The 129922-nt window shown below is 44.2% G+C and overlaps 22 non-coding genes across 22 annotated transcripts; 6 read left to right on the forward strand and 16 right to left on the reverse strand.

The window, feature by feature from the left end:
* Positions 1-14252: 14252 nt before the first annotated feature.
* On the reverse strand, positions 14253-14325 carry trnav-uac (transfer RNA valine (anticodon UAC)). Its single transcript has one exon. It is a non-coding gene; the product is annotated as a tRNA-Val (tRNA).
* A 31502-nt stretch (positions 14326-45827) lies between these two features.
* On the reverse strand, positions 45828-45900 carry trnav-uac (transfer RNA valine (anticodon UAC)). The gene has a single exon. It is a non-coding gene; the product is annotated as a tRNA-Val (tRNA).
* An 8043-nt stretch (positions 45901-53943) lies between these two features.
* trnal-cag (transfer RNA leucine (anticodon CAG)) lies at positions 53944-54026 on the reverse strand. The gene has a single exon. It is a non-coding gene; the product is annotated as a tRNA-Leu (tRNA).
* A 636-nt stretch (positions 54027-54662) lies between these two features.
* trnaw-cca (transfer RNA tryptophan (anticodon CCA)) lies at positions 54663-54734 on the reverse strand. Its single transcript has one exon. It is a non-coding gene; the product is annotated as a tRNA-Trp (tRNA).
* Positions 54735-55175: 441 nt separating this feature from the next.
* Positions 55176-55248, forward strand: trnak-cuu (transfer RNA lysine (anticodon CUU)). The gene has a single exon. It is a non-coding gene; the product is annotated as a tRNA-Lys (tRNA).
* Positions 55249-57616: 2368 nt separating this feature from the next.
* Positions 57617-57699, reverse strand: trnal-cag (transfer RNA leucine (anticodon CAG)). The gene has a single exon. It is a non-coding gene; the product is annotated as a tRNA-Leu (tRNA).
* A 636-nt stretch (positions 57700-58335) lies between these two features.
* trnaw-cca (transfer RNA tryptophan (anticodon CCA)) lies at positions 58336-58407 on the reverse strand. Its single transcript has one exon. It is a non-coding gene; the product is annotated as a tRNA-Trp (tRNA).
* A 441-nt stretch (positions 58408-58848) lies between these two features.
* trnak-cuu (transfer RNA lysine (anticodon CUU)) lies at positions 58849-58921 on the forward strand. Its single transcript has one exon. It is a non-coding gene; the product is annotated as a tRNA-Lys (tRNA).
* Positions 58922-61288: 2367 nt separating this feature from the next.
* Positions 61289-61371, reverse strand: trnal-cag (transfer RNA leucine (anticodon CAG)). The gene has a single exon. It is a non-coding gene; the product is annotated as a tRNA-Leu (tRNA).
* A 636-nt stretch (positions 61372-62007) lies between these two features.
* Positions 62008-62079, reverse strand: trnaw-cca (transfer RNA tryptophan (anticodon CCA)). The gene has a single exon. It is a non-coding gene; the product is annotated as a tRNA-Trp (tRNA).
* Positions 62080-64962: 2883 nt separating this feature from the next.
* On the reverse strand, positions 64963-65045 carry trnal-cag (transfer RNA leucine (anticodon CAG)). The gene has a single exon. It is a non-coding gene; the product is annotated as a tRNA-Leu (tRNA).
* Positions 65046-65681: 636 nt separating this feature from the next.
* trnaw-cca (transfer RNA tryptophan (anticodon CCA)) lies at positions 65682-65753 on the reverse strand. The gene has a single exon. It is a non-coding gene; the product is annotated as a tRNA-Trp (tRNA).
* A 449-nt stretch (positions 65754-66202) lies between these two features.
* Positions 66203-66275, forward strand: trnak-cuu (transfer RNA lysine (anticodon CUU)). The gene has a single exon. It is a non-coding gene; the product is annotated as a tRNA-Lys (tRNA).
* A 2381-nt stretch (positions 66276-68656) lies between these two features.
* Positions 68657-68739, reverse strand: trnal-cag (transfer RNA leucine (anticodon CAG)). Its single transcript has one exon. It is a non-coding gene; the product is annotated as a tRNA-Leu (tRNA).
* Positions 68740-69375: 636 nt separating this feature from the next.
* On the reverse strand, positions 69376-69447 carry trnaw-cca (transfer RNA tryptophan (anticodon CCA)). The gene has a single exon. It is a non-coding gene; the product is annotated as a tRNA-Trp (tRNA).
* A 441-nt stretch (positions 69448-69888) lies between these two features.
* Positions 69889-69961, forward strand: trnak-cuu (transfer RNA lysine (anticodon CUU)). Its single transcript has one exon. It is a non-coding gene; the product is annotated as a tRNA-Lys (tRNA).
* A 2367-nt stretch (positions 69962-72328) lies between these two features.
* Positions 72329-72411, reverse strand: trnal-cag (transfer RNA leucine (anticodon CAG)). The gene has a single exon. It is a non-coding gene; the product is annotated as a tRNA-Leu (tRNA).
* Positions 72412-73047: 636 nt separating this feature from the next.
* Positions 73048-73119, reverse strand: trnaw-cca (transfer RNA tryptophan (anticodon CCA)). The gene has a single exon. It is a non-coding gene; the product is annotated as a tRNA-Trp (tRNA).
* Positions 73120-73560: 441 nt separating this feature from the next.
* trnak-cuu (transfer RNA lysine (anticodon CUU)) lies at positions 73561-73633 on the forward strand. The gene has a single exon. It is a non-coding gene; the product is annotated as a tRNA-Lys (tRNA).
* A 2368-nt stretch (positions 73634-76001) lies between these two features.
* trnal-cag (transfer RNA leucine (anticodon CAG)) lies at positions 76002-76084 on the reverse strand. The gene has a single exon. It is a non-coding gene; the product is annotated as a tRNA-Leu (tRNA).
* Positions 76085-118652: 42568 nt separating this feature from the next.
* Positions 118653-118725, forward strand: trnak-cuu (transfer RNA lysine (anticodon CUU)). Its single transcript has one exon. It is a non-coding gene; the product is annotated as a tRNA-Lys (tRNA).
* Positions 118726-121122: 2397 nt separating this feature from the next.
* Positions 121123-121205, reverse strand: trnal-cag (transfer RNA leucine (anticodon CAG)). Its single transcript has one exon. It is a non-coding gene; the product is annotated as a tRNA-Leu (tRNA).
* Positions 121206-129922: the final 8717 nt, after the last annotated feature.

Here is a 129922-nt window from a genome sequence, read left to right on the forward strand (position 1 = left end):
TAACAGTTCATCACATAGAAAGCACAATACACGTTATTGAAGTATCTTTAGCATTTAATTCATTCTGCAAATTAAGATTATCGGTTAATTAATGGTAATTAAAACACTTGTTCACATTAGATACATGTAAGTAATTTTACCAAGTTAGTTTAAATTAATTAAAGACTGTTACAAAAATTGCTTCTCTGACCAGGAATCGAACCAGACTCGCGGCGGTGAAAGCGCCGAATGCTAACCACTAGACTACCAGAGAACACAAAAGAATAACGCGATAATTGTAAATAGAATGGGTCAATCCGTATTGGATACAAATTCGTTTTGATTGTTTACATCAAAAAGCAATTCATGACACTGCGGCTTACAAATCTAGTTACATGTACCTGAAGCTATGATAAATTGACCCGTAGTGTTAGGGGGATTAAACACGTGGGGTTATGGGGATAGGGTGGGATATGTGTTGGTGTAGGGGTTACGGGGATCGGGTGGGATATGTGTCGGTGCAGGCTCGATGGGCCGAAATGGCCTCTATCTGCACTGTGGGGTTTCTGTGATTCTGTGATTCTGTGATTTATTGGGGGGCATTTATCTTCATTCGAAACCTCAGTAAAATGCTCCAACCTCTTCTGTTTCCCTCATACCGGCTGTGCAACAGCCACAACTCAAATGTAACCTCACACGGCGCGCTGGCGTCTTCCAGTTCTATATCTGTATATAGAGAATTAATGACGAAATGTCATCGACCTAAAGATTACACATACATGTAAAAATATTTATAGCATTCTGGACTCAACATCGAGTTCAACAATTTCAGACCATAACCTCTGCTCCTATTTGTTCAGATGGCAGCTGTTGATGATTCTGCCATTCCCATTTACACCTCCTCTGGTCCCATCTCTCCTTCCTTTACTTGTCCCATTGCCATCTCCTTTTGCCTCGCACCTTCATCCCTTTTGTCATTTAATCTCTCCTGCCTTCCACCTTATCACTAATATTGCCTCTTGCTGTTTCCTCCTCTCCCCCATTTGCCTAAAATCTGTTTCATCTCTAACTTCTCCCAGTTCTGACGAAAGGTCATCGACCTGAAACGTTAACTCTGTTTCTCTCTCCACAGATGCTGCCTGACTTGCTGAGTATTTCTAGAATTTTCTGTTTTTATGTCAGATTCCCAGCCTCTGCAGTATTTCGCTATTGCATACTTTACTCCAAATAGACTCACATGCATTGATAAATATTGTGACGGTGCAATGCAACGTTCCCTAGTGGGTAGGATTCAGCGTTCTCTTGGATTTGATTCCAGGTCTGGGGAGTAACAGTTTTTAATTCGAGACCTGATTTAAATGAATTACATGACTTTCATGTGGAAAAAAGAATAATTGGATTAAACATCATTTATTAATCCAAAAAGTTATTTTGTGGAACTTCAATCATTTAATTAACCCTCAGCATGTGATGAACCTTTATCCCGAGCTCATTGTATTTTAGGAGCCTTGGTGTAAAATGTTGAGTGTTTATGACACGGACCCAGCCCCAGAATCGCCACTGTGAAAGTACGAAACTGATCGAAATATACAACAGGGCGGGCAGTTTGTGAAAAACAATTAAACTTTTGGCGTGTAGACTTTTCACAGAAAAGGAACCAGCTTCGTGTGACAATATGAGCTGTGACTGTGTGTACATGTGTGGCATGTTTCCATATCAAGTGAGTGTTTGTGTTCTGATGCGATCCTTTGCATGTCATTGAGTCATAGAGTCATAACGGCACAGAAGGAGGCCATTCGGCCCTTCGAGTCCATGCCAGCTCTCTGTGGAGCAATCCAGTCAGTCCCATTCCCCCCGCTCAATCCCGGTAGATCTGAAAGTTTATTTCCCTCAAGTGCCTATCCAGTCTCCCCTTGTGTGTCAGTTGTACATTTAATTTCTTGACTTTTATCATATGCATCAGGTTGTCAATATATAAATAGCAAAATACTGCAGATGTTGGAAAACCGAAATAACAACAGAAAATGCTGGAAAAACTCAGCAGGTCAGGCAACATCCGTCGAGAGAAATTTGAGTTGACGTTTCGGGTTGGACCCTTCTTCAAAACTGGAAAGAAAAGAAACTAGATCGGAGGCAGGGCTGCGATCGGACAAAAGAATAAAAGAAACAAAAGAAGTAAAAGAGATTAGAATCTAGACGAGATGGTAATAGGCTGGGATTAGGTGTAAAGTGTACTGGCAGGGCAAAAGATAGCTGCCAGGTATGAGAGAGAAACAAAAGGAAAGTGGGGGGGAGGAAAGGAGTGGAAAAATTACAAGAGAAAATGAAATGGGGGCCGAGCTTATGATCTGAAATTGTTGAACTCGATATTGAGTCCGGAAGGCTGCAGACTGCCTAATCGGAAGATGAGGTGCTGTTCCTCGAGTTTACGTTGAGCTTCCATGGAACAATACAAGAGGCCAAGGACAGTGAGGTCCGAGTGGGAATGGAGCGGTGAATTAAAATGACAGGCGACTGGAAGCTCGGGGTCACCCTTACGGTCTGAACGGAGGTGTTCCGCAAAGCCGTCACCCAATCTGCGTTTGGTCTCCCCAATGTAGAGGAGACCGCATCGTGAGCAGTGAATACAGTATACTAGATTGTGAGAAGTACAAGTGAATCGCTGTTTCACCTGGAAGGGGTGTTTGGGGCCCTGGACAGTGGGAAGGGGGGATGTATAGGGGCAGGTGTTACATCTCCTCCGCTTGCACGGGAAGGTGCCAGGCGAAGAGGAAGGGCTGTTTGGGGTGCTGGAGGAGTGGACTAGGGTGTCTCAGAGGGAGCGGTCCCTGCGGAATGCTGAAAGGGGAGGGGAGGGGAAGAAATGTTTGGTGGTGGGATCACTTTGGAGGTCGCGGAAATGCCGGAGGATGATCCGTTGAATGTGGAGGCTGGTGGGGTGAAAGGTGAGGACAAGGGGAACCCTATCGTGGTTCCGGGAGGGAGGGGCAGGGGTGAGGGCAGAAGTGCGGGAGATAGAACTGACATGGTCGAGGGCAGTGTCAACCACAGTAGAGGGGAATCCTCGGTTGCGGAAAAAGGAAGACATGTCTGAAGCACCGGTGTGGAAGGTGGCGTCGCCGGAGCAGATACGGTGTAGGCGGAGAAACCGGGAGAATGGAATAGAGTCCTTACCGGAAGCGGGGTGGGAGGAAGTGCAGTCCAGGTAGCTGTGGGAGTCAGTGGGCTTGTAGTAAATATTGGTCGATAACCTATCCCCAGAGATGGAGACGGAGAAGTCGAGGAAGGGAAGGGAAGAGTCCGAGATGGACCATGTGAAGGTGAGGGAAGGGTGGAAATTGGAGGCAAAGTGAATGAAATTGTCAAGTTCGGGGCGAGAGCAGGAAACGGCACCGATACAGTCATCAATGTATCGGAAAAAGAGGTGAGGGAGGGGACCCGAGTAGGACTGGAACAAAGATTGTTCCACATAGCCCACGAAAAGGCAGGCATAGCTAGGACCCATGCGGGTACCCATGGCAACACCTTTGATTTGGAGGAAATGAGTGGAGTTAAAGGAGAAGTTGTTCAATGTGAGAACAAGTTCAGCCAGGCAGAGGAGGGTCGTGGTGGATGGGGACTGGTCGGGCCTCTGTTCAAGGAAGAAGCGGAGCGCCCTCAGGCCATCCGGGTGGGGGGTGGAGGTGTAGAGGGATTGTACGTCCATGGTGAAAAGGAAGCGGTTGGGGCCAGGAAACTGGAAACTGTTAAAGTGGCGGAGAGCGTCCGAAGAGTCGTGGATGTAGGTGGGAAGAGACTGGACAAGGGGAGAAAAGATAGAGTCAAGATAGGAAGAGATAAGTTCTGTAGGGCAAGAACAGGCTGAAACGATGGGTCTACCAGGGCAGTCCTGTTTGTGGATCTTGGGAAGGAGGTAGAAGCGGGCTGTGCGGGGTTGGGGAACTATGAGGTTGGTAGCAGCAGGGGGAAGATCTCCAGAGGAGATGAGGTCAGTGACAGTTTTGGAAACGGTGGTTTGATGTTCGGTAGTGGGGTCATGGTTCAGGTGGAGGTAGGAGGAGGTGTCGGAGAGTTGGCGTTCAGCTTCCGCTAGGTAGAGGTCAGTACGCCAAACAACAACAGCACCACCCTTGTCAGCGGGTTTAATGACAATGTCAGGGTTGGATCTAAGAGAATGGAGTGCTGCAAGTTCAGGGGGAGGTAGGTTGGAGTGAGTGAGGGGAGCAGAGAAATGGAGACGGCCGATGTCACGGCGGCAGTTAGCGATGAAAAGATCTGGAGAGGGTAAGAGGCCAGGGGGAGGGGTCCAGGTAGAACGGGAATTCTGCAAGCGGGAGAAAGGGTCAGTTGTGCGGGGGGAAGACTCCTGGCCAGTGAAGTGGGCATGGAGATGAAGGCGGCGGAAAAAGAGCTCAACATCGTGCCGAGCTCGAAATTCATTGAGGTGGGGGCGTAAGGGGATGATGCTCAGGCCTATGCTGAGGACTGATCGTTCAGGGTCAGAGAGTGGAAGGTCAGAGGGGATAGTGAAAACGCGGCAGGGGGTGGGATTGGGAGAAGGGGGGTCAGAGGAAAGTGAAGGGGAAGAAGGTTCCGGAGGGGCGTTGGTGTCCAAGAGTTGATGAAGTTTGCGATCCTTGACATCGGAAAGGAAGAAGAAAAGTTTTTTGTTGAAGCGTCGGATGAGTCGAAGGATGAAATGGAAAGTGTTGCCTGACCTGCTGAGTTTTTCCAGCATTTTCTGTTGTTATGTCAATATATAAATATCTGTGATGGAAAGTGAGATTCTTCTAAATGGATTTTAGGTGCATCAGTGAGCTGGTGATGAATAAATGTGATTGTATCTGTGTGTTATTTCTCAATGTATTTGTGTGTAACTGTGTTCTGTATAAATGTATTTGTGTGGCATTTAAAAGGAATACAGACATAAAGAGCCAGAACATGCTTTTTGAATGAGACAGATTCCCCCAAATAAATAAATCAATAACACAGATGCATGGAAATCTTGGATAAGTGCCTGAAGGAAATAAAATGTGCAGGGCTACGGGGAGAGGGCGGGGGAGTGGGACTAGCTGAAGGGCTCTTGCAGAGAGCCGGCACGGGCTGGACGGGCCGAATGGCCTCCTTCTGTGCTGTATCCATTCTCTGATTCTATGATGTAGATCTATCTGTAAGTGGTGAAAGGCGACTACAGTGATTCACCACCACCTCGCTGATGGGCAATAAATGCTGGCCTTGCCAGCGAGACCTACATCCCAGGAACGAATATAAAAAATATATCTAATACCAGTACTCATTGGTATGAGTTAACAAATAAGATATTAATTGTCCAGACTGATATGAGCTGTAAAAGAATAGTGACCCCGACGTGATTTGAACACGCAGCCTTTTGATCAAGATTCAGATGCGCTACCGTTGCGCCAGTAGGTCTAAACAGCTTTTGCGCTGTATTCAAGTTCATATATACAGAAGTATCATACCTGGTTCCTGGTGGTCGAATGACACTCACCTGCTTTCGATTCTCAATCAAGGAATTTATGTTGACACAAGATTTGGGAACAGTAAATTACAGAAAGATAATTCAAGTCTGTGAGACGAGTGATTATTGCTTTAATCTTGGTAAATAAATCCATTACTTTCTGTTACAGATTTCGGTTACAGACGCTCTTTGCGTGACATTTGTTCCGCGTTTAATTTTGCAAACTGGGAGAGATCGCTGATCGCGGGGAGACAGTGGGAGCTTCAGCGGCCCCACTGTCAGGATGTGGAAGGATTCACGTTAGGGGTGTGCGGGGGGAATCAGTGACATTTCTTGTAAAGGGCAGCGGGGGAGAAGGACTGAGAGCATTCAGCGTGGGACAGAAGCTGTTTAAATTGAGGCAGCACATTGCCGATCAGCACAGAGGGAGTTAACTGACTCAGCGCCCCTCTGCTGCTGCAACAGAGCCGGTGATTTCCACATTGTAGCGGTTATCAGATTCGAGCCCGCGTGGAAATAAGTATGTTTTAAACTTGCTGTGGCGAACAAACAGAGGCGAATTTATTCTCCTGTCAAAAGGGCCACAGCGGCTTCTACCTTGTTCTTTAATTGCTCTTTATTTCACTTCACTGAGTTAGATATATTTCTTATGGCTAAAGAGATCAAGGAGTATGGGGAGAAGGCAGGGACAGGGCACTGAATTTGGATGATCAGCCATGATCTCATTGAATGACGGAGCAGGCTCGACAGACCGAATGGCCTACTCCTGCTCCTACCTTCTATGTTTCTCTGTTTCTATGAATAGATAACTTTGAGTGAGAGAAAACTGATCCAGAAATATAATCCATTAATCTGCAGGGTGGCCGTCAGTAAGAAGCCTTTTATCTCTGGATCCGGTAGCGGTTCTGGTTTCAGGCTCAAGATTGCCGGTACTGTCGATAGATTTTTGTTGAGTAAGGGTATTAAGGGTTAAGGAACCAAAGCGGGTAGCTGGAGTGAAGATACAGACGAGCCCTGATCAAATTCAATGACGGAACAGGCTCGAGGGGCTGAATGGCCTCCTCCTGTTCCTATGGAGTCGCTGCAATGCAATGTACTCGATGCTGGTCGGTTTCTGGTGTGTAATAGTTATCGCATTCCTCTAACACACGAAAACTCAATGGTTCGAAAGTGGGTAGAGGCAATTTAATGCCTTTCCTCCATTCAAGATTACTAAATATGAAAACAGGAATAATTTACATGTTTGTACAAATAAAACACGCATTGTCAGGCGAATTATACCTTTCAAATGGCAGCGTTACAGTGAGTGAAGTAATTCTCAATAATATGTCCCATATAGGACACAGTTTGGGTTGCGGTACTGTAAGCAGGGTTTTGGGAAAATTGGCATGATTTAGGGAATCTACCCCTCGCGTGTCGCTACATTACAGAGGTTCAGAATGCGGAAGCAAAACAACACAGATTAATAGGAAAACACAGGGTGAGCGACGGGATTCAAAGTGTAGTTTCAATCGGTCTGTCTGGGTGTCCTTTCAATAACTAACAAAGAAAGCGCGTCTCCAAAAATGTCCCACACCGTGTTATGATTCAGGAAACTGAGACGGGGGTAGAAATAAGAAAAAAAAACAGAGTGATATAGAGAAGAGTAAGAGAGAAGGGGAAAAATACTGTTTCCACGGAGAACTAATGCAGAGACTCCTCTGCTGCGCCTGGGGTGGCCTCCTGCAGCCCGGATACATTAACATCCTAACAGCTCATTAACTGTCCGAGTGGGACCGGGCGGCGCTTCAGAAGACAGGACGAAGAGGCAAAGACACTGTGTCGGTCTCAAGTGCTCTGCTCATCAAGAATAGCCACACACACAAAATGGTTTTAGCATGGTTACCTCTTAATCTGCATTACCGCCAATCAGTCGGCTGTTTGGTCTAGTGGGTATGACTCTCGCTGTTTGAAACTTGCGAGATATTGTGGGGTGAAATCCTGGACGTGCACTACTTTTGTCCACGGATTTTGAACTTGCAGTTGAAACTATTGCAAAGAAAGTCTCCCATTGACACAGCGCTTTTCACGAGCTCAGGACAGCCCAAAGCGCTTTACAACCATTGCAGTATCTTTGAAGTGTTGTAAGGTGGGGAAAGATGTGCCCAAATTCCCCCCACGTGAATCTCAACTCTTTGGGAAGGAGTTTGGTGGAAAGACTGAGGCTCCTCAATGACTTGGACTTTCTTTGAATGAGTTCTGCCTGTAACTGCACTCGAGCTTGAAACAGCTTCTGGGCCTCCATCTCACGGGAGCAGAGTGTGGTCGCTGTGCAGCGGTTAGCGAGTCGGTGACGAGCTCGGGGGTGAGACACGTCGCTTTCAATCTATGAAATTTCACCAAGGGCCAGAGAATAGAAACGCTGAATGGAACAGTCCCTGTGAGCGATGGATTGAAGGGGACGGCGCACCGAGCACAGCTGGAGAAGGCGCAGTACAGCCAAAGTGCTCGCAACATTAAAGGTCAGAGTTATTAATCCTGCAATAATTAGACATATAATTAACAACATCATTTAGACAAATTCTTGCGAATTTTAACCGGAGAACTCAAATACGTTATAGTTCCGATCTCGATATACAAGTTAATCAAACCTGTATTGGATTCTAAAGTATCTGTTCCAAGCGTCACTTTTACATCCTTTCCTCACCTCTTCTACGCGGCCCCTCAAACTATTACAGCTGTTCAAATGGATGCATCACCTCACCTAATACAAATTCTCGAACTGATACACTATCTCAAATTAATACACCTCGAAAAAACATTGCACCTCAAACTAATGCAGCACCTCAAACCAATTCAGCTCCTCAAACTAATGCAGCACCTCAACCTAATCGCGCACCTCAAACAAATACAGGTCAAACTAATATGGCACATCAAATTATTACAGCACCTCAAACTAGTACACCTCAAAATAATACACTACCTCCAACTAATAGAAATTCTCAAACTAATACACTATGTCATTATAATACAACACCTCAAGCTAATACACTGTGTCAAAATAATACAACACCTCAAAATAATACAGCCCCTCAAAATAATATAGCGGCTCAAACTAATGCAAAAGTTCAAAATCATACACCTCAAAATAGTACACTACATCAAACGAATACAAAACCTCAAACGAATACAGCAACTCAAACTAATACAGCCCCTCAAACTAATAAAGCACCTCAAACTAATACAGCTCCTCAAAGTAGTACACTACATCAAACGAATACAAAACCTCAAACGAACACAGCAACTCAAACTAATACAGCCCCTCAAACTAATAAAGCACCTCAAACTAATACAGCACCTCAAACTAATACAGCGCCTCAAACTAATACAGTGCCTCAAACTAATAAAGCATCTCAAACTAATACAGCACCTCAAACTAATATAGCACCTCAATCTAATACAGAGCCTCAAACTAATACAGCACCTCAAACTAATGCAGCATCTCAAACTAATACAGCCCCTCGAACTAATACAGCACCTCAAACTAATAAAACATCTCAAACTAATACAGCACCTCAAACTAATACAGTGCCTCAAACTAATACAGCACCTCAATCTAATACAGCACCTCAAATGAATACGGTGCCTCAAACTAATACAGCACCTCAAACTAATGCAGCATCTCAAACTAATACAGCCCCTCGAACTAATACAGCACCTCAAACTAATAAAACATCTCAAACTAATACAGCACCTCAAACTAATACAGTGCCTCAAACTAATACAGCGCCTCAAACTAATACAGCACCTCAAATTAATACAGCACCTCAAACTAATACAACATCTCAAACTAATACAGCGGCTCAAACTAATACAGCACCTGAAACTAACACAGCCCCTTAAACTAATACAGTGCATCAAACAAATGTAGCACCCCAAGTCATAGAAAGATAGAGGATAGGAGCAGGAGTAGGCCATTCGGCCCCTCGATCCTGTTCCTTCATTCAATGAGATCATGGCTGCTCATCCAAATTCAGTACCCTGTCCCTGCCTTCTCCCCATATCCCTTGATCCCTTTAGCCTTAAGAAATATATCTAACTCCTTCTTGAATATATTTAATAAATTGGCCTCAACTGCCTTCTGTGGTAGAGAATTCCACAGGTTCACCACTCTCTGGGTGAAGAAATTCCTCCTCATCTCAGTCCTAAATGGCTTACCCCTTATCCTTAGACTGTGACCCCTGGTTCTGGAGTCTCCCACCATCGGGAACATCCTTACTGCATCTAGTCTGTCTATTTCTGTTAGAATTTTTTAAGTTTCAATGAAATCCCCTCTCATTCTTCTAAACTCCAGCGAGTTTCAGCCCAATCGACCCAATCTCTCCTCATACGTCATTCCTGCCATCCCAGGTAAATCAACAGAGCATGTAAAACTAATAATGTACCTCAAACTAATACGGCACCCCGAACTAATACAGCACCTCAAACTAATACAGCACCTCAAACTAATACAGCACCTCAAACTAATACGGCACCTCAAACTAAAACAGCACCTCAAACTAATACAGCACCTCAAACTAATACAGCACCTCAAACTAATACAGCCCCTCAAACTAATACAGCACCTCAAACTAATACAGCGCCTCAAGCTAATACAGTGCCTCAAACTAATATGGCACCTCAAACTAATACAGCACCTCAAGCTAATACAGCACTTCAAACTAATACAGACCCTCAAACTAACACAGCGCCTCAAACTAGTACAGCAATGCAAACTAATACAGACCCTCAAACTAATACAGCACCTCAAACTCAAAGATCACCTCAATCTAATACAGCACCTCCAAATAATACAGCACCTCAAACTAATACAGCCCCTCCAACTAATACGGCACCTCAAACTAATACAGCACCTCAAACTAATACAGCACTGCAAACTAATACAGCACCTCAAACTAATACAGCACCTCAAACCAATACAGCACCTCAAACTAATACAGCACCTCAAAGTAATACCGCACCTCAAACTAATACGGCACCTCAATCTAATACAGCATCTCAAACTAATACAGCACCTCAAAGTAATACAGCACCTCAAACCAATACAGCGGGTCAAACTAATAAAGCACCTCAAATAAATACAGCATCTCAAACTAATACAGCACCTCAAACTAATACAGCACCTCAAACTAATACGGAACCTCAAACTAATACAGCACCTCAAACTAATACATCACCTCAAACTAATACATCACCTCAAACTAATACAGCACCTCAAACTAATACAGCACCTCAAACTAATACAGCACCTCAAACAATACAGCACCTCAAACTAATACAGAACCTCAATCTAATACAGCACCTCAAACTAATACAGCACCTCAAACCTAATCAAAAATAAAGAATGTCAGAAGTGCGATCTGAACCCACACCTCCAGGGGAGAACGCTCAACCATCCTGACTTCTAAACGTTATGTCGGGGCACCTGCAAGTTGATTCTGAACGAATATTTGTGATCGTGTCTTGTCCGCTTATTTAACTGATGCCATCAGGCTCTTCTCTCCTAGACTCTGGGGAAACAGTGAGACAGAATTTCGAGCAAGCGCCTGGTTATTGTGAAACAGCAAAGAAAATATTAAATCCGGATTTATCCAAAAAAGTTGTGACCCGACCTGATTTGAACACACAGCCAGCGTTGCGCCATGAGGTCGACAACAACAAGCGGGGATGTTTATACATATAAACGTTCCTCAATAAAAGGGCTTTAAAATCGCACTCCCACTCGGTGTCAGACAGCTGCAGAAGCAGCGCTTACCTGTCACTCACCGGACGTCTTTTGTTAAACTGTGGTCTTTTTTTCACGGGAAAGCATCATTAATTAACCGATTATTATCTTTTGCACAACTAAACGAATGCTAACGGAGCGAGAATCGGTTCTTCAATCATTTGTTCTGTGCTTTGCATGTTAACTGTTACCCATATCTCATTTTACACACTGTGCTTTAGGAACCTGGTTTAAAATGTTCATTGCTGATGACACCAGGAATCTGGGCCAACTTTTATCAAATTGAACAGGACCGGTTATTTCTACCGTGCACAGAAAATAGAATCAGCAGTGAATATCAACTCCAATGGTGCTGACTTTCAGATTTAACGCAGTCAGATTTGCAATCAAGTGAAATAATTTCACAGTGAAAAGATTGTAAGTGTTACTCGCATTTGTGCCTTTAATTAAAGTTTGTGACGTCTGACTCCCGTTTATGTCTCTTCTTCCTCCGTTGAATAAAACAGGAGGGGCTGGACGTTGACCAGACTGCATCTGCCCCTGATATCTGTGAGCTCATCCTTTATATTGAGTAGTTTCTCGCCCTTTGATCGGCTGCAGTGTGGCGGTTACCGTGGTCGCCTCACACGCGATTGATCCTCGGTGAATCAGTTCACTCTCAGTCAAAGTTATCTATTTAGTGAAGTGAAATAAGAACAATTAAACAGTTACTGCAGCCCTTTTGATTAGAGAATGTACTCGGAAGCAAGCTTAAACATAATGCTCTCAGCCCGGGATCGAACCAGTAACCTACTGCGTGCTAAGCGAACGTGATAACCACTACACTAAGGGAACCGCTGGTTAAGGACTTTTAACAGAGGGGAACTGACCAGTGAAGCAACTCTCTGCTGATTGGTTCACCTTAAACAGCATCACTCATGCAAAGGATGAGCTCACCAATATCAGGCGCAGTGCATTCTGGTTAACGTCAAAACCCTCCTTTCTTATGAAACAGAGGAAGAAGAGACATGAACCGGAGTCAGACGGCACAAAATTTAATTAAAGGCACAACAACGATTAACACTTACTAACAATCGTTTCACTGATAAAATCTTTCACTTGACGTAAAAGCTGACTACGTTGAATCTGAAAATGAGCACCGTGGGATATTTTGTTCACTACTGATTCTATTCTCTGTGATCAGCTGCGCAGCAGTGTCCGTAGTGTATCGGTTATCACGCTCCCCTCACACGCGGAAAGTCCCCGGTTCGAGCGCAAGTAAACACAATGCACTCGCAAAAATTTTATTCTGTTCATTGAATAGTCCTGTTAATTTTAGCAAAAGTTGCCCCAGATTTCTGCTTTCATAAGCAATTAGTATTTTAAACGAGATTCCTAAAATGCAATGTGTGAAATGAGATATGGTTAACAGTTGATTAATTACAAAGGGCAAAATGCGTTATTGAAGTGTGTATCGCCTTTCTTTCATTCTGTAAATTATGGTAATCGGTTATTTAATGGTGATTGCAAAAGATTCAACTGCAGTTTGAATAGTGGCCGGCGAGACGAGCGCTCGTTTGGGATTTGGGGCTTCTCTGAAATGTATTCAAACAACCGAAGCGAAAAATCGATCCCCGAGAACGCCGGTTCAAACCTAGCCAGGTGAGGAGCTAACCATTGCAAAACCATTTTGTGTGTGTGCCTATTCTTGATGAACAGAGCACTGGAGACCGAGACAGTGACTTTGCCTTTTCGACCTGTCTTCTGAAGCGCCGCCCGGTCCCACTGCTACAGTTAATGAGCTGTTAGGATGTTAGTGCATCCGGGCTGCAGGAGGGCGCTCCAGGCGCAGCAGAGGAGTCTCTGCATTAGTTCTCCGTGGAAACGGTAATTTCCCCTTCGCTTTTCCTCTTCTCTATATCCCTGTGCTTTTATGTCTCTATTTCTCCCCCGGCTCAGTTTCCGGAATCATAACACGGTGTGGGGCATTTTTGGACACGCGTTTTCTTTGTTTCTTATTGAATGGACACTCAGACAGACCGATTGAAACTGCACTTTGAATCCCGTCGCTGACCCTGTGTTTTCCTGTTAATCTGTGTTGTTTTGCTTCCACATTCTCAATGAGAAAGTCCCCAGCCTCAATTTTTAAATAAAATAAGTCCCACCTCGTCAAATTGCGACACGCGCGGCGGAGATTCCCTAAATCAGCGCCAACTTTCCCCAAATCCTCCTTACAGGACCGCAACCCAAACTGTATCCTATATGGGAAATACCATTGAGAATTACTTCACTCACTGTAACACTGCCATTTGAATGGCATAATTCGCCTGTCAATGCGTGTTTTATTTATACTGAACCAATCATGCAAACTATGTCAATTTTCATATTTACTATACTTGAATGGAGAAAATACTTTAAATTGCCTCTGCCCACTTTCGAACCATTGAGTTTTCGGAAAGCGATCACCATTACACACCGGAAACCCTCCAACACTCGAGTACATTGCATTGTAGCGACTCAATAGGAACAGGAGGAGGCCATTCTGCTCCTCGATCATGTTGCGCCATTCAATTAGATCAGGGTTGATCTGTATCTTCATTTCATCTACCCGCTTTGTTTCCTTAACCCGTAATAACCTTACCCAACAAAAAGTTATCGCCATGAATTAATTACATTTCTGAACTTCAGGGATTCGGAGATTCCAGGGTTTAAAAGGGAACAAACGATGAAATGGGCCTCACTGTGGATCAGTTTTCTCTCTCTCAGAGGTATCTGACTAGTGAAGTTAAATAAAGAACAAGGGAGGAGCCGCTGTAGCCCTATTGACAGGAGAATAAACTAGCCATACATCTCTCACGTTTCCCAATTCTAACAGATGTGTAATCGACTTGAAACGTTCACTCTGTTTCTTTATCCACATATACTGCCTGACCTCTTGAGAAGTTCCACCATTTTCCGTTTCGATTTGAGATTTACAGCATTTGCAATCATTTTCTTTTGTCACTTAAAATAAACCCGCTGGTTGTTCATCCACAGCAGCATTAAACATAATGCGCCCGCCCGGGCTCGAACCGGAGACTTTTCGCGTGTAAAGCGAACGTGATAATCACTACACTACGGGCACTGCTGAGTCCGTATCTTCAACAGAGGGGAACTGACCAGTGAAGCCCCTCTGTGCTGATTGGTTCAGCTGAAACAGCATCAGTCAATATAAAGGAGGAGCTCACAAATATCAGGCGCAGTGCAGTCTGGTCAACGTCAGCCCCTCCTTTGTTATTCAACAGAGGAAGAAGAGACATGAGCGGGAGTCAAACGTCACAAACTTTTATTAAAGCTACAAATACGAGTAACACATACTTCCAAATCGTTTCACTGAAAACTTCTTTCATTGATGAAAAAGCTGACTGCGTTGAATCTGAAAATGTGCACTGGGCGATATTTTGTTCACGACTGATTCTATTATCTGTGGGCTATGCCGCAGCGGTTGGCGTAATGTACATGTTATCATGTTCGCCTCGCACGCGAATTGTCTCCGGGTTCGAGCCCGGGCTGGAAACATTTACATTCGCCAGGATTTCGTTATGTGCAGTAAACGATCCTGTTCGGTTTAAATAAAGTTGCGCCAAATTTCTGCTTTCATAAGCAATTAGCAATTTAATCGAGATTCGAAAAATACAAAGTGTAAAATGAGATATGGTTAACAGTTGATAACTTACAAAGGGGAAATTGCGTCATTGAAGAGCGTTTCCGCCTTTTTTGCATTCTGTAAATTATGGTAATCGGTTATTAAAGGGTGATTGCAAAAGATTCAACTGCAAGTTGAATAGTGGCCGGCGACACGAGTGCTCGTTTGGGACTTGAACCGTGGGATTCTCGGAAATTTAAACAAACACGGAAGCGAAAATCGGACTACCGAGAATGCCGCTTCAAAGCCTAGCCAGGTGAGGAGCTAACCATTGTAAAACCATCGCGTGTGTGCGGCTATTCTTGATGAGCAGAGCACTTTAGACCGAAACAGTGACTTTGCCTTTTCGGCCTGTCTTCTGAAGCGCCGCCCGGTCCCACTCCTACAGTTAATGAGCTGTTAGGATGTTAATGTATCCGGGCTGCAGGAGGCCGCTCCAGGCGCAGCAGAGGAGTCCCGGCATTAGTTCTCCTTGGAAACAGTATTTTCCCCTTCGCTCTTTCTCTTCTCTATATCCCTGTGCAGTTTCCTGAATCATAACAGGGTGGGGACATTTTTAGAGACGCGCTTTTTTTTATTACTTATTGAAAGGACAGCCAGACAGACCGATTGAAACTGCAATTTGAATCCTGTCGCCGACCTTGTGTTTTCCTATTAATCTGTGTTGTTCTGCTTTCCACATTCTCAATGAGAAAGTCCCCAGTCTCGATTTTTAAATATAATAATGCCCAGCTCGTCAAATAGTGACACGCGAGTGGGAGATTCCCTAAATCAGCGCCAACTTTCCCCAAATCCTCCTTACAGTACCGCAACCCAAACTGTGTCCTTTTTGGGAAATATTATTGAGAATTACTTCACTCATTGTAACGCTGCCATTTGAATGGCATAATTCGCCTGTCAATGCGCATTTTATTTATACTGAACCGAGCATGCAAATTAGTCCAGTTTTCATAATCACTAAACTTGAATGGAGAAAAGGCATTAAATGGCCTCTACCCACTTTCGAACCATTGAGTTTTCGTGCGTTAGCGGAATGCGATAACCACAACACACCGGAAACCCTCCAGCACTCGGGTACATTGTATTGCAGTGACTCCATAGGAAGAGGAGGAGGCCATTCAGCCCCTCGAGCCTGTTGCGCCATTCAATTAAATCAGAGATGATCTGTATCTTCACTCCATCTACCGGGTTTGGTTACGTAACCCTGAATACGCTTACCCAACAAAAATCTATCGACAGTACCGGCAATCTTCAGCCAGAAGCCATCACCTCTCCCGGATCCAGACAGATTCATGGATTACATTTCTGAACTTCAGCGATTCGGAGACTCCAGTGTTTAAAAGTGAACATAAGATGAAATGGGTCTCATTGTGGATCGATTTTCTCTCACTCGAAGTTATCTATTCAGTGAAGTGAAATAAAGAACAATTAAAGAACAAGTGAGAAGCCGTTGTGGCCCTTTTGACAGGAGGATAAATTCGCCTCTGCTTGCTCGCCAAACCTCGAACGTGACAACCGTTACACTGCGGACACCCCGGCTCTACAGCAGCAGCAGAGGGGAACTGACTGAGTGAACTCCCTCTGTGCTGATCGGCAATGTGTTTCCTCACTTTAAACAACTTCTGTCCCACACTGAAAGCTCTCAGTCCTTCTTCTCCGCTGCCCTTTACAAAAAATGTCACTGATTCCCCCCGCACACCCCTAACGTGTTCTCTTCCGCACCCACACAGTGGGGCCGCTCAGCCTCCCCCTGCCTGATCATGATCAGCCATGTCACCCAGTTTGTAATATTAAACCCAGAACAAGCGCCCCGCAAAGAGAGTCTGTAACCTAAATCTGTAACAGAAAGTTCTGGGTTTATTAACGGTGATGCAAGCAATTATAACTCGTCTCACAGACTAGAATTACTTTTATACAGTGAACTGTAGCCAAATCTTTTGTCACGCTGAATTCCTTGATTAAGAATCATAACCGGGTGAGTTCCAGTCGACCACCAGGGACCAGCTATGATTCTTATATATATATATATATATATATCAACCAGAATATGATTGGGAGCTGTTTAGACATCGTGTCGCAACGGTAGTGCGCCTGATCCCGAGGCTGCGTTTTCAAATGACGTCGGGGCCATGGTTGCTTTGCAGCTCATATGAGTCTGGATAATTAATATATTAATGGTTATCTCACAACAATGAGAACTTGAATTAGATGTATTTTATTAGATTGGTTTCTGGGATGTAGGTCTCGCTGGCAAGGCCAGCATTTATTGCCCATCCCTGAGGTGCTGGTCAGCCACTGTAGTCGCCTTTCACCACTTACAGGACTACATCATAGAATCAGAGAATGGATACAGCATAGAAAGAGGCCATTCGGCCCGTCCAGCCCGTGCCGGCTCTCTGCAAGAGCCCTTCAGCTAGTCCCACTCCCCCGCCCTTTCCCCGTAGGCCTGCACACTTTATTCCTTCAGTTACTTATCCAATATTTACATGTATCGGTATTATTTATTCATTTATTTGGGTGAAGCTGTCTCATTCAAAAATGTGTTCTGGCTATTTATTTCTGTCTTACTTTTAAATTACACGCAAATGACTTTATGCAGAACACCGATACACACAAATACATTGATCAATAACACACAGATACATTCACATTTATTCTTCACCAGCGCAATGATACACCCAAAATCCATTTAGAAGAATCACAGTTTCAAACACAGATATTTATATATTAATATCCTGAAGTATGTTATAAAAATAAAGAAAATAAATGTACAACTGACTCCAGTATTTTTACATGTATGTGTAACCTTTAGGTCGATGACCTTTCACCATTAATTCTCTATATACATAAATAGAACTGGAAGATGCCAGCGCTCCGTGTGAGATTACATTTGATTTGTGGCTGTTGTACAGCCGGTATGATGGAAATAGAAGAGGTTCGAGCACTTTAATGAGGTTTCCAATGAAGATAGATGCACCCCAATAAATGACAAAATATTTCAGATATAATGTAAATAGATCTATAAGCCGCAGAGTCATGAAATGCTTTACATGTAAACACGCGAAATTAATTTGTATCCAATACAGATTGACTCATTCTAATTGCGATTATTGTGTCACTTTACTTCAGTGTTCCCTGGCAGTCTCATGATTAGAATTCGGCACTCTTACTGCCCGGGTTCAATTCCCGGTCAAGAAAGTTATTTTTATAACAGTTTTTTATTAAATTAAACTAATTTTGTTTCAACTCTAACACGCATCAAACCTGGAAAATTGTCTTAATTATTATTAATTAACCGATAATCTTAATTTACAGAATGACATAAATGCTAAAGATACTTCACTAACATATATTGTGCTTTCTATGTGATGAACTGTTATGCATATCTTATTTTACACCATGGCCCGGATTTTACGGTGCTTCCTACAGCGAATGCACAGCATAGGCTATTGTACGCCTTCAGAACGTCTACACAAGTGCCAGGTATCCGCTCGCCCAGAATTTGAGATCTGTCAAATTTCGCTTTGACAGATTCACCGCATCCGCTACAACATCACTTTTGCTGTCACAGAGTTGGGCTAACTATTGTCCAGCGAATGCCCAGGAAACCCTAACACCTGATAATAGCAGGCATAAGGCTTTCTTTTACCATCGTAAGGGTTAAAATCAGTATTAAAATATATTTTTAAAGTGATATAAACATACACTTACATTTAAAATTCGTTTAGGTAAATTTTGTTACGTTTTAAAATGTTACATTTATATTTCAAAACATTCAATTTGAATTTTAAATCATAGATTCATAGAATAATAGATGATACGGCACAGAAGGGGGGCATGCAGCCCATTGAGTCTGCACTGGCACTTTGAAAGAGCTCTTCAAATAGTCCCACTCCCCTGCTTTTCCCCATAGTCCTGCAAATTTCTCCTTTTCAATTATTTATTCAATTCACTTTGGAAAGTTACTATTGCGTCTGCTCCACCGCCCTTTCAGGCAGCGCATTCCCGATCACAACAACTGGCTGTGGTAAAGAGAAACTCATCTTCCCTCTGGTACTTTTGCCGGTTAGGTTCAATTAGTCTCCTCCAGTTACCGACCCTCCTGCCACTGGAAACAGATTCTCCTTATTTACTCATCAAAACATCTTGTAAATTTAAAAACCTCGATTAAATTTCCTCTTAACCTTCTGCAGGAAACAATTCCAGCTTCTCAGTCTCTCAACATAACTGAAGTCAACTCATCCCTGGGACCACTCGCTCTTTGTGCTTGTCTCTCTTTCTTTGTCTCTATCTGTCTCTCTCTTTGTCTCTGCCTCTCTCTTTGTCCCTGTCTCTCTCTCTGTCTGTCTGTCCCTTCTGTCTCTTTCTCACTCTGTTCACAGATCCATTCTAGTTCTGATCAAACACTGCAGTTTTCAGTTTCTCAGTGGTATAGTGGTGAGTATCCTCGCCTGTCACTTTGGGCGACCGCGGTTCAAATCCCCGACGGGGAGGATTTTTTTTTTTTAACAACCCCAATTTTAAACTTCTTCCCAGCTCCTTGAATGCTCCTTTGAAAAGTTCAAGTGAAATAATTTTAAAAGATTTACTGGCATATGAAGAACTGTATAAAAACTTCCTGCACCTGTTCCTCGTTGGAATCGTGCTCGCCCTCTATTTCCCTCTCACTGTTCTGTGGGACAGAGAGGAGTCATAACGGCACAGAATGAGACCATTGAATGCTTAATTAAATTCATTTATTTTGAACATGTGACCATTTATTCTTACTTCCGTGGTGTGAAATGTTATTTATTTGGAGATTTCTATTATGCTTATGGGATTCCGTACATAAAGCATCATAGGAATCCCCCTGTTAGATTGGTTGGCCTGGCCAACGTGAATCCAGGGATGCTGCCGAACCGTGAGCGCCAATGTTATCCGTGGGCCTTTATGCAGGCGTACGCCAGCAGGCCCAAGACCGCAAGTGTGCGAAACTCCGGAGACACCAGTTAATTGGGATTTGTTTCTCGGTTCGGAGGCATAAGCCGGAGCCAAACCTCCGATCGCAATTTCAAGGCCCATCGTATTTTAGGAGGCTGGTTTAAAATGTTCAGTACTTACGACATCAGGAATCTGGGGCAAATTTTGTTCAATATAAACGGACCGGTTGTTGCGCAGAATAAAAAGGTTCCACTCGAACATATCCACCCGGGCTCGATTTGGGAACTGTTCATGTAGGAGGCGAACATGATAGTCGCTGCACTACGGAAACCGGAGCGTTAGTGTCCACGGAAAAGCGAATCAGCAGCGAACATAAAATCTCATGGTGATCATTTTCAGATTCAATGCAGTCAGCCATTAAATAAAGTGGATTAATTTTACAGTGAAAAGATTTGGAAGTGTTACTCGTATCTGTGCCTTTAATTAAAGTTTGTGGCGTCTGAATCCCGCTCATGTCTCTGAATAAGAAGGGAGGGGCTTGACGTAGACCAGACTGCACTGTGCCTGATGTTTGTGAACTCATCCTTTATATTGAGCGGTTTCTCGTTCTTTGATCGGCCTCAGCATCAGCTCAGCGGTAACTTCGCAGCCATTAACTAAATTGTAAGCTCGAACTCTCTCTCACCGTGGGCGTTGTATGGTGATTTTATAGTCATATTCAATCCCCTTCTTCTACACCGAAACAAATTGTAGCCGTGATTTTAAACCTATGCTGCGTGATTGATAGCGATCACCTTTAAATGATTCAGAAAACCAGTCCTTTCGCCTCCGCAACACGATTTCGATTCCTGGTCAGGAAAGTGACTTTTGTAACACAGTTTTTAAATCACAACCTGATGAAATTGACTACATTCAGCTGATTTGAAAAAATTAGAATTGTATAAATTACCATTACTTACCCCATAACTTTCATTTGCAGAACGAAAGAATTAATTGCTTTGCACCATTTAAAATTATTCTGTGTGTCTATTCTTCCTACCAAAGTGAATAACCTCACATTTCCCTACATTATATTCCATCTGCCACCTTCTTGCCCGCCCACTCACTTCACCTGTCTATATCCCATTGTAGGCTCTTTGTGTCCTCACAGCTTACTTTCCCACCTAGCTTTGTATCATCAGAAAACTTGGATACATTACACTCTGTCCCTTCATCTAAGTCAGTAATATCGACTGTAAATAGCTGAAGCATGCGCACTTGATCTTTGCGGCACCCCACTAGTTACAGCCTGCCAATCTGAAAATGACCCGATAATTCCTACTCTCTATTTTCTGTCCATTAACCAAACCTCTATTCTTGCTAATACATGACCTCCAGTCCCATGAGCCCTTATCTTGTGTAACAAGCTTTTACGTGTTTGCTTATCGAATGCCTTTTGGAAATCCAAATATGCTGCCTCCACTGGTTCCCCTTATAGTTCCAATGAATGCCTGAAGCAGAACATCCCGTTGTGCGAATGGAGCCTGTTTGTCGGACAAGGCTACATGTAAGGAAGGAGTGTGGTAAGGGGATAAGGGAAGTGATACTCTGGTAACAAGGTCGGGTAATAAAAATAGAAAGTGCTGGAAACACTCAACAGGTCAGGCAGCAGCTGTGGAGAGAGAAGCAGATTTAACGTTTCCGGTCGAAAACCTTCCATCAGAAGGTGGGCAGTTGTGTTAGGTTACACTATTAAACGTGCACATTGTCACGTAGTAGAGGTGAGGAAAAGATATCAAAAGTTTGGAACAGATACTTTAGAATTCGTTAAAGGTTTGATTAACTTGTTTTTCGAACTCGGAACTATAACGTGTTGGAGTTCCTCGGCTAAAATTCGCAAAGATTTGTTTAAGAGCTGTTGTTAATTATACTTCTAATTATTGCATGATTAATAAATCTGACATTTACGGTTGCGAACCCTTTTACTGCACTGCGCGTTCTCCAGCTGAGCTCGGAGCGTCGTCCCCTTCAATCCATCGCTCACAGGGACTGTTCCATTCAGCATTTCTTTTCTCTGGGCCTTGGTGAAATTTCACAGATTGAAAGCGACGCGTCTCAACCCCAAGCTCGTCAGCGACTTGCTAACCGCTGCACAGCGACCACACTCTGCTCCCGTGAGATGGAGGCCCAGGAGCTGTTTCAAGCTCGAGTGCAGTTACAAGCAGAACTCATTCAAAGAAAGTTCACATCATTGAGGCGCCTGAGTCTTTGCACCGAACTCCTTCCCAAAGAGTTGAGATTAATGTGGGGGTGATTTGGTCACATTTTCCCTCACATTACAACACTTCAAAGGGATTTCAATGGGGTTAAAGCCCCTTGGGACGTCCTGAGTTCGTGAAAAGCTCTGTATCAAAGCCAGTGTTTTTTTTCTCCAGAAGTTCGAACAGCAAGTTCATAATTCGTGTGCAAAACAAGGACTCGTCCGGGATCTCTCGCAAGTTTCAACCAATAACCCCGAAGCGAGAATCATACCAACGAGCCAACTGATAAATTTGACTGGAGATAAGAGGCAAGCAATGTAAAACCATTTTGTTTGTGTGGTTGTTCTTGATGAGCAGAGCACTTAAGACCGAGACAGTGGCTTTGCCTTTTCGAACTGTCTACTGAAGCGCCGCCCGGGCCCACTGCTACAGTTAATGAGCTGTAGTTGAATATTGGATGGGATAAAAATTGAAAAAGAGGAGGTACTAGAAAGCTGGCTGTACCAGGGCCAGTTGAAATGGATCCTAGGATACTGAGGGGAGTAAAGGTGGGAATTACGGAGGTACTGACCATAATCTTCCAATACTCATTGGATATGGGGTGTGCCTGACGTCTGGAGGATTGCAAATGTTACACCCTTGTTGAAAAAAGTGTATAAGGTTCAACACAGCAACTGCACGCCAGTCAGCTTAACGTCGGTAGTGAGGAAGCTTTTAGAAAGGATAACCCTGCACAAAATGACCAGTCACTTGGACAAGTGTGGATTAATTAAGGAAAGTCTGCTCGGATTTGTTAAACGCAACTCGTCTTTTCCAAACTTGATTGAATTTTTTGATGAGGTGAAAGAGAGGGTTGATGAGGGAAATTCATTTGATGTGGTGGACATGGACTCCCAAAAGGCATTTGATAAAGTGCCACGTAACAGGCTTGCCGGCAAAGCTTAAGCCCATGTAATAAAAGGGACAGTGGCAGCATGGATGTCAAATTTGCTAAGTGACAGGAAACAGAGAGTAGTGCTGAACTGTTGTTTCTCTGACTGGAGGAAGGTACACAGTGGTGTTCCCCAGGGGTCGGTACTAGGAGCCTGCTCCGTCATTCAATGAGATCATGGCTGATCATCCAAATTCAGTACCCTGTCCCTCCCTTCTCCCCATATCCCTTGATCCCTTTAGCCTTAAGAAGTATATCTAACTCAGTGAAGTGAAATAAAGAGCAATTAAAGAACAAGGTAGAAGCCGCTGTGGCCCATTTGACAGGAGAATAAATTCGCCTCTAGTTGTTCGCCACAGCAAGTTTAAAACATATATGTTTCCACCCGGGCTCGAACCTGATAACCGCTACAATGTGGAAACCACCGGCTCTGTAGCAGCAGCAGAGTGGTACTGAGTCAGTTAACGCGCTCTGTGCGGATCGGCAATGTGTTGCCTCACTTTAAACACCTTCTGTCCCACACTGAATACTCTCAGTCCTTCTCCCCCGCTGCCCTTTACAAAAAATGTCACTAATTCCCCCACACACCCCTAACATGAATCCTTCCACATCCTGACATTGGGGCCGCTGAAGCTCCCACTGTCTCCTCAAATCCCCTCTAAATCTCCTGCCCCTTACCCTGAATCTATGCCCCCTTGTTATTGACCCCCCTACTGAGGGGAAAATTTCCTCTTTATCTACCCTATCTATGCCCCTCATCATTTTGTACACCTCAATCAGGTCCCCCCTCAGCCTTCTTTGATCCAAGGAAAACAACCCCAGCCTGTTTAGCCTTTCTTCATAGCTGAGGCGCTCCATCCGAGTTAACATCCTGGTGAACCTTCTCTGCACCCTCTCCAAAGCAATCACATCCTTCCTATAGTGAGGCGACCAGAACTGCACACAATACTCCAGCTGTGGCCTCAACAGCGTTTTGTATAGCTCCATCATAACCTCCCTGCTCTTATATTCTATGCCTTGGCAAATGAAGGCAAGTATCCCATATGCCTTTTTAACCACCTTATCTACCTGTTCCGCTGCCTTCAGGGATCTATGTACATGTACACCAAGCTCCCTCTGACCCTCTGTCCTTCCTAGGGTCCTATCACTCATTGTGTATTCCCTTGCCTTATTTCTCCGTCCAAAATGCATCACCTCGCACTTTTCAGGGTTAAATTCCATTTGCCACTTTTCCGCCCATCTGACCAACCCATTTATATCGTCCTGTAGACTGAGGCTTTCCTCCTCGCAATTTACCGCCCCACCAATTTTCGTGTCATCTGCGAACTTACTGATCATACCTTTTTCATTCTCATCCGAATCATTTATGTAGATCACAAACAGCAAGGGACCCAGCACCGATCCCTGAGATATCCCACTGGACACAGGCTTCCAGTCACAAAAGCAACCTTCGACCATCACCCTCTGCCTCCTGCCACTCAGCCAGTTTAGGATCCAACGCGCCAAGGCACCCTGGATCCCATGGGCTCTTACCTTCTTGACCAGTCTCCTATGCTGGACTTTGACAAAAGCTTTACTGAAGTCCATGTAACCACATCCACAGCATTTCCCTCATCCACACACCTAGTCACCCCCTCGAAAAATTCAATCAGATTGGTCAGACATGATTTACCCTTGACAAAGCCATGCTGACTATCCCCGATTAATCCTTCCCCCTCCAAGTGGTGAATAATTTTGACCCTCAGAATTTTTTCCAATAATTTCCCTACCACAGATGTTAGGCTCACTGGCCTGTAATTCCCTGGTTTATCCCTGCCACCCTTCTTGAATAATGGTACTACGTTAGCTGTTCTCCAGTCCTCTGGTACATCCCCTGTGGCCAGAGAGGTTCTGAAAATTTGTGTCAGAGCCCCTGCAATCTCCTCCTTTGCCTCACACAACAGCCTGGGATACATCTCGTCCGGGCCTGGGGATTTGTCCACTTTTTGGCCTGCTAAAACTGCTAGTACCTCCTCCCTCTCGATGCTAATATGTTCAAGTATGTCACAGTCCCCTTGCCCGATTTCTATGTCTACATCGTCTTTCTCCATAGTGAACACAGAAGCAAAAAATTCATTTAAAACCCCGCCTACATCACCTGGCTCGACACACAGATTGCCACTTTGGTCCCTAATCGGCCCTACCCTTTCCCTGGTTATCCTCTTGCCCTTAATATACTTATAAACCATCTTAGGATTTTCCTTTATTTTGCTCGCCAGTGTTATTTCATGGCCCCTCCTCGCCCTCCTAATTTCTATTTTAGGTATGCCCCTGCACTTTTTATACTCCTCTAGGGCTTCCTCCGTCTTTAGTCTTTTGTAATTGCCAAAAGCCCCCCTTTTTTTCCAAATGCATTTTTGTATATCCATTGTCATCCAAGGTTCCCTTTGCTTGTTGGTCCCACCCTTAACCTTTACAGGAACATGTCGGCATTGTACTCTCTCTATTTCCCTTCTGAAAGTCTCCCACTGTTTTGATGTGGATTTTCCTATAAGTAGCTGCTCCCAGTCCACTTTGGCCAGATCCTGCCTTATCATATTAAAATCGGCCTTCCCCCAATTTAGAACCCTTATTTCCGGGCCGTCTTTGTCTTTTTCCATGACCACCTTAAATCTCACCGAATTATGGTCACCTTCGCCAAAATGCTCTCCTACTGACACTTCCACCACTTGCCCGGCTGCATTCCCTAGAATTAGGTCCAGTACCGCCCCCTCTCTTGTAGGACTTTCTACATGTTGGCTCAATAAGCTCTCCTGGATGCACATTAAGAATTCTGCACCCTCTAAGCCTTTCACACTCTGACTATCCCAATTAATATTGGGGAAGTTGAAATCCCCCACTATTATTACCCTATTATTTTCGCACTTCTCTGAGATTTGCCTACATATCTGTTCCTCTAACTCCCCTGACTGTTTGGGGCCTATCGTACACTCCCAGCAAAGTGCTTGCCCCCTTTTTGTTTTTAAGTTCTACCCATATGGCCTCATTAGAGGAACCCGCTAATATATCGTCCCTCCTTACAGCAGTAATTGACTCCTTAATTAATATTGGAACACCCCCTCCCCTTTTACACTCCCCTCTGTCTCGCCTGAAGATTCTATACCCCGGAATATTGAGCTGCCAGTCCTGACCCTCCCTCAACCATGTCTCCGTGATAGCAACAATATCGTACTCCCATGTGTTCAACAACAACTTCAGTTCATCCATCTTATTTGCAAGACTCCTTGCATTAAAATAAATGCCTTCCAGCCATTCCATATTCCCTTTTGCCTTCACATATTTGCTCTGCCTTCCCAGCTGACTTGTTTTTTCCTCCGTATTTGGCTGTAAATCACCCCCTACTATAGCTCCACTCTGTATCCCAACCCCCTGCCAAGTTAGTTTAAATCCCCCCCAGCAGTGCTAGCAAACCTCCCCGCAAGGATATTGGTTCCCCTCTGGTTCAGGTGTAAACCGTCCGACTTGTACAAGTCCCCCATTTCCCAGAAGCAGACCCAGTGATCCAGGAAACTAAAGCCCTCCCTACTGCACCATCCTTTTAGCCACGCATTCATCTGTTCTATCTTCCTATTCCGAAACTCACTAGCACGTGGCACCGGGAGTAATCCAGAGATTACTACCTTTGAGGTCCTGCTCCTTAATCTTCCACCTAGCTCCCTAAATTCTTGCTGCAGGACCTCATCCCTCTTTTTACCTATGTCGTTGGTACCAATGTGGACCACGACCTCTAGCTGTTCACCCTCCCCCTCCAGAATGCCCTGGAGCTGCTCAGTGACATCCTTGACCCTGGCACCAGGGAGGCAACAAACCATCCTGGATTCACGTCTACGGCCACAGAAACGCCAATCTGTTCCCCTTACTATAGAATCCCCTACCACTATTGCTCTCCCACTCTTTTTCCTCCTTTCCTGGGCAGCAGGAGCACACCCAGTGCCAGGAAGTTGGCTGCTGCTGCCTTCCCCTGGTGAGTCATCCCCCTCAACAGTTTCCAAATTGGTATACCTGGTATCAGAAGGCTGCATGTTCAAATCACGTCGGGGTCCCTGTTCATTTACAGCTCATATCAGTCTGGACAATTAATATCTTAATTGTTAACTCACAACAATGAGAAATTGTATCAGATGTATGTTTTATATTGGTTAGATGTAGGTCTCGCTGGCAAGGCCAGCATTCATTGCCAATGCCTGAGGTGACGGTGTATCACTGTAGTCGCCTTTCACCACTTACAGATCTACACCGTAGAAGCAGAGAATGGATACAGCACAGAAGGAGGCCATTCGGCCCGTCCAGCCCGTGCCGGCTCTCTGCAAGAGCCCTTCAGCTAGTCCCACTCCGCCGCCCTCTCCCCGTAGCCCTGCACATTTTATTTCCTTCAGGCACTTTTCCAAGATTTACATGCATCTGCGTTATTTATTCATTTATTTGGGTGAATCTGTCTCATTCAAAAAGCATGTTCTGGCTACTTATGTCTGTCTTACCTTTAAATGCCACGCAAATACATTTATACAGAACACCAATACACACACATCCATTGAGAAATAAAACACAGATACAATCACATTTCTTCATCCATTTCGGTTAAAAGTTATTTTGTAGAAATTCAATCATTTATTTAGCTCTGAGCATGTGATGAGCCTTTATCCCTAGCTCATTGTATTTTAGGAGCCTTGGTTTAAAATGTTGAGTGTTTATGACACGCACCCAGCCCCAGAATCGCCACTGTGAAAGTAGGAAACTGCTCGAAATACACAACAGGGCGGGCAACTTGTGAAAAACAATTAAACTTTTGGCGTGTAGACTTATCACAGAAATGGAACCAGCTTCGTCTGACAATATGAGCTGTAAGTGGGTGTACATGGGTGGCACGTTTCGATATCAAGCGAGTGTTTGTGTTCTGTGTGCGATCCTTTGCATGTCATTGAGTCATAGAATCATAACGGCACAGAAGGAGGCCATTCGGCCCTTCCAGTCCGTGCCGGCTCTCTGCAGAGCAATCCAGTCAGTCTCATTCCCCCCGCTCCAACCCCGTAGCTCTGCAAGTTTATTTCCCTCAAGTGCTTATCCAGTCTCCCTTTGTGTGTCAGTTGTACATTTAATTTCTTGACTTTTATCATATGCATCAGGTTATCAATATATAAATATCTGTGTTTGAACGAGAGATTCTTCTAAATGGATTTTGTGTGTATCAGTGCGCTGGTGATGAATAAATGTGATTGTATCTGTGTGTTATTTCTCAATGTATTTGTGTGTATCTGTGTTCTATATAAATGTATTTGCGTGGCATTTAAAAGGAATACAGACATAAAGAGCCAGAACATGCTTTTTGAATGAGACAGATTCACCCAAATCAATAAATCAATAACACAGATGAATGTAAATCTTGGATAAGTGCCTGAAGGGAATAAAATGTGCAGGGCTACGGGGAAAGGGCGGGGGAGTGGGACTAGCTGAAGGGCTGTTGCAGAGAGCCAGCACAGGCTGGACGTGCCGAATGGCCTCCATCTGTGCTGTATCCATTGTCTGATTCAATGGTGTAGATCTGTAAGTGGTGAAAGGCGACTACAGTGTTTCACCACCACCCCAGTGATCGGCAATAAATGCTGGCCTTGCCAGCGAGACCTACATCCCGGGAACAATATAAAAAATATATCTAATACAAGTACTCATTGTTGTGAGTTAACAAATAAGATATTAATTGTCCAGACTGATATGAGCTGTAAAAGGACAGTGACCCCGACGTGATTTGAACACGCAGCCTGCTGATTTGATGTCGGACGCGCTACTGTTGCGCCCCGAGGCCTAGACAGCTTTGTTTGCATATTCAAGTTCATATATACAGAAGTATCATACCTGGTTCCTGGTGCTCAAATGACACTCACCCGCTTTCGATTCTCAATCAAGGAATTTATGTTGACAAAAGATTTGGGAACAGTAAATTGCAGAAAGATAATTCAAGTCTGTGAGACGAGTAATAATTGCTTTAATCTTAGTTAATAAATCCATTACTTTCTGTTACAGATTTCGGTTACAGACGCTCTTTGCATGACATTTGTTCCGCGTTTAAATTTACAAACTGGTGAGATCGCTGATCGCGGTGAGACAGTGGGAGCTTCAGCTGGCTCCACTGTCAGGATGTGGAAGGATTCACGTTAGGGGTGTGTGGGGGAATCAGTGACATTTTTTATAAAGGGCAGCGGGGGAGAAGGACTGAGAGCATTCAGTGTGGGACAGAAGCTGTTTAAATTGAGGCAACACATTGCCGATCAGCACAGAGGGAGTTAAATGACTCAGTAGCCCTCTGCTGCTGCTACAGATTGTAGCGGTTATCAGGCTCGAGCCCGGCTGGAAACATATATTTTTTAAACTTGCTGTGATGAGCAACCAGAGGCGAATTTATTCTCCTGTCAAAAGAGCCACAGCGGCTTCTACCTTGTTCTTTAATTGCTCTTTATTTCACTTCACTGTGTTAGATATATTTCTTAAGGCTAAATGGATCAAGGGGTATGGGGAGAACGCAGGGACAGGGTACTGAATTTGGATGATCAGCCATTTTAATATTGATTTTAACCCTTACGATGGTAAAAGAAAGTCTACACGCCAAAAGAACCAGCAGAGCTAGAGACAGTACTAGGCATGGTTAACTACTTAGCCAAGTTTGCCCCGAGTCTCTCCGAAATCAACGCACCCATGCGTCAGTTGCTCAAACAATCCAATGAGTTCCTGTGGGACAAACAACACGACACAGCATTTCAGAAAATGAAAGACCTAATCACTAGAGAACCAGGACCAAAGTCATACATGAAGGATGGCCTGAGGAAAGGAGGAAACGCCCTCAGAGCATATCTGAATTCTGGAACCACAGAGACAAACTGTCACAAATCAACAGAATCGTCTTCAAAGGGGAGAAAATCGTCATTCCTACCAGTCTCAGAGAAGAGATGTTGACAGAAATTCATGCTGGACATATGGGCATGGAAAAATGCAAACAAAGAGCACGTGACATTATGTTTTGGCCCGGAATGTGCAAACATATTGAGGACATTGTCGGAAAATGTTCCATTTGTCTCGAACGCCACCCATCAAATGTCAAAGAGCCCATGATACCTCACCGTATCCCAGACAGGCCCTTGCAGGTCACGGCAATTGATCTGTTCACATGGAACAACGAGGACTACATAGTGACTGTTGATTACAACAGCAGATTTTTTGAACTGGACATGCTTCACAGCACCACATCTGCAGCTGTGATCCACAAGCAAAAGGCAGCCTTTGCCAGGCATGGCATGGTAGAGACTTTAGTCACAGACAATGGCCCCCAATTTAAATCAAAAGAGTTCGAGTCGTTTGCCAAGGCATGGGATTTCACACATGTCACATCAAGGCCACATTACCCTCAAAGTAATGGCCTTGCTGAAAAAACTGTCCAGATTGCAAAAACACTCATGGACAAAGCCAAAGCGGGCAAAAGAGACCCCGACGTCAGTCTCCTTGAGTACCGCAACACTCCGGTTGACAACTTCAAGTCACCAGCACATCAGTTGATGAGCCGCAGACCTCGCTCAATCCTTCCAAGCACCAACCAGCAGCTGCAGCCAGAGGTCGCCAGCTGCAAGCAAGTGCATGCAAAACGTGTACAGAGACAGCAACACCAGAAGAAATATTATGACAGGTCAGCTAGACTACTGCCGCCACTGCAAAATGGAGAATCCATCAGAATCCAGGAGCATGACTACTGGAAGCCAGCAGTCGTCATCCAGCCAGCTGACACTGAGGGATCGTATCACGCCTGCACCCCAGAAGGACAGGTGTACCGCCGCAATGGCAGGCACCTCCTGAACACCAAGGAACAACACCGTCATTCCGACGAGAGGATCAGTTCAACAGAGTGTGATGAACAGAGCAATACAAAAAACAAATCATACTTACCTGAACCTAAACCTGAACCTGAATTGTTGACCGATTCAGAGGCATGCTCAGTTCCATACCACACAAGGTCGGGACGAAAGGTCAAGCCTAGAGTTATCCTTGACTTGTGAACTGTCAAAGGGTGTAGGCGGATCGCTGCCTTTAAAAAAACTGTACATCGTTATTGAAACGTTGAGATGTTTTCACTGCTAGTTAAATGCTGAGTTTACTTATATGTTGATGCTACTGAGAACATTATGTAGAAGAAAAGTTTAAAAGTAAAGCATAACATTTTTCTTTTAAAAGAAAGGGGATGTAACATTTGCATATTGATTTTTCATTGGCCCGCAGGCATCTGTAAGGAATACCTAGTATATTCACATGTGATCACATGCTGAGTTGTCATTGGCCTGCAGGCATCTGTAAGGACTGCTATTGTTTTGAAGACCCAGGCTAGGGGTCCTTACTCCATCTTGTCCCCACGGTACTGCTGTGAGTAAGATCAGACCTAATGCTTCATAAAAGAGTTTAAACTGCAATACTCCATTGTCCTGCAAGTTATTATTTTGAACAAAGTGAGCAAAACAAGACAGGTATGATTCTCGCTGGTTGAAACTTGTGAGATATTGGCCCAGAAATTCGGGTCGGGGGCTTCCCGTGGGTGTAAGCCCCCGACCTGCACTTAGCTAGCAGCCCGGCAGTTGAGCTGTATTGCGCCGTGGAATTCCGATCCGGGGCCTGGTCCAGCTGCCGGCGGGCAGTGCTTCGTATCGCAGGGGCGCAGTTAGTGCGATGCGTCCCCTGGGATCACGTGAGCCATGGGCAGCCAATAGGAGGAGGGAAAGCCCATTCATAAATCTGACAGGAAGACCTGTCAAGACTTTTAAATACTACGGCCCCAAAATAGCATTAAACCTTCAAATAATTTTTAAAAATATCACACTTTTTAAAATAAACTATAAATTACATTAAATAACTATTTTAAACAATCATTTAAATTTTTGAAAAAAATAATTTTATATTCTAACAGGGCTAAAAATAAACTTACCTTGCTTTAAAGTATTTAAAAATAATAAACCTGTGGAAAAAATGTTTTAATTTTAATTAATTGACCACTTACCTTGTAAAAAGCAGGCCTTACACCTGCTTTTGACATTTCTAAATCCTGCAGGCTTACGATCCCGGGAAAACCTGCAAAAGAAACCTAAGTTCAAAGCGCACGCGCAGCCTCTCCCGCACACGCGTTCGACCTCTGAACCTCTTGGTTCAGGGGAACGAAAGTGCCGGAGACACGAATTTCTGGGCCAATATTCTGGGTTCAAATCCCCGACATGCCCTTCTGTTGTCCGCGGATTTTGCACTTGCAGTTGAAACTGTTGAAAAGAATGACTTGCATTGATACAGCGCTTTTCATGAACTCAGGACATCCCAATGCGCTTTATAAACATTGAAGTACCTTTGAAGTGTTGCAATGTGGGGAAAGGTGAGCCGAAATGCCCCCCACATGAATCTGAACTCTTTGGGAAGGAGTTCGGTGCAAAAACTCAGGCTCCTCAATGTCTTGGACTTTCTTTGAATGAGTTCTGCTTGTAACTGCACTCGAGCTTGAAACAACTCCTGGGCATCCATCTTACGGGAGCAGAGTGTGGTCACTGTGCAGCGGTTAGCGAGTCGGTGACCAGCTTGGGGTGAGACACGTCGCTTTCAATCTATGACATTTCACCAAGGGCCAGAGAATTGATACGCTGAATGGAACTGTCCCTGTGAGCGATGGACTGAAGTGGACGGCGCTCCAAGCACAGCTGGAGAACGCGCAGTGCAGTAAAAGGGTTCGCAACATTAAATGTCAGAGTTATTAATCATGCAATAATTAGACATATAATTAACAACAGCATTTAGACAAATCCTTGCGAATTTTAACCAGGGAACTCAAATACGTTATGGTTCCGATTTCGATATACAAGTTAATCCAACATTAATCGGATTCTAAAATATCTGTTCCAAACGCCACTTTTACATCCTTTCCTCACCTCTTCTACCTGATCATTTGCACGTTGAATTGTGTTAACTATCACAACTGCCCAACATCTGATGGAAGGTCATCGACCGGAAATGTTAACTCTGTTTCTCTCTCTACAGACGCTGCCTGACCTGCTGAGTTCGTCCATCATTTTCTCTTTATAAAACCAGTACTTGTAACCAGAGTATCAATTCCCTTTTCTCCAAACCACACTCCTTCCTGCCATGCAGCCTTGTCCAATCAACAGAGGGGAACGGACCAGGGAACTCCATCTGTGCTGATTGGCTCACCTAAAATAGCGTCACTCAATATAAAGGATGATCTCACAAACATCAGGCACAGTGCAGTCTGGTCAAAGTGAAGCCCCTCCTTTCTTATTCAGAGACATGAACGAGAGTCAGACGCCACAAACTTTAATTAAAGACACAAATACGAATAACACTTACTTCCAAATCGTTTCACTGATAAATTCTTTCACTTGATGTAAACGCTGACTGCTTTGAATCTGAAAATGATCACCGTGGGATAGTTTGTTCACTAATGATTATATTAGCTGTGAGTAGCAATGCAAAGTTTTCCGTAGTGTAGTGGCTATCACATTCGCTTTACATGCGAAAAGTCCCGCGTGCCACCCAAGGAGGGCGGGAACATTACAAAAGCCAATATTTTATTCTGTGCAGTGACCAGTCCTGTTAATTTTTATCGAAAGTTGCCCCATTTATCTGCTTTCATAAGCAGTGCAATTTTAAACGAGGTTCCTAAGATACAATGTGTAAAATTAGATGTGGTTAACAGTTCATTACTTACAAAGGGCAAAATGCGTTATTGAAGTGTGTTTTGCCTTTGTTGCATTCTGTAAATTATGGTGATCGGTTATTTAATGGTGATTGCAAAAGATTCAACTGCAAGTTGAATAGTGGCCGGCGACACGAGCGCTCCTTTGGGATTTGAACCGTGGGCTTCTCGGAAATTTAAACAAACACCGAAGCGAAAATCAGATGCCGAGAACGCCGGTTCAAACCTAGCCAGGTGAAGAGCTAACCGTTGTAAAACCATTTTGTGTGTGTGGCTATTCTTGATGAGCAGAGCACTGGAGACCGAGACAGTGAGATCGCCTTTTCGACACGTCTTCTGAAGCGCCGCCCGGGCCCACTCCTACAGTTAATGAGCTGTTAGGATGTTCATGTATCCGGGCTGCAGGAGGCCGCTCCAGGCGCAGCAGAGGAGACCCGGCATTAGTTCTCCGTGGAGCAGTATTTTTCGCTTCTCTCTTCCTCTTCTCTATATCGCTGTGCAGTTTCCTGAATCATAACAGGGTGGGGACATTTTTAGTGAGGCGCATTCTTTTTTTCTTATTGAAAAGACACACAGACAGACCGATTGAAACTGCACTTTGAATCCTGTCGCTGATCTTTTGTTTTCCTATTAATCTGTGTTGTTCTGCTTTCCACATTCTCAATGAGAAAGTCCCCAGCCTCAATTTTTAAATAAAATAAGGCCCAGCTCGTCAAATAGCGACACGCGAGTGGGAGATTCCCTAATCAGCGCAAGCTTTCCCCAAATCCTGCTTACAGTACCGCAACCAAAACTGTGCCCTAAATGGGAAATATCATTGAGAATTACTTCACTCACTGTAACGCTGCCATTTGAATGGCATAATTCGCCTGTCAATGTGTATTTTATTTATACTGAACCAAGCATGCAAATTATTCCAGTTTTCATATTCACTAAACTTGAATGGGTAAAGGGCATTAAATTGCCTCTACCCACTTTCGAACCGTTGAGTTTTCGTGCGTTAGCGGAATGCGATAACCATTACACACCGGAAACCCTCCCGCACTCGGGTGCATTGCATTGCAGTGACTCCATAGGAACAGGAGGATGCCATTCAGCCCCTCGAGCCTGTTGCACCATTCAATTAGATCCGAGCTGATCTGTACCTTTCCTCCATCTATCCGCTTTTGTTCCGTAATCTTGAATACCCTTACCCAACAAAAATCTATCGCCAGTATCGGCAATCTTCAGCCTGAAGCCATCTCCTCTCCCGGATCCAGACAGAAACGATTTCATACTGACTGCCACCCTGAAGATTAATGGATTACATCTCTGAACTTCAGCGATTCGGAGATTCCAATGTTTAAAAGTGAGCAAAAGATGAAATGGCTCTCACTGTGGATCAGTTTTCTCTCACTCGAAGTTATCTATTCAGTGAAGTGAAATAAAGGGCAATTAAAGAACAAGGGAGAAGCCGCTGTGCCCCTTTTGACAGGAGGATAAATTCACCTCTGGTTATTCGCCAAACCTCGAACGTGACAACCGCTTCTCTGCGGACACCCCCGGCTCTATAGTAGCAGCAGAGGGGACCTGACTCAGTGACCTCCCTCTGTGCTGATCGGCAATGTGTTGCCTCACTTTAAACAACTACTGTCCCACACTGAAAGCTCTCAGTCCCTCTTCTCCGCTGCCCTTTTCAAATAATGTCACTGATTCCCCCCGCACACCCCTAATGTGTTCTCTTCCACACCCACACATTGGGGCCGCTCAGCCTCCCCCTGCCTCAACGCGATCAGCGATGTCACCCAGTTTGTAATATTAAACCCGGAACAAGTGCCCCAGAAAGAGAGTCTGTAACCTAAATCTGTAACAGAAAGTACTGGGCTTATTAACGGTGATTCAAGCAATTTATACTCATCTCACAGACTAGAATTACTTTTATACAGTGCTTTATACAATCTTTTGTCACGCTGAATTCCTTGATTAAGAATCGTAACCGGATGAGTTCCAGTCGACCACAAGGGACCAGCTATGATTCCTGTATATATATATAGATATCAACCTGAATATGATTAGGGAGCTGTCTCGACCTCATGTCGCAACGGTAGTGCGCCTGACTGCAGATCCTGGAAGCTGCGTATTCAAATTATGTCGGGGTCACGGTTCCTTTGCAGCTCATATGTGTTTGGATAATTAACATATTAATTGTTATCTCACAACAATGAGAACTTGTATTAGATGTGTTTTTTATATTGGTTCAAGTGATGTAGGTCTCGCTGGCAAGGCCAGCATTTATTGCCCATCCCTGGGGTGGTGGTGAGCCACTGTAGTTGCCTTTCACCACTTACAGATCTGCAGCATAGAATCAGAGAATGGATACAGCATAGAAAGAGGCCATTCGGCCCGTCCAGCCCGTGCCGGCTCTCTGCAAGAGCCCTTCAGCTAGTCCCACTTCTCCACCCTCTCCCCATAGCCCTGCACATTTTATTCCTTCAGTTGCTTATCCAATATTTACATGTATCGGTATTATTTATTCATTGATTTGGGTGAATCTGTCTCATGCAAAAATATGTTCTGGCTATTTATTTCTGTCTTACTTTTAAATTACACGCAAATGACCTTATTCGGAACACCAATACACACAAATACATTGATCAATAACACACAGATACATTCACATTTATTCATCACCAGCGCAATGATACACCCAAAATCCATTTAGAAGAATCACAGTTTCAAACACAGATATTTATATATTAATATCCTGAAGTATGTTATAAAAATAAAGAAAATAAATATACAACTGACTCAAGTATTTTTACATGTATGTGTAACCTTTAGGTCGATGACCTTTCGTCATTAATTCTCTATATACATATATAGAACTGGAAGATGCCAGTGCACCGTGTGAGTCTGTGGCTGTTGCACAGCCGGTCTGAGGGAAGTAGAAGAGGCTGGAGCACTTTAAAACGGTTTCGAATGAAGATGGATGCACCCCAATAATATGACCAAACTTTGTTCAGATACATTGTATATAGATCTGTAAGCCGCAGAGTCATGAAATGCTTTTACATGTAAACACGCAAAATTAATTTGTATCTAATACAGACAGATTGACTCATTCTATTTACAGTTATTGCGTGACTTTACTTCAGTGTTCCCTAATTGTCTCATGATCAGAATTCGGCACACTTACTGCCCGGGTTCAATGCCCGGTCAGGGAAGTCATTTTTATAACAGTTTTTTATTAAATTAAACTAATTCTGCTTCAACTCTAACACGCAGCTAACCTGGAAAATAGTTTTAATTATTATTAATTAAACGATAATCTTAGTTCATAGAATGACGTAAATGCTAAAGATACTTCACTAACATATATTGAGCTTTCTATGTGATGAACTGTTATGCAGATCTCATTTTACACCGTGGCCCGGATTTTACGGTGCTTCCGACAGCGAATGCACAGCATAGGCTATTGTATGCCTTCAGAATGACTACACAAGTGCCAGGTATCCGCACGGCCAGAAATTGTGGTCTGTCAAGTTTCGCTTGGACACATCCACCGCATCTGCTGCAACATCACTTTTGCTGTCACAGAGTTGGGCTAACTACTGCCCAGCGAATGCCCACGAAACCCTTACACCTGGTAATATCAGGCGAAAGGCCTTCTTTTACCATTGTAAGGGTTAAAATCAATATTAAAATATATTTTAAAAGTGATATAAACATACACTTACATTTAAAATTCGTTTAGGTAAATTTTGTTAAGTTTTAAAATGTTACATTTATATTTCAAAACATTCAATTTGAATTTTAAATCATCGATTCATAGAATCATAGATTGATATGGCACAGAAGGAGGCCATGCAGCCCATTGAGTCTGCACTGGCACTTTGAAAGAGCTCTTCAAATAGTCCCACTTTCCTGCTTTTCCTCATAGTCCTGCAAATTTCTCTTTACAATTATTTATTCAATTCTCTTTTGAAAGTTACTATTGCGTCTGCTCCACCGCCCTTTCAGGCAATGCATTCCCGATCACAACAACTGGCTGCGGTAAAAAAAAAACTCATCTCCCCTCTGGTACCTTTGCCGGTTAGGTTCAATCGGTGTCCTCCAGTTACCGACCCTCCTGCCACTGGAAACAGATTCTCCTTATTTACTCTTATCAAAACATCTTGTAAATTGAAAAACCTCCATTAAATTTCCTCTTAACCTTCTGCAGATAACAATTCCTGCTTCTCAGTCTCTCAAAATAACTGAAGCAGCGATTTACTTGTACTTCTTGCAATTTAATATACTGTATTCGCTGCTCACGATACGGTCTCCTCTACATTGGGGAGACCAAACACAGATTGGGCGACTGCTTTGCAGAACACCTCCGCTCAGTCCGTACGGGTGACCCTGAGCTTCTGGTCGCCTGTCACTTTAATTCACCGCTTCACTCCCACTCTGATCTCTCTGTCCTCGGGCTATTGCATTGTTCCAATGAAGCTCAACGTAAGCTCGAGGAACAGCACCTCATCTTTCGACTGGGCACTTTGCAGCCTGTTGGAATCAACATTGAGTTCAACAATTTCACATAATTATCCCTGCCCCCATTTTTCATGCAGTATGATTTTTGCCATGCCCATTTGCAACATTTTATCTTTCCTGCCTCTTACAAAAGTACAGGATGTTCGTTCTATTTCTTCCTCCCCTCCTAACCCCGCCCCCCTGTCTCTGCACCTGCTTAATATCTGTTACATCTCCAACTTTTTCCAGTTCTGTTGAAGGGTCCCAGACCTGAAACGTTAACTCTGTTTCTCTCACCACGGATGCTGCCTGGCCTGCTGAGTATTTCCAGTATTTTCTGTTGTTATTTCAGATATCCAGCATCCGCAGTATTTTGTAATTATATTGAAGTCAACTCATCCCTGGGACCATTCGCTCTTTGTGCGTGTCTCTCTTTCTTAGTCTCTATCTGTCTCTCTCTCTTTGTCTCTGCCTCTCTCTTTGTCCCTGTCTCTCTCTCTGTCTGTCTGTCTCTTCTGTCTCTTTCTCACTCTGTTCACAGGTCCATTCTAGTTCTGAGCAAACACTGCAGCGCTCAGTTCCTCGTTAGTATAGTGGTGAGTATCCCCGCCTGTCACGCGAGAGACCGGGGTTCAATTCCCCGACGGGGAGGCTTTTTCTTTTAACAACCCCAATTTTTTAACTTCTTCCCAGCTCCTTGAAATGCTCCTTGGAAAAGTTGAACTGGAAAAGTTCAAGTGAAATAATTTTAAAACATTTACTGGCATTTGAATAACTGTATAAAAACTTCCTGCACCTGTTCCTCGTTGGAATCGTGCTCTCCTTCTATTTCCCTTTCACTGTTGTGTGGGGCAGAGAAGAGTCATAACGGCACAGAATGAGACCATTGAATGCTTCATTAAATTCATTTATTTTGAACATGTGACCAATTATTCTTACTTCCGTGGTGTGAAATGATATTTATTTGGAGATTTCTATTATGCTTATGGGATTCCGTACATACAGCATCGTAGGAATCCCCTGTGTGATTCGTTGGCCTGGCCAACGGATGATGCCGAACCGTGAGCGTCAATGGTATCTGTGGGCCTTTATGCAGGCCCAAGACCGCAAGAGTGCGAAGCTCCGGAGACACCAGTTAATTGGGATTTGTTTCTCAGTTCGGAGGCGTAAGCCGGCGACAAAGCTCCGATCGCAATTTCAAGGCCCATCGTATTTTAGGAGGCTGGTTTAAAATGTTCATTACTTACGACATCAGGAATCTGGGACAAATTTTGTTCAATATAACCGGACCGGTTATTGCAGAGAATAAAAATGTTCCACTCGAACATATCCACCCGGGTTCAATTTGGGAACTGTTGTTGTAGGAGGCGAACATGATAGTCGCTGCACTACGGAAACCACGGCAAAGCGAATCAGCAGCGAACATAAAATCTCATGGTGATCATTTTCAGATTCAATGCAGTCAGCCATTAAATAAAGTGAAATAATTTTACAGTGAAAAGATTTGGAAGTGTTACTCGTATCTGTGCCTTTAACTAAAGTTTTTGGTGTCTGACTCCCGTTCATGTCTCTGAATAAGAAAGAGAGGCTTGACGTTGACCAGACTGCACTGTGCCTGATGTTTGTGAACTCATCCTTTATATTGAGCGGTTTCTCATTCTTTGATCGGCGTCAGGTTTAGCTCAGCGGTAACTTCGCAGCCTCAACTTAATTGTATAGCTCGACCTCCTTCTCACCGCTGGCGTTGCATGGTGATTTTATTGTCATATTCAATCCCCTTCTTCTACACCGAAACAAATTGTAGCTGTGATTTTAAACCTATGCTGCGTGATTCATAGCGATCACCTTTAAATGATTCAGAAAACCAATCCTTTCACCTGCGCCACACGGTTTCGAATACTGGTCAGCAAAGTGACTTTTATAACAGATTTTAAATCACACCCTGATGAAATTGACTACATTCAGCTGATTTGAAAAAATTAGAATTGTATAAATTACCATTACTTACCCCATAACTTTCATTTGCAGAACGAAAGAATTAATAGCTTTACTATTTAAAAATATTCTGTTTGTCTATTCTTCCGACCAAAGTGAATAACCTCACATTTCCTACATTATATTCCATCTGCCACCTTATTGCCCGCCCACTCACTTAATCTGTCTATATCCCATTGTAGGCTCTTTGTGTTCTCCTCACAGCTTACTTTCCCACCTAGCTTTGGATCATCAGAAAACTTGGATACATTACACCCTGCCCCTTCATCTAAGTCAGTAATATAGACTGTAAATAGCCGAATCATGCACACTTGATCCTTGCGGCACACCACTAGTTACAGCCTGCCAGTCTGAAAATCACCCGATAATTCCTGCTCTCTATTTTCTGTCCGTTAACCAATCCTCTATTCTTGCTAATACATTACCTCCAGTCCCATGAGCCCTTATCTTGTGTAACAAGCTTTAACGTGTTTCCTTATCGAATGTCTTTTGGAAATCCAAATATGCTGCCTCCACTGGTTCCCCTTATAGTTCCAATGAATGTCTGAAGCAGAACATCCCGTTGTGCGAATGGAGCCTGTTTGTTGGACAATGCTACATGTAAGGAAGGAGTGTGGTAAGGAGATAAAGGAAGTGATACTCTGGTAACAAGGTCGGGTAATAAAAATAGAAAGTGCTGGAAACACTCAACAGGTCAGGCAGCAGCTGTGGACAGAGAAGCAGATTTAACGTTTCCGGTCGAAAACCTTCCATCAGAAGGTGGGCAGTTGTGTTAACTTTCAGAGTTAACGCAGTCAGGTTTGCAATCAAGTGAAATAATTTCACAGTGAAAAGATTGTAAGTGTTACTCGCATTTGTGCCTTTAATTAAAGTTTGTGGCGTCTGACTCCCGTTCATGTCTCTTCTTCCTCCGTTGAATAAAACAGGAGGGGCTGGACGTTGACCAGACTGCACTGCCCCTGATATCTGTGAGCTCAACCTTTTTATTGAGTGGTTTCTCGCCCTTTGATCGGCTGCAGTGTGACGGTTACCGTGTTCGCCTCACACGCGATGGATCCTCGGTGAATCAGTTTACTCTCACTCAAAGTTATCTATTTAGTGAAGTGAAATAAGAGCAATTAAAGAATAAGTGATCAGTCACTGCAGCCCTTTTGGTTAGAGAATGTACTCGGAAGCAAGCTTAAACAAAATGCTCTCGCCCGCGATCGAACCGGGAACCTTCCGCGTTGAAAGCAAACGTGATAGCCACTACACTAAGGCAACCGCTGACTAATGACTTTTAACAGAGGGGAACTGACCAGTGAAGCAACTCTCTGCTGATTGGTTCACCTTAAACAGCATCACTCATGTAAAGGATGAGCTCACTAATATCAGGCGCAGTGCAGTCTGGTTAATGTCAAAACCCTCCTTTCTTGTTAAACAGAGGAAGAAGAGACATGAACCGGAGTCAGACGGCACAAAATTTAATTAAAGGCACATATACGATTAACACTTACTTGCAATCGTTTCACTGATAAAATCTTTCACTTGACGTAAAAGCTGACTACGTTGAATCTGAAAATGAGCACCGTGGGATATTTTGTTCACTACTGATTCTATGCTCTGTGATCAGCTGTGCAGCAGTGTCCGTAGTGTATCGGTTATCACGCTCCCCTCACACGCGGAAAAATCCCCGGTTCGAGCGCAAATAAACACAATACATTCGCAAAAATTTTATTCTGTTCAGTGAATAGTCCTGTTAATTTTAGCAAAAGTTGCCCCAGATTTCTGCTTTCCTAAGCAATTAATATTTTAAACGAGATTCCTAAAATGCAATGTGTAAAATGAGATATAGTTAACAGTTGATTACTTACAAAGGGCAAAATGCGTTATTGAAGTGCGTATCGCCTTTCTTTCATAGAATACATAGATACATAGAAGATAGGAGCAGGAGTAGGCCATTCGGCCCTTCGTGCCTGCTCCGCCATTTAATGAGATCATGGCTGATCCTTTAATTCAGTATCCCGTCCCCGCCTTCTCTCCGTAACCCTTAACCCCTTTTGCCCGTAGAAATATATCTAATTCCCTCTTAAATATATTTAATGAGCTGGCATACACTGCCCTCTGTGGCAATGAGTTCCACAGGTTCACCACTCTCTGAGTGAAGAAATTCCCCCTCATCTCTGTCCTAAATGGTTTAGCCCTTATCCTTAAATTATGTCCTCTAGTTCTGTTCTCACCCGCCAAGGGAAACATTCCTTCTGCATCCAGTCTGTCTAGACCTGTCAGAATTTTATACACTTCTATGAGGTCCCCTCTCAATCTTCTAAACTCCAGTGTGTACATCCCTAATCTACATAGTCTCTCCTCATAGGTCATTCCCGCCATTCCTGGTATCAGCCTGGTGAATCGCCGCTGCACCCCCTCCATGGCAAGAACATCCTTCCTCAGATGAGGCGACCAAAACTGTACACAGTACTCGAGGTGTGGTCTCACCAGTGCCCTGTACAGCTGCAGCAAGGTATCCCTGTTCCTGTATTCTAACCCTTTTGCTATGAAGGCCAGCATACCGTTTGCCTTCTTGACCGCCTGTTGCACCTGCATGCTCGCCTTCAGTGACTGGTGTACAAGAACACCCAGGTCTCTCTGTACTTCCCCCTCTCCCAATCTATTGCCATTTAAATAATAATTTGCCCTCTCGTTCCTGCACCCAAGGTGGATAACTTCGCACTTGTCCACATTATAGTGCATCTGCCATTTATCCGCCCAATCGCCCAGTCTGTCCAAATCGCTCTGGAGCTTCCTGGTCTCTTCCTCTGAGCCCACCCCCCCTCCTAGTTTAGTGTCGTCTGCAAATTTGGAAATGCTGCATCCGACTCCCTGATCCAGGTCATTAATGTAAATTGTGAACAGCTGGGGGCCCAGGACAGATCCCTGTGGTACCCCACTTGTTACTGCCTGCCATTCAGAAAATGAGCCGTTTATTCCAACTCTCTGTTTTCTATCTGACAGCCAGTTCCCTATCCACGCCAAAACCTTCCCCTTTATCCCATGAGCCTCAATTTTCCATGCTAATCTTTTATGTGGGACCTTATCGAAGGCCTTTTGGAAGTCCAGGTACACCACATCTACTGGCTCTCCCCCATCTATTCTACCAGTTACTCCCTCAAAAAATTCCAATAGATTAGTCAAGCACGATTTACCCTTTGTAAATCCATGTTGACTCTGTCCTATCCTGTCCCCATTTGCTAAGTGCTCCGCTATTTCATCCTTAATGATGGACTCCAGCATTTTGCCCACAACTGATGTAAGGCTTACAGGTCTGTAATTACCTGCTTTTTCCCTACCCCCCTTTTTGAATAGTGGGGTAACGTTAGCTACCCTCCAATCCATCGGCACTGTTCCCGAGTCTAATGAATTCTGAAAAATCATCCTTAGTGCATCCGCTATCTCAAGGGCCACCTCCTTCAGTACCCTAGGATGCATGTTATCAGGCCCTGGGGATTTGTCCACCTTCAATCCCTTTAGCTTCCTTAACACCATATCCTTAGAGATATTGATTTGCGTCAGTTCCTCCTTTGCCAATGTCCCTATTTTTCCCGATATCCCAGGGAGGTTTTTTGTGTCTTCCTTCGTAAAGACTGACCCAAAGTATGCATTTAGTTGATCTGCCATTTCCTTATTTCCCATTATATATTCCCCCGTATCTGACTGCAATGGACCAACTTTGGTTTTCACCAGTCTTTTCCTTTTGATATACTTATAAAAGCTTTTGGAGTTAGTTTTTATATTTTCCGCCAGCTTGTTTTCGTAAGCTATTTTGCCCCTCTTGATTATGCCCTTTGCCCTCCTTTGCTCTATCTTAAACTGTTCCCAATCTTCCGCTCTGGCGCTTTTTTTGGCTATTTTATACGCCCTATCTTTGGATTTTATGCTGTCTCTAATTTCCCCTGTTATCCACGGTTGAGTCACCTTTTTAGATTCTGTAAATTATGGTAATCGGTTATTTAATAGTGATTGCAAAAGATTCAACTGCAGGTTGAATAGTGGCCGGCGACACGAGCGCTCGTTTGGGATTTGGGGCTTCACTGAAATTCATTCAAACAACCGAAGCGAAAAATCGATCCCCGAGAACGCCGCTTCAAACCTAGCCAGGTGAGGAGCTAACCATTGCAAAACCATTTTGTGTGTGTGGCTATTCTTGATGACCAGAGCACGGGAGACCGAGACAGTGACTTTGCCTTTTCGACCTGTCTTCTGAAGCGCCGCCCGGTCCCACTGCTACAGTTAATGAGCTGTTAGGATGTTAATGTATCCGGGCTGCAGGAGGGCGCTCCAGGCGCAGCAGAGGAGTCTCTGCATTAGTTCTCCGTGGAAACGGTAATTTCCCCTTCGCTCTTCGTCCTCTCTATATCCCTGTGCTTTTGTGTCTCTATTTCTCCCCCGGCTCAGTTTCCGGAATCATAACACGGTGTGGGGCATTTTTGGAGACGCGTTTTCTTTGTTTCTTATTGAATGGACACTCAGACAGACCGATTGAAACTGCACTTTGAATCCCGTCGCTGACCCTGTGTTTTCCTATTAATCTGTGTTGTTTTGCTTCCACATTCTCAATGAGAAAGTCCCCAGCCTCAACTTTTAAATAAAATAAGGCCCACCTCGTCAAATTGCGACACGCGCGGCGGAGATTCCCTAAATCAGCGCCAACTTTCCCCAAATCCTCCTTACAGTACCGCAACCCAAACTGTGTCCTATATGGGAAATACCATTGAGAATTACTTCACTCACTGTAACGCTGCCATTTGAATGGCATAATTCGCCTGTCAATGCGTGTTTTATTAAAACTGAACCAATCATGCAAACTATTTCAATTTTCATATTTACTATACTTGAATGGAGAAAATACTTTAAATTGCCTCTGCCCACTTTCGAACCATTGAGTTTTCGGAATGCGATCACCATTACACACCGGAAACCCTCCAACACTCGAGTACATTGCATTGTAGCGACTCAATAGGAACAGGAGGAGGCCATTCAACCCCTCGATCCTGTTGCGCCATTCAATTAGATCAGGGTTGATCTGTATCTTCATTTCATCGACCCGCTTTGTTTCCTTAACCCGTAATAACCTTACCCAACAAAAAGTTATCGCCAGTAGCGGCAATCTTGAGCCTGAATCCAGCTGCACTCCCGGATCCGGACAGAAAAGGCTTCTCACTGACGGCCACCCTGCAGATCAATGAATTACATTTCTGAACTTCAGGGATTCGGAGATTCCAGGGTTTAAAATGGAACAAACGATGAAATGGGCCTCACTGTGGATCAGTTTTCTCTCACTCAGAGGTATCTGACGAGTGAAGTTAAATAAAGAACAAGGGAGGAGCCGCTGTAGCCCTATTGACAGGGGAATAAACTAGCCATACATCTCTCACGTTTCCCAATTCTAACAGAAGTGTAATCGACTTGAAACGTTCACTCTGTTTCTTTATCCACATATACTGCCTGACCTCTTGAGAAGTTCCACCATTTTCCGTTTCTATTTGAGATTTACAGCATTTGCAATAATTTTCTTTTGTCACTTAAAATAAACCCGCTGGTTGTTCATCCACAGCAGCATTAAACATAATGTTCCCGCCCGGGCTCGAACCGGAGACCTTTCGCGTGTAAAGCGAACGTGATAACCACTACACTGCGGGAACTGCTGAGTCCGTATTTTCAACAGAGGGGAACTGACCAGTGAAGCCCCTCTGTGCTGATTGGTTCAGCTGAAACAGCATCAGTCAATATAAAGGAGGAGCTCACAAATATCAGGCGCAGTGCAGTCTGGTCAACGTCAGCCCCTCCTTTGTTATTCAACAGAGGAAGAAGAGACATGAGCGGGAGTCAAACGTCACAAACTTTTATTAAAGCTACAAATACGAGTAACACATACTTCCAAATCGTTTCACTGAAAACTTCTTTCATTGATGAAAAAGCTGACTGCGTTGAATCGGAAAATGTGCCCTGGGCGATATTTTGTTCACTACTGATTCTATTATCTGTGGGCTATGCCGCAGCGGTTGGCGTAATGTACATGTTATCATGTTCGCCTCGCACGCGAATTGTCCCGGGTTCGAGCCCGGGCGGGAAACATTTGCATTCGCCAGGATTTCGTTATGTGCAGTGAACGATCCTGTTCGCTTTCAATAAAGTTGCGCCAAATTTCTGCTTTCATAAGCAATTAGCAATTTAATCGAGATTCCAAAAATACAATGTGTAAAATGAGATATGGTTAACAGTTGAAAACTTACAAAGGGAAAATCCGTCATTGAAGAGCGTTTACGCCTTTTTTGCATTCTGTAAATTATGGTAATCAGTTATTAAAGGGTGATTGCAAAAGATTCAACTGCAAGTTGAATAGTGGCCGGCGACACGAGTGCTCGTTTGGGATTTGAACCGTGGGCTTCTCGGAAATTTAAACAAACACCGAAGCGAAAATCGGACTACCGAGAATGCCGCTTCAAAGCCTAGCCAGGTGAGGAGCTAACCATTGCAAAACCATCGTGTGTGTGTGGCTATTCTTGATGAGCAGAGCACTTTAGACCGAAACAGTGACTTTGCCTTTTCGGCCTGTCTTCTGAAGCGCCGCCCGGTCCCACTCCTACAGTTAATGAGCTGTTAGGATGTTAATGTATCCGGGCTGCAGGAGGCCGCTCCAGGCGCAGCAGAATAGTCCCTGCATTAGTTCTCCTTGGAAACAGTATTTTCCCCTTCGCTCTTCCTCTTCTCTATATCCCTGTGCAGTTTCCTGAATCATAACAGGGTGGGGACATTTTTAGAGACGCGCTTTTTTTTATTACTTATTGAAAGGACAGCCAGACAGGCCGATTGAAACTGCAATTTGAACCCTGTCGCCGACCTTGTGTTTTCCTATTAATCTGTGTTGTTCTGCTTTCCACATTCTCAATGAGAAAGTCCCCAGCCTCGATTTTTAAATAAAATAATGCCCAGCTCGTCAAATAGCGACACACGAGTGGGAGATTCCCTAAATCAGCGCCAACTTTCCCCAAATCCTCCTTACAGTACCGCAACCCAAACTGTGTCCTTTTTGGGAAATATTATTGAGAATTACTTCACTCATTGTAACGCTGCCATTTGAATGGCATAATTCGCCTGTCAATGCGCATTTTATTTATACTGAACCATGCATGCAAATTATTCCAGTTTTCATAATCACTAAACTTGAATGGAGAAAAGGCATTAAATGGCCTCTACCCACTTTCGAACCATTGAGTTTTCGTGCGTTAGCGGAATGCGATAACCACAACACACTGGAAACCCTCCAGCACTCGGGTGCATTGTATTGCATTGACTCCATAGGAAGAGGAGGAGGCCATTCAGCCCCTCGAGCCTGTTGCGCCATTCAATTAAATCAGAGCTGATCTGTATCTTCACTCCATCTACCCGCTTTGGTTACGTAACCCTGAATACGCTTACCCAACAAAAATCTATCGACAGTACCGGCAATCTTCAGCCGGAAGCCATCACCTCTCCCGGATCCAGACAGAAACGGTTTCTTACTGACTGCCACCCTGCAGATTCATGGATTACATTTCTGAACTTCAGCGATTCGGAGACTCCAGTGTTTAAAAGTGAACATAAGATGAAATGGGTCTCACTGTGGATCGGTTTTCTCTCACTCGAAGTTATCTATTCAGTGAAGTGAAATAAAGAACAATTAAAGAACAGGGGAGAAGCCGTTGTAGCCCTTTTGACAGGAGGATAAATTCGCCTCTGGTTGCTCGCCAAACCTCCAACGTGACAACCGCTACACTGCGGACACCCCGGCTCTATAGCAGCAGCAGAGGGGACCTGACTCAGTGAACTCCCTCTGTGCTGATCGGCAATGTGTTGCCTCACTTTAAACAACTTCGGTCCCACACTGAAAGCTCTCAGTCCTTCTTCTCCGCTGCCCTTTACAAAAAATGTCACTGATTCCCCCCGCACACCCCGAACGTGTTCTCTTCCGCACCCACACAGTGGGGCCGCTCACCCTCCCCCTGCCTGATCACGATCAGCCATGTCACCCAGTTTGTAATATTAAACCCATAACAAGCGCCCCGCAAAGAGAGTCTGTAACCTAAATCTGTAACAGAAAGTACTGGGTTTATTAACGGTGATGCAAGCAATTATAACTCGTCTCACAGACTAGAATTACTTTTATAAAGTGAACTGTAGCCAAATCTTTTGTCACGCTGAATTCCTTGATTAAGAATCATAACCGGGTGAGTTCCAGTCGACCACCAGGGACCAGCTATGATTCTTGTATCAACCTGAATATGATTGGGAGCTGTCTAGACCTCGTGTCGCAACGGTAGTGCGCCTGATCCCGAGGCTGCGTGTTCAAATGACGTCGGGGTCATGGTTGCTTTGCAGCTCATATGAGTCTGGATAAATAATATATAAATGGTTACATCACAACAATGAGAACTTGAATTAGATGTATTTTATTAGATTGGTTTCTGGGATGTAGGTCTCGCTGGCAAGGCCAGCATTTATTGCCCATCCCTGAGGTGCTGGTCAGCCACTGTAGTCGCCTTTCACCACTTACAGAACTACATCATAGAATCAGAGAATGGATACAGCATAGAAAGAGGCCATTCGGCCCGTCCAGCCCGCGCCGGCTCTCTGCAAGAGCCCTTAAGCTAGTCCCACTCCCCCGCCCTTTCCCCATAGGCCTGCACACTTTATTCCTTCAGTTACTTATCCAATATTTACATGTATCGGTATTATTTATTCATTTATTTGGGTGAAGCTGTCGCATTCAAAAATATGTTCTGGCTATTTATTTCTGTCTTACTTTTAAATTACACGCAAATGACTTTATGCAGAACACCGATACACACAAATACATTGATCAATAACACACAGATACATTCACATTTATTCATCACCAGCGCAATGATACACCCAAAATCCATTTAGAAGAATCACAGTTTCAAACACAGATATTTATATATTAATGTCCTGAAGTATGTTATAAAAATAAAGAAAATAAATATACAACTGACTCCAGTATTTTTACATGTATGTGTAACCTTTAGGTCGATGACCTTTCACCATTAATTCTCTATATACATATATAGAACTGGAAGATGCCAGCGCGCCATGTGAGATTACATTTGATTTGTGGCTCTTGTACAGCCGGCATGATGGAAATAGAAGAGGTTCGAGCACTTTAATGAGGTTTCCAATGAAGATAGATGCACCCCAATAAATGGAAAAATATTTCAGATATAATGTAAATAGATCTATAAGCTGCAGAGTCATGAAATGCTATACATGTAAACACGCGAAATTCATTTGTATCCAATACAGATTGACTTATTCTAATTACGATTATTGCGTCACTTTACTTCAGTGTTCCCTGGCAGTCTCATGATTAGAATTCGGCACTCTTACTGTCCGGGTTCAATTCCCGGTCAGGGAAGTCATTTTTATAACAGTTTTTTATTAAATTAAACTAATTTTGTTACAACTCTAACACGCATCTAACCTGGAAAATTGTCTTAATTATTATTAATTAACCGATAATCTTAATTTACAGAATGACATAAATGCTAAAGATACTTCACTAACATATATTGTGCTTTCTATGTGATGAACTGTTATGCATATCTTATTTTACACCATGGCCCGGATTTTACGGTGCTTCGTTCAGCGAATGCACAGCATAGGCTATTGTACACCTTCAGGACGACTACACAAGTGCCAGGTATCCGCACGCCCTGAATTTGCGATCTGTCAAGTTTCGCTTTGACAGATTCACCGCATCCGCTACAACATCACTTTTGCTGTCACAGAGTTGGGCTAACTACTGCCCAGCGAATGCCCAGAAAACCCTTACACCTGATAATAGCAGGCATAAGGCTTTCTTTTACCATCGTAAGGGTTAAAATCAGTATTAAAATATATTTTGAACGTGATATAAACATACACTTACATTTAAAATTCGTTTAGGTAAATTTTGTTACGTTTTAAAATGTTACATTTATGTTTCAAAACATTCAATTTTTATTTTAAATCATAGATTCATAGAATCATAGATGATACGACACAGAAGGAGGCCATGCAGCCCATTGAGTCTGCACTGGCTCTTTGAAAGAGCTCTTCAAATAGTCCCACTCCACTGCTTTTCCCCATAGTCCTGCAAATTTCTCCTTTACAATGATTTATTCAATTCACTTTGGAAAGTTACTATTGTGTCTGCTCCACCGCCCTTTCAGGCAGCGCATTCCCGATCACAACAACTGGCTGTGGTAAAAAAAACTCATCTCCCCTCTGGTACTTTTGCCGGTTAGGTTCAATTAGTCTCCTCCAGTTACCGACCCTCCTGCCACTGGAAACAGATTCTCCTTATTTACTCTTATCAAAACATCTTGTAAATTTAAAAACATCGATTAAATTTCCTCTTAACCTTCTGCAGGAAACAATTCCAGCTTCTCAGTCTCTCAACATAACTGAAGTCAACTCATCCCTGGGACCACTCGCTCTTTGTGCTTGTCTCTCTTTCTTTGTCTCTATCTGTCTCTCTCTTTTTATCTCTGCCTCTCTCTTTGTCCCTGTCTCTCTCTCTGTCTCTCTGTCCCTTCTGTCTCTTTCTCACTCTGTTCACAGGTCCATTCTAGTTCTGATCAAACACTGCAGTTTTCAGTTCCTCATTGGTATAGTGGTGAGTATCCTCGCCTGTCACGCGGGAGACCAGCATTCAATTCCCTGACGGGGAGGATTTTTTATTAACAACCCCAATTTTAAACTTCTTCCCAGCTCCTTGAAATGCTCCTTTGAAAAGTTCAAGTGAAATAATTTTAAAAGATTTACTGGCATATGAAGAACTGTATAAAAACTTCCTGCACCTGTTCCTCGTTGGAATCGTGCTCGCCCTCTATTTCCCTCTCACTGTTCTGTGGGACAGAGAGGAGTCATAACGTCACAGAATGAGACCATTGAATGCTTAATTAAATTCATTTATTTTGAACATGTGACCATTTATTCTTACTTCCGTGGTGTGAAATGTTATTTACTTGGAGATTTCTATTATGCTTATGGGATTCCGTACATAAAGCATCATAGGAATCCCCCTGTTAGATTGGTTGGCCTGGCCAACGTGAATCCAGGGATGCTGCCGAACCGTGAGCGCCAATGTTATCCGTGGGCCTTTATGCAGGCGTACGCCAGCAGGCCCAAGACCGCAAGTGTGCGAAACTCCGGAGACACCAGTTAATTGGGATTTGTTTCTCGGTTCGGAGGCGTAAGCCGGAGCCAAACCTCTGATCGCAATTTAAAGGCCCATCGTATTTTAGGAGGCTGGTTTAAAATGTTCATTACTTACAACATCAGGAATCTGTGGCAAATTTTGTTCAATATAACCGGACCGGTTATTGCGCAGAATAAAAAGGTTCCACTCGAACATATCCACCCGGGCTCGATTTGGGAACTGTTCATGTAGGAGGCGAACATGATAGTCACTGCACTACGGAAACCGGAGCGTTAGTGTCCACGGAAAAGCGATTCATCAGCGAACATAAAATCTCCTGGTGATCATTTTCAGATTCAATGCAGTCAGCCATTAAATAAAGCGAAATAATTTTACAGTGAAAAGATTTTCAAGTGTTACTCGTATCTGTGCCTTTAATTAAAGTTTGTGGCGTCTGACTCCCGCTCATGTCTCTGAATAAGAAAGGAGGGGCTTGACGTTGACCAGACTGCACTGTGCCTGATGTTTGTGAGCTCATCCTTTATATTGAGCGGTTTCTCATTCGTTGATCGGCCTCAGCATCAGCTCAGCGGTAACTTCGCAGACTTAACTTAATTGTAAGCTCGAACCCACTCTCACCGCGGGCGTTGTATGGTGATTTTATAGTCATATTCAATCCCCTTCTTCTACAAAGAAACAAATTGTAGCCGTGATTTTAAACCTATGCTGCGTGATTCATAGCGATCACCTTTAAATGATTCAGAAAACCAGTCCTTTCACCTCCACAACACGATTTCGATTCCTGGTCAGGAAAGTGACTTTTATAACACAGTTTTTAAATCACAACCTGATGAAATTGACTACATTCAGCTGATATGAAAAAATTAGAATTGTATAAATTACCATTACTTACCCCATAACTTTCATTTGCAGAACGAAAGAATTAATTGCTTTGCACCATTTAAAATTATTCTGTGTGTCTATTCTTCCTACCAAATTGAATAACCTCACATTCCCCTACATTATATTCCATCTGCCACCTTCTTGCCCGCACACTCACTTAATCTGCCTATATCCCATTGTAGGCTCTTTGTGTCCTTCTCACAGCTTACTTTCCCACCTAGCTTTGTATCATCAGAAAACTTGGATACATTACACTCTGTCCCTTCATCTAAGTCAGTAATATCGACTGTAAATAGCTGAAGCATGCGGACTTGATCCTTGCGGCACCCCACTAGTTACAGCCTGCCAATCAGAAAATGACCCGATAATTCCTACCCTCTATTTTCTGTCCATTAACCAAACCTCTATTCTTGCTAATACATTACCTCCAGTCCCATGAGCCCTTATCTTGTGTAACAAGCTTTTACGTGTTTGCTTATCGAATGCCTTTTGGAAATCCAAATATGCTGCCTCCACTGGTTCCCCTTATAGTTCCAATGAATGCCTGAAGCAGAACATCCCGTTGTGCGAATGGAGCCTGTTTGTCGGACAAGGCTACATGTAAGGAAGGAGTGTGGTAAGGGGATAAGGGAAGTGATACTCTGGTAACAAGGTCGGGTAATAATAATAGAAAGTGCTGGAAACATTCAACAGGTCAGGCAGCAGCTGTGGAGAGAGAAGCAGATTTAACGTTTCCGGTCGAAAACCTTCCATCAGAAGGTGGGCAGTTGTGTTAGGTTACCCTATTAAACGTGCAAAATGTCACGTAGTAGAGGTAAGGAAAAGATATCAAATGTTTGGAACAGATACTTTAGATGTTGGCCTTTATAGTGAGAGGTTTCGAGTACAGGAGCAAGGATGTCTTGCTGCATTTGTACAAGGCCTTGGTGAGACCATACCTAGAGTATTGTGTGCAGCTTTGGTCACCTTATCTGAGGAAGGATGTTCATGCCATGGAGGGAGTGCAGCGAGGATTCACCAGACTGATACATGGGATGGCAGGAATGACGTATGAAGACAGATTGAGATGATTTGGCTTATATTCGCTTGAGTTAAAAGAACGAGAGGGGATCTCATTGAAACTTACAAAATTCTATCAGGACTAGACACACTAGATGCAGGAAGAATGATACCGATGGTGCGGGAATCCAGAACCAGCGGTCACAGTCTAAGGATAAGGGGTAAGCCACTAAGGGCTGAGATGAGGAGGAATTTCTTCACCCAGAGAGTGGTGAACCTGTTGAATTCTGTACCACAGAAGGCAGTTGAGGCCAATTCATTAAATATATTCAAGAAGGAGTTAGATATATTTCTTAAGGCTAAAGAGATAAAGGGATATGGGGAGAAAGCAGGGACAGGGTACTGAATGTGGATGATCAGCCATGATCTCATTAAATGGCGGAGCAGGCTCGAGGGGCCGAATGGCCTACTCCTGCTCCTATCTTCTCTGTTTCTCTGTGAATGGAGCAGGTGAACTGCTGAATCCCACTTTTTAGGGATGTCCCAATGTCATTACAGTGGTGTGAAAATAAATGAGTTCCGCTTGGTAATTAAAAGTAAAGACTGTCAGAAGTGGGATTCGAACCCACGCCTCCAGAGGAGACTGCGACCTGAACGCAGCGCCTTAGACCGCTCGGCCATCCTGACTTGTTCCGTTAACTTCTGCATCTCATCACTTCCGCATGAAGAACGTTTCCGTCCGGGTGCTTGTTCAATACTGATGAAGGCTCAGTGACCGGGATATCATCTCCCCCGGGGTTTTCCTGAACTTGTGCTCGGTGTATGGGGAGGTTTGTCCTGGGTCCCTGGTATCTTGCAGCTCCAGGGATGGGCAGTAACAATCTGAGCTCTGGAGCTGGGGAAAAGCGAAAAATTAATGGATTTAACCCAGGGGTTTAAATTGTTCTGCAAACCATGAACCAGGTTCATCTGAATTCCAAGGTGTGTAAGGAAATCAAGCATCAAAAGCCCTTTCATTAACCACAGGGATTCAGGCAATTTTTTGATCGCAAAGCGCTTTCTCACCTTGTCAATATCTCTCGTGTATTTGCCGGTGTTTCCCGATTCTGCCTGTCTCTCTGGCTCTGATTATTCTGTGTGACCACCTGCAGGTTGATTTTGAGCGAATACCTGTGCTTGTGTCTTGTCACATTAAATAAATGAGGAATTGTGGCGCCTCTTTCCCTGACACTGGGGAAAGAGTGAGACAGTCTTTGGAGCAAGAGTCTGGTTATTGTGAAACGGCAAAGAAAACAATAAATCTTAAATTACCCGGAAGAACATTGACCCCGACGTGATTTGAACACGCAGCCTTCTGATCTGGAGTCAGACGCGCTACCGTTGCGCCACGAGGTCCGAAAATATAAACCGCGCTGTTTTCATATACACACGTTCCACAAACACTGTTTCATTCCTCCTGCCTTCTCCTGATTCCTCAGTGTCATTCACAGAAGCGCCTGATGCCCTCATTTGTTTAACGTACCAAGCAGACACAAACACAGGTATTCCTTCAAAATCAACCCGCAGGTGGCCACAGACACAATAAACAGAGCCAGAGAGAAAGACAGAATCGGGAATCTCCGGGAAATAGACAAGAGATATTGACAAGGACTAAAGCGCTTTGCGATCAGAAAATTGCCTGTGGTTAATGAAAGGGATTTTGCTGCTTGAGTTCCTTATACGCCTTGGGCTTCTGGAGAACTTGTTTCGTTGTTTGCAGAAACGCGGCTCAGACATGCTGTTGTGACCGGGCCGGGCCTGACTGCAATCAGCGACAAGGAAATTTAGTTTCGACCGGCCCGGCTAGCTCAGTCGGTAGAGCATGAGGTTCTTAATTTCAGAGTCGTGGGTTCGAGCCCCACGTTAGGCGGTATTTATTTTGTTAAACTTTTATGTTGCTTTCAAAGCGTCATTAATTGAGCGATAACCTTGTTTTGCACAAGGAAAGAAATGCGAACTGAGAAAATACTGCAGATGCTGGAAATCTGAATTGAAACAGAAAATGCTGGAGATACTCAGCAGGTCAGGCAGCTTCTGCGAAGAGAGAAACAGAGTTAACGTTTCAGGTCGATAACCTTTCGTCAGAGATAATGGAACAGATTTTGAAGCAAATGCAGGGGATTCTATGAGACCATGCCTGATCTCCTGCCTCAAATCCATTCACCGGCCCTATCGCCATATCCCTTGATGCCCTTACCAGACAGAAATCTACCGACTTCTGTTTTGAAAATACCCAATGACTGAGCCTTCACAGCCATCTGGGGTAGAAAATTCCAAAGATTCACCACCCTCTGTGTGAAGAAATTTCTTCTCCTCTCAGTCCTGAATGGCCTAACCTTTATCCTGAGGTTGTGGCCCCTGGTTCTAGACTCCCCAGCCAAGGGAAACATTCTCCCAGCATCCAACCGATCAAATCCTGTAATAATTTCGCATGCTAAATGAAATCCCCTCCCATTCTTCCGAATTCAAGAGATTGCAGGCCTAGTTTACTCAATCTCTTCTCATACGAGTTCAGTGACAGTCTTGCAAATGGTGACTTGATATTCGGTAGTGGGGTCATGGTCCAGGCGGAGGTAGGAGGAGGTGTTGGAGAGTTGGCGTACAGCTTCCGCTAGGTAGAGGTCGGTTCGCCAAACAGCAACAGCACCACCCTTGTCAGCAAGTTTTGTGCTTTGCATGTTAACTGTTAACTGTTACCCATATCTCATTTTACACAATATATGGGCTACTCCAGCTCCTAATTCTTTTGTTTTATTTGTTATTTCCACACACAGGAGAGCAATCTCGCCCCTGGACAAGCAGAAGGAGCAAGTTCCAACAAAATGATTGCGCAAACGTGATAATTGCTACACTGTGGAACCGTCTCCACTTTCAGTACCAGGTCAGATGGAAATGTTAGAATTTTTTGAGGATGTAACTGGTAGAATAGATAAGGGAGAACCAGTGGATGTGGTGTATTTGGACTTTCAGAAGGTCCCACATAAGAGATTGGCGTGCAAAGTTAAAGCACATGGGATTGGGGGTAAGGTACAGACTTAGATAGAGAACTGGTTGGCAGACAGGAAGCAAAGAGTATGTCTAAACGGGTCTGTTTCCAAGTGGCAGGCAATTACTAGTGGGGTAGGGCAGGGATAAGTGCTAGGACTCCAGCGACTCACAATATATATTAATGATCTAGAAGGTTGAACTAGATGTAATAACTCCAAGTGTGCAGACGACACAAAGCTGGGTGGGCATGTGTGCTGTGAGGAGGATGCAGAGAAACTCCAGTATGATATGGAGAGGTTAGGTGATTAACAGAAGCATGGCAGACGCAGTTTAATATGGATAAATGTGAGGTTATCAACTTTGGTGGCAAAAACAGGAAGACAGCTTATTATCAGAATGTCAATAGATTGGGAAAAGGGGAACTGCAATGAGACCTGGGTGTCCGTGTGCACCAATCGCTGAAGGTAAGCATGCAGGTGCAGCAGGTGGTTAAGAAGTCAAATGTTGGCCTTGAAAGTGAGAGGTTTCGAGTACAGGAGCAAGGATGTCTTGCTGCATTTGTACAAGGCCTTGGTGAGACCATACCTAGAGTACTGTGTGCAGCTTTGGTCACCTTATCTGAGGAAGGATGTTCTTGCCATGGAGGGAGTGCAGCGAAGATTCACCAGACTGATACATGGGATGGCAGGAATGACGTATGAAGACAGATTGAGATGATTAGGCTTATATTCGCTAGAGTTAAAAGAACGAGAGGGGATCTCATTGAAACTTACAAAATTCTAACAGGACTAGACACACTAGATGCAGGAAGAATGATCCCGATGGTGCGGGAATCCAGAACCAGCGGTCACAGTCTAAGGATAAGGGGTAAGCCACTAAGGGCTGAGATGAGGAGGAATTTCTTCACCCAGAGAGTGGTGAACCTGTTGAATTCTGTACCACAGAAGGCAGTTGAGGCCAATTCATTAAATATATTCAAGAAGGAGTTAGATATATTTCTTAAGGCTAAAGAGATAAAGGGATATGGGGAGAAAGCAGGGACAGGGTACTGAATGTGGATGATCAGCCATGATCTCATTAAATGGCGGAGCAGGCTCGAGGGGCCGAATGGCCTACTCCTCCTCCTATCTTCTATGTTTCTATGTGAATGGAGCAGGTGAACTGCTGAATCCCACTTTTAAGGGATGTCCCAATGTCATTACAGTGGTGTGAAAATAAATGAGTTCCGCTTGGTAATTAAAAGTAAAGACTGTCAGAAGTGGGATTCGAACCCACGCCTCCAGAGGAGACTGCGACCTGAACGCAGCGCCTTAGACCGCTCGGCCATCCTGACTTGTTCCGTTAACTTCTGCATCTCATCACTTCCGCATGAAGAACGTTTCCGTCCGGGTGCTTGTTCAATACTGATGAAGGCTCAGTGACCGGGATATCATCTCCCCCGGGGTTTTCCTGAACTTGTGCTCGGTGTATGGGGAGGTTTGTCCTGGGTCCCTGGTATCTTGCAGCTCCAGGGATGGGCAGTAACAATCTGAGCTCTGGAGCTGGGGAAAAGCGAATAATTAATGGATTTAACCCAGGGGTTTAAATTGTTCTGCAAACCATGAACCAGGTTCATCTGAATTCCAAGGTGTGTAAGGAAATCAAGCATCAAAAGCCCTTTCATTAACCACAGGGATTCAGGCAATTTTTTGATCGCAAAGCGCTTTCTCACCTTGTCAATATCTCTCGTGTATTTGCCGGTGTTTCCCGATTCTGCCTGTCTCTCTGGCTCTGATTATTCTGTGTGACCACCTGCAGGTTGATTTTGAGCGAATACCTGTGCTTGTGTCTTGTCACATTAAATAAATGAGGAATTGTGGCGCCTCTTTCCCTGACACTGGGGAAAGAGTGAGACAGTCTTTGGAGCAAGAGTCTGGTTATTGTGAAACGGCAAAGAAAACAATAAATCTTAAATTACCCGGAAGAACATTGACCCCGACCTGATTTGAACACGCAGCCTTCTGATCTGGAGTCAGACGCGCTACCGTTGCGCCACGAGGTCCGAAAATATAAACCGCGCTGTTTTCATATACACACGTTCCACAAACACTGTTTCATTCCTCCTGCCTTCTCCTGATTCCTCAGTGTCATTCACAGAAGCGCCTGATGCCCTCATTTGTTTAACGTACCAAGCAGACACAAACACAGGTATTCCTTCAAAATCAACCCGCAGGTGGCCACAGACACAATAAACAGAGCCAGAGAGAAAGACAGAATCGGGAATCTCCGGGAAATAGACAAGAGATATTGACAAGGACTAAAGCGCTTTGCGATCAGAAAATTGCCTGTGGTTAATGAAAGGGATTTTGCTGCTTGAGTTCCTTATACGCCTTGGGCTTCTGGAGAACTTGTTTCGTAGTTTGCAGAAACGCGGCTCAGACATGCTGTTGTGACCGGGCCGGGCCTGACTGCAATCAGCGACAATGAAATATAGTTTCGACCGGCCCGGCTAGCTCAGTCGGTAGAGCATGAGGTTCTTACTTTCAGAGTCGTGGGTTCGAGCCCCACGTTAGGCGGTATTTATTTTGTTAAACTTTTATGTTGCTTTCAAAGCGTCATTAATTGAGCGATAACCTTGTTTTGCACAATGAAAGAAATGCGAACTGAGAAAATACTGCAGATGCTGGAAATCTGAATTGAAACAGAAAATGCTGGAGATACTCAGCAGGTCAGGCAGCTTCTGCGAAGAGAGAAAGAGAGTTAACGTTTCAGGTCGATAACCTTTCGTCAGAGACAATGGAACAGATTTTTAAGCAAATGTAGGGGATTCTATGAGACCATGCCTGATCTCCTGCCTCAAATCCATTCACCGGCCCTATCGCCATATCCCTTGATGCCCTTACCAGACAGAAATCTACCGACTTCTGTTTTGAACATACCCAATGACTGAGCCTCCACAGCTATCTGGGGTAGAAAATTCCAAAGATTCACCACCCTCTGTGTGAAGAAATGTCTTCTCCTCTCAGTCCTGAATGGCCTAACCTTTATCCTGAGGTTGTGGCACCTGGTTCTAGACTCCCCAGCCAAGGGAAACATTCTCCCAGCATCCAACCGATCAAACCCTGTAATAATTGTGCATGCTTAATGAGATCCCCTCCCATTCTTCCGAATTCAAGAGATTGCAGGCCTAGTTTACTCAATCTCTTCTCATACGAGGTCAGTGACAGTCTTGCAGATGGTGACTTGATATTCGGTAGTGGGGTCATGGTCCAGGCGGAGGTAGGAGGAGGTGTTGGAGAGTTGGCGTACAGCTTCCGCTAGGTAGAGGTCGGTTCGCCAAACAGCAACAGCACCACCCTTGTCAGCAAGTTTTGTGCTTTGCATATTAACTGTTAACTGTTACCCATATCTCATTTTACACAATATATGGGCTACTCCAGCTCCTAATTTTTTTGTTTTATTTGTTATTTCCACACACAGGAGAGCAATCTCGCCCCTGGACAAGCAGAAGGAGCAAGTTCCAACAAAATGATTCCGCAAACGTGATAACTGCTACACTGTGGAACCGTCTCCACTTTCAGTACCAGGTCAGATGGAAATGTTAGAATTTTTTGAGGATGTAACTGGTAGAATAGATAAGGGAGAACCAGTGGATGTGGTGTATTTGGACTTTCAGATGGTCCCACATAAGAGATTGGCGTGCAAAGTTAAAGCACATGGGATTGGGGGTAAGGTACAGACTTAGATAGAGAACTGGTTGGCAGACAGGAAGCAAAGAGTATGTCTAAACGTGTCTGTTTCCAAGTGGCAGGCAATTACTAGTGGGGTAGGGCAGGGATAAGTGCTAGGACTCCAGCTACTCACAATATATATTAATGATCTAGAAGGTTGAACTAGATGTAATAACTCCTAGTGTGCAGACGACACAAAGCTGGGTGGGCATGTGTGCTCTGAGGAGGACGCAGAGAAACTCCAGTATGATATGGACAGGTTAGGTGATTAACAGAAGTATGGCAGATGCAGTTTAATGTGGATAAATGTGAGGTTATCAACTTTGGTGGCAAAAACAGGAAGACAGCTTATTATCAGAATGTCAATAGATTGGGAAAAGGGGAACTGCAATGAGACCTGGGTGTCCGTGTGCACCAATCGCTGAAGGTAAGCATGCAGGTGCAGCAGGTGGTTAAGAAGGCAAATGTTGGCCTTTATAGTGAGAGGTTTCGAGTATAGGAGCAAGGATGTCTTGCTGCATTTGTACAAGGCCTTGGTGAGACCATACCTAGAGTATTGTGTGCAGCTTTGGTCACCTTATCTGAGGAAGGATGTTCTTGCCATGGAGGGAGTGCAGCGAAGATTCACCAGACTGATACATGGGATGGCAGGAATGACGTATGAAGACAGATTGAGATGATTAGGCTTATATTCGCTAGAGTTAAAAGAACGAGAGGGGATCTCATTGAAACTTACATAATTCTAACAGGACTAGACACACTAGATGCAGGAAGAATGATCCCGATGGTGCGGGATCCAGAACCAGCGGTCACAGTCTAAGGATAAGGGGTAAGCCACTAAGGGCTGAGATGAGGAGGAATTTCTTCACCCAGAGAGTGGTGAACCTGTTGAATTCTGTACCACAGAAGGCAGTTGAGGCCAATTCATTAAATATATTCAAGAAGGAGTTAGATATATTTCTTAAGGCTAAAGAGATAAAGGGATATGGGGAGAAAGCAGGGACAGGGTACTGAATGTGGATGATCAGCCATGATCTCATTAAATGGCGGAGCAGGCTCGAGGTGCCGAATGGCCTACTCCTGCTCCTATCTTCTATGTTTCTATGTGAATGGAGCAGGTGAACTGCTGAATCCCACTTTTAAGGGATGTCCCAATGTCATTACAGTGGTGTGAAAATAAATGAGTTCCGCTTGGTAATTAAAAGTAAAGACTGTCAGAAGTGGGATTCGAACCCACGCCTCCAGAGGAGACTGCGACCTGAACGCAGCGCCTTAGACCGCTCGGCCATCCTGACTTGTTCCGTTAACTTCTGCATCTCATCACTTCCGCATGAAGAACGTTTCCGTCCGGGTGCTTGTTCAATGCTGATGAAGGCTCAGTGACCGGGATATCATCTCCCCCGGGGTTTTCCTGAACTTGTGCTCGGTGTATGGGGAGGTTTGTCCTGGGTCCCTGGTATCTTGCAGCTCCAGGGATGGGCAGTAACAATCTGAGCTCTGGAGCTGGGGAAAAGCGAATAATTAATGGATTTAACCCAGGGGTTTAAATTGTTCTGCAAACCATGAACCAGGTTCATCTGAACTCCAAGGTGTGTAAGGAAATCAAGCATCAAAAGCCCTTTCATTAACCGCAGGGATTCAGGCAATTTTTTGATCGCAAAGCGCTTTTTCACCTTGTCAATATCTCTCGTGTATTTGCCGGTGTTTCCCGATTCTGCCTGTCTCTCTGGCTCTGTTTATTCTGTGTGACCACCTGCAGGTTGATTTTGAGCGAATACCTGTGCTTGTGTCTTGTCACATTAAATAAATGAGGAATTGTGGCGCTTCTCTCCCTGACACTGCGGAAAGAGTGAGACAGTCTTTGGAGCAAGAGTCTGGTTATTGTGAAACGGCAAAGAAAACAATAAATCTTAAATTACCCGGAAGAACATTGACCCCGACGTGATTTGAACACGCAGCCTTCTGATCTGGAGTCAGACGCGCTACCGTTGCGCCACGAGGTCCGAAAATATAAACCGCGCTGTTTTCATATACACACGTTCCACAAACACTGTTTCATTCCTCCTGCCTTCTCCTGATTCCTCAGTGTCATTCACAGAAGCGCCTGATGCCCTCATTTGTTTAACGTACCAAGCAAACACAAACACAGGTATTCCTTCAAAATCAACCCGCAGGTGGCCACAGACACAATAAACAGAGCCAGAGAGAAAGACAGAATCGGGAATCTCCGGGAAATAGACAAGAGATATTGACAAGGACTAAAGCGCAATGCGATCAGAAAATTGCCTGTGGTTAATGAAAGGGATTTTGCTGCTTGAGTTCATTATACGCCTTGGGCTTCTGGAGAACTTGTTTCGTAGTTTGCAGAAACGCGGCTCAGACATGCTGTTGTGACCGGGCCGGGCCTGACTGCAATCAGCGACAATCAAATATAGTTTCGACCGGCCCGGCTAGCTCAGTCGGTAGAGCATGAGGCTCTTATATTTCACAATCGTAGGTTCGAGCCCCACGTTAGGCCGTATTTATTTTGTTAAACTTTTATGTTGCTTTCAAAGCGTCATTAATTGAGCGATAACCTTGTTTTGCACAATGAAAGAAATGCGAACTGAGAAAATACTGCAGATGCTGGAAATCTGAATTAAAACAGAAAATGCTGGAGATACTCAGCAGGTCAGGCAGCTTCTGCGAAGAGAGAAACAGAGTTAACGTTTCAGGTCGATAACCTTTCGTCAGAGATAATGGAACAGATTTTTAAGCAAATGTAGGGGATTCTATGAGACCATGGCTGACCTCCTGCCTCAAATCCATTCACCGGCCCTATCGCCATATCCCTTGATGCCCTTACCAGACAGAAATCTACCGACTTCTGTTTTGAACAAACCCAATGACTGAGCCTCCACAGCCATCTGGGGTAGAAAATTCCAAAGATTCACCACCCTCTGTGTGAAGAAATTTCTTCTCCTCTCAGTCCTGAATGGCCTAACCTTTATCCTGAGGTTGTGGCCCCTGGTTCTAGACTCCCCAGCCAAGGGAAACATTCTCCCAGCATCCAACCGATCAAACCCTGTAATAATTGTGCATGCTTAATGAGATCCCCTCCCATTCTTCCGAATTCAAGAGATTGCAGGCCTAGTTTACTCAATCTCTTCTCATACGAGGTCAGTGACAGTCTTGCAGATGGTGACTTGATATTCGGTAGTGGGGTCATGGTCCAGGCGGAGGTAGGAGGAGGTGTTGGAGAGTTGGCGTACAGCTTCCGCTAGGTAGAGGTCGGTTCGCCAAACAGCAACAGCACCACCCTTGTCAGCAAGTTTTGTGCTTTGCATGTTAACTGTTAACTGTTACCCATATCTCATTTTACACAATATATGGGCTACTCCAGCTCCTAATTCTTTTGTTTTATTTGTTATTTCCACACACAGGAGAGCAATCTCGCCCCTGGACAAGCAGAAGGAGCAAGTTCCAACAAAATGATTCCGCAAACGTGATAACTGCTACACTGTGGAACCGTCTCCACTTTCAGTACCAGGTCAGATGGAAATGTTAGAATTTTTTGAGGATGTAACTGGTAGAATAGATAAGGGAGAACCAGTGGATGTGGTGTATTTGGACTTTCAGAAGGTCCCACATAAGAGATTGGCGTGCAAAGTTAAAGCACATGGGATTGGGGGTAAGGTACAGACTTAGATAGAGAACTGGTTGGCAGACAGGAAGCAAAGAGTATGTCTAAACGGGTCTGTTTCCAAGTGGCAGGCAATTACTAGTGGGGTAGGGCAGGGATAAGTGCTAGGACTCCAGCTACTCACAATATATATTAATGATCTAGAAGGTTGAACTAGATGTAATAACTCCAAGTGTGCAGACGACACAAAGCTGGGTGGGCATGTGTGCTCTGAGGAGGATGCAGAGAAACTCCAGTATGATATGGACAGGTTAGGTGATTAACAGAAGCATGGCAGATACAGTTTAATGTGGATAAATGTGAGGTTATCAACTTTGGTGGCAAAAACAGGAAGACAGCTTATTATCAGAATGTTAATAGATTGGGAAAAGGGGAACTGCAATGAGACCTGGGTGTCCGTGTGCACCAATCGCTGAAGGTAAGCATGCAGGTGCAGCAGGTGGTTAAGAAGGCAAATGTTGGCCTTTATAGTGAGAGGTTTCGAGTACAGGAGCAAGGATGTCTTGCTGCATTTGTACAAGGCCTTGGTGAGACCATACCTAGAGTATTGTGTGCAGCTTTGGTCACCTTATCTGAGGAAGGATGTTCTTGCCATGGAGGGAGTGCAGCGAAGATTCACCAGACTGATACATGGGATGGCAGGAATGACGTATGAAGACAGATTGAGATGATTAGGCTTATATTCGCTAGAGTTAAAAGAACGAGAGGGGATCTCATTGAAACTTACAAAATTCTAACAGGACTAGACACACTAGATGCAGGAAGAATGATCCCGATGGTGCGGGAATCCAGAACCAGCGGTCACAGTCTAAGGATAAGGGGTAAGCCACTAAGGGCTGAGATGAGGAGGAATTTCTTCACCCAGAGAGTGGTGAACCTGTTGAATTCTGTACCACAGAAGGCAGTTGAGGCCAATTCATTAAATATATTCAAGAAGGAGTTAGATATATTTCTTAAGGCTAAAGAGATAAAGGGATATGGGGAGAAAGCAGGGACAGGGTACTGAATGTGGATGATCAGCCATGATCTCATTAAATGGCGGAGCAGGCTCGAGGGGCCGAATGGCCTACTCCTGCTCCTATCTTCTATGTTTCTATGTGAATGGAGCAGGTGAACTGCTGAATCCCACTTTTAAGGGATGTCCCAATGTCATTACAGTGGTGTGAAAATAAATGAGTTCCGCTTGGTAATTAAAAGTAAAGACTGTCAGAAGTGGGATTTGAACCCACGCCTCCAGAGGAGACTGCGACCTGAACGCAGCGCCTTAGACCGCTCGGCCATCCTGACTTGTTCCGTTAACTTCTGCATCTCATCACTTCCGCATGAAGAACGTTTCCGTCCGGGTGCTTGTTCAATGCTGATGAAGGCTCAGTGACCGGGATATCATCTCCCCCGGGGTTTTCCTGAACTTGTGCTCGGTGTATGGGGAGGTTTGTCCTGGGTCCCTGGTATCTTGCAGCTCCAGGGATGGGCAGTAACAATCTGAGCTCTGGAGCTGGGGAAAAGCGAATAATTAATGGATTTAACCCAGGGGTTTAAATTGTTCTGCAAACCATGAACCAGGTTCATCTGAATTCCAAGGTGTGTAAGGAAATCAAGCATCAAAAGCCCTTTCATTAACCACAGGGATTCAGGCAATTTTTTGATCGCAAAGCGCTTTCTCACCTTGTCAATATCTCTCGTGTATTTGCCGGTGTTTCCCGATTCTGCCTGTCTCTCTGGCTCTGTTTATTCTGTGTGACCACCTGCAGGTTGATTTTGAGCGAATACCTGTGCTTGTGTCTTGTCACATTAAATAAATGAGGAATTGTGGCGCTTCTCTCCCTGACACTGTGGAAAGAGTGAGACAGTCTTTGGAGCAAGAGTCTGGTTATTGTGAAACGGCAAAGAAAACAATAAATCTTAAATTACCCGGAAGAACATTGACCCCGACGTGATTTGAACACACAGCCTTCTGATCTGGAGTCAGACGCGCTACCGTTGCGCCACGAGCTCCGAAAATATAAAACGCGCTGTTTTCATATACACACGTTCCACAAACACTGTTTCATTCCTCCTGCCTTCTCCTGATTCCTCAGTGTCATTCACAGAAGCGCCTGGTGCCCTCATTTGTTTAACGTACCAAGCAGACACAAACACAGGTATTCCTTCAAAATCAACCCGCAGGTGGCCACAGACACAATAAACAGAGCCAGAGAGAAAGACAGAATCGGGAATCTCCGGGAAATAGACAAGAGATATTGACAAGGACTAAAGCGCTTTGCGATCAGAAAATTGCCTGAACCCCTGTGGTTAATGAAAGGGATTTTGCTGCTTGAGTTCCTTATACGCCTTGGGCTTCTGGAGAACTTGTTTCGTAGTTTGCAGAAACGCGGCTCAGACATGCTGTTGCGACCGGGCCGGGCCTGACTGCAATCAGCGACAATGAAATATAGTTTCGACCGGCCCGGCTAGCTCAGTCGGTAGAGCATGAGGCTCTTAATTTCAGAGTCGTGGGTTCGAGCCCCACGTTAGGCGGTATTTATTTTGTTAAACTTTTATGTTGCTTTCAAAGCGTCATTAATTGAGCGATAACCTTGTTTTGCACAATGAAAGAAATGCGAACTGAGAAAATACTGCAGATGCTGGAAATCTGAATTGAAACAGAAAATGCTGGAGATACTCAGCAGGTCAGGCAGCTTCTGCGAAGAGAGAAACAGAGTTAACGTTTCAGGTCGATAACCTTTCGTCAGAACTGGAAAAAAGAGGTAATGGAACAGATTTTTAAGCAAATGTAGGGGATTCTATGAGATCATGGCTGATCTCCTGCCTCAAATCCATTCACCGGCCCTATCGCCATATCCCTTGATGCCCTTACCAGACAGAAATCTACCGACTTCTGCTTTGAACATACCCAATGACGGAGCCTCCACAGCCATCTGGGGTAGAAAATTCCAAAGATTCACCACCCTCTGTGTGAAGAAATTTCTACTCCTCTCAGTCCGGAATGGCCTAACCTTTATCCTGAGGCTGTGGCCCCTGGTTCTAGACTCCCCAGCCAAGGGAAACATTCTCCCAGCATCCAACCGATCAAATCCTGTAATAAATTTGCATGCTTAATGAGATCCCCTCCCATTCTTCCGAATTCAAGTGATTGCAGGCCTAGTTTACTCAATCTCTTCTCATACGAGGTCAGTGACAGTCTTGCAAATGGTGACTTGATATTCGGTAGTGGGGTCATGGTCCAGGCGGAGGTAGGAGGAGGTGTTGGAGAGTTGGCGTACAGCTTCCGCTAGGTAGAGGTCGGTTCGCCAAACAGCAACAGCACCACCCTTGTCAGCAAGTTTTGTGCTTTGCATGTTAACTGTTAACTGTTACCCATATCTCATTTTACACAATATATGGGCTACTCCAGCTCCTAATTCTTTTGTTTTATTTGTTATTTCCACACACAGGAGAGCAATCTCGCCCCTGGACAAGCAGAAGGAGCAAGTTCCAACAAAATGATTCCGCAAACGTGATAACTGCTACACTGTGGAACCGTCTCCACTTTCAGTACCAGGTCAGATGGAAATGTTAGACTTTTTTGAGGATGTAACTGGTAGAATAGATAAGGGAGAACCAGTGGATGTGGTGTATTTGGACTTTCAGAAGGTCCCACATAAGAGATTGGCGTGCAAAGTTAAAGCACATGGGATTGGGGGTAAGGTACAGACTTAGATAGAGAACTGGTTGGCAGACAGGAAGCAAAGAGTATGTCTAAACGGGTCTGTTTCCAAGTGGCAGGCAATTACTAGTGGGGTAGGGCAGGGATAAGTGCTAGGACTCCAGCTACTCACAATATATATTAATGATCTAGAAGGTTGAACTAGATGTAATAACTCCAAGTGTGCAGACGACACAAAGCTGGGTGGGCATGTGTGCTGTGAGGAGGATGCAGAGAAACTCCAGTATGATATGGACAGGTTAGGTGATTAACAGAAGCATGGCAGATGCAGTATAATGTGGATAAATGTGAGGTTATCAACTTTGGTGGCAAAAACAGGAAGACAGCTTATTATCCGAATGTCAATAGATTGGGAAAAGGGGAACTGCAATGAGACCTGGGTGTCCGTGTGCACCAATCGCTGAAGGTAAGCATGCAGGTGCAGCAGGTGGTTAAGAAGGCAGATGTTGGCCTTTATAGTGAGAGATTTCGAGTACAGGAGCAAGGATGTCTTGCTGCATTTGTACAAGGCCTTGGTGAGACCATACCTAGAGTATTGTGTGCAGCTTTGGTCACCTTATCTGAGGAAGGATGTTCATGCCATGGAGGGAGTGCAGCGAGGATTCACCAGACTGATACATGGGATGGCAGGAATGACGTATGAAGACAGATTGAGATGATTAGGCTTATATTCGCTAGAGTTAAAAGAACGAGAGGGGATCTCATTGAAACTTACAAAATTCTATCAGGACTAGACACACTAGATGCAGGAAGAATGATACCGATGGTGCGGGAATCCAGAACCAGCGGTCACAGTCTAAGGATAAGGGGTAAGCCACTAAGGGCTGAGATGAGGAGGAATTTCTTCACCCAGAGAGTGGTGAACCTGTTGAATTCTGTACCACAGAAGGCAGTTGAGGCCAATTCATTAAATATATTCAAGAAGGAGTTAGATATATTTCTTAAGGCTAAAGAGATAAAGGGATATGGGGAGAAAGCAGGGACAGGGTACTGAATGTGGATGATCAGCCATGATCTCATTAAATGGCGGAGCAGGCTCGAGGGGCCGAATGGCCTACTCCTGTTCCTATCTTCTATGTTTCTATGTGAATGGAGCAGGTGAACTGCTGAATCCCACTTTTAAGGGATGTCCCAATGTCATTACAGTGGTGTGAAAATAAATGAGTTCCGCTTGGTAATTAAAAGTAAAGACTGTCAGAAGTGGGATTCGAACCCACGCCTCCAGAGGAGACGGCGACCTGAACGCAGCGCCTTAGACCGCTCGGCCATCCTGACTTGTTCCGTTAACTTCTGCATCTCATCACTTCCGCATGAAGAACGTTTCCGTCCGGGTGCTTGTTCAATGCTGATGAAGGCTCAGTGACCGGGATATCATCTCCCCCGGGGTTTTCCTGAACTTGTGCTCGGTGTATGGGGAGGTTTGTCCTGGGTCCCTGGTATCTTGCAGCTCCAGGGATGGGCAGTAACAATCTGAGCTCTGGAGCTGGGGAAAAGCGAATAATTAATGGATTTAACCCAGGGGTTTAAATTGTTCTGCAAACCATGAACCAGGTTCATCTGAATTCCAAGGTGTGTAAGGAAATCAAGCATCAAAAGCCCTTTCATTAACCACAGGGATTCAGGCAATTTTTTGATCGCAAAGCGCTTTCTCACCTTGTCAATATCTCTCGTGTATTTGCCGGTGTTTCCCGATTCTGCCTGTCTCTCTGGCTCTGTTTATTCTGTGTGACCACCTGCAGGTTGATTTTGAGCGAATACCTGTGCTTGTGTCTTGTCACATTAAATAAATGAGGAATTGTGGCGCTTCTCTCCCTGACACTGTGGAAAGAGTGAGACAGTCTTTGGAGCAAGAGTCTGGTTATTGTGAAACGGCAAAGAAAACAATAAATCTTAAATTACCCGGAAGAACATTGACCCCGACGTGATTTGAACACACAGCCTTCTGATCTGGAGTCAGACGCGCTACCGTTGCGCCACGAGCTCCGAAAATATAAAACGCGCTGTTTTCATATACACACGTTCCACAAACACTGTTTCATTCCTCCTGCCTTCTCCTGATTCCTCAGTGTCATTCACAGAAGCGCCTGGTGCCCTCATTTGTTTAACGTACCAAGCAGACACAAACACAGGTATTCCTTCAAAATCAACCCGCAGGTGGCCACAGACACAATAAACAGAGCCAGAGAGAAAGACAGAATCGGGAATCTCCGGGAAATAGACAAGAGATATTGACAAGGACTAAAGCGCTTTGCGATCAGAAAATTGCCTGTGGTTAATGAAAGGGATTTTGCTGCTTGAGTTCCTTATACGCCTTGGGCTTCTGGAGAACTTGTTTCGTAGTTTGCAGAAACGCGGCTCAGACATGCTGTTGTGACCGGGCCGGGCCTGACTGCAATCAGCGACAATGAAATATAGTTTCGACCGGCCCGGCTAGCTCAGTCGGTAGAGCATGAGGCTCTTAATTTCAGAGTCGTGGGTTCGAGCCCCACGTTAGGCGGTATTTATTTTGTTAAACTTTTATGTTGCTTTCAAAGCGTCATTAATTGAGCGATAACCTTGTTTTGCACAATGAAAGAAATGCGAACTGAGAAAATACTGCAGATGCTGGAAATCTGAATTGAAACAGAAAATGCTGGAGATACTCAGCAGGTCAGGCAGCTTCTGCGAAGAGAGAAACAGAGTTAACGTTTCAGGTCGATAACCTTTCGTCAGAGATAATGGAACAGATTTTTAAGCAAATGTAGGGGATTCTTTGAGACCATGGCTGACCTCCTGCCTCAAATCCATTCACCGGCCCTATCGCCATATCCCTTGATGCCCTTACCAGACAGAAATCTACCGACTTCTGTTTTGAACATACCCAATGACTGAGCCTCCACAGCCATCTGGGGTAGAAAATTCCAAAGATTCACCACCCTCTGTGTGAAGAAATTTCTTCTCCTCTCAGTCCTGAATGGCCTAACCTTTATCCTGAGGTTGTGGCCCCTGGTTCTAGACTCCCCAGCCATGGGAAACATTCTCCCAGCATCCAACCGATCAAACCCTGTAATAATTGTGCATGCTTAATGAGATCCCCTCCCATACTTCCGAATTCAAGAGATTGCAGGACTAGTTTACTCAATCTCTTCTCATACGAGGTCAGTGACAGTCTTGCAGATGGTGACTTGATATTCGGTAGTGGGGTCATGGTCCAGGCGGAGGTAGGAGGAGGTGTTGGAGAGTTGGCGTACAGCTTCCACTAGGTAGAGGTCGGTTCGCCAAACAGCAACAGCACCACCCTTGTCAGCAAGTTTTGTGCTTTGCATGTTAACTGTTAACTGTTACCCATATCTCATTTTACACAATATATGGGCTACTCCAGCTCCTAATTCTTTTGTTTTATTTGTTATTTCCACACACAGGAGAGCAATCTCGCCCCTGGACAAGCAGAAGGAGCAGGTTCCAACAAAATGATTCCGCAAACGTGACAACTGCTACACTGTGGAACCGTCTCCACTTTCAGTACCAGGTCAGATGGAAATGTTAGAATTTTTTGAGGATGTAACTGGTAGAATAGATAAGGGAGAACCAGTGGATGTGGTGTATTTGGACTTTCAGAAGGTCCCACATAAGAGATTGGCGTGCAACGCTAAAGCACATGGGATTGGGGGTAAGGTACAGACTTAGATAGAGAACTGGTTGGCAGACAGGAAGCAAAGAGTATGTCTAAACGGGTCTGTTTCCAAGTGGCAGGCAATTACTAGTGGGGTAGGGCAGGGATAAGTGCTAGGACTCCAGCTACTCACAATATATATTAATGATCTAGAAGGTTGAACTAGATGTAATAACTCCAAGTGTGCAGACGACACAAAGCTGGGTGGGCATGTGTGCTGTGAGGAGGATGCAGAGAAACTCCAGTATGATATGGACAGGTTAGGTGATTAACAGAAGCATGGCAGATGCAGTATAATGTGGATAAATGTGAGGTTATCAACTTTGGTGGCAAAAACAGGAAGACAGCTTATTATCAGAATGTCAATAGATTGGGAAAAGGGAAACTGCAATGAGACCTGGGTGTCCGTGTGCACCAATCGCTGAAGGTAAGCATGCAGGTGCAGCAGGTGGTTAAGAAGGCAAATGTTGGCCTTTATAGTGAGAGGTTTCGAGTACAGGAGCAAGGATGTCTTGCTGCATTTGTACAAGGCCTTGGTGAGACCATACCTAGAGTATTGTGTGCAGCTTTGGTCACCTTATCTGAGGAAGGATGTTCTTGCCATGGAGGGAGTGCAGCGAAGATTCACCAGACTGATACATGGGATGGCAGGAATGACGTATGAAGACAGATTGAGATGATTAGGCTTATATTCGCTAGAGTTAAAAGAACGAGAGGGGATCTCATTGAAACTTACATAATTCTAACAGGACTAGACACGCTAGATGCAGGAAGAATGATCCCGATGGTGCGGGATCCAGAACCAGCGGTCACAGTCTAAGGATAAGGGGTAAGCCACTAAGGGCTGAGATGAGGAGGAATTTCTTCACCCAGAGAGTGGTGAACCTGTTGAATTCTGTACCACAGAAGGCAGTTGAGGCCAATTCATTAAATATATTCAAGAAGGAGTTAGATATATTTCTTAAGGCTAAAGAGATAAAGGGATATGGGGAGAAAGCAGGGACAGGGTACTGAATGTGGATGATCAGCCATGATCTCATTAAATGGCGGAGCAGGCTCGAGGGGCCGAATGGCCTACTCCTGTTCCTATCTTCTATGTTTCTATGTGAATGGAGCAGGTGAACTGCTGAATCCCACTTTTAAGGGATGTCCCAATGTCATTACAGTGGTGTGAAAATAAATGAGTTCCGCTTGGTAATTAAAAGTAAAGACTGTCAGAAGTGGGATTCGAACCCACGCCTCCAGAGGAGACGGCGACCTGAACGCAGCGCCTTAGACCGCTCGGCCATCCTGACTTGTTCCGTTAACTTCTGCATCTCATCACTTCCGCATGAAGAACGTTTCCGTCCGGGTGCTTGTTCAATGCTGATGAAGGCTCAGTGACCGGGATATCATCTCCCCCGGGGTTTTCCTGAACTTGTGCTCGGTGTATGGGGAGGTTTGTCCTGGGTCCCTGGTATCTTGCAGCTCCAGGGATGGGCAGTAACAATCTGAGCTCTGGAGCTGGGGAAAAGCGAATAATTAATGGATTTAACCCAGGGGTTTAAATTGTTCTGCAAACCATGAACCAGGTTCATCTGAATTCCAAGGTGTGTAAGGAAATCAAGCATCAAAAGCCCTTTCATTAACCACAGGGATTCAGGCAATTTTTTGATCGCAAAGCGCTTTCTCACCTTGTCAATATCTCTCGTGTATTTGCCGGTGTTTCCCGATTCTGCCTGTCTCTCTGGCTCTGTTTATTCTGTGTGACCACCTGCAGGTTGATTTTGAGCGAATACCTGTGCTTGTGTCTTGTCACATTAAATAAATGAGGAATTGTGGCGCTTCTCTCCCTGACACTGTGGAAAGAGTGAGACAGTCTTTGGAGCAAGAGTCTGGTTATTGTGAAACGGCAAAGAAAACAATAAATCTTAAATTACCCGGAAGAACATTGACCCCGACGTGATTTGAACACACAGCCTTCTGATCTGGAGTCAGACGCGCTACCGTTGCGCCACGAGCTCCGAAAATATAAAACGCGCTGTTTTCATATACACACGTTCCACAAACACTGTTTCATTCCTCCTGCCTTCTCCTGATTCCTCAGTGTCATTCACAGAAGCGCCTGGTGCCCTCATTTGTTTAACGTACCAAGCAGACACAAACACAGGTATTCCTTCAAAATCAACCCGCAGGTGGCCACAGACACAATAAACAGAGCCAGAGAGAAAGACAGAATCGGGAATCTCCGGGAAATAGACAAGAGATATTGACAAGGACTAAAGCGCTTTGCGATCAGAAAATTGCCTGTGGTTAATGAAAGGGATTTTGCTGCTTGAGTTCCTTATACGCCTTGGGCTTCTGGAGAACTTGTTTCGTAGTTTGCAGAAACGCGGCTCAGACATGCTGTTGTGACCGGGCCGGGCCTGACTGCAATCAGCGACAATGAAATATAGTTTCGACCGGCCCGGCTAGCTCAGTCGGTAGAGCATGAGGCTCTTAATTTCAGAGTCGTGGGTTCGAGCCCCACGTTAGGCGGTATTTATTTTGTTAAACTTTTATGTTGCTTTCAAAGCGTCATTAATTGAGCGATAACCTTGTTTTGCACAATGAAAGAAATGCGAACTGAGAAAATACTGCAGATGCTGGAAATCTGAATTGAAACAGAAAATGCTGGAGATACTCAGCAGGTCAGGCAGCTTCTGCGAAGAGAGAAACAGAGTTAACGTTTCAGGTCGATAACCTTTCGTCAGAGATAATGGAACAGATTTTTAAGCAAATGTAGGGGATTCTTTGAGACCATGGCTGACCTCCTGCCTCAAATCCATTCACCGGCCCTATCGCCATATCCCTTGATGCCCTTACCAGACAGAAATCTACCGACTTCTGTTTTGAACATACCCAATGACTGAGCCTCCACAGCCATCTGGGGTAGAAAATTCCAAAGATTCACCACCCTCTGTGTGAAGAAATTTCTTCTCCTCTCAGTCCTGAATGGCCTAACCTTTATCCTGAGGTTGTGGCCCCTGGTTCTAGACTCCCCAGCCATGGGAAACATTCTCCCAGCATCCAACCGATCAAACCCTGTAATAATTGTGCATGCTTAATGAGATCCCCTCCCATACTTCCGAATTCAAGAGATTGCAGGACTAGTTTACTCAATCTCTTCTCATACGAGGTCAGTGACAGTCTTGCAGATGGTGACTTGATATTCGGTAGTGGGGTCATGGTCCAGGCGGAGGTAGGAGGAGGTGTTGGAGAGTTGGCGTACAGCTTCCACTAGGTAGAGGTCGGTTCGCCAAACAGCAACAGCACCACCCTTGTCAGCAAGTTTTGTGCTTTGCATGTTAACTGTTAACTGTTACCCATATCTCATTTTACACAATATATGGGCTACTCCAGCTCCTAATTCTTTTGTTTTATTTGTTATTTCCACACACAGGAGAGCAATCTCGCCCCTGGACAAGCAGAAGGAGCAGGTTCCAACAAAATGATTCCGCAAACGTGACAACTGCTACACTGTGGAACCGTCTCCACTTTCAGTACCAGGTCAGATGGAAATGTTAGAATTTTTTGAGGATGTAACTGGTAGAATAGATAAGGGAGAACCAGTGGATGTGGTGTATTTGGACTTTCAGAAGGTCCCACATAAGAGATTGGCGTGCAACGCTAAAGCACATGGGATTGGGGGTAAGGTACAGACTTAGATAGAGAACTGGTTGGCAGACAGGAAGCAAAGAGTATGTCTAAACGGGTCTGTTTCCAAGTGGCAGGCAATTACTAGTGGGGTAGGGCAGGGATAAGTGCTAGGACTCCAGCTACTCACAATATATATTAATGATCTAGAAGGTTGAACTAGATGTAATAACTCCAAGTGTGCAGACGACACAAAGCTGGGTGGGCATGTGTGCTGTGAGGAGGATGCAGAGAAACTCCAGTATGATATGGACAGGTTAGGTGATTAACAGAAGCATGGCAGATGCAGTATAATGTGGATAAATGTGAGGTTATCAACTTTGGTGGCAAAAACAGGAAGACAGCTTATTATCAGAATGTCAATAGATTGGGAAAAGGGAAACTGCAATGAGACCTGGGTGTCCGTGTGCACCAATCGCTGAAGGTAAGCATGCAGGTGCAGCAGGTGGTTAAGAAGGCAAATGTTGGCCTTTATAGTGAGAGGTTTCGAGTACAGGAGCAAGGATGTCTTGCTGCATTTGTACAAGGCCTTGGTGAGACCATACCTAGAGTATTGTGTGCAGCTTTGGTCACCTTATCTGAGGAAGGATGTTCTTGCCATGGAGGGAGTGCAGCGAAGATTCACCAGACTGATACATGGGATGGCAGGAATGACGTATGAAGACAGATTGAGATGATTAGGCTTATATTCGCTAGAGTTAAAAGAACGAGAGGGGATCTCATTGAAACTTACAAAATTCTAACAGGACTAGACACACTAGATGCAGGAAGAATGATCCCGATGGTGCGGGAATCCAGAACCAGCGGTCACAGTCTAAGGATAAGGGGTAAGCCACTAAGGGCTGAGATGAGGAGGAATTTCTTCACCCAGAGAGTGGTGAACCTGTTGAATTCTGTACCACAGAAGGCAGTTGAGGCCAATTCATTAAATATATTCAAGAAGGAGTTAGATATATTTCTTAAGGCTAAAGAGATAAAGGGATATGGGGAGAAAGCAGGGACAGGGTACTGAATGTGGATGATCAGCCATGATCTCATTAAATGGCGGAGTAGGCTCGAGGGGCCGAATGGCCTACTCCTGCTCCTATCTTCTATGTTTCTATGTGAATGGAGCAGGTGAACTGCTGAATCCCACTTTTAAGGGATGTCCCAATGTCATTACAGTGGTGTGAAAATAAATGAGTTCCGCTTGGTAATTAAAAGTAAAGACTGTCAGAAGTGGGATTCGAACCCACGCCTCCAGAGGAGACTGCGACCTGAACGCAGCGCCTTAGACCGCTCGGCCATCCTGACTTGTTCCGTTAACTTCTGCATCTCATCACTTCCGCATGAAGAACGTTTCCGTCCGGGTGCTTGTTCAATGCTGATGAAGGCTCAGTGACCGGGATATCATCTCCCGCGGGGATTTCCTGAACTTGTGCTCGGTGTATGGGGAGGTTTGTCCTGGGTCCCTGGTATCTTGCAGCTCCAGGGATGGGCAGTAACACTCTGAGCTCTGGAGCTGGGGAAAAGCGAATAATTAATGGATTTAACCCAGGGGTTTAAATTGTTCTGCAAACCATGAACCAGGTTCATCTGAATTCCAAGGTGTGTAAGGAAATCAAGCATCAAAAGCCCTTTCATTAACCACAGGGATTCAGGCAATTTTTTGATCGCAAAGCGCTTTCTCACCTTGTCAATATCTCTCGTGTATTTTCCGGTGTTTCCCGATTCTGCCTGTCTCTCTGGCTCTGTTTATTCTGTGTGGCCACCTGCAGGTTGATTTTGAGCGAATACCTGTGCTTGTGTCTTGTCACATTAAATAAATGAGGAATTGTGGCGCTTCTCTCCCTGACACTGGGGAAAGAGTGAGACAGTCGTTGGAGCAAGTGTCTGGTTATTGTGAAACGGCAAAGAAAAGAATAATTCTGGAATTACCCAAAGGAACAGTGACCCCGACGTGATTTGAAAACGCAGCCTTCTGATGCGGAGTTAGACACGCTACCGTTGCGCCACGAGCTCCGACAATATAAACCGCGCTGTTTTCATATACACACGTTCCACAAACACTGTTTCATTCCTCCTGCCTTCTCCTGATTCCTCAGTGTCATTCGCAGAAGCGCCTGATGCCCTCATTTGTTTAACGTAACAAGCAGACACAAACACAGGTATTCCTTCAAAATCAACCCGCAGGTGGCCACAGACACAATAAACAGAGCCAGAGAGAAAGACAGAATCGGGAATCTCCGGGAAATAGACAAGAGATATTGACAAGGACTAAAGCGCTTTGCGATCAGAAAATTGCCTGAACCCCTGTGGTTAATGAAAGGGATTTTGCTGCTTGAGTTCCTTATACGCCTTTGGCTTCTGGAGAACTTGTTTCGTAGTGTCCAGAAACGCGGCTCAGACATGCTGTTGTGACCGGGCCGGGCCTGACTGCAATCAGCGACAATGAAACAGAGTTTCGACCGGCCCGGCTAGCTCAGTCGGTAGAGCATGAGACTCTTAATTTCAGAGTCGTGGGTTCCAGCCCCACGTTAGCCGGTATTTATTTTGTTAAACTTTTATGTTGCTTTCAAAGCGTCATTAATTGAGCGATAACCTTGTTTAGCACAATGAAAGAAATGCGAACTGAGAAAATACTGCAGATGCTGGAAATCTGAATTGAAACAGAAAATGCTGGAGATACTCAGCAGGTCAGGCAGCTTCTGCGAAGAGAGAAACAGAGTTAGCGTTTCAGGTCGATAACCTTTCGTCAGAACTGGAAAAAAGAGGGAATGGAACAGATTTTTAAGCAAATGTAGGGGATTCTATGAGATCATGGCTGATCTCCTGCCTCAAATCCATTCACCGGCCCTATCGCCATATCCCTTGATGCCCTTACCAGACAGAAACCTACCGACTTCTGCTTTGAACATACCCAATGACTAAGCCTCCACAGCCATCTGGGGTAGAAAATTCCAAAGATTCACCACACTCTGTGTGAAGAAATTTCTTCTCCTCTCAGTCCTGAATGGCCTAACCTTTATCCTGAGGCTGTGGCCCCTGGTTCTAGACTCACCAGCCAAGGGAAACATTCTCCCAGCATCCAACCGATCAAACCCTGTAATAATTTTGCATGCTTAATGAGATCCCCTCCCATTCTTCCGAATTCAAGAGATTGCAGGCCTAGTTTACTCAATCTCTTCTCATACGAGGTCAGTGACAGTCTTGCAAATGGTGACTTGATATTCGGTAGTGGGGTCATGGTCCAGGCGGAGGTAGGAGGAGGTTTTGGAGAGTTGGCGTACAGCTTCCGCTAGGTAGAGGTCGGTTCGCCAAACAGCAACAGCACCACCCTTGTCAGCAAGTTTTGTGCTTTGCATGTTAACTGTTAACTGTTACCCATATCTCATTTTACACAATATATGGGCTACTCCAGCTCCTAATTCTTTTGTTTTATTTGATATTTCCACACACAGGAGAGCAATCTCGCCCCTGGACAAGCAGAAGGAGCAAGTTCCAACAAAATGATTCCGCAAACGTGATAACTGCTACACTGTGGAACCGTCTCCACTTTCAGTACCAGGTCAGATGGAAATGTTAGACTTTTTTGAGGATGTAACTGGTAGAATAGATAAGGGAGAACCAGTGGATGTGGTGAATTTGGACTTTCAGAAGGCTTTCGATAAGGTCCCACATAAGAGATTGGCGTGCAAAGTTAAAGCACATGGGATTGGGGGTAAGGTACAGACTTAGATAGAGAACTGGTTGGCAGACAGGAAGCAAAGAGTATGTCTAAACGGGTCTGTTTCCAAGTGGCAGGCAATTACTAGTGGGGTAGGGCAGGGATAAGTGCTAGGACTCCAGCTACTCACAATATATATTAATGATCTAGAAGGTTGAACTAGATGTAATAACTCCAAGTTTGCAGACGACACAAAGCTGGGTGGGCATGTGTGCTGTGAGGAGGATGCAGAGAAACTCCAGTATGATATGGACAGGTTAGGTGATTTAGCAGAAGCATGGCAGCTGCAGTATAATGTGGATAAATGTGAGGTTATCAACTTTGGTGGCAAAAACAGGAAGACAGCTTATTATCAGAATGTCAATAGATTGGGAAAAGGGGAACTGCAATGAGACCTGGGTGTCCGTGTGCACCAATCGCTGAAGGTAAGCATGCAGGTGCAGCAGGTGGTTAAGAAGGCAAATGTTGGCCTTTATAGTGAGAGTTTTCGAGTACAGGAGAAAGGATGTCTTGCTGCAGTTGTACAAGGCCTTGGTGAGCCCATACCTTGAGTATTGTGTGCAGCTTTGGTCACCTTATCTGAGGAAGGATGTTCTTGCCATGGAGGGAGTGCAGCAAAGATTCACCAGACTGATACATGGGATGGCAGGAATGACGTGTAAAGCGAACGTGATAACCACTACACTACGGGAACTGCTGGGTCCGTATCTCCAACAGAGGGGAACTGACCAGTAAAGCCCCTCTGTGCTGATTGGTTCAGCTGAAACAGCATCAGTCAATATAAAGGAGGAGCTCACAAATATCAGGCGCAGTGCAGTCTGGTCAACGTCAGCCCCTCCTTTGTTATTCAACAGAGGAAGAAGAGACATGAGCGGGAGTCAAACGTCACAAACTTTTATTAAAGCTACAAGTACGAGTTACACATGCTTCCAAATCGTTTCACTGAAAACGTCTTTCATTGATGAAAAAGCTGACTGCGTTGAATCTGAAAATGTGCACTGGGCGATATTTTGTTCACTACTGATTCTATTATCTGTGGGCTATGCCGCAGCGGTTGGTGTAATGTACATGTTATTATGTTCGCCTCCCACGCGAATTGTCCCGGGTTCGAGCCCGGGCGGGAAACATTTACATTCGCCAGGATTTCGTTATGTGCAGTGAACGATCCTGTTCGCTTTAAATAAAGTTGCGCCGAATTTCTGCTTTCATAAGCAATTAGCAATTTAATCGAGATTCCAAAAATACAATGTGTAAAATGAGATATGGTTAACAGTTGATAACTTACAAAGGGGAAAATGCGTCATTGAAGAGCGTTTACGCCTTTTTTGCATTCTGTAAATTATGGTAATCGGTTATTAAAGGGTGATTGCAAAAGATTCAACTGCAAGTTGAATACTGGCCGGCGACACGAGTGTTCGTTTGGGATTTGAACCGTGGGCTTCTCGGAAATTTAAACAAACACCGAAGCGAAAATCGGACTACCGAGAATGCCGCTTCAAAGCCTAGCCAGGTGAGGAGCTAACCATTGTAAAACCATCGTGTGTGTGTCGCTATTCTTGATGAGCAGAGCACTTTAGACCGAAAGAGTGACTTTGCCTTTTCGACCTGTCTTCTGAAGCGCCGCCCGGTCCCACTCCTACAGTTAATGAGCTGTTAGGATGTTAATGTATCCGGGCTGCAGGAGGCCACCCCAGGCGCAGCAGAGGAGTGCCTGCATTAGTTCTCCTTGGAAACAATATTTTCCCCTTCGCTCTTCCTCTTCTCTATATCCCTGTGCAGTTTCCTGAATCATAACAGGGTGGGGACATTTTTAGAGACGCGCTTTTTTTTATTACTTATTGAAAGGACAGCCAGACAGACCGATGGAAACTGCCATTTGAATCCTGTCGCCGACCTTGTGTTTTCCTATTAATCTGTGTTGTTCTGCTTTCCTCATTCTCAATGAGAAAGTCCCCAGTCTCGATTTTTAAATAAAATAATGCCCAGCTCGTCAAATAGCGATACGCGAGTGGGAGATTCCCTAAATCAGCGCCAACTTTCCCCAAATCCTGCTTACAGTACCGCAACCCAAACTGTGTCCTTTTTGGGAAATATTATTGAGAATTACTTCACTCATTGTAACGCTGCCATTTGAATGGCATAATTCGCCTGTCAATGCGCATTTTATTTATACTGAACCAAGCGTGCAAATTATTCCAGTTTTCATAATCACTAAACTTGAATGGAGAAAAGGCATTAAATGGCCTCTACCCACTTTCGAACCATTGAGTTTTCGTGCGTTCGCGGAATGCGATAACCACAACACACCGGAAACCCTCCAGCACTCGGGTGCATTGTATTGCAGTGACTCCATAGGAAGAGGAGGAGGCCATTCAGCCCCTCGAGCCTGTTGCGCCATTCAATTAAATCAGAGCTGATCTGCATCTTCACTCCATCTACCCGCTTTGGTTACGTAACCCTGAATACGCTTACCCAACAAAAATCTATCGACAGTACCGGCAATCTTCAGCCGGAAGCCATCACCTCTCCCGGATCCAGACAGAAACGGTTTCTTACTGACTGCCAACCTGCAGATCCATGGATTACATTTCTGAACTTCAGCGATTCGGAGACTCCAGTGTTTAAAAGTGAACATAAGATGAAATGGGTCTCACTGTGGATCGGTTTTCTCTCACTCGAAGTTATCTATTCAGTGAAGTGAAATAAAGAACAATTAAAGAACAGGGGAGAAGCCGTTGTGGCCCTTTTGACAGGAGGATAAATTCGCCTCTGGTTGCTCGCCAAACCTCGAACGTGACAACCGCTATACTGCGGATACCCGGCTCTATAGCAGCAGCAGAGGGGACCTGACTCAATGAACTCCCTCTGTGCTGATCGGCAATGTGTTGCCTCACTTTAAACAACTTCTGTCCCACACTGAAAGCTCTCAGTCCTTCTTCTCCGCTGCCCTTTACAAAAAATGTCACTGATTTCCCCCGCACACCCCTAACGTGTTCTCTTCCGCACCCACACAGTGGGGCCGCTCAGCCTCCCCCTGCCTGATCACGATCAGCCATGTCACCCAGTTTGTAATATTAAACCCAGAACAAGCGCCCCGCAAAGAGAGTCTGTAACTTAAATCTGTAACAGAAAGTGTTGTGTTTATTAACGGTGATACAAGCAATTATAACTCGTCTCACAGACTAGAATTACTTTTATACAGTGAACTGTAGCCAAATCTTTTGTCACGCTGAATTCCTTGATTAAGAATCATAACCGGGTGAGTTCCAGTCGACCACCAGGGACCAGCTATGATTCTTGTATATATATATATATATATCAACCTGAATATGATTGGGAGCTGTCTAGACCTCGTGTCGCAACGGTAGTGCGCCTGATCCCAAGGCTGCGTGTTCAAATGACGTCGGGGTCATGGTTGCTTTGCAGCTCATATGAGTCTGGATAATTAATATTTAATGGTTATCTCACAACAATGAGAACTTGAATTGATGTATTTTATTAGATTGGTTTCTGGGATGTAGGTCTCGCTGGCAAGGCCAGCATTTATTGCCCATCCCTGAGGTGCTGGTCAGCCACTGTAATCGCCTTTCACCACTTACAGAACTACATCATAGAATCAGAGAATGGATACAGCATAGAAAGAGGCCATTCGGCCCGTCCAGCCCGTGCCAGCTCTCTGCAAGAGCCCTTCAGCTAGTCCCACTCCCCCGCCCTTTCCCCGTAGGCCTGCACACTTTATTCCATCAGTTACTTATCCAATATTTACATGTATTGGTATTATTTATTCATTTATTTGGGTGAAGCTGTCTCATTCAAAAATATGTTCTGGCTATTTATTTCTGTCTTACTTTTAAATTACACGCAAATGACTTCATGCAGAACAGCGATACACACAAATACATTGATCAATAACACACAGATACATTCACATTTATTCATCACCAGCGCAATGATACACCCAAAATCCATTTAGAAGAATCACAGTTTCAAACACAGATATTTATATATTAATATCCTGAAGTATGTTATAAAAATAAAGAAAATAAATGTACAACTGACTCCAGTATTTTTACATGTATGTGTAACCTTTAGGTCGATGACCTTTCACCATTAATTCTCTATATACATATATAGAACTGGAAGATGCCAGCACGCCGTGTGAGATTACATTTGATTTGTGGCTCTTGTACAGCCGGTATGATGGAAATAGAAGAGGTTCGAGCACTTTAATGAGGTTTCCAATGAAGATAGATGCACCCCAATAAATGGAAAAATATTTCAGATATAATGTAAATAGATCTATAAGCCGCAGAGTCATGAAATGCTTTACATGTAAACACACGAAATTAATTTGTATCCAATACAGATTGACTTATTCTCATTACGATTATTGCGTCACTTTACTTCAGTGTTCCCTGGCAGTCTCATGATTAGAATTCGGCACTCTTACTGTCCGATTTCAATTCCCGGTCAGGGAAGTCATTTTTATAACAGTTTTTTATGAAATTAAACTCATTTTGTTTCAACTCTAACACGCATCTAACCTGGAAAATTGTCTTAATTATTATTAATTAACCGATAATCTTAATTTACAGAATGACACAAATGCTAAAGATACTTCACTAACATATATTGTGCTTTCTATGTGATGAACTGTTATGCATGTCTGATTTTACACCATGGCCCAGATTTTACGGTGCTTCCGACAGCGAATGCACAGCATAGGCTATTGTTACACCTTCAGGACGACTACACAAGTGCCAGGTATCCGCACGCCCAGAATTTGCGAACTGTCAAGTTTCGCTTTGACAGATTCACCGCATCCGCTACAACATCACTTTTGCTGTCACAGAGTTGGGCTAACTACTGCCCAGCGAATGCCCAGGCAACCCTTACACCTGATAATAGCAGGCATAAGGCTTTCTTTTACCATCGTAAGTGGTAAAATCAATATTAAAATATATTTTTTAAGTGATATAAACATACACTTACATTTAAAATCCGTTTAGGTAAATTTTGTTACGTTTTAAAATGTTACATTTATATTTCAAAACATTCAATTTGAATTTTAAATCATAGATTCATAGAATCATAGATGATACGGCACAGAAGGAGGCCATGCAGCCCATGGAGTCTGCACTGGCACTTTGAAAGAGCTCTTCAAATAGTCCCACTCCACTGCTTTTCCCCATAGTCCTGCAAATTTCTCCTTTACAATTATTTATTCAATTCACTTTTGAAAGTTACTATTGCGTCTGCTCCACCGCCCTTTCAGGCAGCGCATTCCCGGTCACAACAACTGGCTGTGGTAAAAAAAACTCATCTCCCCTCTGGTACTTTTGCCGGTTAGGTTCAATTAGTCTCCTCCAGTTACCGACCCTCCTGCCACTGGATACAGATTCTCCTTATTTACTCTTATCAAAACATCTTGTAAATTTAAAAACCTCGATTAAATTTCCTCTTAACCTTCTGCAGGAAGGAATTCCAGCTTCTCAGTCTCTCACATAACTGAAGTCAACTCATCCCTGGGACCACTCGCTCTTTGTGCTTGTCTCTCTATCTTTGTCTCTATCTGTCTCTCTCTTTGTCTCTGCCTCTCTCTTTGTCCCTGTCTCTCTCTCTGTCTGTCTGTCCCTTCTGTCTCTTTCTCACTCTGTTCACAGTTAGCTTCTAGTTCTGATCAAACAGTGCAAGTTTTAGTTTCACGTTAGTATAGTGGTGAGTATCCCCGCCTGTCACGCAGGCGACCGGGGTTCAATTCCCTGACGGGAAGGATTTTTTTTTTTAACAAACCCAATTTTAAACTTCTTCCCAGCTCCTTGAAATGCTCCTTTGAAAAGTTCAAGTGAAATAATTTTAAAAGATTTACTGGCATATGAAGAACTGTATAAAAACTTCCTGCACCTGTTCCTCGTTGGAATCGTGCTCGCCCTCTACTTCCCTCTCACTGTTCTGTGGGACAGAGAGGAGTCATAACGGTACAGAATGAGACCATTGAATGCTTAATTAAATTCATTTATTTTGAACATGTGACCATTTATTCTTACTTCCGTGGTGTGAAATGTTATTTATTTGGAGATTTCTATTATGCTTATGGGATTCCGTACATAAAGCATCAGAGGAATCCCCCTGTTAGATTAATTGGCCTGGCCAACGTGAATCCAGGGATGCTGCCGAACCGTGAGCGCCAATGGTATCCGTGGGCCTTTATGCAGGCGTACGCCAGCAGTCCAAAACCGCAAGTGTGCGAAACTCCGGAGACACCAGTTAATTGGGATTTGTTTCTCGGTTCGGAGGCATAAGCCGGAGCCAAACCTCCGATCGCAATTTCAAGGCCCATCGTATTTTAGGAGGCTGGTTTAAAATGTTCATTACTTACGACATCAGGAATCTGGGGCAAATTTTGTTCAATATAAATGGACCGGTTATTGCGCAGAATAAAAAGGTTCCACTCGAACATATCCACCCGGGCTCGATTTGGGAACTGTTCATGTCGGAGGCGAACATGATAGTCGCTGCACTATGGAAACCGGAGCGCTTGTATCCACGGAAAAGCGAATCAGCAGCGAACATAAAATCTCATGGTGATCATTTTCAGATTCAATGCAGTCAGCCATTAAATAAAGTGAAATAATTTTACAGTGAAAAGATTTGGAAGTGTTACTCGTATCTGTGCCTTTAATTAAAGTTTGTGGCGTCTGACTCCCGCTCATGTCTCTGAATAAGAAAGGAGGGGCTTGACGTTGACCAGACTGCACTGTGCCTGATGTTTGTGAGCTCATCCTTTATATTGAGCGGTTTCTCATCCTTTGATCGGCGTCAGCATCAGCTCAGCGTGTAACTTCGCAGCCTTAACTTAATTGTAAGCTCGAACCCTCTCTCACCGCGAGCGTTGTATGGGGATTTTATAGTCATATTCAATCCCCTTCTTCTACACCGAAACATATTGTATCCGTGATTTTAAACCTATGCTGCGTGATTCATAGCGATCACCTTTAAATGATTCAGAAAACCAGTCCTTTCACCTCCGCAACACGATTTCGATTCCTGGTCAGGAAAGTGACTTTTATAACACAGTTTTTAAATCACAACCTGATGAAATTGACTACATTCAGCTAATTTGAAAAAATTAGAATTGTATAAATTACCATTACTTACCCCATAACTTTCATTTGCAGAACGAAAGAATTAATAGCTTTGCACCATTTAAAATTATTCTGTGTGTCTATTCTTCCTACCAAAGTGAATAAACTCACATTTCCCTACATTATATTTCATCTGCCACCTTCTTGCCCGCCCACTCACTTAATCTGTCTATATCCCATTGTAGGCTCTTTGTGTCCTTCTCACAGCTTACTTTCCCACCTAGCTTTGTATCATCAGAAAATTTGGATACATTACACTCTGTCCCTTCATCGAAGTCAGTAATATAGACAGTAAATAGCTGAAGCATGCGCACTTGATCCTTGCGGCATCCCACTAGTTACAGCCTGCCAATCTGAAAATGACCCGATAATTCCTACTCTCTATTTTCTGTCCATTAACCAAACCTCTATTCTTGCTAATACATTACCTCCAGTCCCATGAGCCCTTATCTTGTGTAATAAGCTTTTACGTGTTTGCTTATCGAATGCCTTTTGGAAATCCAAATATGCTGCCTCCACTGGTTCCCCTTGTAGTTCCAATGAATGCCTGAAGCAGAACATCCCGTTGTGCGGATGGAGCCTGTTTGTCGGACAAGGCTACATGTAAGGAACGAGTGTGGTAAGGAGATAAGGGAAGTGATACTCTGGTAACAAGGTCGGGTAATAATAATAGAAAGTGCTGGAAACACTCAACAGGTCAGGCAGCAGCTGTGGAGAGATAAGCAGATTTAACGTTTCCGGTCGAAAACCTTCCATCAGAAGGTGGGCAGTTGTGTTAGGTTACACTATTAAACGTGCACATTGTCACGTAGTAGAGGTAAGGGAAAGATATCAAAAGTTTGGAACAGATACTTTAGAATTCGTTAAAGGTTTGATTAACTTGTATATCGATCTCGGAACTATAACGTGTTGGAGTTCCTCGGCTAAAATTCGCAAAGATTTGTTTAAGAGCTGTTGTTAATTATACTTCTAATTATTGCATGATTAATAAATCTGACATTTGCGGTTGCGAACCCTTTTACTGCACTGCGCGTTCTCCAGCTGAGCTCGGAGCTTCGTCACCTTCAATCCATCGCTCACAGGGACTGTTCCACTCATCATTTCTGTTCTCTGGGCCTTGGTGAAATTTCATAGATTGAAAGCGACGCGTCTCAACCCCAAGCTCGTCACCGACTTGCTAACCGCTGCACAGCGACCACACTCTGCTCCCGTGAGATGGAGGCCCAGGAGCTGTTTCAAGCTCGAGTGCAGTTACAAGCTAGAACTAATTCAAAGAAAGTCCACATCATTGAGGCGCCTGAGTCTTTGCACCGAACTCCTACACAAAGAGTTGAGATTAATGTGGGGGTGATTTGGGCACATTTTTCCCCACCTTACAACACTTCAAAGGGACTTCAATGGGGTTAATGCCCTTTGGGACGTCCTGAGTTCGTGAAAAGCTCTGTATCAAAGCCAGTGTTTTTTTTCTCCAGAAGTTCGAACAGCAAGTTCATAACTCGCGGGCAAAATAAGGGCTCGTCCGGGATCTCTCGCAAGTTTCAACCAATAACCCCAAAGCGAGAATCATACCAATGAGCCAACTGATAAATTTGACTGGAGATAAGAGGTAAGCATTGTAAAACCATTTTTTTTGTGTGGTTGTTCTTGATGAGCAGAGCACTTAAGACCGAGACAGTGACTTTGCCTTTTCGAACTGTCTACTGAAGTGCCGCCCGGGCCCACTGCTACAGTTAATGAGCTGTAGTTGAATATTGGATGGGATAAAAATTGATAAAGAGGAGGTACTAGAAAGCTGGCTGTACCAGGACCAGTTGAAATGGATCCTAGGATGCTGAGGGGAGTAAAGGTGGGAATCACGGAGGCACTGACCATAATCTTCCAATACTCATTGGATGTGGGGTGGTGCCAGACGTCTGGAGAATTGCAAATGTTACACCATTGTTGAAAAAAGTGAATAAGTTTCAACCCAGCAACTACACGCCAGTCAGTTTAACGTCGGTAGTGAGGAAGCTTTTAGAAAGGATAACCCTGCAAAAATGAACAGTCACTTGGACAAGTGTGGATTAATTAAGGAAAGTCTGCTCGGAATTGTTAAACGCAACTCGTCTTTTCCCAACTTGATTGAATTTTTTGATGAGGTGAAAGAGAGGGTTGATGAGGGAAATTCATTTGATGTGGTGGACATGGACTTCCAAAAGGCATTTGATAAAGTGCCACGTAACAGGCTTGCCGGCAAAGCTGAAGCCCATGTAATCAAAGGGACAGTGGCAGCATGGATGTCAAATTGGCTAAGTGACAGGAAACAGAGAGTAGTGCTGAACTGTTGTTTCTCTGACTGGAGGAAGGTACACAGTGGTGTTCCCCAGGGGTCGGTACTAGGAGCCTGCTCCGTCATTCAATGAGATCATGGCTGATCATCCAAATTCAGTACCCTGTCCCTGCCTTCTCCCCATATCCCTTGATCCCTTTAGCCTTAAGAAATATATCTAACTCAGAGAAGTGAAATAAAGAGCAATTAAAGAACAAGGTAGAAGCCGCTGTGGCCCATTTGACAGGAGAATAAATTCGCCTCTAGTTGTTCGCCACAGCAAGTTTAAAACGTATGTGTTTCCACCCGGGCTCGAACCTGATAACCGCTACAATGTGGAAACCACCGGCTCTGTAGCAGCAGCAGAGTGGTACTGAGTCAGTTAACTCCCTCTGTGCGGATCGGCAATGTGTTGCCTCACTTTAAACACCTTCTGTCCCACACTGAATGCTCTCAGTCCTTCTCCCCCGCTGCCCTTTACAAATAATGTCACTAATTCCCCCACACACCCCTAACATGAATCCTTCCACATCCTGACAGTGGGGCCGCTGAAGCTCCCACTGTCTCCCCGCGATCAGCAATCTCACCCAGTTTGTAAAATTAAACGCGGAACAAATGTCACGCAAAGAGCGTCTGTAACCGAAATCTGTAACAGAAAGTGATGGATTTATTAGCCAAGATTAAAGCAATTATTACTCGTCTCACAGACTTGAATTATCTTTCTGCAACGCACTGTTCCCAAATCTTATGTCAAGATGAATTCCTTGATTGTGAATCGAAAGCAGGTGAGTGTCATTCGATCACCACGGACCAGGTATGATACTTCTGTATATATGAACCTGAATACACAAAGAAAGTTGTCAAGACCTCGTGGCGCAACGGTAGCGCGTCTGACTCCAGGTCATAGAGTCATAGAGTCATAGAGTTTTACAGCACAGAAAGAGGCCCTTCGGCCCATCGTGTCTGCGCCGTCCATCAATCCCTGTCCAGTCTAATCCCATTTTCCAGCATTTGGACCATAGCCTTGTATGCAATGGCATTTCAAGTGCTCATCCAAATGCTTCTTGAATGTTGTGAGGGTTCCTGCCTCTACCACCCTTTCAGGCAGTGAGTTCCAGATTCCAACCACCCTCTGGGTGAAATAGTTCCTCCTCAAATCCTGTCTAAATCTCCTGCCCCTTACCCTGAATCTATGCCCCCTTGTTATTGACCCCCCGACTAAGGGGAAAAGTTCCTCTTTATCTACCCTATCTATGCCCCTCATCATTTTGTACACCTCAATCAGGTCCCCCCTCAGCCTTCTTTGCTCCAAGGAAAACAACCGCAGCCTGTTTAACCTTTCTTCATAGCTGAGGCGCTCCATCCCAGGTAACATCCTGGTGAATCTTCTCTGCACCCTCTCCAAAGCAATCACATCCTTCCTATAGTGAGGCGACCAGAACTGCACACAGTACTCCAGCTGTGGCCTCACCAGCGTTTTGTACAGCTCCATCATAACCTCCCTGATCTTATATTCTATGCCTTGGCTAATGAAGGCACGTATCCCATATGCCTTTTTAACCACCTTATCTAACTGTTCCGCTGCCTTCAGGGATCTATGTACATGTACACCAAGGTCCCTCTGACCCTCTGTACATCCTAGGGTCCTACCACTCATTGTGTATTCCCTTGCCTTATTTGTCCGTCCAAAATGCATCACCTCGCACTTTTCAGGGATAAATTCCATTTGCCACTTTTCCGCCCATCTGCCCAACCCGTTTATATCGTCCTGTAGCCTGAGGCTTTCCTCCTCGCAATTTACCACCCCACCAATTTTCGTCTCATCTGCGAACTTACTGATCATACCTTTTACATTCTCATCCAAATCATTTATGTAGATCACAAACAGCAAGGGACCCAGCACCGATCCCTGAGGTACCCCACTGGACACAGGCTTCCAGTCACAAAAGCAACCTTCGACCATCACCCTCTGCCTCCTGCCACTCAGCCAGTTTAGGATCCAATGCGCCAAGGCACCCTGGATCCCATGGGCTCTTACCTTCTTGACCAGTCTCCTATGCGGAACTTTGTCAAAAGCTTTACTGAAGTCCATGTAAACCACATCCACAGCATTTCCCTCATCCACACACCTAGTCACCCCCTCGAAAAATTCAATCAGATTGGTCAGACATGATTTACCCTTGACAAAGCCATGCTGACTATCCCCGATTAATCCTTGCCTCTCCAAGTGGTGGCTAATTTTGTCCCTCAGAATTTTTTCCAATAATTTCCCGACCACAGATGTTAGGCTCACTGGCCTGTAATTCCCTGGTTTATCCCTGCTACCCTTCTTGAATAATGGTACTACGTTAGCTGTTCTCCAGTCCTCTGGTACATCCACTGTGGCCAGAGAGGTTCTGAAAATTTGTGTCAGAGCCCCTGCAATCTCCTCCTTTGCCTCACACAACAGACTGGGATACATCTCGTCCGGGCCTGGGGATTTATCCACTTTTTGGCCTGCTAACACCGCTAGTGCCTCCTCCCTCTCGATGCTAATATGTTCAAGTATGTCACAGTCCCCTTGCCCGATTTCTATGTCTACATCGTCTTTCTCCATAGTGAACACAGATGCAAAAAATTCATTTAAAACCCCACTTACATCATCTGGCTCTACACACAGATTGCCACTTTGGTCCCTAATCGGCTCTACCCTTTCCCTGGTTATCCTCTTGCCCTTAATATACTTATAAAACATCTTAGGATTTTCCTATATTTTGCTCACCAGTGTTATATCATGGCCCCTCCTCGCCCTCCTAATTTCTCTTTTAATTATGCCACTGCACTTTTGATACTCCTCTAGGGCTTCCTCCATCTTCAGTCTTTTGTAATTGCCAAAAGCCCCCCTTTTTTTCCTAATGCATTTTTGTATATCCCTTGTCATCCAAGGTTCCCTTTGCTTGTTGGTCCCACCCTTGACCTTTACAGGAACATGTTGGCATTGTACTCTCTCTATTTCCCTTCTGAAATTCTCCCACTGTTTGATGTGGATTTTCCTATAAGTAGCTGCTCCCAGTCCACTTTGGCCAGATCCTGCCTCATCATATTAAAATCGGCCTTCCCCCAATTTAGAACCCTTATTTCCGGGCCGTCTTTGTCTTTTTCCATGACCACCTTAAATCTCACCGAATTATGGTCACTGTCGCCAAAATGCTCTCCTACTGACACTTCCACCACTTGCCCGGCTACATCCCCTAGAATTAGGTCCAGTACCGCCCCCTCTCTTGTAGGACTTTCTACATGTTGGCTCAAAAAGCTCTCCTGGATGCACTTTAAGGATTCTGCACCCTCTAAGCCGTTCACACTCTGACTATCCCAATTAATATTGGGGAAGTTGAAATCCCCCACTATTATTACCCTATTATTTTCGCACTTCTCTGAGATTTGCCTACATATCTGTTCCTCTATCTCCCCCTGACTGTTTGGGGGCCTATAGTACACTCCCAGCAAAGTGCTTGCCCCCTTTTTGTTTTTAAGTTCTACCCATATGGCCTCATTAGAGGAACCCGCTAATACATCGTCCCTCCTTACAGCAGTAATTGACTCCTTAATTAATATTGCAACACCCCCTCCACTTTTACACACCCTCTGTCTCGCCTGAAGATTCTATACCCCGGAATATTGAGCTGCCAGTCCTGACCCTCCCTCAACCATGCCTCCGTGATAGCAACAATATCGTACTCCCATGTGTTCAACAACAACTTCAGTTCATCCACCTTATTTGCAAGACTCCTTGCTTTAAAATAAATGCCTTCCAGCCCTGCCATATTCCCTTTTGCCTTCACATATTTGCTCTGCCTTCCCAGCTGACTTGTTTTTTCCTCTGTATTTGGCTGTAAATCACCCCCTACTATAGCTCCACTCTGTATCCCATCCCCCTGCCAAGTTAGTTTAAACCCCCCCCCCCAGCAGTGCTAGCAAACCTCCCCGCAAGGATATTGGTTCCCCTCTGGTTCAGGTGTAAACCGTCCGACTTGTACAAGTCCCACCTTTCCCAGAAGCAGACCCAGTGATCCAGGAAACTAAAGCCCTCCCTCCTGCACCATCCCTTTAGCCACGCATTCATCTGTTCTATCTTCCTATTCCTATATTCACCAGCACGTGGCACCGGGAGTAATCCAGAGATTACAACCTTTGAGGTCCTGCTCCTTAATCTTCCACCTAGCTCCCTAAATTCTTGCTGCAGGACCTCATTCCTCTTTTTACCTATGTCATTGGTACCAATGTGGACCACGACCTCTGGCTGTTCACCCTCCCCCTCCAGAATGCCTTCCAGCCGCTCAGTGACATCCTTGACCCTGGCACCAGGGAGGCAACAAACCATCCTGGATTCACGTCTACGGCCACAGAAACGCCTATCTGTTCCCCTTACTATAGAATCCCCTACCACTATTGCTCTCCCACTCTTTTTGCTCCCTTCCTGGGCAGCAGGAGCACCCCCAGTGCCAGGAAGTTGGCTGCTGCTGCCTGCCCCAGGTGAGTCATCCCCCTCAACAGTATCCAAATTTGTATACCTGGTATCAAAAGGCTGCCTGTTCAAATGACGACGGGGTCACTGTTCTTTTACAGCTCATATCAGTCTGGATATTTAATATCTTAACTGTTAACTCACAACAATGAGAAATTGTATCAGATGTATGTTTTATATTGGTTAGATGTAGGTCTCGCTGGCAAGGCCAGCATTTATTGCCAATGCCTGAGGTGATGGTTTGTCACTGTAGTCGCCTTTCACCACTTACAGATCTACACCATAGAAGCAGAGAATGGATACAGCACAGAAGGAGGCCATTCTGCCCGTCCAGCCCGTGCCGGCTCTCTGCAAGAGCCCTTCAGCTAGTCCCACTCCACCGCCCTCTCCCCGTAGCCCTGCACATTTTATTTCCTTCAGGCACTTATCCAAGATTTACATGCATCTGCGTTATTTATTCATTTATTTGGGTAAATCTGTCTCATTCAAAAAGCATGTTCTGGCTATTTATGCCTGTCTTACCTTTAAATGCCACGCAAATACATTTATACAGAACACCAATACACACACATCTATTGAGAAATAACACACAGATACAATCACATTTCTTCATCGCCAGCCCACTGATATTCACAAAATCCATTTAGAAGGATCTCACTTTCAAACACAGATATTTATATATTGATAACCTGATGGATATGATAAATGTCAAGAATATAAATGTACAACTGACACACAAAATGAGACTGGATAGGCACTTGAAGGAAATAAACTTGCAGAGCTACGGGGATAGAGCGGGGGGAATGGGACTGACTGGATTGCTCCACAGAGAGCTGGCACGGACTGGAAGGACCGAATGGCCTCCTTCTGTGCTGTTATGACTCGATGACTCAATGACATGCAAAGGATCGCACTCAGAACACAAACACTCGCTTGATCTAGAAACATGCCACCCATGTACACACAGTCACAGCTCATATTGTCACCCGAAGCTGGTTCCATTTCTGTGAAAATTATTTTGTAGAAATTCAATCATTTATTTAACTCTGAGCATGTGATGAGCCTTTCTCCCTAGCTCATTGTATTTTAGGAGCCTTGGTTTAAAATGTTGAGTGTTTATGACACGCACCCAGCCCCAGAATCGCCATTGTGAAAGTAGGAGACTGCTCGAAATACACAACAGGGCCGGCAACTTGTGAAAAACAATTAAACTTTTGGCGTGTAGACTTTTCACAGAAATGGAACCAGCTTCGTGTGACAATATGAGCTGTGAGTGGGTGTACATGGGTGGCACGTTTCTATATCAAGCGAGTGTTTGTGTTCTGAGTGCGATCCTTTGCATGTCATTGAGTCATAGAATCATAACGGCACAGAAGGAGGCCATTCGGCCCTTCCAGTCCATGCCGGCTCTCTGTAGAGCAATCCAGTCAGTCTCATTCCCCCCGCTCTATCCCCGTAGCTCTGCAAATTTATTTCCCTCAAGTGCTTATCCAGTCTCCCTTTTTGTGTCAGTTGTACATTTAATTTCTTGACTTTTATCATATGCATCAGGTTATCAATATACAAATATCTGTGTTTGAACGAGAGATTCTTCGAAGTGGATTTTGTGTGTATCAGTGGGCTGGTGATGAATAAATGTGATTGTATCTGTGTGTTATTTCTCAATGTATTTGTGTGTATCTGTGTTCTATATAAAAGTATTTGCGTGGCATTTAAAAGGAATACAGACATAAAGAGCCAGAACATGCTTTTTGAATGAGACAGATTCACCCAAATAAATAAATCAATAACACAGATGAATGTAAATCTTGGATAAGTGCCTGAAGGGAATAAAATTTGCAGGGCTACGGGGAAAGGGCGGGGGAGTGGGACTAGCTGAAGGGCTGTTGCAGAGAGCCGGCACGGGCTGGACGGGCCGAATGGCCTCCTTCTGTGCTGTATCCATTCTCTGATTCTATGGTGTAGACCTGTAAGTGGTGAAAGGCGACTACAGTGTTTCACCACCACCCCAGTGATGGGCAATAAATGCTGGCCTTGCCAGCGAGACCTACATCCCAGGAACAATATAAAAAATATATCTAATACAAGTACTCATTGTTGTGAGTTAACAAATAAGATATTAATTGTCCAGACTGATATGAGCTGTAAAAGGACAGTGATCCCGACGTGATTTGAACACGCAGCCTGCTGATCTGAAGTCAGGCGTGCTACCGTTGCGCCCCGAGCTCTCGATAACTTCGATTGTGTATTCAAGTTCATATATACAGAAGTACCATACCTGGTTCCTGGTGGTCGAATGACACTCACCCGCTTTCGATTCTCAATCAAGGAATTTATGTTGACAAAGGATTTGGGAACAGTAAATTGCAGAAAGATAATTCAAGTCTGTGAGACGAGTAATAATTGCTTTAATCTTGGTTAATAAATCCATTACTTTCTGTTACAGATTTCGGTTACAGACGCACTTTGCGTGACATTTGTTCCGCGTTTAATTTTACAAACTGGGTGAGATCGCTGATCGCGGTGAGACAGTGGGAGCTTCAGCTGGCTCCACTGTCAGGATGTGGAAGGATTCACGTTAGGGGTGTGTGGGGGAATCAGTGACATTTTTTATAAAGGGCAGCGGGGGAGAAGGAAAGAGAGCATTCAGTGTGGGACAGAAGCTGTTTAAATTGAGGCAACACATTGCCGATCAGCACAGAGGGAGTTAACTGACTCAGTAGCCCTCTGCTGCTGCTACAGAGCCGGCGATTTTCACATTGTAGTGATTATCAGGCTCGAGCCCGGCTGGAAACATATATTTATTAAACTTGCTGTGACTAGCAAACAGAGGCAAATTTATTCTCCTGTCAAAAGAGCCACAGCGGCTTCTACCTTGTTCTTTAATTGCTCTTTCTTTCACTTCACTGAGTTAGATATATTTGTTAAGGCTAAATGGATCAAGGGGTATGGGGAGAACTCAGGGACAGGGTACTGAATTTCGATGATCAGCCATTTTAATATTGATTATAAACCTTAAGATGGTAAAAGAAAGTCTACACGCCAAAAGAACCACGCAGAGCTAGAGACAGTACTAGGCATGGTTAACTACTTAGCCAAGTTTGCCCCGAGTCTCTCCGAAATCAACGCACCCATGCGTCAGTTGCTCAAACAATCCAATGAGTTCCTGTGGGACAAACAACACGAAACAGCATTTCAGAAAATGAAACACCTAATCACCAGAGAACCAGGACCAAAGTCATACATGAAGGATGGCCTGAGGAAAGGAGGAAACGCCCTCAAAGCATATCTGAATTCTGGAACCACAGAGACAAACTGTCACAAATCAACAGAAACTTCTTCAAAGGGGAGAAAATCGTCATTCCTACCAGTCTCAGAGAAGAGATGTTGACAGAAATTCATGCTGGACATATGGGCATGGAAAAATGCAAACAAAGAGCACGTGACATTATGTTTTGGCACGGAATGTGCAAACATATTGAGGACATTGTCGGAAAATGTTCCATTTGTCTCGAACGCCGCCCATCAAATGTCAAAGAGCCCATGATACCTCACCGTATCCCAGAGAGGCCCTTGCAGGTCACGGCAATTGATCTGTTCACATGGAACAACGAGGAGTACATAGTGACTGTTGATTACAACAGCAGATTTTTTGAACTGGACAAGCTTCACAGCGCCACATCTGCAGCTGTGATGCACAAGCTAAAGGCAGCCTTTGCCAGGCATGGCATGGTAGAGACTTTTCTCTCAGACAATGGCCCCCAATATAAATCAAAAGAGTTCGAGTCGTTTGCCAAGGCATGGGATTTCACACATGTCACATCAAGGCCACATTACCCTCAAAGTAATGGCCTTGCTGAAAAAACTGTCCAGATTGCAAAAGCTCTCATGGACAAAGCCAAAGCTGGCAAAAGAGACCCCTACGTCAGTCTCCTTGAGTACCGCAACACTCCCGTTGACAACTTCAAGTCACCAGCACATCAGTTGATGAGCCGCAGACCTCGCTCAATCCTTCCACGCACCAACCAGCAGCTGCAGCCAGAGGTCGCCAGGTGCAAGCAAGTGCATGCAAAACGTGTACAGAGACAGCAACACCAAAAGAAATATTATGACAGGTCAGCTAGACTACTGCCGCCACTGCAAAATGGAGAATCCATCAGAATCCAGGAGCATGACTATTGGAAGCCAGCAGTCGTCATCCAGCCAGCTGACACTGAGGGATCGTATCACGTCTGCACCCCAGAAGGACAGGTGTACCGCCGCAATCGCAGGCACCTCCTGAACACCAAGGAACAACACCGTCATTCCGACGAGAAGATCAGTTCAACAGAGTGTGATGAACAGAGCAATACACAAAACATATCATACTTACCTGAAACTAAACCTGAACCTGAATTGTTGACCGATTCAGAGGCATGCTCAGTTCCATACCACACAAGGTCGAGACGAAAGGTCAAGCCTAGAGTTATCCTTGACTTGTGAACTGTCAAAAGGTGTAGGCAGATCGCTGCCTTTAAAAAAACTGTACATCGTTATTGAAACGTTGAGATGTTTTCACTGCTAGTTAAATGCTGTGTTTACTTATATGTTGATGCTACTGAGAACATTATGTAGAAGAAAAGTTTAAAAGTAAAGCATAACATTTTTCTTTTAAAAGAAAGGGGATGTAACATTTGCATATTGAATTTTCATTGGCACGCAGGCATCTGTAAGGAATACCTAGTATATTCACATGTGATCACATGCTGAGTTGTCGTTGGCCTGCAGGCATCTGTCAGGAATGCTATTGTTTTGAAGACCCAGGCTAGGAGTCGTAACTCCATCTTGTCCCCACGGTACTGCTGTGAGTAAGATCAGACCTAATTCTTCATAAAAGAGTTTAAACTGCAATACTCCATTGTCCTGCAAGTTATTATTTTGAACAAAGTGTGCAAAACAAGACAGGTATGATTCCCGCTGGTTGAAATTTGCGAGATGTTGGCCCAGAAATTCGGGTCGGGGGCTTCCCGTGGGTGTCAGCCCCCGACCTGCATTTAGCTAGCGTGCCGGCAGTTGAGCTGTAGGCCACGTGGAATTCCGATCTGGGGCCTGCTCCAGCTGCCGGCGCGCAGTGCTTCGTATCGCAGGGGCGCAGTTAGTGCGATGCGTCCCCTGGGATCACGCGAGCCATGGGCAGCCAATCGGAGGAGGGAAAGCCCATTCATAAATCTGACAGGAAGACCTGTCAAGCCTTATAAATACTACGGCCCCAAAATAGCATTAAAGCTTCAAATAATTTTTTTTAAATCACACTTTTTAAAATAAACTATAAATTACATTAAATAACTATTTTAAACAATAATTTAAATTTTTGAAAAAAATAATTTTATATTCTAACAGGGCTAAAAATAAACTTACCTTGCTTTAAAGTATTTAAAAATAATAAACCTGTGGAAAAAATGTATTAATTTTAATTAATTGACCACTTACCTTGTAAAAAGCAGGCCTTACACCTGCTTTTGATATTTCTAAATCCTGCAGGCTTACGATCCCGGGAAAACCTGCAAAAAAAACCTAAGTTCAAAGCGCACGCGCAGCCTCTCCCGCGCACGCGTTCGACCTCTGAACCTCTTCGTTCAGGGGAACGGAAGTGCCGGAGACACGAATTTCTGGGCCAATATTCTGGGTTCCAATCCCCGACATGCCCTTCTTTTCTCCGCGGATTTTGCACTTGCAGTTGAAACTGTTGAAAAGAATGACTTGCATTGATACAGCGCTTTTCATGAACTCAGGACATCCCAAAGCGCTTTATAAACATTGAAGTACCTTTGAAGTGTTGCAATGTGGGGAAAGGTGAGCCGAAATGCCCCCCACATGAATCTGAACTCTTTGGGAAGGAGTTCGGTGCAAAGACTCAGGCTTGTCAATGTCTTGGACTTTCTTTGAATGAGTTCTGCTTGTAACTGCACTCGAGCTTGAAACAGCTCCTGGGCATCCATCTTACGGGAGCAGAGTGTGGTCACTGTGCAGCGGTTAGCGAGTCGGTGACCAGCTTGGGGTGAGACACGTCGCTTTCAATCTATGACATTTCACCAAGGGCCAGAGAATTGAAACGCTGAATGGAACTGTCCCTGTGAGCGATGGATTGAAGGGGACGGCGCTCCAAGCACAGCTGGAGCACGCGCAGTGCAGTAAAAGGGTTCGCAACATTAAATGTCAGAGTTATTAATCATGCAATAATTAGACATATAATTAACAACAGCATTTAGACAAATCCTTGCGAATTTTAACCGGAGAACTCAAATACGTTATGGTTCCGATTTAGATATACAAGTTAATCCAACATTGATCGGATTCTAAAATATCTGTTCCAAACGCCACTTTTACATCCTTTCCTCACCTCTTCTACCTGATCATTTGCACGTTTAATTGTGTTACCTATCACAACTGCCCAACATCTGATGGAAGGTCATCGACCGGAAATGTTAACTCTGTTTCTCTCTCTACAGACGCTGCCTGACCTGTTGCGTTCGTCCATCATTTTCTCTTTATATTACCGGAACTTGTAACCAGAGTATCAATTCCCTTTTCTCCAAACCACACTCCTTCCTTCCATGTAGCCTTGTCCAATCAACAGAGGGGAACGGACCAGGGAACTCCATCTGTGCTGATTGGCTCACCTAAAATAGCGTCACTCAATATAAAGGATGAGCTCACAAACATCAGGCACAGTGCAGTCTGGTCAAAGTCAAGCCCCTCCTTTCTTATTCAGAGACATGAACGAGAGTCAGACGCCACAAACTTTAATTAAAGACACAAATACGAGTAACACTTACTTCCAAATCGTTTCACTGATAAATTCTTTCACTTGATGTAAACGCTGACTGCTTTGAATCTGAAAATGAACACCGTGGGATACTTTGTTCACTTCTGATTATATTAGCTATGAGTAGCAATGCAAAGTTTTCCGTAGTGTAGTGGCTATCACATTCGCTTTACATGCGAAAAGTCCCGCGTGCCAGCCAAGGCGGGCGGGAACATTACAATAGCCAGTATTTTATTCTGTGCAGTGACCAGTCCTGTTAATTTTTATCGAAAGTCGCCCCATTTTTCTGCTTTCATAAGCAATGCAATTTTAAACGAGGTTCCTAAGATACAATGTGTAAAATTAGATGTGGTTAACAGTTCATTACTTACAAAGGGCAAAATGCTTTATTGAAATGTTTTTCGCCTTTCTTTCATTCTGTAAATTATGGTAATCGGTTATTTAATGGTGATTGCAAAAGATTCAACTGCAAGTTGAATAGTGGCCGTCGACACGAGCGCTCGTTTGGGATTTGAACCGAGGATTTCTCGGGAACTTAAACAACCACCGAAGCGAAAATCGGACCCCGAAAAAGCCGGTTCAAACCTAGCCAGATGAGAAGCTGACCATTGTAAAACCATTTTGTTTGTGTGGCTATTCTTGATGAGCAGAGCACTGGAGACCGAGACAGTGCCTTTGCCTTTTCGACCTGTCTTCTGAAGCGCCGCCCGGGCCCACTCCTACAGTTACTGAGCTGTTAGGATGTTAATGTATCCGGGCTGCAGGAGGCCAGGCGCAGCAGAGGAGTCTCTGCATTAGTTCTCCGTGGAAACAGTATTTTCCCCTTCTCTCTTCCTCTTCTCTATATCCCTGTGCAGTTTCCTGAATCAAAACAGGGAGGGGACATTTTTAGAGACGCGCTTTTTTATTACTTATTGAATGGACAGCCAGCCGGACCGATTGAAACTGCAATTTCAATCCTGTCGCCGACCTTGTGTTTTCCTATTAATCTGTGTTGTTCTGCTTTCCATATTCTCAATGAGAATGCTCCCAGCCTCAATTTTTAAGTCAAATAAGGCCCACCTCTTCAAATAGCGACACGCGTGTGGGAGATTCCCTAAATCAGCGCCAACTTTTCCCAAATCATTCTTACAGTATCGCAAGCCAAACTGTGTCCTTTATGGGAAATATCATTGAGAATTACTTCATAATTCGCCTGACAATGCGTGTTTTATTTATACTGAACCAAACATGAAATTATTCCAGTTTTCATATTTACGAAACTTGAATGGAGAAAATACCTTAAATTGCCTCTACCCACATTCGAACCGTTGAGTTTTCGTAAAGCGATCACCAGTACACACCGGAAACCCTCCAACACTTGGGTGCATTGCATTGTAGCGCCTCAATAGGAACAGGAGGAGGCCATTCAGCCCCTCGATCCTGTTGCGCCATTCAATTAGATCAGGGTTGATCTGTATCTTCATTTCATCTACCCGCTTTGTTTCCGTAACCCGTAATAACTTTAGCCAACAAAAATCTATCACCAGTAGCGGCAATTTTCAGCCTGACTCCAGCTGCACTCCCGGATCCAGACAGAAAAGGCTTCTTACTGAAGGCCAACCTGCAGGTCAATGAATTACATTTCTGAACTTCAGGGATTCGGAGATTCCAGGGTTTAAAACGGAACAAAAGATGAAATGGACCTCACTCTGGATCAGTTTTCTCTCACTCAGACGTATCTGATTGGTGAAGTTAAATAAAGAACAAGGGAAAAGCCGCTGTAGCCCTATTGACAGGAGAATAAGCTAGCCATACATCTCTCACGTTTCCCAATTCTAACAGAAGTGTAATCGAATTGAAACGTTCACTCTGTTTCTTTATCCACACATACTGCCTGACCTCTTAAGAATTTCCACCATTTTCCTTTTCTATTTGAGATTCCCAGCATTTGCAATAATTTTCTTTTACCACTTAAAATAAACTCGCTAGTTGTTCATCCACAGCAGCATTACACACAATGTTCCCGCCCAGGCTCGAACAGGGAACTTTTCGCGTGTAAAGCAAACGTGATAACCACTACACTACGGGAAGCGCTGGGTACACATTTTCAACAGAGGGGAACTGACCAGTAAAGCCCCTCTGTGCTGATTGGTTCAGCTGAAACAGCATCAGTCAATATAAAGGATGAGCTCACAAATATCAGGCGCAGTGCAGTCTGGTCAACGTCAGCCCCTCCTTTCTTATTCAACAGAGGAAGAAGAGACATGAGCGGGAGTCAGACGTCACAAACTTTTATTAAAGCTACAAATACGAGTAACACATACTTCCAAATCGTTTCACTGAAAACTTCTTTCATTGATGAAAAAGCTGACTGCATTGAATCTGAAAATGCGCACCGGGCGATATTTTGTTCACTACTGATTCTATTCTCGGTGGGCTATGCTGCAGCGGCTGCCGTAGTGTACCGGTTATCCCTTTCGCTTCACACGCGAAATGTCTGCGGTTCGAGCCCGGTCAGATATACGATATTCGCCAGGTTTTCGTTATATGCGGTGACCGATCCTGTTAGTTTTAACAAAAGTTGCGTCAAATTTCAGCTTTCATAAGCAATTAACAGATTAATCGTGATTCCTAAAATACAATGTGTATCATGAGATATGGTTAACAGTTGATTACTTACAAAGGGCAAAATGCGTTATTGAAGTGTGTTTCGCCTTTGTTGCATTCTGTAAATTATGGTAATCGGTTATTTAATGGTGATTGCAAAAGATTCAACTGCAAGTTGAATCGTGGCCGGCGACACGAGCGCTCCTTTGGGATTTGAACCGTGGGCTTCTCGGAAATTTAAACAAACACCGAAGCGAAATTCGGATGCCGAGAACGCCGGTTCAAACCTAGCCAGGTGAAGAGCTAACCATTGTAAAACCATTTTGTGTGTGTGGCTATTCTTGATGACCAGAGCACTGGAGACCGAGACAGTGAGATTGCCTTTTCGACCTGTCTTCTGAAGCGCCGCCCGGGCCCACTCCTACAGTTAATGAGCTGTTAGGATGTTAATGTATCCGGGCTGCAGGAGGCCGCTCCAGGCGCAGCAGAGGAGTCCCGGCATTAGTTCTCCGTGGAGCAGTATTTTTCGCTTCTCTCTTCCTCTTCTCTATATCGCTGTACAGTTTCCTGAATCATAACAGGGTGGGGACATTTTTAGTGAGGCGCATTCTTTGTTTCTTATTGAAAAGACACACAGACAGACCGATTGAAACTGCACTTTGAATCCTGTCGCTGATCTTGTGTTTTCCTATTAATCTGTGTTGTTCTGCTTTCCACATTCTCAATGAGAAAGTCCCCAGCCTCAATTCTTAAATAAAATAAGGCCCAGCTCGTCAAATAGCGACACGCGAGTGGGAGATTCCCTAAATCAGCGCAAGCTTTCCCCAAATCCTGCTTACAGTGCCGCAACCAAAAATTGTGTCCTATATGGGAAATATCATTGAGAATTACTTCACTCACTGCAACGCTGCCATTTGAATGGCATAATTCGCCTGTCAATGCGTATTTTATTTATACTGAACCAAGCATGCAAATTATTCCAGTTTTCATATTCACTAAACTTGAATGGGTAAAGGGCATTAAATTGCCTCTACCCACTTTCGAACCGTTGAGTTTTCGTGCGTTAGCGGAATGCGATAACCATTACACACCGGAAACCCTCCAGCACTCGGGTGCATTGCATTGCAGTGACTCCATAGGAACAGGAGGATGCCATTCAGCCCCTCGAGCCTGTTGCACCATTCAATTAGATCCGAGCTGATCTGTATCTTCACTCCATCTATCCGCTTTTGTTCCGTAATCTTGAATACCCTTACCCAACAAAAATCTATCGCCAGTATCGGCAATCTTCAGCCTGAAGCCATCTCCTCTCCCGGATCCAGACAGAAACGATTTCATACTGACTGCCACCCTGCAGATTAATGGATTACATCTCTGAACTTGAGCGATTCGGAGATTCCAATGTTTAAAAGTGAACAAAAGATGAAATGGCTCTCACTGTGGATCAGTTTTCTCTCACTCGAAGTTATCTATTCAGTGAAGTGAAATAAAGGGCAATTAAAGAACAAGGGAGAAGCCGCTGTGCCCCTTTTGAAAGGAGGATAATTCATCTCTGGTTGTTCGCCAAACCTCGAACGTGACAACCGCTTCTCTGCGGACACCCCCGGCTCTATAGTAGCAGCAGAGGGGACCTGACTCAGTGACCTCCCTCTGTGCTGATCGGCAATGTGTTGCCTCACTTTAAACAACTACTGTCCCACACTGAAAGCTCTCAGTCCCTCTTCTCCGCTGCCCTTTTCAAATAATGTCACTGATTCCCCCCGCACACCCCTAACGTGTTCTCTTCCACACCCACACATTGGGGCCACTCAGCCTCCCCCTGCCTCAGCGCGATCAGCGATGTCACCCAGTTTGTAATATTAAACCTGGAACAAGTACCCCAGAAAGAGAGTCTGTAACCTAAATCTGTAACAGAAAGTACTGGGCTTATTAACGGTGATTCAAGCAATTATTACTCATCTCACAGACTATAATTACTTTTATACAGTGCTTTATACAATCTTTTGTCACGCTGTATTCCTTGATTAAGAATCGTAACCGGATGAGTTCCAGTCGACCACCAGGGACCAGCTATGATTCCTGTATATATATATAGATATCAACCTGAATATGATTAGGGAGCTGTCTAGACCTCATGTCGCAACGGTAGTGCACCTGACTGCAGATCCGGAAGCTGCCTATTCAAATTATGTCGGTGTCACGGTTCCTTTGCAGCTCATATGTGTTTGGATAATTAACATATTAATTGTTATCTCACAACAATGAGAACTTGTATTAGATGTGTTTTTTATATTGGTTCAAGTGATGTAGGTCTCGCTGGCCAGGCCAGCATTTATTGCCCATCCCTGGGGTGGTGGTGAGCCACTGTAGTCGCCTTTCACCACTTACAGATCTGCATCATAGAATCAGAGAATGGATACAGCATAGAAAGAGGCCATTCGGCCCGTCCAGCCCGTGCCGGCTCTCTGCAAGAGCCCTTCTGCTAGTTCCCCTTCCCCACCCTCTCCCCATAGCCCTGCACATTTTATTCCTTCAGTTGCTTATCCAATATTTACATGTATCGGTATTATTTATTCATTGATTTGGGTGAATCTGTCTCATTCAAAAATATGTCCTGGCTATTTATTTCTGTCTTACTTTTAAATTACACGCAAATGACCTTATTCGGAACACCGATACACACAAATACATTGATCAATAACACACAGATACATTCACATTTATTCATCACCAGCGCAATGATACACCCAAAATCCATTTAGAAGAATCACAGTTTCAAACACAGATATTTATATATTAATATCCTGAAGTATGTTATAAAAATAAAGAAAATAAATATACAACTGACTCAAGTATTTTTACATGTATGTGTAACCTTTAGGTCGATGACCTTTCGTCATTAATTCTCTATATGCATATATAGAACTGGAGGATGCCAGTGCACCGTGTGAGTCTGTGGCTGTTGTACAGCCGGTCTGAGGGAAGTAGAAGAGGCTGGAGCACTTTAAAACGGTTTCGAATGAAGATGGATGCACCCCAATAAATGACAAACTTTTTCAGATACATTGTAAATAGATCTGTAAGCCGCAGAGTCATGAAATGCTTATACATGTAAACACGCAAAATTAATTTGTATCTAATACAGATTGACTCATTCTAATTACAATTATTGCGTCACTTTACTTCAGTGTTCCCTAATAGTCTCATGATCAGAATTCGGCACACTTACTGCCCGGGTTCAATGCCCGGTCAGGGAAGTCATTTTTATAACAGTTTTTTATTAAATTAAACTAATTTTGCTTCAGCTCTAACACGCAGCTAACCTGGAAAATTGTTTTAACTATTATTAATTAAACGATAATCTTAGTTCATAGAATGACATAAATGTTGAAGATACTTCACTAACATATATTGAGCATTCTATGTGATGAACTGTTATGCAGATCTTATTTTACACCATGGCCCGGATTTTACGGTGCTTCCGACAGCGAATGCACAGCATAGACTATTGTACGCCTTCAGAACGACTACACAAGTGCCAGGCATCCGCACGCACAGAAATTGCAGTCTGTCAAGTTTCGCTTGGACACATCCACCGCATCCGCTGCAACATCACTTTTGCTGTCACAGAGTTGGGCTAACTGCTGCCCAGCGAATGCCCACGAAACCCTTATAGATACATAGATACATAGAAGATAGGAGCAGGAGTAGGCCATTCGGCCCTTCGTGCCTGCTCCGCCATTTAATGAGATCATGGCTGATCCTTTAATTCAGTATCCCGTCCCCGCCTTCTCTCCGTAACCCTTAACCCCTTTTGCCCGTAGAAATATATCTAATTCCCTCTTAAATATATTTAATGAGCTGGCATACACTGCCCTCTGTGGCAATGAGTTCCACAGGTTCACCACTCTCTGAGTGAAGAAATTCCCCCTCATCTCTGTCCTAAATGGTTTAGCCCTTATCCTTAAATTATGTCCTCTAGTTCTGTTCTCACCCGCCAAGGGAAACATTCCTTCTGCATCCAGTCTGTCTAGACCTGTCAGAATTTTATACACTTCTATGAGGTCCCCTCTCAATCTTCTAAACTCCAGTGTGTACATCCCTAAACTACATAGTCTCTCCTCATAGGTCATTCCCGCCATTCCTGGTATCAGCCTGGTGAATCGCCGCTGCACCCCCTCCATGGCAAGAACATCCTTCCTCAGATGAGGCGACCAAAACTGTACACAGTACTCGAGGTGTGGTCTCACCAGTGCCCTGTACAGCTGCAGCAAGGTATCCCTGTTCCTGTATTCTAACCCTTTTGCTATGAAGGCCAGCATACCGTTTGCCTTCTTGACCACCTGTTGCACCTGCATGCTCGCCTTCAGTGACTGGTGTACAAGAACACCCAGGTCTCTCTGTACTTCCCCCTCTCCCAATCTATTGCCATTTAAATAATAATTTGCCCTCCCGTTCCTGCACCCAAGGTGGATAACTTCGCACTTGTCCACATTATAGTGCATCTGCCATTTATCCGCCCAATCGCCCAGTCTGTCCAAATCGCTCTGGAGCTTCCTGGTCTCTTCCTCTGAGCCCACCCCCCCTCCTAGTTTAGTGTCGTCTGCAAATTTGGAAATGCTGCATCCGACTCCCTGATCCAGGTCATTAATGTAAATTGTGAACAGCTGGGGGCCCAGGACAGATCCCTGTGGTACCCCACTGGTTACTGCCTGCCATTCAGAAAATGAGCCGTTTATTCCAACTCTCTGTTTTCTATCTGACAGCCAGTTCCCTATCCACGCCAAAACTTTCCCCTTTATCCCATGAGCCTCAATTTTCCATGCTAATCTTTTATGTGGGACCTTATCGAAGGCCTTTTGGAAGTCCAGGTACACCACATCTACTGGCTCTCCCCCATCTATTCTACCAGTTACTCCCTCAAAAAATTCCAATAGATTAGTCAAGCACGATTTACCCTTTGTAAATCCATGTTGACTCTGTCCTATCCTGTCCCCATTTGCTAAGTGCTCCGCTATTTCATCCTTAATGATGGACTCCAGCATTTTGCCCACAACTGATGTAAGGCTTACAGGTCTGTAATTACCTGCTTTTTCCCTACCCCCCTTTTTGAATAGTGGGGTAACGTTAGCTACCCTCCAATCCATCGGCACTGTTCCCGAGTCTAATGATTTCTGAAAAATCATCCTTAGTGCATCCGCTATCTCTAGGGCCACCTCCTTCAGTACCCTAGGATGCATGTTATCAGGCCCTGGGGATTTGTCCACCTTCAATCCCTTTAGCTTCCTTAACACCATATCCTTAGAGATATTGATTTGCGTCAGTTCCTCCTTTGCCAATGTCCCTATTTTTCCCGATATCCCAGGGAGGTTTTTTGTGTCTTCCTTCGTAAAGACTGACCCAAAGTATGCATTTAGTTGATCTGCCATTTCCTTATTTCCCATTATATATTCCCCCGTATCTGACTGCAATGGACCAACTTTGGTTTTCACCAGTCTTTTCCTTTTGATATACTTATAAATGCTTTTGGAGTTAGTTTTTATATTTTCCGCCAGCTTGTTTTCGTAAGCTATTTTGCCCCTCTTGATTATGCCCTTTGCCCTCCTTTGCTCTATCTTAAACTGTTCCCAATCTTCCGCTCTGGCGCTTTTTTTGGCTATTTTATACGCCCTATCTTTGGATTTTATGCTGTCTCTAATTTCCCCTGTTATCCACGGTTGAGTCACCTTTTTAGATTTCCTTTTATGCCAGATTGGTATAAACAATTTTTGCAATTTTGTCATTCTATCTTTAAATGTTTGCCATTGTTTATCTACCTCCAGTCCTCCCAGGAACGTTGTCCAATCAGACCTACTCAGTTCCCGTCTCATGGCATCATAATTCCCCTTGTTTAAATTCAGGACCTTAGTCTCTGAGTCAATTTCTTCGCTCTCCATTTCGAGTGAGAAATCGATCATGTTATGATCGCTCTGACCCAAGGGTCCCCGTACAACAAGATTACTGATTAGTCCCTTCTCATTGCACAGTACCCAGTCCAATATAGCCTGTTCCCGAGTTGGTTCCTCGACATATTGATCCAGATAACCATCCCTCAAACACTCAAGGAATTCCTCCTCCTCATTATTTTTACTGATTAGGCTAGTCCAATCTATATGTAAGTTAAAGTCACCTATGATGACAGCTGTGCTCTTATTGCACGCTTCTCTAATTTCCCTCGTGATGCCCTCCCTAACCTCTATTTTACTATTTGGAGGCCTATATACCACTCCTATTAATGTTTTTCGCCCCTCGCTATTTCTTAGCTCCACCCATATAGATTCTGTATTAACTGAGTTAATATCCTTCCTTTCAATTGCATTTATCCCCTCTTTTACTAGCAATGCTACCCCTCCTCCCTTTCTTTTTTGTCGATCCTTCCTAAATACTGAATACCCCTGTATGTTAAGCTCCCAGCCCTGCTCACCCTGCAACCATGTTTCCGTAATCCCAATTAGATCATAATTATTAACCTCTATTTCCACAGCTAATTCATCTACCTTGTTCCTGATGCTTCTCGCATTAAGGTATAAAACCCTCAGGCTTTTTTTATGCTCACAATTTTTATGAATTAGTTTGGCCCTTCGTTTTTTGTTCCTCACCCTTTTACCATTTATTTCTGTCTGCCTTTCACTTTCCTCTATTTCACTACATAGGTTTCTAGCCCCCTGCCTTCTTTTACCATTGTAAGGGTTAAAATCAATATTAAAATATATTTTTAAAGTGATATAAACATACACTTACATTTAAAATTTGTTTCGGTAAATTTTGTTAAGTTTTAAAATGTTACATTTATATTTCAAAACATTCAATTTGAATTTTAAATCATAGATTCATAGAATCATAGATTGATATGGCACAGAAGGAGGCCATGCAGCCCATTGAGTCTGCACTGGCACTTTGAAAGAGCTCTTCAAATAGTCCCACTCCCCTGCTTTTCCCCATAGTCCTGCAAATTTCTCCTTTACAATTATTTATTCAATTCTCTTTGAAAGTTACTATTGCGTCTGCTCCACCGCCCTTTCAGGCAGCGCATTCCTGATCACAACAACTGGCTGTGGTAAAAAAAAACTCATCTCCCCTCTGGTACTTTTGCTGGTTAGGTTCAATCGGTGTCCTCCAGTTACCGACCCTCCTGCCACTGGAAACAGATTCTCCTTATTTACTCTTATCAAAACATCTTGTAAATTTAAAAACCTCCATTAAATTTCCTCTTAACCTTCTGCAGATAACAATTCCAGCTTCTCAGTCTCTCAAAATAACTGAAGCAGCGATTTACTTGTACTTCTTGCAATTTAATATACTGTATTCGCTGCTCACGATACGGTCTCCTCTACATTGGGGAGACCAAACACAGATTGGGTGACCGCTTTGCGGAACACCTCCGCTCAGTCCGTACGGGTGACCCTGAGCTTCCGGTCGCCTGTCACTTTAATTCATCTTCACTCCCACTCTGATCTCTCTGTCCTCGGGCTATTGCATTGTTCCAATGAAGCTCAACGTAAGCTGGAGGAACAGCACCTCATCTTTCGATTGGGCACTTTGCAGCCTGCCGGACTCAACATTGAGTTCAACAATTTCACTTAATTATCCCTGCCCCCATTTATCATGCAGTATGATTTTTGCCATTCCCATTTGCAACATTTTATCTTTCCTGCCTCTTACAAAAGTACAGGATGTTCTTTCTATTTCTTCCTCCCCTCCTAACACCGCCCCCCTGTCTCTGCACCTGCTTAATATCTGTTACATCTCCAGCTTTTTCCAGTTCTGATGAAGGGTCCCAGACCTGAAACGTTAACTCTGTTTCTCTCTCCACGGATGCTGCCTGGGCCTGCTGAGTATTTCCAGCATTTTCTGTTGTTATTTCAGATTTCCAGCATCTGCAGTATTTTGCAATTATATTGAAGTCAACTCATCCCTGGGACCACTCTCTCTTTGTGCGTGTCTCTCTTTCTTAGTCTCTATCTGTCTCTCCCTCTCTCTTTGTCCCTGTCTGTCTCTCTGTCTGTCTGTCTCTTCTGTCTCTTTCTCACTCTGTTCACAGGTCCATTCTAGTTCTGATCAGCACTGCAAGTTGCAGTTCCACGTTAGTATAGTGGTGAGTATCCCTGCCTGTCGCGCAGGAGACCGCTGTTCAATTCCCTGACGAGGAGGCTTTTTTTTTTTAACAACCCCAATTTTTTAACTTCTTCCCAGCTCCTTGAAATGCTCCTTGTAAAAATTGAACTGGAAAAGTTCAAGTGAAATAATTTTAAAAGACTTACTGGCATATGAATAACTGTATAACAACTTCCTGAACCTGTTCCTCGTTGGAATCGTGCTCGCCCTCTATTTCCCTCTCACTGTTGTGTGGGGCAGAGAGGAGTCATAACGGCACAGAATGAGACCATTGAATGCTTAATTAAATTCATTTATTTTGAACATGTGACCATTTATTCTTACTTCCGTGGTGTGAAATGTTATTAATTTGGAGATTTCTATTATGCTTATGGGATTCCGTACACACAGCATCGTAGGAATCCCCTGTGTGATTGGTTGGCCTGGCCAACGGATGCTGCTGAACCGTGAGCGTCAATGGTATCTGTGGGCCTTTATGCAGGCGTATGCCAGCAGGCCCAAGACCGCAAGAGTGCGAAGCTCCGGAGACACCAGTTAATTGGGATTTGTTTCACGGTTCGGAGGCGTAAGCCAGCGACAAACCTCCGATCGCAATTTCAAGGCCCATCGTATTTTAGGAGGCTGGTTTAAAATGTTTATTACTTACGACATCAGGAATCTGGGACAAATTTTGTTCAATATAATCGGACCCGTAATTGCAGAGAATAAAAATGTTCCACTCGAACATATCCACCTGGGTTCGATTTGGGAACTGTCCATGTAGGAAGCGAACATGATAGTCACTGCACTACGGAAACCGACACGTTAGTGTCCACAGCAAAGCGAATCAGCAGCGAACATAAAATCTCATGGTGATCATTTTCAGGTTCAATGCAGTCAGCCATTAAATAAAGTGAAATAATTTTACAGTGAAAAGATTTGGAAGTGTTACTCGTATCTGTGCCTTTAATTAAAGTTTGTGGCGTCTGACTCCCGTTCATGTCTCTGAATAAGAAAGAGAGGCTTGACGTTGACCAGACTGCACTGTGCCTGTTGTTTGTGAACTCATCCTTTTTATTGAGCGGTTTCTCAACTTTCGATCGGCGTCAGGTTTAGCTCAGCGGTAACTTCAACAACCTTAACTTAATTATAAGCTCGGACCCTCTCTCACCGCGGGCGTTCCATGGGGATTTTTTCGTCATGTTCAATCCCCTTCTTCAACACCGAAACAAATTGTAGCCGTGATTTTAAACCTATGCTGCGTGATTCATTGCAATCACCTTTAAATGATTCAGAAAAGCAGCCCTTTCACCTACGCCACACGGTTTCGATTCCTGGTCAGGAAAGTGACTTTTATAACACAGATTTTAAATCACAACCTGATGAAATTGACTACATTCAGCTGATTTGAAAAAATTAGAATTGTATAAATTACCATTACTTACCCCATAACCTTCATTTGCAGAACGAAAGAATTAATAGCTTTGCACCATTTAAAAATATTCTGTTTGTCTATTCTTCCTACATTATATTCCATCTGCCACCTTCTTGCCCGCCCAATCACTTAATCTGTCTATATCCCATTGTAGGCTCTTTGTGTCCTCACAGCTTGCTTTCCCACCTAGCTTTGGATCATCAGAAAACTTGGATACATTACACTCTGTCCCTTCATCTAAGTCAGTAATATAGACTGTAAATAGCTGAAGCATGTGCACTTGATCCTTGCGGCACCCCACTAGTTACAGCCTGCCAATCTGAAAATCACCCGATAATTCCTGCTCTCTATTTTCTGTTCGTTAACCAATCCTCTATTCTTGCTAATACATTTCCTCCTGTCCCATGAGCCCTTATCTTGTGTAACAGGCTTTTATGTGTTTCCTTATCGAATGCCTTTTGGAAATCCAAATATGCTGCCTCCACTGGTTCCCCTTATAGTTCCAATGAATGCCTGAAGCAGAACATCCCGTTGTGCGAATGGAGCCTGTTGGTCGGACAATGCTACATGTAAGGAAGGAGTGTGGTAAGGAGATAAGGGAAGTGATACTCTGGTAACAAGGTCGGGTAATAATAATAGAAAGTGCTGGAAACATTCAACAGGTCAGGCAGCAGCTGTGGAGAGAGAAGCAGATTTAACGTTTCCGGTCGAAAACCTTCCATCAGAAGGTGGGCAGTTGTGTTAGGTTACCCTATTAAACGTGCAAAATGTCACGTAGTAGAGGTAAGGAAAAGATATCAAATGTTTGGAACAGATACTTTAGAATTCGATAAAGGTTTGATTAACTTGTATATCGAACTCGGAACTATAACGTGTTGGAGATCCTCGGCTAAAATTCGCAAAGATTTGTTTAAGAGCTGTTGTTAATTATATGTCTAATTATTGCGGGATTAATAAATCTGACATTTAATGCTGCGAACTCTTTTGCTGCACTGCGCGTTCTCCAGCTGTGCTCGGAGCGCCGTCCCCTTCAATCTATCGCTCACAGGGACTGTTCCATTCAGCATTTCTTTTCTCTGGGCCTTGGTGAAATTTCATAGATTGAAAGCGACGCCTCTCAACCCCAAGCTCGTCACCGACTTGCTAACCGCTGCACAGCGACCACACTCTGCTCCCGTGAGATGGAAGCCTGGGAGCTGTTTCAAGCTCGAGTGCAGTTACAAGCAGAACTCATTCAAAGAAAGTCCACATCATTGAGGCGCCTGAGTCTTTGCACCGAACTGCTTCCCAAAGAGTTGAGATTCATGTGGGGGTGATTTGGGCACACTTTTCCCCACATTAAAACACTTCAAAAGGACTTCAATGGGCTTAAAGCGCTTTGGGACGTCCTGAGTTCGTGAAAAGCTCTGTATCAAAGCCAGTGTTTTTTTTTGCAAAAGTTCGAACAGCAAGTTCATAATTCGCGGGCAAATTAAGGGCTCGTCCGGGATCTCTGGCAAGTTTCAACCAATAACCCCGAAGCGAGAATCATACCAACGAGCCAACTGATAAATTTGACTGGAGATAAGAGGTAAGCATTGTAAAACCATTTTGTTTGTGTGGTTGTTCTTGATGAGCAGAGCACTTAAGACCGAGACAGTGACTTTGTCTTTTCGAACTGTCGACTGAAGCGCCGCCCGGGCCCACTGCTACAGTTAATGAGCTGTAGTTGAATATTGGATGGGATAAAAATTGATAAAGAGGAGGTACTAGAAAGCTGGCTGTACCAGGACCAGTTGAAATGCATCCTAGGATGCTGAGGGGAGTAAAGGTGGGAATTACGGAGGTACTGACCATAATCTTCCAATACTCATTGGATATGGGGTGGTGCCAGACGTCTGGAGAATCGCAAATGTTACACCCTTGTTGAAAAAAGTGTATAAGGTTCAACCCAGCAACTACACGCCAGTCAGCTTAACGTCGCTAGTGAGGAAGCTTTTAGAAAGGGTAACCCTGCACAAAATGACCAGTCACTTGGACAAGTGTGGATTAATTAAGGAAAGTCTGCTCGGATTTGTTAAACGCAAATCGTCTTTTCCCAACTTGATGAGGTGAAAGAGAGGGTTGATGAGGGAAATACAGTTGATATGGTGGACATGGACTTCCAAAAGGCATTTGATAAAGTGCCACGTAACCGGCTTGCCAGCAAAGCTGAAGCCCATGGAATAAAAGGGACAGTGGCAGCATGGATGTCAAATTGGCGAAGTGACAGGAAACAGAGAGTAGTGCTGAACTGTTGTTTCTCTGAATGGAGGAAGGTACACAGTGGTGTTCCCCAGGGGTCGGTACTAGGACCACGGCCCTTCTTGACATATATTAATCATTTGGAGTTAGTTGTCCAGGGCACAATTTCTAAATTTGCAGATGGTACAAAACTTGGAAGTATAGTGAGCAGTGAGGAGTATAGTGATAGACTTCAAGAGGACATGGATCGGCTGGTGGAATGGGCGGACATGTGGCAGATGAAGTTAAAAACAGAAAAGTGCGAATTGATACATTTTGGTCGGAAGAATGAGGAGAGGCAATATAAACTAAAGGATACATTTCCAAAGTGGTTGCAGGAACAGAGATACCTGGGGGTGTATGTACACAAATCGTTCAATGTGGCAGGACCGGTTGAGAAATCAGTTAAAAAGCTTACAGAATCCGGGGCTTTATAAATAAAGGCGCAGAGTACAAAAGCAAGTAAGTTATGATGAATCTTTATAAAACACTGGTTCGGCCACAAATGCAGAAATTATGTGTTCCAGAAAATTTTATCCTGTGCAATAACTGGTCCCATTAAATTAAACAAAAGTTGCCCCAGATTCCTGGTGACATAAGCAAAGAACATTTTAAACCAGACTCCTGAAATACAATCGGCCTGGAAAATGCGATCGGAAACTCTCCGCTGGCTAATGCCTCCGAATCAAAAAACCAATACGACTTACCTGGTGTCTCCAGAGCTTCGGACTCTTGCTGCCCTGGGCCTGCTGGCATACGCCTGCATAAAGGCCCATGGATCCCAGGGGCGCACACGGTTCGCAAGCCTGTGTGTCCCTGTGCACCAGTCGCTGAAGGTAAGCATGCAGGTGCAGCAGGCGGTTAAGAAGGCAAATGGTATGTTGGCCTTCGTAGCGAGAGGATTCGAGTACAGGAGCAAGGATGCCTTGCTGCAGTTGTACAGGGCCTTGGTGAGACCACATCTTGAGTATTGTGTGCAGTTTTGGTCGCCTTATCTGAGGAAGGATGTTCTTGCCATGGAAGGAGTTCAGCGAATATTCACCAGGCTGATACCTGGGATGGCAGGAATGACATATGAGGAGAGACTGGGACGATTGGGCTCGTACTCGCTGGAGTTTAGCAGAATGAGAGGGGATCTCATTGAAACTTATAAAATTCTGACAGTACTGGAAAGACTAGATGCAGGAATGATGTTCCTGATGGTCGGGGACTCCAGAACCAGGGGTCACAGTCTAAGGATAAGGGGTAGGCCATTTAGGACAGACATGAGGAGGAATTTCTTCACCCAGAGAGTGGTGAACCTGTGGAATTCTCTACCACAGAAGGCAGTAGAAGCCAATTCATTAAATATATTCAAGAAGTGGTTGAATATATTTCTTAAGGCTAAAGGGATCCAGGTGTATGGGGAGAAAGCAGTGACCGGGTACTGAAATTGGCTGATCAGCCATGATCGCTTTGAAAAGCGGAGCAGGCTCGAGGGTCCGAATGGCCTACTCCTGCTCTGATCTTCTATGTTTCCATGTTTCATCCCTGGGATCACATGGGCCAGACCAACCAATCAAAAAGGGGGATTCCTATGAGGCGAATTGGGATTCCATTTATGTACGGAATCCCCATAAGCACATTAGAAATCTCCAAATAAAGAACATTTCACACCACGGAAATAAAATAAATGGTCAATTGTTCAAACGTAATGAAATTAATTAAAGATTTAAAATATAATTGAAATTTATGAAATATAAATTTGAACATTTTAAAGCAGGCCAGAATTTAGCCAAAGTAATTTTAAATGTATGTATGTTTATATCATTAAAAAAATATGTTATAATCAACCGACAAAAAATTGTGTTGCACAATGAAGGAATTGCTAACATGTTTGCTGGGTGACAGTCAAACTTTAATAGCCTTTTTTATAGAATCAGAGATTTATGACAGACGCCGATTTTTCACTTCAATGTTATCGTAGTGTAGTGGTTATCACGTTCGCCTCACACGCGAAAACTCCACGGTTCGAAACCCGGCAGAGACGTTTTGTAAATCGTGTTCATTTAAATAGTAGAAAAAATGGAACAATTCGCATTTCTAATGCAATGTAACAAAATCCTGTTACATTTGTGTTTCTCTGTGTAGTCCTGCACTCAATCAAAGCACTACAGTGTCACTCGCTCACTCTCATTTCCAGCTCTGACCATGCAGACAGTCCCTCTCAAAGCTGCACATTCCGGCTGCTATCAGTTGAATTGTGAAAGATTATTCAAGGATCCTGCAGCTATACCTCGGTTCACAGCAGCAGATCGAAGCCGCGTTTCTGCAAAATACAAACCATGTTTTCCAGAATTCCAAGGTGTATAAGGAACTCAATCATTAAAATCCCTTTCATTAACCACAGGATTTCAGGAAATTTCCTATGATTCTATAAAAACTTATTAAAGTTTGACTGTCATCCGGTATACATGTTAGCAATTCCTGCAGTGTGCAACAAAATGTTGTGGGTTGATTAATGATAATAGAAACAATTATGAAGTGCCTCACAGACTTCAATGATCCCTTAATACCGTTGGTTAACTAAAATCTATCAATCGCAGGTTAAAATGAGCAATTCATGTTGCATCTTTGAAAGAGCTATCCAATCAGTCCCACTCCGCTGCTCTTCCCCCATAGACCTGCTGACACTCCTGCCAGTGGAAACTGTTTCCCCCATAATTTTGATCACCTCTATTAAATCTCCCCTGACCAGTGATTAATGGAGTTCAACGCGGGCAAGTGTCAGGTCATTCACTTGGGGCCGAGCAAAGATCGGTCAGTGTGTGGTCTGAAAACATCATGTGAGAGAATAGCTTTTTTTTTCTGTGAAATAGCCGGTCCCGTTAAATTTAACAATTGTTGCCCCAGATCGCTGCTCTCTCAAGCAATGAACATTTTAAACCATTCTCCTAAAATGCAATGTGTAAAATGAGATGTGGGTTAAAAGTTCAGGAGATGCAAAGAGCAAAATAAATGAATGAAGTTTCGACTGTCCCTCAGTAACCATATTATCATGTCTTTCATTCTGCAAAATAAAGTTACCGGTTAATTAATGGTGATTAAAGCAGTTCTTATTTATTCACATTAGATGCATGTAATTAATTTTATAAAATTACATCGCATTCATGAATAAAAAACGGTGATACCAAAATTTCTTCCCTAACTGGGAATCGAACCCATCTCGCAGCGCTGATAGGAATACGTTATTGAATAATTTTGTGATGCCCTCGAAAAATGTCACAGTGCTAAATTAAAATCACTGCTATAATGTGTTTTGTTGTTGAAGAAGGGGATTGAAAATGACAATAAAAAGCCCAAACTGCGCCCGCAGTGAGACAGAGTTCCAAATTAGAAAGAAGTTGGTGCTGCGAAGTAACCGCTGAGCGAAAGCTGACACCGGTTAAAGAACGAGAAACCGCTCAATATAAAGGATGAGCTCACAAACACCAGACGCAGTGCAGTCTGGTCAACGACAAGCCCCTCCTTCCTTATTCAGAGACATGAACGGGAGTCAGACGCCACAAACTTTAATTAAAAGCACAAACACGAGTAACATTTACTTCCAGATCTTTACTGTTAAAATCATATCACTTTTTTACAATTCAGGCTGCGTAGAATCTGAAAATCAGCACCATGGGATTTGATGTTCACTGCTGATTCTATTTTCCTGTTCAATATGACAAAAGTTGGCCCAGATTCCTGGTGTCATCAGCAATGAGCACTTTAACCCAGACTCCTAAAGCACAGTGTGTAAAATGAGATATGGGTAACAGTTAACATGCAAAGCAAAAATAAAGTGATTGAAGTATCGACTCTCGCTCAGTTATCATTTCTTTAATTGGGCAAAAGAATATTATCGGGTAATTAATTATGCTTTTCCGTGAAAGCAACATAAAAGTTGAACAAAAATAATTCTCCCAACATGGGGCTCGAACCCACGACCCTACAATTAAGAGTCGCGGCCGACTGAGCTAGCCGGGCTGGAGAAGCTGATACGTTCTTGTCTTTGATTGCAGCCAGGCGCCTAATGGCTCGGCCCCAGGATAAACCACGAACCAGGTTCTCCTTAATTCCAAGGTGTGTAAGGAAATCAAGCATCAAAAGCCCTTTCATTAACCACAGGGATTCAGGCAATTTTCTGATCGCAAAGTGCTTTCTCACCTTGTCAATATCTCTCGTCTATTTGCCGGTGTTTCCCGATTCTGCCTGTCTCTCTGGCGCTGTTTATTCTGTGTGACCACCTGCAGGTTGATTTTGAGCGAATACCTGTGCTTGTGTCTTGTCACATTAAATAAATGAGGAATTGTGGCGCTTCTCTCCCTGACACTGGGGAAAGAGTGAGACAGTCTTTGGAGCAAGTGTCTGGTTATTGTGAAATGGCAAAGAAAACAATAATTCTGGAATTACCCAGAAGAACAGTGACCCCGACGTGATTTGAACACGCAGCCTTCTGATCTGCAGTCAAACACTCTACCGTTGCGCCACGATGTCTTACAATTTGGACAGCGCTGTTTTATATACACACGTTCCACAAACACTGTTTCATTCCTCCTGCCTTCTCCTGATTCCTCAGTGTCATGCACAGAAGCGCCTGATGCCCTCATTTGTTTAACGTAACAAGCAGACACAAACACAGGTATTCCTTCAAAATCAACCCGCAGGTGGCCACAGACACAATAAACAGAGCCAGAGAGAAAGACAGAATCGGGAATCTCCGGGAAATAGACAAGAGATATTGACAAGGACTAAAGCGCTTTGCGATCAGAAAATTGCCTGAACCCCTGTGGTTAATGAAAGGGATTTTGCTGCTTGAGTTCCTTATACGCCTTGGGCTTCTGGAGAACTTGTTTCGTAGTTTGCAGAAACGCGGCTCAGACATGCTGTTGTGACCGGGCCGGAGCCACCAGGTACCTGACTGCAATCAGCGACAATAAAATACAATTCCAACAGGCCCGGCTAGCGCAGTCGGTAGAGCATGAGACTCTTAATCTCAGGGTCGTGGATTCGAGCCCCACGTTGGGCGGTATTTATTTTGTTAAACGTTTATGTTGCTTTCAAAGTGTCAGTAATTGAGCGATAACCTTGTTTTGCACAATGAAAGAAATGCGAACTGAGAAAATGCTGCAGATGCTGGAAATCTGAATTGAAACAGAAAATGCTGGAGATACTCAGCAGGTCAGGCAGCTACTGCGAAGAGAGAAACAGAGTTAACGTTTCAGGTCGATAACCTTTCGTCAGAACTGGAAAAAAGAGGTAATGGAACAGATTTTTAAGCAAGTGTAGGGGATTCTATGAGATCATGGCTGATCTCCTGCCTCAATTCCATTCACCGGCCCTAACGCCATATCCCTTGATGCCCTTACCAGTCAGAAATCTACCGACTTCTGTTTTGAACATACCCAATGACTGAGCCTCCACGGCCCTCTGGGGTAGAGAATTCCAAAGATTCACCACCATCTGTGTGAGGAAATTTCTTCTCCTCTCAGTCCTGAATGACCTAACCTTCATCCTGAGGCTGTGGCCCCTGGTTCTAGACTCCCCAGCCAAGGGAAACATTCTCCCAGCATCCAACCGATCAAACCCTGTAATAATTTTGCATGCTTAATGAGATCCCCTCTCATTCTTCCGAATTCAAGAGATTGCAGGCCTAGTTTACTCAATCTCTTCTCATACGAGGTCAGTGACAGTCTTGCAAATGGTGACTTGATATTCGGTAGTGTGGTCATGGTCCAGGCGGAGGTAGGAGGAGGTGTTGGAGAGTTGGCGTACAGCTTCCGCTAGGTAGAGGTCGGTTCGCCAAACAGCAACAGCTCCACCCTTGTCAGCAGGTTTTGTGCTTTGCATGTTAACTGTTAACTATTACCCATATCTCATTTTACACAATATATGAGCTACTCCAGCTCCTAATTCTTTTGTTCTTAGTTGTTATTTCCTCACACAGGAGAGCAATCTCGCCCCTGGACAAGCAGAAGGAGCAAGTTCCAACAAAATGATTCCGCAAACGTGATAACTGCTACACTGTGGAGCCGTCTCCACTTTCAGTACCAGGTCAGATGGAAATGTTAACATTTTTTGAGGATGTAACTGGTAGAATAGATAAGGGAGAACCAGTGGATGTGGTGTGTTTGGACGTTCAGAAGGCTTTCGATAAGGTCCCACATAAGAGATTGGCGTGCAAAGTTAAAGCACATGCGATCGGGTGTAAGGTACTGACTTGGATAGAGAACTGGTTGGCAGACAGGAAGCAAAGAGTATGTCTAAACGGGTCTTTTTCCAAGTGGCAGGCAGTTACTAGTGCGGTAGGGCAGGGATAAGTGCTGGGACCCCAGCTACTCACAATATATATTAATGATCTAGAAGGTTGAACTAGATGTAATAACTCTAAGTTTGCAGACGACACAAAGCTGGATGGGCATGTGTGCTGTGAGGAGGATGCAGAGAAACTCCAGTATGATATGGACAGGTTAGGTGATTTAGCAGAAGCATGGCAGATGCAGTATAATGTGGATAAATGTGAGGTTATCAACTTTGGTGGCAAAAACAGGAAGACAGCTTATTATCAGAATGTCAATAGATTGGTAAAAGGGGAACTGCAATGAGACCTGGGTGTCCGTGTGCACCAATCGCTGAAGGTAAGCATGCAGGTGCAGCAGGTGGTTAAGAATGCAAATGTTGGCCTTTATAGTGAGAGGATTCGAGTACAGGAGCAAGGATGTCTTGCTGCAGTTGTACAAGGCCTTGGTGAGACCATACCTTGAGTATTGTGTGCAGCTTTGGTCACGTTGTCTGAGGAAGGATGTTCTTGCCATGGAGGGAGTGCAGCGAAGATGCACCAGACTGATACATGGGATGGCAGGAATGACGTATGAAGACAGATTGAGATGATTAGGCTTATATTCGCTAGAGTTTAGAAGAACGAGAGGGGAGCTCATGGAAACTTACAAAATTCTAACAGGACTAGACACACTAGATGCAGGAAGAATGATCCCGATGGTGCGGGAATCCAGAACCAGCGGTCACAGTCTAAGGATAAGGGGGAAGCCACTTAGGGCTGAGGAGAGGAGGAATTTCTTCACCCAGAGAGTGGTGAACCTGTTGAATTCTGTACCACAGACGGCAGTTGAGGCCAATTCATTAAAAATATTCAAGAAGGAGTTAGATATATTTCTTAAGGCTAAAGAGATAAAGGGATATGGGGAGAAAGCAGGGACAGGGTACTGAATGTGAATGATCAGCCATGATCTCATTAAATGGTGGAGCAGGCTCGAGGGGCCGAATGGCCTACTCCTGCTCCTATCTTCTATGTTTCTATGTGAATGGAGCAGGTGAACCGCTGAATCCCACTTTTGAGGGATGTCCCAAAGTGCTTGACAGTGGTGTGAAAATAAATGAGTTCCGCTTGGTAATTAAAAGTAAATACTGTCAGAAGTGGGATTCGAACCCACGTCTGCAGAGGAGACTGCGACCTGAACGCAGCGCCTTAGACCGCTCGGCCATCCTGACTTGTTCCATTAATTTCTGCATCTCATCTTTTCCGCATGAAGAACGTTTCCGTCCGGGTGCTTGTTCAATGCTGTTGAAGGCTCAGTGACCGGGATATCATCTCCCCCGGGGTTTTCCTCAGCTTGTGCTCGGTGTATGGGGAGGTTTGTCCCGGGTCCCTGGTATTTTGCAGCTCGAGGGATGGGCAGTAACAATCTGACCTCTGGAGCTGGGGAGAAGCGAATAATTAATGGATTGTTTACTGGCCTGAAATGCGGCTTAGATCTGTTGGCATTAACCGAGGCCGGGGCTGCGAGGTATTTCAGTTTGTTCACGTTTAATCAGAGGAATATCCGTAGTCAGGAGCTGAAAAGGACCAAGAGCTGAAAAAACACCAGAAAAAAGATAAGAAATATCAGCAATTGTGATCAACTCTTTAATGTGTATTCTGGTAGTTTAGTGGTTTAATTGTTTAAACAACATTCATTAACCGAAAGCGTTGTTTTGCAGAATGAAAGAAATGCTCACAGTAAGGGACAGTCGAAAGTTGAGTAATTTAACTTTAATAATTTGTGAAAGTTTATTCATTGACGAAGATTTATACCCTATCAGAATTTACACACTGTGTATTTTCGGAGTCTGCTTTAAATTGTTCGTTGCTTCTGACACAAGAAACCTGTTAAATTTATTTCACAGAAAAATAACATTTCCGCCCAGGCTCGAACCAGGGATTTCTCGCTTGTGAGGCGAACGTGATAACCGCTACACTATGGAGACCTCTGCTTAATGCAGCATCGAGAAAGCACTATTCAGACAGAAGGAACACTACATTATCGCTTTTTCTGCAATGATTTCCTCTGACTGGCATTTCTCTGACCGAACTGCACAAGTCAAAAATGTTCCTTTCAAACTCATTAAACTGCCGAATTTCCTTCCCTTTGAATCTGATGCCTCCAGTTTTGCCCACTCAACCAATGTCCCTTTGCAATTTTCTGCTCCCTTCCGCACTACTTAATCTGCCACTAACTTAGTGTCGTTAAACTTGGTAATATATGCCTATAGAAGACTTTGGGATTACCTTTTATGTTAGCTGCCATTCTATTCTCAGACCCTCTCTTTTCCCCTCTTATTTCCCTTTTCACTTCTCATCTGAACTCTCTATAGTCAGATATATTAGGATAGTTGAAGCCCCCATTATCACTAATCTATAATTCATCGTCATAGAGTCATAACGGCTCAGAAGGAGGCCATTCGGCCCATCGATTCTGTTCCAGCTCACTGTGGAGCAATCCATTCAGTCCTATTCCCCCGCTATATCCCCATAGCCCTGCAAGTTTATTTCCCTCAAGTTTCTATCCAGTCTCCCCTTGAAAACATTGAGTGTCTCTGCTTCTACGACTTCCGTCGGCAGCGAGTCCCAAGTCCTCACCACTCGCTGCGTAAAAACGTTTTCCTCACATCCCTCCTGTATCTCTTGCCCAAAACCTTAAATCTGTGTCCACCAGTCCTTGTACCATGAACTAGTGGGAACAGCCTTTTCCCGTCTGGTGTATCCAAACCCGTCATAATCTTGTACACGTCTATCAAATCACCCCTCAACCTCCTTTGTCTTAAAATCATCCTGTCCAGCGCCTTGGGACGTTTTACTACGTTGAAGGTGCTATATAAATAGAGGTTGTTGTTGTTGTTGTTGTGGTAATGAAAACAAATCCAGCTTCTCCAACCTGTCCTTTTAGCTAAGATGCCCCATCCCCAGAACCATTCTGGTAAATCTCCTCTGCACCCTCGCAAGGGCCTTCACATCCTTCCTAAAGTGTGGTGACCAGAACTGGACGCAATTCTCCAGTCGTGGCCTAACCAGCACTTTATAAAGGTTCAGCATAACTTCTCTACTTTTGTACGCAATACCTCTATTTATGAAGCCCAAGATCCCATATGCTTTGCTAACCATTCTCTCAATATTTCCTGCCACCTTCAGGGACCTATGTACATTAACTCACAGGTCCCTCTGTCCCTGCACACTCATTAAAACTATGCCATTAAGTATATATTGCCTCACCCTGTTCCTTCTACTAAAATTCATCACTTCACACTTCTCTGTATTAAATTCCATCTGCCATTTGTCTGCCCCATTCTGCAAGACTTTCTATGTCCTGCTGTATTTGACTGGTATCATCCTGACTGTTTGCCACACCCCAAAGTTTGTTGTCATCGGCAAATTTAGAAATTCTACTCTGTATTCCAATATCCAGGTCAATTACATATATATCATAAAAAGCAGTGGCCCCAGCACTGACCCTTGGGGAACACCACTGTCTACCATCCTCCAGTCTGAAAAAACACACATTTACCACAACTCGCTGTTTTCTATCCTTAAGCCAATTCCTTCTGCAAGCTGCCACTGACCCACCTATTCCATGAGCCTCAATTTGGTTATCCAGCCTTCTACGTGGTACCTTATCAAACGCCTTCCTAAAATCCATGCAGACAACATCCATTGCATTCTCTTGATCAATGTTCCCTGTTACTTCATCAAAAAATTCAATTATAATAGTCAAACACGATCTGCCTTTTACAAATCCATGTTGGCTCTCCTTAATTAGCTTAAACCTCTCCAACTGGCCGTTGATATTTTCCTTGATTATTGTTTCTAGAACTTTACCCACCATTGATGTTAAACTGACCAGCCTGTAGTTACTGGAATTATCCTTACAGCCTTTCTTGAATAGTTCTTACATCTCTCTGTAATTTCTCTGCAAATTTGCTTCTCCATATTTTCTCACTAGTTGGTGGCCTATAGAATACATCTAGTAGTGTAACGGCCCCTCTATTATATCTTAACTCTAGCCATATAAATTCGGTCCTTGTCCCCCCAGGACATCCTCTCTCCCCAGCACTGTAACATTCTGCTTAACCAATAATGTCGCACCACCTCCTGTCATTCCTTCCCTATCCTTCCTGAACACCATCTATCCAAGATTATTTAATACCCAATCCTGCCCTTTTTTGAGCCAGGTTTCAGTTATTTTCACAACATCCTATTCCCATGTGACTATTTGCGCCTTCAGCTCACCAACCTTGTTTACTATGCTTCGTGCATTCACATACATGCACTGTAACCCTATCTTAGAACATCCTGTGTTCTCTCTAAGTCTGACCCCACCTAATACCTTACTATTTTTTACGTTAGCGTTATCCCTCTCTCCAAATCTGGTGTACACCATTTTCTTCTTTCTATTGGTACATCCTGGTGCCCATATCCCTGCCAACTTAATTTAAATCCTCCCCAACAACACTAGCAAACCTCCCCATGATGATATTTCTACCGGCTCTGTTGATTTGCAACCCGTCCGGCCTGTACCGGACCCACCTCCTCCAGAACCGGCCACAATGCCCCAGGAATCTCATCCTTCTTTCTACCACGACCTCTGGCTGTTCTCCTCCACCTCAGAATATTCTGCAGCCGCTCAGTGACATCCTTGACCCTGGCACCAAGGAGGCAACATTACCATCCTGGAGTCATGTCTGTTCTCCTCGTCTGTCTAACGATCACCCATTCCCTCTCTGCCTGTACACTCCTTAGCTGCGGGGTGACCACCTCCTGAAACGTGCTGTCCACGTAGCTCTCAGCCTCGCGGATGCACTGCAGTGACGCCAGCTGCTGATCAAGCTCCGAAACCGCGAGCTCCTCCAGCTGACGACACGACCTGCACAAGTGGTTGTCCAGGACATGGGATACATCCTGGATTTCCCACATGGCACAGGATGCACATTCCGTGGGACTGAGCTGCCCTGCCTTTATTTATTCGACTATTAACTAACTTTACAGAATATTAAGACTAAGATGTACCTAATTAAAGTTATTAATGCAATATATTATTAACAGTTACTAATTTAACGTAGAATTAAATTTTTGCTAACAGTCGCTTGTGTGAAATCTTCTCAAATGCCTGCTAGAAATCATCATATTAAATCTAGAAAATCCCTCCATAGTGTCCTATGTACATTAACTCCCAGATCCCTCTGTCCCTGCAAACTCGTTAAGACTGTGCCATTAATGTATATTGCCTCTCCCTGTTCCCTCTGCCAAAATGCATCACCTCACACTTCTCTGTATTAAATTCCATCTGCCCATTCTGCTAGCCTTTCTATTTCCTGTTGCCGTCGATTGGTATCAACCTCAATGTTTGCCACACCCCCAAGTTTGGTTTGATATTTAAGGGGGAACTGATAGGGTAGGTAGAGAGAAACTATTTCCCCCAGTTGGGGAGTCTAGGGTTAGGGAACATAGCTTACAAATTAGATCCAGGCCTTTCAGGAGTTGTACTTGGGAAACATTTCTACACACAAAGGGTGGTAGAAGTTTGGAACTCTCTTCCACAAACAGCAACTGATGTTGGGTCCATTGTTAATTTTAAATCTGCGATTGATCGATAATTGTTAACCAAAGGTAATATGGGGTATGTGTAGTGTCCGTGTGTAGATAAAGACACTGAAGACAGGAGTTGGTTCATAGGTATTTACTAAGCAAGTCTGGGGGGGGGGTTCTAAAGGATATACACAATACACAGGCTTATATAGCCCAAGTGGCAATTACCGGCAATACGCACACCTGGGGCTCTTAAAGGCACATACACCACAATTGCTCTTAAAGGCACATACACCACAATTCCTCCCCTTCTAGCTAACTAGTACATCATATTTTAAGTAATTATTAATTACATGTTATTGGCAAAATAATATACGTTGCTGTATTAATTAATTATAGGTTAGTCTCTCAGGAGGTTTCCTGACTCGGTCCGGATAATGCCTCGGGGGTGTAGTAGTTTCTGGTGGTGTAGTAGGTTCTTCTGGCAAGGCTGATTCGGCTTGAAGGCCAGTGTCGGGTTCATCGGGTTCCAGTATCACCGGATCGGAGGTAGATATGGGTATCCCTATTTCATTGTTAGATGTATAGCGTGGTGGTGTAGGTTGTCCCTTTTCGGATGACTTGATGATTTGGTCAGCATGGTGCCTTATTATGCTTTCTCTGATGTCCACGGTATACATCAGTGGTCCTAGTCGTGTGCAGATAGTTCCAGGCTGCCATTTCTCGGTATGGTAGTCCCGGGCCAAAACCGGTTGGCCTATCTGGAAGGCCCGAGTTGGCCTTTCATTCATGCCCTGAAACTGCCGGTTCTCCACGTCCCTTCGGATGTTGGGTTTGACCAAATCCAGCCGGCATCTTAGGTTTCTATTGTAGAACATCATGGCGGGAGTTTGGTTTGTAACCATATGTGTTGCATTCCTATATGCAAATAAGAAGTTATCCACCTTGTGCTGAAGTTTTATGTCTTCATTACCCATGGCCTTTATGGCCTTCTTAATGGTCTGGACAAACCTTTCAGCCAATCCATTGGTGGTGGGATGGTATGGGGCGGACGTGTAGTGCTTTACCCCATTGTTCTTTAAGAACTTTCTGAATTCTTCGGACACAAATTGCGGTCCATTATCAGAACATATCTGTTCCGGCAGCCCATTCCTGGCAAATATGGTCCTTAATACTGTGATGGTTTTTACCGTGGTGGTGGAGGACATCTTTATTACCTCCAGCCACTTGGAGTGTGCATCAACTGCGATTAAGAACATTGAGTCCATAAATGGACCAGCAAAGTCGATGTGCACCCTTTGCCAGGGAGATGAGGGCCACTCCCATGGATGTAGAGGGGCCTGTGGTGGAGCATTTTGGACCTTCTGGCATCCGAGGCAGCTCTTGGTCATGTCTTCGATGTCTCCATCGATACCTGGCCACCATACAAACGCCCTAGCTAGGTTCTTCATTTTCACTCCACCCAGATGCCCCTCGTGAAGCTCCTTTAGCACTTTATCCTGGAGTTTGGGTGGAATCACCACCCTGGATCCACACATCAAGGTTCCTCGGCACACTGACAGCTGTTCTCTTCTTTGCAAGAATGCTGGCAACAGTGGTTCGCCATGTGCTGGCCATCCCTTCATTGTTAAATCGTAGACCCGTGAGAGAGTAGGGTCATTTCTTGTCTCCCTTTCAATGGCAGAATTTGTCACCGGTAGACATTCCACTATGGTAGAGTGGAATATCTCTGCTGGGTCTACTGTAGGTGCCTCTTCTATCGTTGGCAATGGCAGGCGCGATAAACCGTCAGCATTCCCATGCTGTTTTGACCCTTTGTATTCAATGTTGTATTGGTGTGCCCCTAGAAAAAGGGACCACCTCTGTAGTCTTTGTGCCGTCATAATGGGGACACCTTTCTTAGGGTTGAATATGGAGATGAGGGGATGATGGTCAGTCAGCAAGGTAAATTTTTGTCCGTGTAGGTAATGGTTGAATTTCTTCACTCCCCATACCAGGCTGAGTGCTTCCCTGTCTATCTGGGAATAGTTACGCTCAGCTGAGATCAATGAGCGTGACGCAAAAGCTATCGGCCGTTCCGAGCCATCAGGGAATCTATGGGGCAATACCGCTCCTATGCCGTAAGGGGATGCATCGCACGCCAGTCTGATTGGTAGTGATGGGTTGTAATGAGCCAAAACTTTCTCGGATGTGATTAAGTCTTTACATTTATGGAAGGCACGTTTACAGTCTTCGTTCCATTTCCAAATCACACCTGTGTGTAGAAGATCATTAAGATGGTGTAGAATAGTTGATAAGTTAGGTAAAAATTTATGATAGTAATTTATTAATCCCAGGAATGACCTCAATTGTGAAACATTTTCAGGTGCTGGGGGTTTTATAACTGCTTCAATTTTTTCAGGTGACTTATGCAACCCTTCCTTATTAATTATGTGGCCACAATATGATATCTGATTTTGGAAAAATTCGCACTTGGGGCGATTTGCTCGTAGGCCCCGTTCTTTCAGCCTAGTGAGCACCTGCTCCAAATTGGCAAGTTGCTCGTTGTCGTTTTCTCCTGCTATAAGGATGTCATCTAGGTAGCACTGAGTCCCCGGTATCCCTTGCAGGATTTGCTCCATAGCTCTTTGCCAGATAGTTGGAGCTGATGCTACTCCAAAAACCAGTCGATTGTACTGGTACAGGCCTTTGTGTGTGTTTATTGTGAGATACTTTTTAGATCTCTCCTCAACCTCCATCTGTAGATATGCCTGTGCCAAGTCAATTTTTGTGAAACGTTTTCCTCTGGATAGTGAGGCGAAAATATCTTCTATCCTCGGAAGAGGATACTGTACCGTGTGAAGGACCAGGTTTACAGTCACCTTAAAGTCTCCACAGATGCGAATTTTTCTCTGTTCCTCAGTGTTATTTTTCAATGTTTTTTTCATGACTGGAACGATGGGTGTTGCCCATTCGCTCCAATCTATTTTGGATAATACGCCTGCCTTTTCCAAATTCTCCAGCTCTGCCTCGACTGCCGGACGTATTGCGTATGGCACCGGTCTTGCCTTAAAATTTTTTGGAATTGCTGCATCTTCCACTTTTATTGAGGCGGTGATGCCTTTCAAGGTTCCTAGTTTCTCTTGAAACACTTCTTTGGAGTTGGCCAAGATGTCTTTTAATCGTTCAGGTATGATGTCATCATTGTTTTTTTCCTTACTGGTCACCGTCAGTGCCTGAATGGAGTGCCAGTCTAAACGTATCTTCCTTATCCATTCACGTCCCAACAACGGTGGACCACCATCTTGTCGAATGTATACATACAACTTTTGTATTTCTTTGCCGTTGTATACCACAGGCACCTTTATTTTTCCTTTGGGGTATACTTTCTGCCCCGTATATGTTTTTAAGATAATGGATGTGTCTTTTAGAGGTATATGTGAAAATCGCCTCTCGTAATCTCATCGATTTATTACGGTTAGAGCTGATCCTGTATCTAGCTCCATTTTAACTGGGGACCCTGCTATTATGAGGGTAACCCAAATGGTCTGGTAATCTTCATTGGCAATTACATTATGTAATTTGAGAGAGCTTAGTCTCTTGTTCCCGGAGTGGCTATCGCTCTTCTGGTCTTTGGAGCTACTGTCCGTCATCATTTGTACCTTTCTGTGCTTTTCCTTATTGATTCTTTTCCTGTTAGTGGATTTTTTATTTTCAGATCGGCATACACGTGGAATGTGTCCCATCTTTCCGCATCACCTGCATGCTTTTTCTTTGAACCAGCAATCCGTCTGGTCATGGTTGGATCTGTCGCAGCAATAACATCTCTTGAAACCCCGCGTCATTTCATGGGTGCCGAAGTCCTGTGGCCTTTGCTGTATATTTGCCGCTCCTATTGCACTGAAAGCCTTGTCCAGTGTTAGATCTTTTCCAGAAGATACCTTTTTTTTGTGTTTCTACACTTAGGGGATCGCAGATGAATTTGTCTTGAAGAGAATCTGCCAGTCCTGCCTCGAATTGGCAGTGTAGGGTATCAACAATCTCCTCAAAATTCTTGTCCATCGGTTTGGCTGGAGTGATTAAGTTATGTAACAGCTTGTATGTTTCTGCGCCCATTAGATCCAGAAGCACTGAAGCTTTTTTTTCATCTTCTATTCCATTTGCGGTGCAAAACACCTCCACTCTTTCTACATATGTGGTCCAATCCTCTATCTTGTTATCAAAACATCAATATTGCCAAAGTTAGGCTCTGTTTCGTTATCAAAAGCATCAATATTGCCAGACTTAGGCATTTCAAAAAAAGATATGGCGCTTCCTGCGCTTTTTTTTTCTTCTCTGGAGCAACGATATTGCGCTTCCTGCGCTTTGCCGCCGCTGCTACCGATAACAA

The sequence above is a fragment of the Somniosus microcephalus genome, unplaced genomic scaffold, assembly GCF_052327205.1.
Source record: "Somniosus microcephalus isolate GS21.2 unplaced genomic scaffold, FLI_Smic_1.0 unresolved_chr4, whole genome shotgun sequence".
Lineage (NCBI taxonomy): Eukaryota > Metazoa > Chordata > Chondrichthyes > Squaliformes > Somniosidae > Somniosus > Somniosus microcephalus.